Source organism: Drosophila novamexicana, unplaced genomic scaffold, assembly GCF_003285875.2.
Source record: "Drosophila novamexicana strain 15010-1031.04,08,12 unplaced genomic scaffold, DnovRS2.1 tig00000387-arrow-pilon, whole genome shotgun sequence".
Taxonomy (NCBI): Eukaryota; Metazoa; Arthropoda; class Insecta; order Diptera; family Drosophilidae; genus Drosophila; species Drosophila novamexicana.
In genome coordinates this window covers 16,797-160,975 of record NW_020824800.1, presented here as the reverse complement: position 1 = coordinate 160,975, position 144,179 = coordinate 16,797, and the positions used below count along the sequence as shown (strand labels likewise).

General features: G+C 39.7%; 10 protein-coding genes and 1 non-coding gene across 19 annotated transcripts in view; 6 read left to right on the top strand and 5 right to left on the bottom strand.

Moving 5' to 3' along the window:
* Positions 1-39,083: 39,083 nt before the first annotated feature.
* Positions 39,084-73,544, top strand: LOC115759737 (mitogen-activated protein kinase-binding protein 1). 7 transcript variants are annotated; one of them, XM_030700765.1, is made up of 19 exons: positions 39,084-39,210; positions 39,756-39,889; positions 61,803-61,894; positions 62,273-62,516; positions 62,583-62,792; positions 62,850-63,269; positions 63,396-64,118; positions 64,182-65,419; positions 65,493-65,803; positions 65,862-66,004; positions 66,234-66,278; positions 67,224-67,329; positions 70,422-70,517; positions 70,600-70,745; positions 70,813-70,888; positions 71,034-71,108; positions 71,173-71,358; positions 71,815-71,971; positions 72,039-73,544. In XM_030700765.1, the coding sequence occupies exons 2-19, from the start codon at positions 39,812-39,814 to the stop codon at positions 72,241-72,243; spliced, it is 4,551 nt and encodes a 1,516-aa protein (XP_030556625.1). In that variant the 5' UTR covers positions 39,084-39,210; positions 39,756-39,811; the 3' UTR covers positions 72,244-73,544. The 7 variants fall into 7 exon arrangements, with proteins under 7 accessions (XP_030556625.1, XP_030556627.1, XP_030556629.1 ...); XM_030700769.1 differs by lacking the exons at positions 39,084-39,210; positions 39,756-39,889 and adding exons at positions 43,148-43,396; positions 67,570-70,206; XM_030700763.1 differs by lacking the exons at positions 39,084-39,210; positions 39,756-39,889 and adding an exon at positions 43,155-43,396.
* Positions 73,545-74,521: 977 nt separating this feature from the next.
* LOC115760036 (protein lifeguard 3) lies at positions 74,522-75,490 on the top strand. 2 transcript variants are annotated; one of them, XR_004017568.1, is made up of 3 exons: positions 74,522-74,711; positions 74,795-75,012; positions 75,080-75,162. XR_004017568.1 is itself a non-coding variant. In XM_030701204.1 (3 exons), the coding sequence occupies exons 1-3, from the start codon at positions 74,604-74,606 to the stop codon at positions 75,434-75,436; spliced, it is 714 nt and encodes a 237-aa protein (XP_030557064.1). In that variant the 5' UTR covers positions 74,522-74,603; the 3' UTR covers positions 75,437-75,490. The 2 variants fall into 2 exon arrangements, 1 of the variants encoding a protein (XP_030557064.1); XM_030701204.1 differs by having other exon boundaries at positions 74,764-75,012; positions 75,080-75,490.
* An 11,179-nt stretch (positions 75,491-86,669) lies between these two features.
* LOC115759937 (fez family zinc finger protein erm) lies at positions 86,670-90,168 on the bottom strand. Its single transcript, XM_030701076.1, is given in 2 exon segments — positions 86,670-88,721; positions 90,119-90,168. Coding segments are annotated over 2 exon segments (2,064 nt in total). The 5' UTR covers positions 90,131-90,168.
* Positions 90,169-105,638: 15,470 nt separating this feature from the next.
* Positions 105,639-105,711, top strand: Trnar-ucu. The gene has a single exon. It is a non-coding gene; the product is annotated as a tRNA-Arg (tRNA).
* Positions 105,712-117,254: 11,543 nt separating this feature from the next.
* Positions 117,255-118,554, top strand: LOC115759852 (derlin-1). Its single transcript, XM_030700949.1, has 2 exons — positions 117,255-118,121; positions 118,199-118,554. Exons 1-2 carry the CDS (start codon positions 117,511-117,513, stop codon positions 118,326-118,328), a joined length of 741 nt encoding a protein of 246 aa, XP_030556809.1. The 5' UTR covers positions 117,255-117,510; the 3' UTR covers positions 118,329-118,554.
* Positions 118,555-118,640: 86 nt separating this feature from the next.
* LOC115759851 (putative mediator of RNA polymerase II transcription subunit 12) lies at positions 118,641-125,347 on the bottom strand. 2 transcript variants are annotated; one of them, XM_030700947.1, is made up of 5 exons: positions 125,224-125,347; positions 124,924-125,098; positions 124,591-124,855; positions 120,732-122,991; positions 118,641-120,672 (listed from the first exon to the last, which is right to left on the bottom strand). In XM_030700947.1, the coding sequence occupies exons 1-5, from the start codon at positions 125,291-125,293 to the stop codon at positions 120,398-120,400; spliced, it is 3,045 nt and encodes a 1,014-aa protein (XP_030556807.1). In that variant the 5' UTR covers positions 125,294-125,347; the 3' UTR covers positions 118,641-120,397. The 2 variants fall into 2 exon arrangements, with proteins under 2 accessions (XP_030556807.1, XP_030556808.1); XM_030700948.1 differs by lacking the exon at positions 118,641-120,672 and having other exon boundaries at positions 121,556-121,738; positions 121,804-122,991.
* A 329-nt stretch (positions 125,348-125,676) lies between these two features.
* LOC115759999 (histidine triad nucleotide-binding protein 3) lies at positions 125,677-126,471 on the bottom strand. The gene is made up of 3 exons (XM_030701156.1): positions 126,137-126,471; positions 125,842-126,035; positions 125,677-125,773 (listed from the first exon to the last, which is right to left on the bottom strand). Exons 1-3 carry the CDS (start codon positions 126,456-126,458, stop codon positions 125,732-125,734), a joined length of 558 nt encoding a protein of 185 aa, XP_030557016.1. The 5' UTR covers positions 126,459-126,471; the 3' UTR covers positions 125,677-125,731.
* Positions 126,472-127,280: 809 nt separating this feature from the next.
* On the top strand, positions 127,281-130,205 carry LOC115760310 (uncharacterized protein KIAA2013 homolog). The gene is made up of 5 exons (XM_030701598.1): positions 127,281-127,553; positions 127,618-128,095; positions 128,151-129,104; positions 129,169-129,293; positions 129,354-130,205. Exons 1-5 carry the CDS (start codon positions 127,367-127,369, stop codon positions 129,539-129,541), a joined length of 1,932 nt encoding a protein of 643 aa, XP_030557458.1. The 5' UTR covers positions 127,281-127,366; the 3' UTR covers positions 129,542-130,205.
* Positions 130,206-130,285: 80 nt separating this feature from the next.
* Positions 130,286-134,007, bottom strand: LOC115760312 (aspartate aminotransferase, mitochondrial). The gene is made up of 4 exons (XM_030701599.1): positions 133,692-134,007; positions 131,604-131,763; positions 131,193-131,543; positions 130,286-131,136 (listed from the first exon to the last, which is right to left on the bottom strand). The coding sequence occupies exons 1-4, from the start codon at positions 133,766-133,768 to the stop codon at positions 130,441-130,443; spliced, it is 1,284 nt and encodes a 427-aa protein (XP_030557459.1). The 5' UTR covers positions 133,769-134,007; the 3' UTR covers positions 130,286-130,440.
* A 235-nt stretch (positions 134,008-134,242) lies between these two features.
* On the top strand, positions 134,243-134,889 carry LOC115760313 (NPC intracellular cholesterol transporter 2 homolog a). Its single transcript, XM_030701600.1, has one exon. It carries the CDS (start codon positions 134,359-134,361, stop codon positions 134,809-134,811), a length of 453 nt encoding a protein of 150 aa, XP_030557460.1. The 5' UTR covers positions 134,243-134,358; the 3' UTR covers positions 134,812-134,889.
* A 4,341-nt stretch (positions 134,890-139,230) lies between these two features.
* Positions 139,231-144,179, bottom strand: part of LOC115759918 (neural cell adhesion molecule 2) — an 8,623-nt gene continuing 3,674 nt past the window's right edge. Inside the window, exons 4-7 of the mRNA XM_030701053.1 lie at positions 143,809-143,940; positions 143,593-143,745; positions 141,522-142,010; positions 139,231-140,079 (exon numbers count right to left, since the gene is read on the bottom strand). Coding sequence (XP_030556913.1) covers positions 139,883-140,079; positions 141,522-142,010; positions 143,593-143,745; positions 143,809-143,940 — 971 coding nt within the window. The 3' untranslated portion in view covers positions 139,231-139,882. The remainder of the gene's footprint in view (positions 140,080-141,521; positions 142,011-143,592; positions 143,746-143,808; positions 143,941-144,179) is intronic.

Below are 144,179 nucleotides of genomic sequence, written 5' to 3'. Positions count from 1 at the left end.
AAAATGTTGATTCCATTAATAAATATCGTAAATATTCTCAGTTCGCAATGTTTAAAAGTGAAGCTATTTTTCTGAAAATGTAGTTCATGATCGAACTATAAAGTTTCTTGTGTTTGAAAGTCGAGGTCGAACGTAACGTCTTGAAACAAGAATTTTCTTTCTGACCTTGGCCGCATTTTGACAGAGTTTTACTTGAGTTGAGAACAAGAGTAGAGATTTTTTCTCTGAGTGTATATACATATGCATGAGCTTACGTGCGAGCGAAGTAAATGGCAAGCTAGACTCAACGATGCCTGCTTCTGGCTCGTAAATCGCTGACTTCTGCTCTCTTCGGGACGTCTTGCCAGACACATGTTGTGCCCCTCTTAAAATAAATAAATAATAACAAGAACAACTACAGTATCTCCTGGGGGGCTGGGCTTTTGTTACGTCTGTCTTGGCTTGGCTCCTGTCCACGGCTTTCTTTTCAATTGTTTTCCATGCAACTCTTTCGCGAGTTGCTTCTTACGCTCTGGATTTATGTGGGAGCCCAAAAGGTTGTTTCTCACAAATGTTGCAACAGTAACAAGGTCAAACTTAATACGTCCAACAACTACAACTACACGGAAGAGAAACAAGAAAGAACAGCTAACTGCGGGTTGCCTAAAATTAAAACTAGGTACAAACCTGGCAGCCAATTGGTCTAATATTGGCAACTATTGGTCTAATACGTTCATGATATATTAGTCCGTTATTTTCTATTAGACCTACATGATATATTACGCTAATGTCGTTGATGTATTGTTTAAAAATTATTGACTGATTCAGAGAAAAAGGGAGAGATGGGTTAAAACGGGGGGAAAGAGAGAGAGAGAGAGAGAGTGAGAGAGAGAGAGAGTGAGAGAGAGAGAGAGAGAGAGAGAGAGAGAGAAAGGGAGAGAAAGAGAGAGAGAGAGAGAGAAAGAAATTGAGAGATAGAGAGAGAGAGAGAAAGAAATTGAGAGATAGAGAGAGAGAGACAGAGAGAGAGAGACAGAGAGAGTGAGAGAGAGACAGAAAGCGAGAGAGCGAGAGAGAGAGATAGAGAGAAAGAGAGAGAGAGAGAGAAAAAGAGAGTGTAGCCCGATTCTGATAAGAACTTGTATTACAGAGTTTGGTTAAACATAAATTTCTTATTTTTATAATAATATTTTCGTATTTGTATGAGGCGTTGTTTCTCAACCTAATATCGGAATACTATCTAATATAGCTACCGACAGTTGAACTCTATTTTTTAAAAGCATTGTCTGAATTCAACCCGAAACCAATATAAATAGAAATAACTAGCTAAGATAGTTTAATGCAGGAATGATAGAAATGTGTTAAGAGTCAAGTTAAAATATATGTTGCCTGCCTTTTTACGCATATTTAGAATGAATTAATTGATTGGCAGATTTTTTATAATATACCAACTTATTTACTTTAAACAATTTGATTTTCATCAAGCTTGAGATCTGTTTGATAATACATATTACTTGTGACAAGTTTCTATGATGATTTCTATGATTTCCATCTGTCTGGCATTTGGCATTTACGCTCTGCAGACACCTGAGTATTTTCTTTACCTGGTTGCCAAGCCAGTCTTGGGACTGGGCCTGCTGTGAAAATTGTCTGCAGCATTTCCATCAACTGAGTAATTGTTGTTAAAATATTTAACGCTTGGTAATTTGCCAATTGTGTGGTGGACAGCTTTTCAAGTCTTTGCCATCGTATGAAAAATAAATTGTTGCGCAGTGTGTCATAAGCCATAATACGGCAAATCGGGATTCCAATTGGACTGCAATTGGCAATTGGAAATTGGCTGTTGCCAAGATTTCTTTAAGAGGAAGTAATTTGTGTAGCTCCCAGACAATCGGAAATGCACATACATTTCTACATTTTTCCCATAAAATAAGCTTGTGCTTTAATTTCAAAATATGGACTGTGTCTGAGACGAAGCCTTTCGTCTGACCCATGGCAGCAATTATGACAAATTCAACTGCTGGTCTTTTGCAATTTATATTTTATGTATTTTCGCTGAGCTTGTGTGATGTTTATTACCAAGTTTATTCAAATATATGCAAAATGCGACATGAATTTTATAGTATATGCGCGATATTTGCCAACTTTTCGCAAACATTATTTTTTTATTATTATTTTGCAACAGTTGTGGAACTTTTCTATATGCTGGCTAACTGCCAAGCGAAGCGCTAAATAAACCAAACACAACATTTTTTATTTCTTTGATAGTTCACTTGAAGTCATTACCCGGCGTTGTCCGGGTCAGTCGTTTTGTTGTGGACTGCCAAATGACAATGTTCAAGTTGACCCAAGAACTAAATTATAAACTTTAGTTTTAACTGAGAAAACAAGCAAATCAAATATTAAAATACATTCTTCGATTAACTATTTGCCTGTAATTAATAATATTAAGTTTAAAAATCAGAATTTAAATAAACAAATGTTAGGAAAACACATTTTTGTTGAACTCGAACTGCGGCTTGTTGTTGACGTCATGATGTCATGTCTGCAAAAAAAAAAAAAAAACAAAACACTTTTATGGCTGCATTTTTGTTGACGTTTTTCATGCAAACTTTGACCAGCGTTTTCCACACCCTTGGAGGCTTAACTTTTCAAAATTCTATTCCAGTCTATTCGACCCAAAGGAAAGCGAATAAATTTCAGTTTTCTAGCTCTAGCTTACGGTCTTATCTGTCTGTCAGCCAGTTGGTCCGTCAGGACGAACTCTAAATGATCCTTACGAAGTTTGCAGGCTTAACAAATGAAGCTCTCAAATATTCGCTGATTGGATTACCAATTTTCGATTGAACTTAGTTGAGACTAGGAGAAGCAGTTAACTTAGTTGAACTTAGTTGAGACTAGGAGAAACAGTTATCTAGTTCATTATAATTCCATTCATATGATCTATTGTTTGGATAGATTATAAAGATTTTAAATAGCAGAGAATGCCATGACTTTGGGCTAAGACATATCTATAGAAAGACAAAATCTATATGATACGATAGCGCAATAACTAGGCTCGGTCAAACTGATGAATTTGGCAGTTCCGCAAGAATTGACAGCTTTGGCTGAAATTCCTATTTATAAGGCAAAATGATGCAAGCCTTGTAGACTGGCACAGAGGGAAGGACACTGTAAAAACAATATTCTGAACAAATGATGCTACTCTCAAAATGTACTCTTCATATACTTTACCTGTTCGACTCTCATGTAAGGCTGTTTATTGACTCGACAGAGTGAAAAAATTGCACGAGTCGTGATAAATTGCACAATTGTTTACTTCGTCAAAGCCAAATAACCTCAATTACTGCTGATTGTTATGGCCCTCTAAAAATCTTTAACATTTTTAAGTTGCGTACACATATTGATTCCTTTTCATTGTTTATGGCCGATTTTGCTTTTTGTCGTTTTGCCATACGGCAATTTTTTCTCTATATTTTAAACGCTTTTCGCCTAATTAGATGTTTTTTTTGTTTGTTTGCCTCACGTGCGTCATTGATTTTTTTTGCCACGCTCGAGGTCTTAATACCCTGTACCAATTGTGATTGAGCATAATGCTTTTGTGAATGTCACACGGGAGCCTCTACAAACTCTATAAACTCTATAAATGGAAGTCGATCTAGCTATGTGCGTCTGCCTGTCTATCCGTACGTCTGATATCAAAGAACTTATGAGTTAAGTTCTTTAATTTACGAGCAGTTCGATTTATTAAAAATTTGTATATTTTTTCACAATTGTCGATAAATCGAAATGTATCGATTCTAAGATTTGGTTTCTTGAGCAGCTTTTGGAACTTCAAAAGTCAATAATCCTTAATTTGTGTTAAGACTTTCGTTTGTTATAAATATTTCGATGTGAGTATAAGGTTACAGGCTATCTCCTAGTCGTGCAGATTTGACTAGAGCGCTCTACTTATTTTTTGCGTTTTTGTTTCTATTTTGTTCTTTATAAATCAATCTGGACAGTCTGTTTTGCTAGACGAACACACCTTAAAACGAGCTAGGCAAAACGATTTATGTAAGTAAAAGTATATATAGCAGAAAAAAATGCACATATAAAGCTATTCAATTTCCTTTTATTTTATTTAAGAACATTATCTGATTGTTAAGCAAAAGTACAAAAGCATTAAAGGAAAACTTCATCCTAGCAAATGTGCATTTTTTAAAATTTCCGTTGGGAGAAAAGTGCATTAAAAAGTTCTTAAATATAATTGATAATAATTAAAAATAAGTATTCAATTTGTGTTTGTTACGTTTCGTTTTCATTCGCTTTGATAACTTTAAAATGTTTATTATTTTAAATTAAGTAGCTGACTTATAGCTTTTTTTAGCTCATACCCCTTGAAAACGGGTAAAGAGGAGCATATTGCAGTTATGGAAAGGAAATATAGAAATCTAACAAATTGATCTAGAAAGAGTGGGATATGTTGACCTATGTCTATATACGATATTTGGGGGCACAGTTTTTACATTTAGATGCAAAACTCATCTATAGGCCAAACCATTCTCGTAAAAATCGGATGAGACTTGACCGAGAGGGAAATTTCGACATATGTCTATATAGGATATTTGAGGACACCATTTCGACATGAATTTCGACCAAAAATAATATCGCCAGATTTAGATGCCGAACTGATCTAGAGATCAAACCACGAACAAAAAAACAAACTTTATGAAAATTGGTTGTCTTTTGACCGAGTTATGGGTATGGGACATTTTGACCTATGTATGTCCTTATAGGATATTTGAGGGTACATGTTTGCCAAATTTAGAGGGTATTTCATATTCGGCAACCCAAAACAAAGTTATTTATTGTTTTCACAAAATATATAAAGGATTGGCTAACGGGAAATGATAATTAAATAGAGCCAAATGAATGTCATGCTGAATTGAACTGTGAATGCTACTGAATATGGTAAATCGTACAGATTTCGAACATATTGAATGCTTTCCTCTCGTTTTTTTTCCACTTCTGGTTTTGCTGTATTGTCAAATGAATTGGAACCATGTACCGCCTGCTTTTATTCTGTCGCCCTGCCCTTTCCCAAAATGACTTTTGTTCCATTGTTCACGGTGCGGCTGTGTCTCTAGTTGCCTTGTTTATTGTTCGTTCATTTTACTGACCCCCAGCAATAAAAAAGTAATGTATGTAGTTGGTGTTGTTGTTATGCTAACTCCTGCCCGTCTGTGTCTCTTTTGCCGTCTAGTTATGTCAATTTAAGTTTAACACAATGCAAAATCTCACATAATAAAAAAAAGGCTTGAAGAATATGCGAAGAGCAGAAATGAAAATTGTTCAACTTTGACTCGATGCTGGAGTTTATTGAACTCAAACGGACTTAAGAACTCACAATTTAGTTAACTTGTACGTTTTAAGCTTCAACACGTGCGTCGTTTATTAGTAGAGTGTCTAATTAGAGTAGTTTAGTAGCTGGAGAAACTAGTATTGGGTGCGAAATAGAGTTTTGATCACCTTTTTTTCCATGTATACTTTTATATCTAACAATCTTTATAAAACAAAACAAAAAAATGGTGTTAAAAATACTTCTTTATACTCTGAATTTATTCAAAGTGGTCAAACGGGCAGGGTTAAAAGGCAAACGGAGCCCTCTCCGACCATCATCAATAGCCAGGTCGATCTTGCCATGTTCATCTGTCTTTTCCTATAAAAGCGTCGATTTCGGGAGTTATAAGAGCTGAAGTTCGCGCTGTACGAGTTTCTTAACGATATTTGAAACTTTTCCCTTTCCAAGCAATTGATAATGTAGTCCTGTTTTATCCAAGAGCTAGGGACATTTCAAAATTGTAAAAAATTTTGCTTCTAGGTATAATAATATACCTGTAGGTCGGTTACGAGTTCAAGTCCAATTTTCTTGTATTTATATTATTGAAAGCTATTTTAATTGCTGCTAAAGCAAACGAGTTTGTATCACAAGCTGCATTTGTTGTTGTTAGAAGAGGGTTCAGGGTATCTCCTAGTCGGAAACTGCCGACTAGATTCTATAGTTTAATCCTTAACTACTGCAAACATTTTCTTATCAAACGGGTTTCTTCATTCTTACATCATCACACCTCTGAGAACCTCTTATGGCCGATTCGAAAGTAAACCCTGCGATTAGAATTAATTTATTGCTTCGCTGGCATTGCACTTCAACTAATTTACCCAGGCTGAAGAAGTGTGTGCAAAGTCGCATCAAATTAGCTGATTTGTATAATTAATTGCCCTGCCAGGTCAGGGAAGCCGCCCACTCAATTAAAAAGATATTTTCTTTTTCTTGAGCAAGAAAAAAATCAGACAAGAAAGAAATGCAAATGAAATTGAATTGCCTTGCTGCAAATGCTACTTCACATAACACGTGAGTTGTAGAAATTGGCCAGGTGAGTGGCACGCGACGTTTTAGCCAAAATCAAAAGGCAATCTCTTCGCACCGGCCCGTACTTAATTGGCACACCTTTAACCTTAGACTGGCCCGACATGGACCAATTAGCAGCAATTAGAGGAGTGCATCAAATGGTTTTACTCCTTCTGCAACTTTTACTGATTTGCTTCGCAGATCTCGCATGGAATACAGTTAGAAAGTCGTTTAGTTTACGGTATATTTATTTACCTTAGAAACCAGTTAAACCACACTATCTATACTCTCGGATAGGCCTTTTTATACCCTTGCAGAGGGTATTATAATTTTGTCGTGAAATGTGTTACGCATAAAAGGAGACATCTCCGACCCCATAAAGTATATATATTCTTGATCAGCATCAACAGCCGAGTCGATAGAGCCATGTCCGTCTGTCCGTATGCTATCTTAATGAAACTTTGCAAAAGTCTCTTTTTCTGTTGCACGCAGAACATATGTCAAAACCAGCTGGATCGGACCACTATATCATATAGCTGCTATAGGAACGATCGGTCGAAAATTAAGTTTTTGTATGAAAAAACATTTTGTTTATCAAGATATCTTGACCAAACTCGGCATTTATTAGTTTTACTTTACTTCTCATATATATGCAAAATCCTATTAAGATCGTACTACTATATCATATATCTGCCATAGGAACGATCGGTCGAAAACTAGGTTTTTGATTAAAAAACTTGTTTGTTTATCAAGATATCTTGCCCAAACTCGGCATTAACTATTTTCCCTGTGCTACTTAGGTAAGAGCAAAGCACTGTAAGCATTATGAAAAGGTTGGGTCTGCAAGGGTATTAGATCTTCGGCGTGCCGAAGATAGCCTTTCTTGCTCGTTGTTTTTTACTACTGCATTTCGATTTCAAACATATCTGGCTATAATTTGATTTACCTTTCAGCTCATGGCACAAACCGAACGCTCTCGAACTTGTGTCCGTTGCAAATGTTAATCGAAATAAACTTATTATAAAACCCCTCAGAAATATCTCTGGCATACAACTGAAAGAAAATGCTTCTCCGATGGCGACTCGGCTTATAGTTACGCGTTGTAGGCTTTTGCCTGGTCACAGTTTAACATTTGAGGGGCGTTCGCTGCGTCTCATTAGGCGCGACGACAGCAAATTGTTGTAACTTTTACCAGTCCGTGAGTTTTACAGCTCCGCCGCGTTCGGAGCCGCATTATTGTTTTCACATATTTGTGAGGTGCACACGTTTACGTTTAGGTGATTTAGCTGCGCGTTTTGTTGTTATGCTTAAGTTATGATTAGCGGTTTGTCATTGTCATCGCCGCTTGAAGCTTGAAACGGAGACTCCAGAGTGTTATTTATGCGTTGCCATGAAACGAGTGCTAGTAAAAGCGATTGACCTCCAACGTCTCGCTCCAGAATATTATCAGCAAGAGTAAAAAACAAAAATGCACAAACGTGACGGGCGCTCAGTTCAATTGATTTGACTGGCGACAGGTGACCGCTAACTATTGGGAAAAGTGTGGGGGCTTCAGCAGATTGTGCTTCTTGTTATGATATGTGCATTGGACTTTCCAATTCCAATCGCTTCACACAACGAGCGAAAGTTTATTTTTTTCACAGTTTTCACAGCTTGGCAGATTGTGAATAATTGAGAGGGAGTTTGAGAGATGAGTTACACAAATGGGCAGGAACAGGTCTCGTTCAAAATGTTCACTTTCCTATATAAAAATTAACATTTACACAAAACCATCTTTAACCGTAAGTTTAAATGTAAGTTAAGAAACATGCATGAGAATTGTTTTTAAAAGGAAGCAAACACTCGACTGTCAACTGCAATCCATAATTTATTCCCAACGCCTTTTCTGTGCCAATATTTTGGTATTTCGCAATCTGATGTGAAAATCTGACGCAATCGGAAAATCATGTCGCGTTGTGGCCTGACCAACACATAAGAAAAAAAAAGAAAAGAAAAACAGAAACCCATATTCAACCACTCGAACATTCATACACCGTTGCACACACTTAAACAAATTGTTCAATCTTACTAAAAGTTTGTTGCGTGTCCAATTGGCATTAATTCAATATCTGACAATTTATTTACCAAATACAAAATTATTATTTATACGAGTCGCGTATTTCGACCAAATGTTTTCCGCTTCTTTCAATTACTTTGCCTTCGTCAGACATTTGTTTATTATTTTGCATAATTGTTATTCGTTTTCTATACCCTGAACCCATTAAAAATGGGTATAAGGGTATATTGTATTTGTGCGAAAGCCAAATGTATGTAACAGGCAGAAGGAAGCATCTCCGACCCCATAAAGTGTATATATTCTTGATCAGCATCAATAGCCTGTCGATTTAGCCATGCCCGTCTGTCTGTCCGTCCGTCCGTCCGTCCGTATGTATGAACGCAAGGATCTTAGACCCTATAAGAGCTAGAGATTTTAGAGCTTAAATTTTAGATGTAGATGCTTCTAGTTCCCGCGCAGATCGAGTTTGTTTCCGATAATCGATAACTTACTCCGTTTTCAAGCAATCGATAAAAATCTATATCGATATCCTGTTTTTTGGGCAATTTTGGTAAATATTAAAGGCTAGAGTCACCTAACTTGACATATAGCTTCTAACATAGAATATATATGCATTTGATGTTGGAAGAAGAGGGTTCAGGGTATCCCCTAGTCGGGAGCTCCCGACTAGAACCTCTTACTTGTTATTCATGGTTTGACCTCTAAATCAATTTGGTATTAAAAACTGGCCACCGTATTTTTGGTCAAAATTCATGTAAAAATTATACCCTCAAATATCTTATACAGACATAAATCAAAATTTCCCAGCCCCATAACTCGGTCAAATCTCATCCGATTTTCATAAGGTTTGGCTTTTTATTCATGGTTTGACTTCTTAATCAATTTGGCATCAAAAGCTGGCAACCGTATTTTTGGTCAAAATTCATGTTAAAATTATACCCTCAAATATCCTATACAGACATAAATCAAAATTTCCCAGCCCCATAACTCGGTCAAATCTCATCCGATTTTCATAAGGTTTGGCTTTTTATTCATGGTTTGACTTCTTAATCAATTTGGCATCAAAAGCTGGCAACCGTATTTTTGGTCAAAATTCATGTTAAAATTATACCCTCAAATATCCTATACAGACATAAATCAAAATTTCCCAGCCCCATAACTCGGTCAAATCTCATCCGATTTTCATAAGGTTTGGCTTTTTATTCATGGTTTGACTTCTTAATCAATTTGGCATCAAAAACTGGCAACCGTATTTTTGGTCAAAATTCATGTTAAAATTATACCCTAATATATCCTATATAGACATAAATCAAAATTTCCCAGCCCCATAACTCGGTCAAATCTCATCCGATTTTCATAAGGTTTGGCTTTTTGTTCATGGTTTGACCTCTAAATCAATTTGGCATCAAAAGCTGGCAACCGTATTTTAGGTCAAAATTCATGTTAAAATTATACCCTCAAATATCCTATACAGGCATAAATCAAAATTTCCCAGCCCCATAACTCGGTCAAATTTCATCCGATTTTCATAAGGTTTGGCTTTTTATTCATGGTTTGACCTCTAAATCAATTTGGCATCAAAAACTGGTAACCGTATTTTTGGTCGAAATTCATGTTAAAATTGTACCCTCAAATATCCTATATAGACATAAATCAAAATTTCCCAGCCCCATAACTCGGTCAATTCTCATCCGATTTTCATAAGGTTTGGCTTTTTATTCATGGTTTGACCTCTAAATCAATTTGGCATCAAAAACTGGCAACAGATTTTTTTGGTCAAAATTCATGTAAAAATTGTACCCTCAAATATCCTATACAGACATAAATCAAAATTTCCCAGCCCCATAACTCGGTCAAATCTCATCCGATTTTCATAAGGTTTGGCTTTTTGTTCATGGTTTGACCTCTAAATCAATTTGGCATCAAAAGCTGGCAACCGTATTTTAGGTCAAAATTCATGTTAAAATTATACCCTCAAATATCCTATACAGACATAAATCAAAATTTCCCAGCCCCATAACTCGGTCAAATCTCATCCGATTTTCATAAGGTTTGGCTTTTTATTCATGGTTTGACTTCTTAATCAATTTGGCATCAAAAGCTGGCAACCGTATTTTTGGTCAAAATTCATGATAAAATTATACCCTCAAATATCCTATACAGACATAAATCAAAATTTCCCAGCCCCATAACTCGGTCAAATCTCATCCGATTTTCATAAGGTTTGGCTTTTTATTCATGGTTTGACTTCTTAATCAATTTGGCATCAAAAGCTGGCAACCGTATTTTTGGTCTAAATTCATGTTAAAATTATACCCTCAAATATCCTATACAGACATAAATCAAAATTTCCCAGCCCCATAACTCGGTCAAATCTCATCCGATTTTCATAAGGTTTGGCTTTTTATTCATGGTTTGACTTCTTAATCAATTTGGCATCAAAAACTGGCAACCGTATTTTTGGTCAAAATTCATGTTAAAATTATACCCTCAAATATCCTATATAGACATAAATCAAAATTTCCCAGCCCCATAACTAGGTCAAATCTCATCCGATTTTCATAAGGTTTGGCTTTTTGTTCATGGTTTGACCTCTAAATCAATTTGGCATCAAAAACTGGCAACCGTATTTTTGGTCGAAATTCATGTTAAAATTGTACCCTCAAATATCCTATATAGACATAAATCAAAATTTCCCAGCCCCATAACTCGGTCAAATCTCATCCGATTTTCATAAGGTTTGGCTTTTTATTCATGGTTTGACCTCTAAATCAATTTGGCATCAAAAACTGGCAACCGTATTTTTGGTCGAAATTCATGTTAAAATTGTACCCTCAAATATCCTATATAGACAAAAATCAAAATTTTCCAGCCCCATAACTCGGTCAAATCTCATTCGATTTTCATAAGGTTTGGCTTTTTATTCATGGTTTGACTTCTTAATCAATTTGGCATCAAAAGCTGGCAACCGTATTTTTGGTCAAAATTCATGTTAAAATTATACCCTCAAATATCGTATACAGACATAAATCAAAATTTCCCAGCCCCATAACTCGGTCAAATCTCATCCGATTTTCATAAGGTTTGGCTTTTTATTCATGGTTTGACCTCTTAATCAATTTGGCATCAAAAACTGGCAACCGTATTTTTGGTCGAAATTCATGTTAAAATTGTACCCTCAAATATCCTATATAGACATAAATCAAAATTTCCCAGCCCCATAACTCGGTCAAATCTCATCCGATTTTCATAAGGTTTGGCTTTTTATTCATGGTTTGACCTCTAAATCAATTTGGCATCAAAAACTGGCAACAGATTTTTTTGGTCAAAATTCATGTAAGAATTGTACCCTCAAATATCCTATACAGACATAAATCAAAATTTCCCAGCCCCATAACTCGGTCAAATCTCATCCGATTTTGATAAGGTTTGGCTTTTTATTCATGGTTTGACCTCTAAATCAATTTGGCATCAAAAACTGGCAACCTTATTTTTGGTCGAAATTCATGTTAAAATTGTACCCTCAAATATCCTATATAGACATAAATCAAAATTTCCCAGCCCCATAACTCGGTCAAATCTCATTCGATTTTCATAAGGTTTGGCTTTTTATTCATGGTTTGACTTCTTAATCAATTTGGCATCAAAAGCTGGCAACCGTATTTTTGGTCAAAATTCATGTTAAAATTATACCCTCAAATATCCTATACAGACATAAATCAAAATTTCCCAGCCCCATAACTCGGTCAAATCTCATCCGATTTTGATAAGGTTTGGCTTTTTATTCATGGTTTGACCTCTAAATCAATTTGGCATCAAAAACTGGCGACCGTATTTTTGGTCAAAATTCATGTTAAAATTATACCCTCAAATATCCTATATAGACATAAATCAAAATTTCCCAGCCCCATAACTCGGTCAAATCTCATCCGATTTTCATAAGGTTTGGCTTTTTGTTCATGGTTTGACCTCTAAATCAATTTGGCATCAAAAACTGGCAACAGATTTTTTTTGTCAAAATTCATGTAAAAATTGTACTCTCAAATATCCTATACAGACATAAATCAAAATTTCCCAGCCCCATAACTCGGTCAAATCTCATCCGATTTTAATAAGGTTTGGCTTTTTATTCATGGTTTGACCTCTAAATCAATTTGGCATCAAAAACTGGCAACCGTATTTTTGGTCGAAATTCATGTTAAAATTGTACCCTCAAATATCCTATATAGACATAAATCAAAATTTCCCAGCCCCATAACTCGGTCAAATCTCATTCGATTTTCATAAGGTTTGGCTTTTTATTCATGGTTTGACTTCTTAATCAATTTGGCATCAAAAGCTGGCAACCGTATTTTTGGTCAAAATTCATGTTAAAATTGTACCCTCAAATATCCTATATAGACATAAATCAAAATTTCCCAGCCCCATAACTCGGTCAAATCTCATCCGATTTTTATAACGTTTGGCTTTTTATTCATGGTTTGACCTCCTAATCAATTTGGCATCAAAAACTGGCAACCGTATTTTTGGTCGAAATTCATGTTAAAATTATACCCTCAAATATCCTATATAGACATAAATCAAAATTTCCCAGCCCCATAACTCGGTCAAATCTCATCCGATTTTCATAAGGTTTGGCTTTTTGTTCATGGTTTGACCTCTAAATCAATTTGGCATCAAAAACTGGCAACAGATTTTTTTGGTCAAAATTCATGTACAAATTGTACCCTCAAATATTCTATACAGACATAAATCAAAATTTCCCAGCCCCATAACTCGGTCAAATCTCATCCGATTTTGATAAGGTTTGGCTTTTTATTCATGGTTTGACCTCTAAATCAATTTGGCATCAAAAGCTGGCAACCGTATTTTTGGTTAAAATTCATGTTAAAATTATACCCTCAAATATCCTATATAGACATAAATCAAAATTTCCCAGCCCCATAACTCGGTCAAATCTCATCCGATTTTCATAAGGTTTGGCTTTTTGTTCATGGTTTGACCTCTAAATCAATTTGGCATCAAAAGCTGGCAACCGTATTTTTGGTCAAAATTCATGTTAAAATTATACCCTCAAATATCCTATACAGACATAAATCAAAATTTCCCAGCCCCATAACTCGGTCAAATTTCATCCGATTTTCATAAGGTTTGGCTTTTTATTCATGGTTTGACCTCTAAATCAATTTGGCTTAAAAAACTGGCAACAGATTTTTTTGGTCAAAATTCATGTAAAAATTGTACCATCAAATATCCTATATAGACATAAATCAAAATTTCCCAGCCCCATAACTCGGTCAAGTCTCATCCGATTTTCATAAGGTTTGGCTTTTTATTCATGGTTTGACCTCTAAATCAATTTGGCTTAAAAAACTGGCAACAGATTTTTTTGGTCAAAATTCATGTAAAAATTATACCCTCAAATATCCTATACAGACATAAATCAAAATTTCCCAGCCCCATAACTCGGTCAAATTTCATCCGATTTTCATAAGGTTTGGCTTTTTATTCATGGTTTGACCTCTAAATCAATTTGGCTTAAAAAACTGGCAACAGATTTTTTTGGTCAAAATTCATGTAAAAATTGTACCATCAAATATCCTATATAGACATAAATCAAAATTTCCCAGCCCCATAACTCGGTCAAATCTCATCCGATTTTGATAAGGTTTGGCTTTTTATTCATGGTTTGACCTCTAAATCAATTTGGCATCAAAAACTGGCAACCTTATTTTTGGTCGAAATTCATGTTAAAATTGTACCCTCAAATATCCTATATAGACATAAATCAAAATTTCCCAGCCCCATAACTCGGTCAAATCTCATTCGATTTTCATAAGGTTTGGCTTTTTATTCATGGTTTGACTTCTTAATCAATTTGGCATCAAAAGCTGGCAACCGTATTTTTGGTCAAAATTCATGTTAAAATTATACCCTCAAATATCCTATACAGACATAAATCAAAATTTCCCAGCCCCATAACTCGGTCAAATCTCATCCGATTTTGATAAGGTTTGGCTTTTTATTCATGGTTTGACCTCTAAATCAATTTGGCATCAAAAACTGGCGACCGTATTTTTGGTCAAAATTCATGTTAAAATTATACCCTCAAATATCCTATATAGACATAAATCAAAATTTCCCAGCCCCATAACTCGGTCAAATCTCATCCGATTTTCATAAGGTTTGGCTTTTTGTTCATGGTTTGACCTCTAAATCAATTTGGCATCAAAAACTGGCAACAGATTTTTTTTGTCAAAATTCATGTAAAAATTGTACTCTCAAATATCCTATACAGACATAAATCAAAATTTCCCAGCCCCATAACTCGGTCAAATCTCATCCGATTTTGATAAGGTTTGGCTTTTTATTCATGGTTTGACCTCTAAATCAATTTGGCATCAAAAACTGGCAACCGTATTTTTGGTCGAAATTCATGTTAAAATTGTACCCTCAAATATCCTATATAGACATAAATCAAAATTTCCCAGCCCCATAACTCGGTCAAATCTCATTCGATTTTCATAAGGTTTGGCTTTTTATTCATGGTTTGACTTCTTAATCAATTTGGCATCAAAAGCTGGCAACCGTATTTTTGGTCAAAATTCATGTTAAAATTGTACCCTCAAATATCCTATATAGACATAAATCAAAATTTCCCAGCCCCATAACTCGGTCAAATCTCATCCGATTTTTATAACGTTTGGCTTTTTATTCATGGTTTGACCTCCTAATCAATTTGGCATCAAAAACTGGCAACCGTATTTTTGGTCGAAATTCATGTTAAAATTATACCCTCAAATATCCTATATAGACATAAATCAAAATTTCCCAGCCCCATAACTCGGTCAAATCTCATCCGATTTTCATAAGGTTTGGCTTTTTGTTCATGGTTTGACCTCTAAATCAATTTGGCATCAAAAACTGGCAACAGATTTTTTTGGTCAAAATTCATGTACAAATTGTACCCTCAAATATTCTATACAGACATAAATCAAAATTTCCCAGCCCCATAACTCGGTCAAATCTCATCCGATTTTGATAAGGTTTGGCTTTTTATTCATGGTTTGACCTCTAAATCAATTTGGCATCAAAAGCTGGCAACCGTATTTTTGGTTAAAATTCATGTTAAAATTATACCCTCAAATATCCTATATAGACATAAATCAAAATTTCCCAGCCCCATAACTCGGTCAAATCTCATCCGATTTTCATAAGGTTTGGCTTTTTGTTCATGGTTTGACCTCTAAATCAATTTGGCATCAAAAGCTGGCAACCGTATTTTTGGTCAAAATTCATGTTAAAATTATACCCTCAAATATCCTATACAGACATAAATCAAAATTTCCCAGCCCCATAACTCGGTCAAATTTCATCCGATTTTCATAAGGTTTGGCTTTTTATTCATGGTTTGACCTCTAAATCAATTTGGCTTAAAAAACTGGCAACAGATTTTTTTGGTCAAAATTCATGTAAAAATTGTACCATCAAATATCCTATATAGACATAAATCAAAATTTCCCAGCCCCATAACTCGGTCAAGTCTCATCCGATTTTCATAAGGTTTGGCTTTTTATTCATGGTTTGACCTCTAAATCAATTTGGCTTAAAAAACTGGCAACAGATTTTTTTGGTCAAAATTCATGTAAAAATTATACCCTCAAATATCCTATACAGACATAAATCAAAATTTCCCAGCCCCATAACTCGGTCAAATTTCATCCGATTTTCATAAGGTTTGGCTTTTTATTCATGGTTTGACCTCTAAATCAATTTGGCTTAAAAAACTGGCAACAGATTTTTTTGGTCAAAATTCATGTAAAAATTGTACCATCAAATATCCTATATAGACATAAATCAAAATTTCCCAGCCCCATAACTCGGTCAAATCTCATCCGATTTTCATAAGGTTTGGCTTTTTATTCATGGTTTGACTTCTTAATCAATTTGGCATCAAAAACTGGCAACCGTATTTTTGGTCGAAATTCATGTTAAAATTGTACCCTCAAATATCCTATAAAGACATAAATCAATATTTCCCAGCCACATAACTCCGTCAAATCTCATCCGATTTTTATAAGGTTTGGCTTTTTATTCATGGTTTGACCTCTAAATCAATTTGGCATCAAAAACTGGCAACCGTATTTTTGGTCGAAATTCATGTTAAAATTGTACCCTCAAATATCCTATAAAGACATAAATCAATATTTCCCAGCCACATAACTCGGTCAAATCTCATCCGATTTTCATAAGGTTTGGCTTTTTATTCATGGTTTGACCTCTTAATCAATTTGGCATCAAAAGCTGGCAACCGTATTTTTGGTCAAAATTCATGTTAAAATTATACCCTCAAATATCCTATATAGACATAAATCAAAATTTCCCAGCCCCATAACTCGGTCAAATCTCATCCGATTTTCAAGAGGTTTGGCTTTTTATTCATGGTTTGACCTCTAAATCAATTTGGCATCAAAAACTGGCAACCGTATTTTTGGTCGAAATTCATGTTAAAATTGTACCCTCAAATATCCTATACAGACATAAATCAAAATTTCCCAGCCCCATAACTCGGTCAAATCTCATCCGATTTTGATAGGGTTTGGCTTTTTATTCATGGTTTGACCTCTAAATCAATTTGGCATCAAAAACTGGCAACCTTATTTTTGGTCGAAATTCATGTTAAAATTGTACCCTCAAATATCCTATATAGACATAAATCAAAATTTCCCAGCCCCATAACTCGGTCAAATTTCATCCGATTTTCATAAGGTTTGGCTTTTTATTCATGGTTTGACCTCTAAATCAATTTGGCTTAAAAAACTGGCAACAGATTTTTTTGGTCAAAATTCATGTAAAAATTGTACCCTCAAATATCCTATATAGACATAAGTCAAAAGTTCTCAGTCCCATAACTCGGTCAAATCTCATCCGATTTTCATAAGGTTTGGCTTTTTATTCATGGTTTGACTTCTTAATCAATTTGGCATCAAAAACTGGCAACTGTATTTTTGGTCGAAATTCATGTTAAAATTGTACCCTCAAATATCCTATATAGACATAAATCAAAATTTCCCAGCCCCATAACTCGGTCAAATCTCATCCGATTTTTATAACGTTTGGCTTTTTATTCATGGTTTGACCTCCTAATCAATTTGGCATCAAAAACTGGCAACCGTATTTTTGGTCGAAATTCATGTTAAAATTATACCCTCAAATATCCTATATAGACATAAATCAAAATTTCCCAGCCCCATAACTCGGTCAAATCTCATCCGATTTTCATAAGGTTTGGCTTTTTGTTCATGGTTTGACCTCTAAATCAATTTGGCATCAAAAACTGGCAACAGATTTTTTTGGTCAAAATTCATGTAAAAATTGTACCCTCAAATATCCTATACAGACATAAATCAAAATTTCCCAGCCCCATAACTCGGTCAAATCTCATCCGATTTTGATAAGGTTTGGCTTTTTATTCATGGTTTGACTTCTTAATCAATTTGGCATCAAAAGCTGGCAACCGTATTTTTGGTCAAAATTCATGTTAAAATTATACCCTCAAATATCCTATACAGACATAAATCAAAATTTCCCAGCCCCATAACTCGGTCAAATTTCATCCGATTTTCATAAGGTTTGGCTTTTTATTCATGGTTTGACCTCTAAATCAATTTGGCATCAAAAACTGGCAACAGATTTTCTTGGTCAAAATTCATGTAAAAATTGTACCCTCAAATATTCTATATAGAATTAAATCAAAATTTCCCAGTCCCATAACTCGGTCAAATCTCATCCGATTTTCATAAGGTTTGGCTTTTTATTCATGGTTTGACTTCTTAATCAATTTGGCATCAAAAGCTGGCAACCGTATTTTTGGTCAAAATTCATGTTAAAATTATACCCTCAAATATCCTATATAGACATAAATCAAAATTTCCCAGCCCCATAACTCGGTCAAATCTCATCCGATTTTCATAAGGTTTGGCTTTTTGTTCATGGTTTGACCTCTAAATCAATTTGGCATCAAAAGCTGGCAACCGTATTTTAGGTCAAAATTCATGTTAAAATTATACCCTCAAATATCCTATACAGACATAAATCAAAATTTCCCAGCCCCATAACTCGGTCAAATTTCATCCGATTTTCATAAGGCTTGGCTTTTTATTCATGGTTAGACCTCAAAATCAATTTGGCATCAAAAACTGGCAACAGATTTTTTTGGTCAAAATTCATGTAAAAATTGTACCCTCAAACTACTTATATAGACATAAGTCAAAATTTCCCAGCCCCATAACTCGGTCAAATTTCATCCGATTTTCATAAGGTTTGGCTTTTTATTCATGGTTTGACCTCTAAATCAATTTGGCTTAAAAAACTGGCAACAGATTTTTTTGGTCAAAATTCATGTAAAAATTGTACCCTCAAATATCCTATATAGACATAAGTCAAAAGTTCTCAGTCCCATAACTCGGTCAAATCTCATCCGATTTTCATAAGGTTTGGCTTTTTATTCATGGTTTGACTTCTTAATCAATTTGGCATCAAAAACTGGCAACTGTATTTTTGGTCGAAATTCATGTTAAAATTGTACCCTCAAATATCCTATATAGACATAAATCAAAATTTCCCAGCCCCATAACTCGGTCAAATCTCATCCGATTTTTATAACGTTTGGCTTTTTATTCATGGTTTGACCTCCTAATCAATTTGGCATCAAAAACTGGCAACCGTATTTTTGGTCGAAATTCATGTTAAAATTATACCCTCAAATATCCTATATAGACATAAATCAAAATTTCCCAGCCCCATAACTCGGTCAAATCTCATCCGATTTTCATAAGGTTTGGCTTTTTGTTCATGGTTTGACCTCTAAATCAATTTGGCATCAAAAACTGGCAACAGATTTTTTTGGTCAAAATTCATGTAAAAATTGTACCCTCAAATATCCTATACAGACATAAATCAAAATTTCCCAGCCCCATAACTCGGTCAAATCTCATCCGATTTTGATAAGGTTTGGCTTTTTATTCATGGTTTGACTTCTTAACCAATTTGGCATCAAAAGCTGGCAACCGTATTTTTGGTCAAAATTCATGTTAAAATTATACCCTCAAATATCCTATACAGACATAAATCAAAATTTCCCAGCCCCATAACTCGGTCAAATTTCATCCGATTTTCATAAGGTTTGGCTTTTTATTCATGGTTTGACCTCTAAATCAATTTGGCATCAAAAACTGGCAACAGATTTTCTTGGTCAAAATTCATGTAAAAATTGTACCCTCAAATATTCTATATAGAATTAAATCAAAATTTCCCAGTCCCATAACTCGGTCAAATCTCATCCGATTTTCATAAGGTTTGGCTTTTTATTCATGGTTTGACTTCTTAATCAATTTGGCATCAAAAGCTGGCAACCGTATTTTTGGTCAAAATTCATGTTAAAATTATACCCTCAAATATCCTATATAGACATAAATCAAAATTTCCCAGCCCCATAACTCGGTCAAATCTCATCCGATTTTCATAAGGTTTGGCTTTTTGTTCATGGTTTGACCTCTAAATCAATTTGGCATCAAAAGCTGGCAACCGTATTTTAGGTCAAAATTCATGTTAAAATTATACCCTCAAATATCCTATACAGACATAAATCAAAATTTCCCAGCCCCATAACTCGGTCAAATTTCATCCGATTTTCATAAGGCTTGGCTTTTTATTCATGGTTAGACCTCAAAATCAATTTGGCATCAAAAACTGGCAACAGATTTTTTTGGTCAAAATTCATGTAAAAATTGTACCCTCAAACTACTTATATAGACATAAGTCAAAATTTCCCAGCCCCATAACTCGGTCAAATTTCATCCGATTTTCATAAGGTTTGGCTTTTTATTCATGGTTTGACCTCTAAATCAATTTGGCTTAAAAAACTGGCAACAGATTTTATTGGTCAAAATTCATGTAAAAATTGTACCCTCAAATATCCTATATAGACATAAGTCAAAAGTTCTCAGTCCCATAACTCGGTCAAATCTCATCCGATTTTCATAAGGTTTGGCTTTTTATTCATGGTTTGACCTCCTAATCAATTTGGCATCAAAAACTGGCAACCGTATTTTTGGTCGAAATTCATGTTAAAATTGTACCCTCAAATATCCTACATGGACATAAATAAAAATTTCCTAGTCCCATAACTTGGTCAAATCTCATCCGATTTTGATAAGGTTTGGCTTTTTATTCATGGTTTGACCTCTAAATCAATTTGGCATCAAAAACTGGCAACAGATTTTTTTGGTCAAAATTCATGTAAAAATTGTACCCTCAAACTACTTATATAGACATAAGTCAAAATTTCTCAGTCCCATAACTCGGTCAAATCTCATCCGATTTTCATAAGGTTTGACTTTTTGTACCCTGAACCCATTAAAAATGGGTATAAGAGTATATTGTATTTGTGCGAAAGCCAAATGTATGTAACAGGCAGAAGGAAGCATCTCCGACCCCATAAAGTATATATATTCTTGATCAGCATCAATAGCCGAGTCGATTTAGCCATGCCCGTCTGTCTGTCCGTCCGTCCGTCCGTCCGTATGTATGAACGCAAGGATCTCAGAACCTATAAGAGCTAGAGATTTTAGAGCTGAAATTTTAGATGTAGACGCTTATAGTTCCCGCGCAGATCGAGTTTGTTTCCGATAATCGATAACTTGCTCCGTTTCCAGGCAATCGATAAAAATCGATATCGATATCCTGTTTTTTGGGTAATTTTGGTAAATATTAAAGGCTAGAGTCACCTAACTTGACATATAGCTTCTAACATGGAATATATATGCATTTGATGTTGGAAGAAGAGAGTCTAGGGTATCCCCTAGTCGGGAGCTCCCGACTAGTGTAGGCCTATTAAATGAGCTACGAAGCAAATATGCTCGCCTTATACAAATATTTTTCGACATTTAAAAAATCTACCCCACCTGGATGGAAAATGAATTCTTAAAGCTCTTCAACTTCATTTCTTGTGGTCTGCAATCTTAGAGTCACTAAAGTCGTTGGATAATTGATGTTCAAGAAAAACTTTATATTATTACGTCTAGGAAATACATTTGTTCCGGGCAATGCCGGGTAATAACCGCTAGATATTGAACGAACAAGTTCTCACTGATAATGTCGCATAATGCAAAACTCATCTGACAATGAAAATTCGCTTAGTGTGACTTTGGGTTCATAAACAATTCAGCTAATATGATCATGAGCGCCACTTGCAATTGGCTAATGCATTAATAATGAATTTTATGTGTACTGTTGTTGCCTTGCACAGATACATAACGAAATCTACACACATGCACAGGAGTCTGCCAATCACAAACATTGCCCGGCAGGTCACAAATATTGTTTGACTACTGACCGGCAACAAAACGATGTATTTTTTAATAGCATTACGAGCTGCGTTACTTTCTAGCCATAAACTGTAAAATCACCATAGAAAGTCAGTCTGGCGGCGCAATGAAATTGTTATACACAGACTGCCCAAACTTGGCGTGGAGGAAGGTCAATTTCGCATATGGTTGCGGCTTCGATGCCGCGATTGGTGTCAAAACATATCGGAGAGGCAAACTGGTTTTTATGTGGAAAACGATTGTGGAAGAAAGAAAATAATTTAAGAATGTTACTTTTAAATGAAAAACGATTCCCCAGTAGCGTGTGCACACATTTCTTGAATAACTTATACAATGCTCGCGCATAATACCCTTGTGTAAAGCATCGCAATTGTTTCACAAAATGTGTAGGGCATAGAAGGAAACGACTCCCACCATGTTTAGCTTTTATTATATATCTATATATCATATTCTTTATCAGCATTCACAACCGAGCCGAGTCATGTGCGCTCAAACTAGTGCCTCGTCTTTAATGCATTCATCATGGCATACCCTTGAAGGCATCGCTTGAATCGAACTTGGGTAACTTTAGCTAAAGCTAAAGCTTTTCAACTTATATACTCTACGTTTGAGTCAAATCTTGTCAACATAACATTACTATATCATATAGTAATAGATTCAAGTTTCTATATTATATATATTGAATATATCTGGACCAAACTGTAATTTCAAGATACTTTATACCTATCTTATCATATCTGCATGTCCGTATCCAATTGGACCACTATATTAAACTACTCTCATTATGCACCATCGGCTCAAAATCAAGCTTCTGCATTAAAAAACTATATAATTCCAGGGTATTTAGTCTTCGGCGTGCCGCTCTTTCTTCTCTTTACATACATGCCGCGCAAAATAAATCGTGTACATGCTTTTATTTTCTTAGTCGAAAACTCTTGACTACAGCGAGCTTAATTGTTATTTTTGCATGTACTTATATATATGTTATATGTGTGTGTTTGCATCGTTCGACTCATTAAGCTCATGATTCATTAACGGAATCCAAAAAAAAACCGAACTACATTTTCACATAATTTAATTATACTCTGTTCGAAGACCGAAAAAGGGATATATTCATAATGTGACAGATTCATTGTGGCTAGCGTTTTGATATAAAAATAAATACTTTGATATTTGCGAAGTCTTCTAGTGAGCCGGTGGACTCCTGATCGACTAAAAAACTGGAGTCACATTCATTAACCCAATAATCAGGAATGCCCTTTCTATACCCTGTACTTAGTTGAATGACTAGAAGAGTCATATACACGATATCATAAAGTATGTGTATTCATTTCTGGCTGTCTGTATATCCGTCTCTATGTACGAATCGATTGCAGAGACTAGGATCTAGGACTAGAGTCTTGATATTTTAAAATGGGTGCAGATGGCACGGGCAGATCATTCACTCAGTAATACTGCCCTGATCTCACAAAATACGAATCTTCTTATCAAAATCTCTCAACTGAAAACACACTTTTATTTAGGGCACAGCAAAGCAATGATCTATTTACCTGTTGAAACAGATAAGCTGATGAAATGTAAGCCAATAGCATAAGTTTTCGATTTCATTATCACATGTACTTGTTGTTGCGACTGCTAATGGTGCGGAATGGTAGCAAAAGTGGGTTAATTTATATTGGCACAGACAGATAAATAGGCGAACGGAGGGAGTATTGCGAAAACATATACAAATTGACCAGCATTAGAGAGAGAGGGAGAGCAAAGGCAGATCAGGGGAGTACGAGTGAGACTCAGAGAATAATGAAAGTGTAAGAAACCACTAATAAATTGGTTGCTGATGTCTTTTTTTATGGCCATGCAATAAACATATTGTCATCATATATTAACAATTTCATGACTCTGCGACTGTCATTAACTTATCTATAAATATTTGCAATATAGACTATTTATATTTATGTTGTTTTCTTTTATTATCTTTGCAGGTAAACAAAATTTGATAATTACACGGCGAAAGGTAGAAGATTAAAATGGTAACTATATGACAATAAGCCAGAACTCTCAATTTGAACTCTAATTTTAATTGGTTACATTACTGAACTGAAAGTAAAGTATTACTATTAATATCGTAATTATTAGCATTATTATTATTATTATTATTATTATTATTATTATTATTATTATTATTATTGTTATTATTATTATTATTATTATTATTATTATTATTATTATTATTATTATTGTTATTATTATTATTGTTCCTATTATTATTATTAGTATTAGTATTAGTATTATTATTATTATTATTATTATTATTATTATTATTATTATTATTATTATTATTATTATTATTATTACTATTATTACTATTATTATTAGTATTAGTATTATTATTACTATTATTATTATTATTATTATTAGTAGTAGTAGTAGTAAATAACAGTATTGGCCATGGTTGTAGTAGACAAAAGCTTCTTTTTAAGGCGAAAGTTAGCTTCAAAACGTGGTCTTAGCATTTCGAGCTTTACCAAGTATTTAATAACAATAAAGCTTGTCTGTATAAATATTAGAGACAAGAGCTAGAGATATTACACGTAGAACCGTTCAAGTTGTTGATAACTTCCTACAAAATCGTCATATGTAGACTCGGAGTTAAGTTAAATCGCAGATTCTAAAGGTTATAGCTATCCAATATAGAGTAGCTCCCAGCGAGCTCCGCTCGACTAAAGCAATTTTATTTATTAGATACCTTCCGCACAGAAGCAGCTTACAAGGGGTGGCATGGTGATAGACAGTCTCAGTCTTGGCAACCAGACATGCAACTTCATAAATGCGCACAACACCCATCAAATGGGGTTGCTATTTGGAGCAGATCCCAGAACAGACATTTTGGAAAAGCCACTCCCTAATACCTCCAGAGTTGTAAGTGCCGCGCCCGTTTGTTGTTAGACCCTATTCCCATTTTCTGGCATGGTCGATAGTTTAATGTCCGACTCCGGACGCAAATGCGTTTCGACTATGAACGCGACACTAAAACTATTTAATTTATTCATGCTTCTTTTTGTCGTTGTTTCTATACGCTATACTCCTTAAAATGTGTAAACAAACGGGCATCAACCATTTATCTGTCTGTTTGCATTTGCGAGTAGATCTCAGAGACTAAAATGAAATATAACCAAATTTGACTTCTTGTTAATTTATTTTTATTTGACTAAAAGGTCGTTAGTTTTGATAATGGAAAAAGCCTATAGTTTTGTTTAACTCGGTTTTAGGCTATGTGGATCCATTATAGAACAGGTGTGATATCCTCTGGGTGGTAAATCAAAAAAGTTAAACTAATCCGCCTATTTTCCACACTTGCGGAAGGAATTTCCTAAATATAGATATTCCCAATATCCCAATATCTAGATAGAAGCTAGATAATCCTTTATTTGATTTGATTCGCAGATCGAAAATTATATATTTTTTATCCTACAACTTTTAGATACAGTTTGAATGTCCGTAGCACATTAATAAAGCAGCAGGTTTAACTATAGAGTATATTGTAAATAGAGTATTGTGTAGTCGGTGCGACTGTCACTCTCCTATATGTTAACAGGTTTTGCGGTATTTCTTGGTTGTCGCCAACACACCTACCCCCCGCCTTGCCTATCTTTGTTGCCGATATCTTTTGTGGCCAATTTGACAAAAGCTCTGCCCTTTTTACGCATTGTTGTAGCACACAAACTCTATATTGGTTAAACTGAGTATAATGTCTCAACAACCCTTAAGGTACGAGTGCTCTAGCCGTAAGTGTCCGACTTGGAAATACCCTGTAAACAGCTGTAAGCTGGGCCAACATGCGTTCGAGCTGTTGCATTCTTGAATAATTTTCATTATTGTAGCCAAATTATTGTAAAATGTTGAGAGCTTAAATATGGCATTCATGTGTGCGTAAACAAGGCGGAAGACTTAATTCTTATGGGATTTGTGCTCAGAATCATGGCAATGACTTTTAAAAGTGACTAATATGCAGATTTTGTAGCTGCACGCGTGATTTCAAACAGATTTATCTCACATTTGTTAGCTTAGTTGAAGATGGACTTTCGTTTGTCGCTGATGAAATTGCACAGATAGCTTTAATGTCTGATATGCACTCAGAGTTCGTTTGATTAATTATTGCAAGGGTATATTTAAAGTTTGTCTGTGCTTCTTGCCAGTTCTTGTTTCGTGTTTCCTTTGTTGCTTCCAGACAAGTTAATGACTCAATTTTTGCCTGAATTCTGTTGGCCGTCATTATTTATTCCCGCTTCCTGGACTCAACTTTCTTCTTTTACCGTTTTGCCCATCGAATCATCAAAACATTTTTTTCTTTTTTTGCATAAAAATGGCAAATACAAGCAAAAACCAGCCAAGTGGCAACGACTTTAGGTTTTGTTGTGTTATTTTCTTTTTTTTACTGTTTGCTATTTTTGACATTTTTTTTTTGTGAGCTTCTGCGTGCAAATTGAAAGAACGCGATTTATGTATATTTGCTTGTAGTTTTTCCCTTAATGCCAAAACTCGTGTGTCGAGCGCTTAACTTGTGCACATGCCTAGAAACGAGGTTAAATAGCAAAGAAGTTTTTGTTTTTTTTTTTTTCGAGTGCCAATTGCACAACTGACTGTGACATTTAATTATGCGGCTTTTCGAAATTTGGGGCTTTCACTTTACGCACATTAATGATAAAAAATTCATCCTATGCTTTGTATTAAATGTGTGACAAGACAATTGCTTAGTTAATTTTATGCTATTGTTTATTAATTTGTATAACTTTTGTTGAAACGAATCAACAGTTTTATTCGCAGTACCGTTTTAGCCACTTTTCTATCTCGCCTATCACTGGCTTCCATGTCTAAGCCAACCTTTATCTAAATGTGGTTTTAGTGAATACCCATTTATACTTGCACTCAATCACAATTTGCTTTTGTAGTTGCGAAGGCTGCTCGCAATTACCATCTACTTAGAATTATGTAGCTATTTTCTGGCGCAAGTACAGCTGCTGCCCTGACCCGAAAACCATGAAATGCAAACGCCAATGACCTTAACTTGGCCACGCTTCAAATCTCTCGCAATAGCCACTTAAACTTAATGCTTTTTCGAGTCAACAATGATCATTGGTGTTGAAGCGCTGGCAATTGAACGGGCCGAAACTTTAATTAATATTTGTGCACGCATACAATGGACATTTGTTTGGCAGCCCACACACACACATTTCTGCGTCGGCTGGCCATTAAAGCCGCAGACAAGCACCCAATCCGTCAACATCAACTGTCTATAGATATTGCAAATAGATACCGCAAATAGTTCGTTAAATGTCGACCTCAGGTCATTAAGTCAGTTCTTAATCTGGATATTTCCCTGACTTGCCATTTGCTTCTCAAGTATGTCTCATGTCATCTTAAATTAAGCGGCTTTTGCAGAGGAGACCAGAATTTTAAGGCACTTAATTGCTTAAACAGCCCGATTTTTCCTATCGAAGTACAATATATAGTAGGCCGATGTTGATAAGAAATGGTCTTATAGGCAAGGAGCACAGTGAAACTTTTAAATGCCGAGTTTAGTCAAGTTATGACAGCTATTTGACAAAATGGTTCGAGCTGTTTGTTTCTTACATTCCAGGAATGTAGCTTTAAGGCTCAGAGTATATCTTCCAATAGACAGACAGACGGACATGACTATATCGACTCAGTTCGGCGTCTCCTGCTAAAGAACCTTTACACTTCTGGTTAAAAATGCCTTCTTCAATGCGTAACAAATTCCTGAAAACTCATAATGTTAACCTTTAAACGGGATTTCAACGATATTTGTTGATTTTTTTTTAAATATCGAATAAATGTATGTCAACCTAATCGGCCAATCTGCCAAATCAGAATACAAATATGTCCAATAACATCAACGCCACGATGGGCGTATTTTATTTCCCGCCCCTTTTCATAACTGTCAGTGACAGTGACAGTATGGTACAGCTAACGAGAAAGTACGAATATCTTCGTCACGCCGAAGTTTCAATACCCTTCTAGACATCTGCCTTACGGATTGGCAGATGTGTGCGAATAGTGAAGCTCGTAAATGCTGAGTGTAATGAAAATATCTTGGCATATGGAATATTTTGCGATGCAAGACTCAAAACCGATTTTTCATATAATATATGAAAGGGAAATATATATATATAGTGTATAATATAGATAAACTAATAAATCTCTGGCTTTGTTCAGATATCTTAAAAAACAAAAAGTTTTTCACACAAGAACCTGATTTTCCCCTAAAAACAAAGAAAACTCGCCTGTTAATGCTGATCTAGAATATATAAACTTTATTTCGAAATGCATGGCCGTACTTATTTAAATGAGAAAAAGGTTATTAAAAAGAGTAAAAGTGTTTGTATATATAGTGAATAGACACAATCCATTGATAAGGCTATAGTATCTGAATCGTAGCTCTATCGCATGAGATGCTTGTGGAACACCCTGTTTATTAATGCAGTTGATTTAAAATGCTAAATAGACGTCTTTGTCTTATTTAGCAGTTAAAAAGTAGGTGTCGGTAACAAGATCGCAATTGTGTGGATTTGGTATGTTAAACAGAACAAGTAAAAGTGCTTGAGGAGGGAGTGATCGACTAGGTAATGCCCTGTACCCAGTTACAGCCTGACATAACAGACGTTTTTCTACAAAATTCAATCAAGATCTAACTATTAACACAAAAGTAATGTTGTTTCTTTTTATATATATATAATATTATGAAATACTTTTTATTTACACAACAGATTTGTTAATATTTTAATTTTTCAAATTAAATGTCTGCAGGTACAGGGTATCAAAATGATCGGGAACATATTTCAGAGCGGCCCGCACGCAAGTATGGCCAACAGTTTCCGCTTTGTGGAGCTGGCTTTATAGGAAATGTTAAGCTCAGGAGGAGGCAAGTCATGTGGGTTCTATGCGCTCCAGTCCCCCTTAGATATTTTGTGTCGCATTCTTATACCCTGTACACATTTAGAATGGGTTATTATGCTTTTTGCAGTTTCATTATTCATGTTCATGCTCAAAGCGAGTTGCTTGAGTTGCTTGAAATTGAAATGTTGCTTCTTTCTTTTCACGCATTTTCAGGAAGTCGATACAGAATAGTTTGTAGCTGACTATGCTCTTCTAGAGTATTTTGTAATGAAATGTGTAGCACATAGAAGAAGACATCTTCGACCCCATAAAGTATATATAAATTCTAGAACAGCATCAATAGCCATGTCTTGCTCTCTGTCTCTATGAGAGAACTAATCTCTCAGTTTGAAATCTTTTCTCTCGAAACTTTGCATAGTCCGCATTTCTGTTGCAGGCAATACACATATTTTCCTATTGTTAGTCTGAGAGAAAAGAAAGCACAGCTTGCAGCTGCTTTGCTGGTACAGGGTATCTACTAATCGAACACGCTTGATTTTGCCGTACAGGCCGCGCATACATTACTCAATTGAAATATGTTAATGCATGTACAAATATGTATGTACAAATGTATGTTGTGTACTCTTGCCATAAGGTGTATATGTAATGAGTATTTATGTAAGTGCGCATCTAACCGGTTGGCTACCAGTTTGTTTGCACACTTGAAGGTTATTTGATATGACCAGCCGTATGACGGCCTTTGGCTCCGCTCGGCTCTGTTCCGTACAGTTCAGTTCGGCTGTGCTCTAATGTGGGCAAGCCCAATCAGTGTCTGCTATTGACGTACGACTGACTGTCCATAAACCAGAAGCGTTTGAAGCTTGATTTTTTTCCAGTGTGCAGCTTGCAACCTAATATGCATTTAGAACTATGCAGGCAATGTTCACAGTCCGTTGGGCTTTGTGAGTTTAATTGTGACTAAGAGTTGTATTTTACGACTATTTAAGTCAGTCTTACAGACACAATTTAGCTGTGATTTAGCCCTTGCAAAGTGTATTCAAATGCTAACACACAAATTTGCAGGGTATATGAGACATCGGCAATCCCATCAATTATATATATACATATATTTTATATAGTTTATGGAGACAGCTTTGTTGGTGGCAAAGTAAAATATAAAGGAAAATGCACAATACAAATAAAGGAATTATTATTGTTTTCTGTGTCATACTCATAATAACTTGCGGAAAATCAAACAAACTGCGTCAAACATTTTAACTTTAAACTTAATTTTAAATAACAAAATCAAATATTCATTTTGTTAATAGAAAGAAAACACAAATTCTGAGTCTATTATCTCTAGACTGTCTTTTACCTCTAGACTGTCAAAGTACTCATCTATCGTCTAAAATGTCTAAATGTAGATCAAATTGTAGATTATCTCATATTGTAATCAACTGAAAATGCACTCATTTCGTATATGTTTCTCCTTATATTGCAAATATAACTCAAATCTCGAACACTAGAATCGATTTATAAGTATACTCGTGTTTGTTTGATTTTAAATGAAGACTTGAAATGTTGATCATGGTTCCTCCTTAATGCCCCCATTGGGCTTTGGTATAAAAAAATATATGAATTCCGCATTAGAGCAATTAATATTTCATAAGGATTGGCTAATAAACTTCAAAGTTAATCGTGTGGGTTAACGGGAAGAAGAAGCATATTCGTTTCGTAAGAGATTTATGTGTTTTTTGCGTATGTATTCATGCGAGTCCTGATGATACGCCAAGTACAAAAGCGAAACCTGACTGAGACTAACTACTTGCTAGATAATTTTGAGTACAAGATTACCTACAAGAAAGAGAAGACTGCACAAAATACTCTGGTAGTGTATTTGCCAGTCAGGAAATTCCGACTTGAGCACTTTTACTTATATTTTCTACAACAAAATGTGTTGTGCAGTAATTAATTTATCGGTTTCGGGATTGGGCTTTGGTTTGAGCTGCTTTCAAATGTAACATACAAATGTAACATATATGTAGACTGTTGGCAAATAATTCATGTATGTACCTTAAATAGAAATTGTGATCATGAAAAAAACTTAATTTAGATAAGTGTAATGTTATTTGCAACTTTTTATTTTGGTATATTCATACACAATGTAAGATAAAATTAAGGCCTACTAAGACGACCCAGAAGACAAATAATCTGTTCTTATTTTTTGTAACTAAATGCTTATCATTTGTTGTGCATGAAAAGTGCACATCTTATTGCATATACAACGAGCAGTTGGTGTCGCCAGGCTCTAAGGCTCAAAGTTCTTGTTAGGGTTTGAGATTTGAACCGAAAGAAGCCTAGGTTTAGACCTAGTCAGTCCCGCCCTATAGAAAACGCTGGCTTTAATCATCGTCATATTATAAGTTGTTTTTTCATTAACAGAAAAAACGAGGAACAATATTCAAATTGTGGAAATTTACTTGCGCCTAGTTTACTAGCTTCTTGGCTAATATATTTAGATATATTATATTATTATTGATATAGATTAGATTATTAGTGATATATTAGTTATATGGCTAATGTGTGGGTCGCTATTGAGAAATTTAATTTTGAAGATTGTGATAAAAAGTGTGAATTAGCTAGTCCATGACTTTATACTTGCACTTGGTAGCTTAGAATTAATGGTACAGGCATTTTCCAATATTATTATGCTCAGTTTTATTGATAAAGGGCTAAAATTGATATCGAAAATATTTCCAGTCTAATGAAAAGTTAAAAAGAAATGCCTGTCTAATGTTAATTTATGTCAAAATCAAATTAAACAATTGCCAAACCTTTGTGTTTGGCCTTTTCACTGTGGCCCGATCAGCTTATCGGTTATCACAAAGGGGCTACAATAAATATAGATGATTATGCACGGGCGCCAGAAACACTAAAACGATTATCGGACCGATGTTACGGAACGACGAAGTCAGCGATCATTGTGGGCTATGACACATAATTTTACCGTTTGCTTCCCCCGTGGGCTTCCAGGTCTCTCGCGTAATATATATGTATTTGTTTTCTTGGCTGTTTGACAAATGTTTTTTTTTTTCTCCGGCTGCTATCGCCGACGCGTCGCCTTGATAAGTAAAGGCCAATAATAAATGGCGAATGAGTTAATGCCGTATAAAAAGTACAATTTGCAACTAAGATAACTACAACTGGGCCGTTGGGATGACGTCATGCCATATTCTATCCAGCGCTTTTTGTTGTCTTTCTTTTAAAACTCTGTTCACGTTGCGAATACGAGCATATTCGAGCTTAAAAATGTAAATAAATGTAAATAAATTACAAATATGTAAGCCAAGACTTGGAACACTCTGACAAATATATTATACTCTGACCATATGTTATATATATATTAATATCTTGGGGTTCCATTCTTCGAATCGCGCTTAAAGTTACCTCTGACTATTTTGTTATTAGAACGTGAACAGAGCATTGTACAGCGGGTTATACCCGTTTGCAACTGTCTTGGCTTTTATTCTATTATGAAACTTGCGTAGTTTTTGTTTCTCATTCTTTGTATTCTTTCCAGTTTCTCTACTTTGGCTTTTGTCTTGCGGCTACGTGCGCAAAATTGTGCGTCAAAATTTTGCTCAAGCAGGAGATTTCTGGAGCCGGCTTTTGTCTGCGGTCTGGTTTCGAGAGGGGAGGGCCGTTGAACCCCACAGTTTGGTAATGCTAATGAAACAGTTTAACCGCAACAATAATAGCTGCTAATACTGTTTATCATTCAGCTCTAAATGGGCCCTATATCACTTGGCTCCCTGAAGTAACGCTCGGTTATTTCTGCAAACTGCACTTTCGCAATATTCGCAAAATTTCGATGCAATCATTGAGACGCTTCGTATAAAACTTCCGTGAAATTTGTATATGCACCTCCATGTATGTGTGTGTGTGTGTGAATGTATGTGCTTTGGTACGCTTTTCCGACGTTTCATTGTCTACGTCTATGTTTTTCTCTGCTGTCATGCTACTGTTTTCGGCCTATTTTTATCTATGTACATTTCCATACACAATTATATTTTACTGCCCTTTTTTGCTTTTGCAGCAGTAGCTCGTTTTAGCGTCTGTTCAACACCTCGCTTAACACTGAGCGAAAAGTATCTAGACCTGGCTCAAATATAAATTCAACTTTGTCTCTTAACCATCTTTGGCCAGCTGACGCTTTGCCTTTCAAACGTAGCTGGAGAACTGAACAGGCCCACATAGGACTTCGGCTAGACTATTTATAGTCTCCTCTTAAGATCGACCTCCCTAGGCCTCACAAATTGCGAAGATCTGTATCATCTTAAGTCACAGTTTAAAAGTCAACTCTTTGGGCTTAAGTTTTCAGTCTCACCAGTCCATATTTTGTTCCGGATAACAGGGACAGGAACCGGGAGAAGAAGTCACTGCGTTTCATACTCTTGACTCGTAACTAACCATTTTCATCTGACGCTGGAAATTTAAAAATATCTTGTGAGCATAACAATTTTCTTTTTGTGTATCGAAATCATAAACAATTTTATATAGAATTTGAAAGATTTAATATAGGCATGGGATATAAGTATACAGTTTCTGTTGGGCGATATACTAAGTAATAGCTGACTTATTATTTTCTTTCACTCATTTAGTAATGAGAATAACGTGCTTGCCAAATTGGGTACTCTTAACAACACTGGCTTTTGCATTGTCCACGGGCAGGAGTCTGGGCTTAGCAGGAGTCACGATATCACTGGGAATATGTTTTGCCGAGAAGAGGAAGACAATTATTAATAATTGCATCATAAAACATAGAATATATGAATATATTACTAATGAATAATAATATTACTAATGCACTTCAAGATATTTGATGCCCGAATGAAAGTCTTCCGTTTTTGATTAATCATAGCATCTCGTCGCTTTTTTTACAATTGACTAGCATTTGTTTCTCCAAGTGTATTGCAAGTATTTGCATATGGCAAACATATTATGCATTCCATTGCTAAGTTTCTTAGTTATTGTTGTAGTTGTTGTTGTTGCTGCTGCTGTTGTTGTTGTTGTTGTTGTTGTTGTTGCATGTGCCTCCAGCCGTCTCATGTTTCCCAGTTTTCGGGCTGTCTCGCTGTCTGACTGCGAGTATGTGCATATTAACATATCTGTGTGTGTGTGTGTGTCTGCCAGTTTGGCTGCATGAATTTAAGGCTGGATGCTGCCCGGAGCCCATTGCCAATAATTGGAAAGAAATGCAATCACCTTGCTCAACATTTGGTTGCAATTCAATTCGCATTGAATTTGCAACTGTTGCCGCAAGTGTGTGCAGCCGGTGTGTGTGCAACAAGCCACGCCCCGCCCCCCATTCCCCTCTCCCGTGTCCGATGGTGTTACTTTGCAACTTAACTGTATCATTTTATTAACACTTGAGGCGCCAAGTTCGTGCAACGAGCCTGCCCGTGCTCCGCCTCCTCTGCACTTGCCGCAACTGTCTTTTATTTCGTTCCGCGTTTTTCGACTCGCTTTTTCATTTCATTTGAATTCATTTGCCCTCTTGGCTGCTGCTGCTATTTTATGGGGGCCTTTTATTAATGCATTTCTTAAATAGCACTATGCCATAAACAAATGTGCAAATAAGTAAAAGTGCTCCAGCCGGAAATACACGACAGGGAGATATCCTGAATCAATCTAGCCTCGTTCTACATCATTCTTGATTAACTTCGGTGCTTATGATCCGATCGTTTTGCGATTTGCAGGGCTTGAATATGGCATGCTAACTGTGATTGTAGCTAAGGCTTCTGAAAAAATTTGTTTTTTTTTTCTTATATTAGGGAGAAGTGGGAGGAGATATTCCTTTATGGGTTGTGCTTAACAATCCCTCTTAAAATTAAAATAAATTATGCACTCATTCTGCGTATGGTACAGTTTAAGTTTCAAGTCTCCAGCTCTTTTAGTTTCTGAGATCAATCATACGCAACTAGAATTAATCCACTGGGAACTTAAATGAATCCTTTCACAAACAACCAAGCGATCGATCTGCCTTATCGAGTGTATAAAGGTCGCTAAACTGAAAAAATAATTATAAATGTGTTTAAACAACTTCGTATAATAACCCCGCACCTAGCTTGGAGTTTTCTGTTTTTAGTTAACGGAAATGAACTTGATCTGCGTATGGTATCGGCAATTTTTAAGACTGACTCATTTTTAATGAGTACCCGCTAAACAAATACTTTACAGTTAAGCAATTTATTATTCTAGCATTTATTGCTATTAATAATAATATTATTATGGAATATTATGGAATTGGTTTCGTAGAATCTGCATCCTGTCTTTGCCTAGAGTCTGACAAAGATGAGCTGAGGCCGGCGATAAAAACTTTCCAGTTCATTAAATTGGGGATGTTTGGGTTCATTGATTGCGTTAATTAACTCAAAAATGGAAAACTGTTGACACAGAAATTCATTGAACTCGTTTCGCATGCAGTTTCAGTTGCCGAAAAGTCAAAGGCCTGCCATCAGAAGTTTGCAATTATCGTTGCCCCCCGTCTCGAAACTGGGTCTGGCTGGCATTTTATGGCAATTGCTCTCTGTCTATATAATAATTCATTCGTGATTTTAGCTGTTCCCGTTCGTATTGCCTCTCTTGGCAAACAATAATTGCCATCTTTGCAAATAATTGCCACCAATTTCTTTAGTCAAAAGAATGATGGGTCTGTGCGCAATTTGGACAGCAGCTTCTGCAGCTTACTTGCTTTATGTGTACATTTGCAATAAAACATTGACTTAATATATCCTGCAACCACTAGAGATGGGTATATTGGTTTTGTGTGTAGGTGAGCTGCCGGAATTTGAGAACAGACATCAATTGTCGGCTTGCTCTACGTCATGCCCGTCTCAGAATAGAAGAGCTGGAGACCTCGACAGATCAAGTTTATTGAAAACTGGAAGAAATTACCCGGCGTTGCCCAAGTCAAAGTTAGTCAAGTGCTATCAAAATTGTTTGGGATTTGAATACATTTGAAATGAAAGAAACAACAAACTTTGATAATTTTCGCTGAGTTTGAACCGGCGATCTCTCGCTCCTATGTCTGACACTCACAGACGCACGTTCTCTCCGTTCTGCTACCAAGGCTGTTGTTGTTGATATATTTCAGACAAACTTCCTCCCACTTAGAGGTCAAATCTGCCTTCACCCCTTTTTAATGTTCGCTTTAGAGATCCAAAAGTAAGTTGGCCAAGCACTTTGCTTTATCTTTGCCACGAATGAAAAGGTAAAGTAGTGTATACTCTTTCTAATAGAGTAATAAATTATTATAGGGTATTAAAGTCTCGCGATAGTAAACTGAAGATGTTGCAGATGGAACCAAAGAGGCATATTTGTATAAAAAATGTTCTTGCAATATAAATAAAATGTGTAGTGCATTTATCGCCTTATTGTTTCTTAGATTAGAGTTCAGTTTGATTATTTTTTCTTGTGCCAGGAAAAGCTGGCACATATGGCACAGTTATTTCGGACTCCCCGCCGAGAACGGGTTTTCGTGTGGGAACTGATATCGCGAATTCCAATAAAAAATGTCGCACATATTCTGGCATACTGTTGCTGCAAGTTGTCCAAGTAATTGATTATTCTGTAGCTAATCGATTATTGATTATATTAACGAGAATTTTGAAACGGCAACTTTTGCGAGAGTCTGACACTGAAAACAATTAGGCCTGGCTTGTGCAATATTTATTGGCAAACAGCTCATTATATATATATATATATATATCTGCAGCTATAGTATGTGTTATCCGTGCATAATTATGTTTTTGGCCCGGGCCCATCTCTGCGGCTCTTGTGTCTTGCGGTTATTATTGTCAGCGCGCTTTGAGAACAAGTTTCTCATTGTGTGAGTCAATTGACCTGAATTGCCGGGCCCGGGCTTTGTTGTCTGGTCGGGCCATATCTGCGGTCTTTTGTAGTAGACGTGTCGTTTTTGCTGTTCTTTTTTTTTTAGTAGGTCGCAGTTAAGATGTAAAAAAAAACCGCTTGAACTCTGCCCAATACAAGACGAGCTCTGCAGCAGAACAAGCTCAAGCTACGCCCGGACATGTGTTCCGTGTGAAAAGCTAGCTTTTATATGTAAATCAGCTGGTGTAATTTCTTTCGGATAGCTCAACATTTATTTAAATGTGCAAATGTCCAATTGTTATTATTTGTCGCTGATTTTGATTAATCGGTTCTCTTTGATAACATTAACGTGAATTGATAACAAATTAAAAGTGTTTTCGAACTTTTATATATATATATATATATATCGATATGGGTATGCTTAATCATTGAATACCCTGTTCTGCAGTCTCTGCTTGACCCCAACTGAGAGACTTTTCGAGCTGTTCTTCAGATCGAACTTTGATTCCTCCTTTAACAAAACTTCAACTCTTGGGTGTTATCTTTGGGTGTTGCCAAAACACTTTCCCAACTTGAGAGCTGAAATATCAGCTCATCAGCAATTCAGTTTTGCAACGTTTTGACGTCTGCATCTTTCGAGTTATGCAAAGAAAATTCAGCATTCGCCCAACAAAAGCCAAAAGAAAATGTTTGTTGTTGTTTGTTGTTCGTTGCGCGTCAGCTCACAGTTCAGAGTTTCCAGCAGCTTTTCCTCAGTTTCAAGCCTCACCTTTTATACACTCTTAACTTTGTCTCAATAACTATTCAGTCCAGAAATATAAAATTGTCCAGCAAATCGAGTGGAGCTCAGACGACAACTTGAATTAAAGGTTCCTCTCTTTCACTAGATGAGACGAGAATTCAATTTGTGCAATATTTAAAGGTCCAACAAGATGAGAAATTTAAAAACTTTGTTGAATTTCAATTTAACAATTTGATATGCATAATATATACTATTTATTATAATTATTTATAAATATAATAAGGATGAGAACTTTAATATAATTAATACATATTATTTATTAGGCAGAATTAAATAATATATTAATATATAATATATTAGACAAAACTCATATACTCGTTTTGCTTTATTAATACTTGTTTTTTTTTTTTTTATATAATTTTTTATTTAAATTATATATATAGTTTTTATACTATCTATCTATTATATATGGTTAAACAGGGTATCGATTAGTCCATCACTTTGTTGAGCCAATTCCCTTTATTCATTCTTCGTTTGCTCGCTTTGTGCCCGTAATTAATCACACATCGTATTGTTGTTGCCAATGACAACTGATGTTGTTTTTTTTCCGTTGCTTCCCTTTATTCTTTACCATCGGATAAAGAAAGGGTGTGTTGGTATTGTGCAAATGTATGTAACAGCATACATATATATATATATATATGCAGATCAATAGATCGATGGCCAAGTTGATCTTCCTGTAATCGAAATCGAAGCAATCCTTAGAGATATACAGATATTACATACTATTTTGGTTTGTGTTTAGTCTTTTATCTTTGAGGCAGCTCGAATTGGGGTGCAGGGTATCGTCAAGTCGGATAATCGCGATTATCTGGCCATTTACAGCTCCCAGCTGCAGCTTACATTAGTTACGAGCTTTCATAGTTGGGGCTTTTATCAGAGAAACGTGCTTGCATATGGAAGCTATTATGAGCGTATTTCATGAATCCTTTACTTTGCGTCAATTTTGCTATACGTACAAACCCGTAGACGTCAACAGATTGTCGCCAAAATTGGATCTGCTGCGTGATGTCATCGCATTGTTCCTGATCCGACTTTGAATAAAGTCAACAGTCTGCATGCTAATCAATTCAATAAGCTTTTCAATCAATGTGACAGGAAAGAACGCATTATTTTGGTCAAATTAGTCGTGAGCAGAACTTAAACTTCTTGATAAAACTTAACGGGAAACATATATGCAGTGTGTAACAGGCGAAAGGCGATATACCCGAGTTTATATAGTGAATATCTCTTTGATCAGCTTTGTCTGTCCTTCTGAATTGATGAAATTATAAGAGATGAATCTCATATATCTAATAAGAATATTAGAGTAGAGCCACCGAAGTTAGAGTATATTATACTTGCTAGATACCTTGTCCCGTTCCACACAATATAAAATGGTGTGCTGCAAATTTCATAGAGATCGGACAATAAGCACCGAATTTGTTCAAGAAAGCATTTCTCAGAGTTAAGGGCGATGAGAAAAGAGCACAGCAAGCGTAGAGTATCTCCTAGTCGGATACTCCCGACTAGTGCATTCGTACTTAATTTTATTTGAAATGTTTTCCTTACGATAAATTAAAAACAAATTTTGTAATTTTATTCGACAAGTCTTAAACATTAATCTATTTTATATAAACTCAGGAATTTTCATTAACTAAATCGTAAATTGTTTTATATTTTGCAGTTATATTTAACATTTCCTGCAATAATTGCTTCCAATCAACTGTAAATTGCCAAAAGAATTGAAAAAAACAACTCGAACTGAGTTTTAACTGTCAAATTTGCGAATTTACCGAAATGTGGAGCCTTAAGATTTTCAATAAAAGTGAGTAAAGCTTATATTCTTATAATCAGAGCCTTTAGATTTCAAGTAACAGTTTATACGAAGAAGAAGAAACTTGTGTAAAACAAACTTGTTTCAAAAAACAACTTAACTATTAACCAAAGGTTTTTAGGGCTTATCTAGACGCTTAGAAAAGAGTAATACTCTTCGTACCATAGAGTATTTACATTAAAAAGTCTGCTACGTTGCGTGTGGATCGTATTTTAGCCAAGTTTGCAACCAAAATGCAAAACGAACAAAATGTTTAGCGGCGGCAGCCACCACACAGCTTATACACAACTAGTGAGCGCGTATAAGAGTTTCAGCTGGGATGCGTGTCTCAGCTAACCTTTGCTAATAAGTCTATATACGTACATGTGTGTGTGCGTGTTTCTGTATTGTATAAACAATGTTTGTTTACATATGCATTTTATTTGCTTGAAGACTTAGCCAGACTTTACAATACTTAAACCGTATAAGAACAATATTTAATTTCTTAGAGAGTTTGTTTTTTATTACATGTGTGTTATATTTTTGTTATATTCCAGCATTCTTTGCCTCTCATTAAATCGGAAGACCGCGTTGTAAACAGCACAGGATCGCCATGGACGCCCCAGATGCCGGCCGCATTATCCGTGCGCCTGCTCGCCGCAAGCGGAATGACGAACAGCTGATGGACAGGGTGAGTACCTGGAGTAAATGGGTTGGTGGATAATCTTTGTCCATAAAGTCGGTCAGCTTCCACTTTGGCAGCGTGTTGAGTTTTTCGCCGTTCGCTTTGACAGTTTTTCCACATTGTCACTAGATTTGATTTTTCCTCACTTCGTCGCGTTTCATTGAACTCGATCACGATCTATTTATGGCCGCCTGCAGCGCGCGATCCAGTTTCCACAGTCTCTCACTGAACGAGTTCCCGAATGCAGCCCACATGCATAATTTAAACAACAACAAAAATGAAAGTTATACGCTCGCATATTGGAGACACCCGCTCCCAAATGCATTTTTTATAGTTTCTTGGGTATTATTAATTTTCGATTTGATTAATTGGATGTGGATGCAAAGAATGCGACCCAGTTTCATAAGCTAATTGGAGTCGCAGACGTCCTCCCACATTCACCATGCCCCAATCAGAAAAGTTCATTAACATGCAAGCGCTGGTCACGTAAATCTTACCTCCACCACACGCCCAACGAAACCGCCTCGCTGCGACTCTCAAGCAGCGCGCCACACACAAAGTAACCCACAATTAACGGGCTTTAAATTTCACGCAATTAACAGCAGAAACAAATAACAACAACAGCTCGTAACAACAATAGCAACAATTAGTTGGGTTTTATGTCAAGTTCAATGCACGCAGGCAGACGCAGACACCCCCGCCCACTCGCTGAAGCTCTTCAATTACAAATCTGCGAAATATTATTTAATAATAATGCTCAAAATCAGAAGCAAGAGCGCCTCGAGACTTTCTCTCCGAGTCGAATGCGAGAAACAAAAACAAAAGCTTCTCCAAGTGACCTTTTCACCAAAGGCACAACTTCACCACAGCCGAACATCAGCTGTGCGCTGGAGCCTCCAGCAGCAGTTGGAAGTTTAACGTTTGTTTGAAGTTTGAGAGTCACGATCTTGGCTCGCTCTTGTTGCCTCTCTCTCTCTCTCAGCCTGCTAACTGTTGTTGTTTTTGTTGTTGTGTCTGTTTTACTTTATCGCCTGTTGTTAGTTAATGCCTTTTACTCGCACCTCTCTCTCGCTCTCGCTCTGCGCTCCGACCACTGCTGCTGCGCCATTTGCTTTGCGCCGTTTGGCAGCCGCTGCGCTGTTTCAGTTACAATTTGTATTCCACTTGGTGCGCGGTTTTCTCGGTTTCTGGTCGCGTCGCCGCCGCCGCCGCCAACGCCACCTTCCCCTCAACCGTTGCATTGTGTATGGTGCGTTTGCTTTCCGTTAGTTGTTGCAATTTAGCATGTTGCAACAAAAAGTGCATGCGGCGCAGTGCTAAGGAAAATTATGAAAAAGCGCTGCAGAATTCCCAAAATGTGCTGTTGCGGTTCGCCTTTGCCGTTGTCTATTTAATTATTTATCTACGCAACAACAACAGCAACAATAGCAACTGTGCGTTTTTTAAGCGGCCTTCGGACATATTCGGCGCGTGTAATTCGGTCGCCGTCGCTGCCAACGCTGACGCAAACGGCGTCCGCAAATAACTGTCCGAGAGTCTCTCGCCCAGTTTAGCAGCGAGCAACCCCGAATCCGAATCCAAGTCCGAATCCGAATCGGAGTCCGCAACAACATAGCCCCACCACCACCCCCACGCCCGTCGCATGTGCTCGAGTCAATTATTTTGCAGCAGATTTTGTTGTTGTTCTTGTTTTGAAATTAATGAAATGATTAGATCATAAGGGGCCACAGCTTAAACTAAATATTCGTGTTTAAAAACGCAATTAGAATTCTTCGGAGAATTGAACTGCAAAGCAGAAATAGAGACTGGAGAAATCTCTCGATATTGTTGCCTAGTCTCGATACTTGCGTGTCTCTCTGCCAACTTTATTTATCGAACGACACTTGAATATTTGCTTGTACTATTGGACTGTTTATCACAAAAAGATACAGGCTACTAAAAATAAGAGTGCCCAGATAGTGAAGCCGAGAGACGAGTAGAATCCAAGGGCGAAACCGCCCCCCAAAAATGTCACTGCAAAATTAATTGAATCTCATTTCCCTTGCAAAATCAGACAGAATTACGGCTGAAAAACAAAACAACAAAACAAAAAGCACAAAATAAAAATAGAAAACTCAAGTCGAGCAATTGTCGCGGTTCTACGCTGATAACGGCATTCGGAAAAGGTGTCGACTCTCGCCCTGAAGGTGTGCGAGCGAGACAGCAGAGCCAAACGCGTTAAGAATACAACAACAACAACAACAACAACAACAAATGCAGTTAAATGGTAAATGCTGAAAAAGATAACAATGAAAGCGAACAATTAGGGAAAGAAATTTGGTAATAAAGTAATTGAAAGAGAATATGCTAATTCCTCCAAATAAGAAAACTCAAATCGAATCAAGAGTGTGAGCGAGTGCTCGCCTATGGCATACCCTGTAACTAAATAAGTTCTAATACTTATTGAAAATATGAAAAATTATTGAACTGTTTAAATTCTCATATATTATAACAAGATGGTATAAACCCATTAAAAATATAAGGTTGTCTGTATTCCTTCTAAAGCGGGTTCCCTTTTCGAAACTTAAACTTGTTGAGAATTGCAAGCCTTAAGCTTGTTGAAAATTGCAAGTAAACAAGAAAAGCAAGCGAACTTAAGTCATTTTTCTGTGTTTTTTATAAACTTAAAGAAACATACACATCTGAGATTTGTTAAAAAAATGTAATATTTATAATTTGGGGTAGATATCGGAAAATATATAATCCCAGAGTTGCTTTTAACAATAATTGTCAGTTCTTCAAAAGAAACACTTGTTCATAATGTGTGTTGCTTCTGTATCTATGCGTTCTTTATGCACACTTCGACCTGGTTACAGGGTATCGCCCAGTCTGGCACTCTCGCATCGATCACACTTATTCCTATTATTTGAAGTAATTGGAACGTAACCCATTTGGCCGCGTGCCGGGCGAAAATATTGTATAGCTCAGCAGCAGCTGTTTATATATATATATATGAGTGTATATATATATATGGATATATGCATGAATGTGCACATAATTTAATAGAGGTGCCTCACAAAATGTTTAGACCCACAAAGACAATTGACATTTACATCAAATGAAAGGCAGAGAGCAAACAAACGGCAAAAAGAAAAACAAAAAAAAAAGAAATGCAAACAATGTAAATCGCCAAGTGCAAAATCAAACAACAACAAAGAAGAGTGAAAAAATTGTTTATTGTTCAAATCAACACATCAACAACAACAACAACAACAACAACAACAATAGAAGCAGCAGCAGCAACAACAACAACAGGTACACATGCGGCATTTAATCATGACCCCAACGTCGCTGTCGATGTCGACGCCAACGCTCTCTTCGCTGCATCATCAGCGCATGTCGCAGTCGCAGTCGCAGCTGACGCTTCAGTCGCAGTCACCGTCACCGTTGACGCCGCATTCGGCGTCCCCATCATTTTTCGGCATCTCCGGCACCTCCCCGCACTTCCCGGCCAACTATGAGCGCAGCGAAAAAGTGAGTTTATTCCCCATTCTCACCTCTAACAGTTACGGTACATGTGGGTGAATATGCGACTACAAGTTATACCATAGTGGTGATTTATGTGTTTTAGATGATTGAGGTGAAAAACACGCAGAAAACAGTTGTATTCAACTTTTTGGCTTACCATTAGAAAACTCTGTGAAAATTCTTTTCTGAGGTGGTGAAACCGAGCAAATCACAAATACTCTATAAATACGGGTTTCGATTTGTTAGCTTTTCCCAGTTGTTACTTATGTCATTGCATGACAAATGCTCAAATTTTAAAGTTTTTCTTTTTAAACAAAAACCAGCAAAAGTCAATGACATTTGCGCATTTCTCTGCGTATTTTGTGGTCCTAAATTGGGCACCCAAATATCTAAGGCGAGCTGAATACTGAATACTTTGCAAATGCGATTGTGTTAATTACGGCTTTAATTTGCATTTTCTAATTACAAATGCGGATATATACGAAAATTGACCCAATTTCTAAGTTAATTTCATACTGAATATGGTTAGAAGAAGGGGCATATTGAATAAACTATTACCGAATTCCTATATTATACATATTCCAGTTCGATCTCTAAAACAATTAATGCTAGAAAATGCAAAGTTATGGCAAGTGAAAATAACAAGGCAACAATAAAATGTAATATGGGAATAATAATTAGTATAATATTAATCTCAATATATAACGATTTTGTTTCTGATTGACTGATTGATTGATTGATTGTCCCAAGTTTCACTGTGGTTACATTAAGTGCAAATTTGCATGCTACAGGGTATCTGTTCGACTCTTACTCGCTTAACATACTTTTCCTATAGGACAAAGCATCCCTTTACTGCAAATCTGCATTCAATATATTGGCTTTTCAGGCCTTTTCATCTGCCACCTGTAAGTTCTCTGTTCCCACAGAGTTTGACCTTTGAACGGGCCGCCAACTGACATTGAATGCGAATTCAGTTATAATCCCAGCTTACTTTTTTCGCTAATGCAGCTTTCACTGACTTTTTCAAATGCCAGCGCCGCAATTAAAGCAGAGCAATTTTCCAATTTGTACAAAGCGTAATCGTTGCACTTTGCGCAACAATTAATCAAGAACAACAAGAACAATATAGGGAAGGTGGGCCCCAAATCGGGAGGCACAAAGTTCAAGGTGAGCCCAGTTGATGACGACATCAGCGCATGGTTGGAATTTCTTCGCATGCAATTGTTAGTTCATTAGTTGGCAGATTTGTGGCTGCAGGTGGCAGGCGTTTGTTTTCCCTTTCATTTTCATTACGAGCAACTTTGTTGCCACCTTGCGGTTTGGTGTTGTTGCTGTTTTTTTTTTTTTTTGCGTTTTGCTGCTGCAGTTGGAAAAAAGCCATTTTCCAGACGCTTTGCGCTTTTTGGAGCAGAAAACATTAAGAAGAAAAGTTGCGTTTATGTGGCGATTGGGGTTTTCCTGCGCATAGCTGCAGCATTTTCTATATGCAGATAGTCCCCCCCCTCCCCCCTCTTCCCACTCATATTTTCTACACGAACGCTGGACATAATTGCCTGGCTCAGCTGTCACGCCCACCGCCCACGCTGCGCTGGCGAGGCAAAGCAAGAAAAGCGTAATTGTTTTGGCCCATATGAGGCGGCGAGTGAGAAAGGCGGCTCATCTAAATGCAGATTGGACATACTCGATGTTATCTTCGTGTTGCAAATGCATCGAAAGTAAATTGCAATGTATATGCTGCCGCCGTTCCACCTTGCCACGCCTCTCCCGTTTGCTGGGCAAACGTGAGCAAAACTATGTGTCTAAGATTTCCTTTACTTGTTTTGTTCTACTTTTTGCCAAGCTGTCGCTTTGGGAAAGTGCTATTCGTCCGTTCATCTTTCTAGTTGCTAGCGACTGTCGTTTATGTCGTTTATGATATTTGCCATTAGTTGCGCGACTTTCTAACCGCCTGCAAGACAAATCTGCTGCTGAGCAAAAGAAAACTCTCGTTGCGCTCAAAACAAGCACCGAGCAGCCTCCCCCCCGCCTGCCTGCCTGCTCACAGCTGGCCACTGCGATTCGAATAGTCAACATTCATCCTGTATGGATGATGTTCCAGTGAAAGCTTGTGTCGACATCCACAACGGGGCAGGCGAATCGGTGCCAAAAGCGATAATAGTCCACTGTTCTGCTATTAATATAATCAGAAATTGACAAAAGTAGCAGGCAAAACAATTAACACTGCTACAGTGGGCCTGCTCGACTAGGAGATACCCTGCACATGTGGAAGAATCAATATTTATACGATAGGCTACATGCAAAGCTTAGATCTACCCAGATATTACATACTTCTCAAGTTCGATGGCGATCAGTATATACGAAAATACATACGAATATTAAAAAATACCTGTTGTATTTTAGAAAATCGACCCGTTCACACAAACGGATAGACAGAGGAACATTGACTCATCACGTCAGCCTGATCAAGAGTATTTATACTAAATGTGGTCGGAGATACGTTCTTCTGCCTGTTAGATACCTTTTCACAAAATCATTTATTCGCTAAGTTTTTACTTGTAAGGCAATTTTTAATGGAAGCCTGTAAGAAACTAAGAAGAATGCTCAAAAATGAGTTCATCAACTAATATGGCATATATATAATGTGAGTTTTTAGGCATCGGAAAAAGAACATATGATGAGCGAGAATGGTAGATACGAAAACTTATCTACCAAGTTTGCTGTTTGTACTTAGTTCTGATAACCTCACAAAAAACAATCTGAAGCTCCATAACTATTGTTTTCGGAAAAAAAGATGCTAGTTTTCGACATATATTTCAAACTTAAAGTCTCTGATACAATATATTAACTCCATGGCTCAACATCAAAGTACAGGGTATATATAAATTTTAATATTATTCACATTGATCTTCTCTGTCCGTCTGATTGTCCGTCTCTTTCTGACATCTTTTATACACACTGTGTATAAGAGTATTCGGTGATGTGTTTATTTTCTTAAGCTTAGATGAATGCCGCACTGGCATTAATTAAAGAGAAGTTGTTTGATTAAAGGCTAAGCATCATGGTATTATTTTAGTAAATGCACATTTAGGAGGAGCTAATCACGCAGCTTGTGTCATGTTCAGTCAGCTAATAATAACACAGGGGAGCTGCAGTCGAATTGGTTTCCACCAATCATTTGTTGCCATAAAGAGCGAGAAATCGAGTGTAGGCTCTAAGCAACGTTAATCTCCAGATCTGACTAGCACAGTGGTTCAGCACATGGAACTGGTTTCCCGCTCTGCTCGCCAATGTTTCACTTTTCAGCGACTAGGCCAAAAGTGTCTATTGCCTTGTCTTGGAAAGGAAATGCGCTCTCCACTCTCACACTCGCTTGTCACACTTTCCCATTTAATGCCCGCTCATTATAACTTTTTGAATATCTATATAGAATCTACAGAGAGAGAGAGAGAGAGAGAGAGAGAAACTTGGCCAATTGAACTACTCGGGAACTCCTACAACAGGGTATTGGCAAGTCGGTTGCGTCCGACTGCAACGTTCTTGCAGTTCGATTTTTAATTTTTTTAACGCCAATCCAATTTCTGGCTTATAGCCAAAATGTATGTTTGAATAGTTGCACAATTTGATGGCCTTTTCTCAGCTTTGGCGTGAAAAACCCGACTGCAGACCTGGGCTGAAACAGAGTCTTGAGCAAAAATCGTGCGGCTGCTTATTCGAACAGCTTTTGGGCATGCAACGAGGGCAACTTTGTTTTGGCTCACTCTCGTAGCAGTACGCCGCAAAGAGGCTGTTATTTCATTCATTTAATTTATGTAAAGCCGCAAAGGGTACTCTACTGCATACGACTTTATATAATTATGTGCCGCTAACGTATGATTAACCAAAAAAAACAAATGGCAGCCAAAGTGGCATTGGTTCAGACTAGCTACAGCCATTTGGCTAATGTCTTGCCACTGCACTGGCTCTTGTATCTCTTTTTGTCTCTCCCCCTCTGAGTTCTCTTGGCTTGTGGGGCACCCACGCAAAAAACGACCCGGATCTGCCCGGTCCAAATGCAGCTAAAAGCTGCAGTTGCCGAGCGCATTTGTCCAGCACCATTTGAGAAAGTTGTCTGCCACTTTCAACTTTTGCATGTCGTGCTATTATTATACCATGTACCCACTGCAACTGGGTATATTGCAATATTTCGCAAGTGTATGCCTGAAAGATTCTCCGACGCCGCACACGCACGCCCACACGTCTATTCTAACTAGAGATATATATATGTTTGCGTTTATCATTTGCAGAATGCGATGATATTTTTGCGATAACTTTTCCCATTTTTATAATATCAATAAATATAGTTATTGTATCAAAGGTTTAATAGGCATAAACGAGATAAAAGAGCTCGAATCTATAAATTTTTTTTTTAGATGAATAGTCTTGGTCTTTAGTATATGCATTCAACTGGTTGTCATATAAAATGCCTGAGTATTTCATTAAGATTGAACAATAAACACCTGAGTTACGTAAGGTTGAATTTCGCATAGGATGAGGCTGATGGAGAAATAGGCGCAGATTGAGTATAAGTATCTCCGTATGTATTCGTAGAAATAAATACAAATGTATTGTAGTTCGAAGCTAAGTACAGACTATCTCCTAGTCGGGCATGCTCGACCCAAGGCGCTACTCTACAAGTTTTGTCTGCCTCGTTGGCAAAGGTTTCTCGCTGCGAGATTTGAATTTTGGCTGGTTGCTTTTTTTTTATTAGAGCTTCGTATGCAAGTTTGTCGGTGTGTTTGTAATTTTATTAGGTTGATCTCGTTGCTAATTTTTGTGCATCGATGTGGAAAACGCTGTCCGCTTGCCGCCAGAAAATTGTTTTCCCTTTTTTACTTTGCCGCCTCGAGCGCAGTCACCCATGTTGCGTTGGCTTTAGCTACTTGTAGTACTCATTTTCTGGATTGTTGCTCAAAAGTGAGAGAAGAAGTGTTGTGCCATTAGCACGATTCGTGTTTTGGCTAATGCGTAATGTTTTTGCAGTCACATTCACGGGATTAAAATAGTTAGTAGGTGCTTAATTAGTGTAACATTTATTGGAAAGGATTACAGACATTATTTTGAGTAATAAAGTTTCTTATCGGGCTGAAAATTGTTTTGCGCTGTGCAAATATTATTTGCTTATAAGATGCATTGCAAATAAGATTTCAATGGACTTAATCTATATGAATATTGATTTAAATAGTACGTTTAATCAAATGATAATATATGAATCGCAAAGAGCTGTTTCTATGCTTTGTAAACATTGATCGTCAATGGGTTACATTCGATTAGGCCAAGTGAAACGGCTTGAATACCAATTCTTGGGAATTCTGGCAAGGCACACTTTTTCGTAATCGCAGCTCCAAACAAATTACAAACATGTTATGTGGAGCAGGTAAACTTGCAAGCACTCGTACTTGCCACGTTTTTTATTACACACACACACACAAACACACATGTGTGTGTGTGAGCAGTAGCCGATCAACAAAATGCGAGTGACATTAAATAGGCAACGGTAAAAGCAACACCGTGCTACCTTTAACACACAACCGCTGTGGGTGACCCCCGGAGCCCGCCAACCTTAACGCCCCAGACCCCATTAAAGGTAAACTGTTGCACCACGTTGCCAGTTTTTTGTTGTGGCTGTGGATACTTTTGTTGTTGTTGTTGTTGTTGGCTTTGACGGCGTTGATTCCCATGTACTCACAGGCACGACACACAGCTGAGCTGGTCATAAAACAATGCAAAACAGTTAGAACAACAAACGACGGTGTGACAACAGACACACAACACACAGAATACACACATGCATCAAGTTATAGCCAGCTGGTCGCAAAGCAAAAATCAAGCATTAGTCACAATGTCAACGAACTTTTGGGGCAAAAAACAAAACAAATTAAAGTGCCCTAGTCGGGAGTGCCCGATTAGGAAACTATATCGTAAGGCTCTATTGAAAGAATCCGTTTTGGTATAAATATTAATAAGATTGTGCTCACATGTTAGCTTTCGTCTGATTGTTCCTATGGCAGCTCTATATATACTGAGTGCCGCCTATGCAGAAGGTTATCAAGGCCGCATCAAAACTGAGACACAGAAAATGCGAAAGGCAGAAAATGTGTGCATACTTAGTGGGAGTAGGAGATAACTCCCTTTGTGATTCCCCTTTTCCGCAAAGAGTGATGAACGGTTTCAGGGTAGACCTAGACTATATTTTAGATATTTTGATATTCCCAATATACATTTTCCTAAATAGTCGAAATACGTACTAAATACATTATAAATTCTTCGTTGATTTGCCGCAAAGTGAATTGTCGTTTATCGCAAATCTTTCGCCTGTGCGGGAGGAATTATCTAAGACCAAAACGTTGTGTTATTTAACGGCTCGATTTGCCTTAACTTTCTATTTATCAATTGTCTCAAAAGGAAAATTGGTTAAAAAGCAACTGAAGCTTAAAATATTGGTGTCTGCGCACTTCGGCTTAAAGTAATAGTTGACATTTCAGGTGAACATGTTATATCTTCCGAGATCGACGAGCAGGTTGATAGACAATTTTGTCTTATGTTGTTTATGGAGCCTCCATTTTGAAATGTTAATTTTGAAATTTGTGTCTATTTAACACATGCAAACACATAAATATTATGCTTATGACATACTTAAAGTTGATTTACGCTTTTCACATGAAGGAATAACAAAATCTGATCGCTTGACAATTTTTACATTCAACATACAAAATATCGCGACTAAATATTATACAAGTTCACGTTATCGACACATATTTGTGGACTATCAACAAAGTTATTCATCAATGCTTTTGACACCTTTACAACTCCGTGCATGCATACCCTGTACAACTAAGAATAGATTAAATGGAGGCATAACCCAACCCGCTATCAATAACCGGGTCGATCTACATATCAGACCCGAGCGTCTCTCTGTCTGCCTGTTTGTCTGCTAAAAAGATTTAAAGCTTAAACTGTTGGCTCTCATATACAATACCATGCGATGCAGAACAAGTTTATTTTGTCATACCCTGTAGCCATTAAAAATGAGTACTTAATATCATTGAAGTCAGCACGAATGTACGCTTGTCGCTGGCAAATCGTTACAGGGTATCCGAAAGCGTGCACCCTCAACCGCTGAAACTCGTTTTTGTTGCGTTGTTTCTATACTTTTTGTGTGCTCGCGAACATTTTGTTTTGGAAACCAACCCACATGATTAGCACTTGATTGATGTACGGGCACTCCTAAATGCCTCGTCTCGTGTCTCGTGTCTTATGTGTGCGCAGACCTGAGTATGGATGTGGCTACCGTATACGCTGCGGCCCGAACGACACTCTGAAATCCCAAAGAAACATGCAAAAAGGTTATTAATTCTGAAAACAATAATCAATTTGATATATGTATGTATGCATATATTTGCTAGTCGCATTGACAGGTTGCCTCAATGAATTGTCCCATTGGAGCTCGGTTACATCTGCTCAAAATTGGAGCCGGACCACTTCAACTGTGGCATTCGATTTATTTGCATTTTGATAAACCAATTTGTATTTATTTGAGTGCAGCTATTTTTCAAAAGCCCTCAAGGCTTCTCATATCTCCTATATCGTTTACCCATAGAACCGAATACATCGATGCTTATTAATGTTTTGTGGCTGATATGCATATTTACTTATTTATTAATGCTGGTGTCAACTCAAGTATTTAAAAATATAAAAATTAAGAGCTAAATCCTAACCAGAGTAAAAAAATACCCAATAACATCACCGAACCGATTTGTGTATTACTTCTCTGTTCGTCCGGCTAGTTAAGCCCCCTTTCATTGCTAATTTTGTCAATGATGTTATTAGAGCTGATATAAATATATTAATATATTTAAGCAAAATATAAAAAAAAAATAGTCTTAATGAACTAGACTTATTTCGAATAAATAATAAATGGAATAAATGTGAGAAAAAAGTTATTCAAAACTGTCAAGAATTTTGCTAAAGAATAGAGGCAGAGGGAGGGATACAATAATAATTGTAAGCTATAATAAATAGATAGGGTGGACAGATAGCAATGGCAAATCATTGACCGGATGAATGAAATATTATGTCTGTCCGGCTATCTATATACCCTGTACCGTGTTAAATTTTAAGAAAAAAAAAATTGGTTTGTTTAGATTTATATAATAGATCAAGTTGCATCGAATTGGGTAAATCTCCTCCGATGTCCCCAAATCGATAATTATCGATTATTTTTTTTACCGGACTGTTAAAACATGTATCGAAAATTTTGATAGTCGGAAACAAAAAGTTTGGTACGTAAGTTCTTGTCAATATTTCCTATGTTTATGTCCTAAAAGTAAGTTAAGTACATGTGGCTTTTTTCTGCATAGATGTAGAACAAGAAGTTCAAAATATTGTTACATCATCTCCGAGTTGAGTAAAGATAGGGTATTCCCTATTGCCTCACTCCCAAGCAGATCATTCATACTTGTTTTCTGAATGTTTCGTGTTGTATTTTTGTTGCTGATCACTTATTGATTTATTAATTAGTTGTACGACAAAAATCACAAAATTAGAAAATGTTTCAGGTTTCTAACAGGCTTGGAATTTTGAAAATGCATTTCTAATGAGCTTCGAGGTGGCTGAGCTCTTAACCGTCGACACTTATAAGAGCTAGTGATGTCAGGGAATGATGTCAGATTTATTATTGTAGCCAATTTTGATTCCTGTTTACTCTTTGATATAGTTTGACTTTGCAATTGCGCGTCGCCGAATGCAAAAAGAAACGAGTTAATGTAATCACTATCCGTGAGTGACCGACTACTCTGTACCCTAACTGAGGACTCTTTTTCCTGAATATCACATACGAATGATACCATTTTTGGATTGGGGAAATATTTAGAATATATTATGTTCCTTATCAGTGCAAGACAATTATGTCTAGATAAGCTAGGCTGTTGATGCTGATCAAAATTGGAGACAGGAATGTTTTCTTCTATTTGCCATGTTTCATAATTAATAACCCAATCGATCTAGCCATATATATACTTTGGTCTAAACTAGCCTACGGCAGAGAGCAAACGCCAATTTGGAATGTAGGCCTTCGTTTGCCATACGCAGGTTAGACTAATTTAAAATTTTGTTTCATAATGGTATGCAGAAATTTTCATAACGATCGATGTATTATAAACAAGGAAGTAAGTCAAGAATCTGCATACATATACATATATTATATATATACATAAATAAATATATATCAGAAGCGAAGAGCAAGGGGAGAATTGTTAACCTAAGCTCTTCGTAAATAAGTGAAAGCTCGTATGTACGCATTTTTGTATTGTAATTGATTGGAGTCTCAATTGTAACTAAGTAATTTAATATCGTATACCACCATATGGCTAAGCTGAACATTTAGATTAAAGTTTTGAGTAGATTATATGCGGACATTAGCCAGAACAATGCATAGGGAATGAATGGCAGGGTATAAAGAAATGCGCTTCACTTAATATATTAAAAGAGATTAAAAAAAAAAAACAAAATGAATTTATATCATAAACAGAGTATATACGAATGATTGAATTGCAAAGGTGTTTTAAATATATATGAGCCTGTAATTAGAATTAAAGAGCTTTATCCAATTCAATCTCATTTTGAACGTGTTTATGCCCTGTACCCATTGGATGGGTATAATCGCTATGTGCAAATGTATGTAACAAGCAGAAAAAAGCATTTTCGATATCATAAAATATACGAACATATACTTGATCTCGTCGTCGAGCTGAGTCGATCTAACCATATCCATTTCATTGGTCTTTTTTATCCTTTATCATTGTCTATATACATTATCGATAATGTCTCCGTCTGCCACACTAATGCAAGTCTATTATACCCGCTTTCACGCACTGTTTTTCTAACAGGGCATTGTGAAGTGATCAGTGGGCAGCTTTTGGATTGGACTCTGACACCTGTTATTAGGCACAAAAACAGTTTGAGTTTTCCGTTCAACTTTTTCAGCTTCAGCTACTTTGATTTCGATTTGGTTTTAACTAAATTTATGCGACTTTTTCACTCAAATTGTACGCGTCTGTCATGTTTGTGTTTCATCTGTGGGCGTCCCTCGTTCGCTGCATTTGTTACAGCGTCTGGACATAAGCCCAACTCCTCTGCAGCATTTAGCAGCACATAAAATTGTTTACAAAATACACGCCGAAACGCAGCTTAGCTAACCCCCTCTATATAATTAAATCTTAGTGTGTAGCTTTAACCGATTCCGACCAATCGGCGCAAAGCTCTTATAATAACAAAGCCCACTCATTGAAAATATGCAAATGTGCTTGTTTAATCGGTAAAATGTGTTTAATTAAAATCAATAAATAGCAGCTTTCCCAGGCTAGCCGAAAATAGGTTAATAGCAATATTTATGTGTGACGAAATCAGCTGGAAGTTTATTGGAGTTCTTGGAAGAAAACGGGACATGACTTGAGTAGGAAATTCAATTATTTGGTTTGAAAAAACATTTCGGGAATACCTCTGATAAGCAACGAGTGCCGACTAGCAGATACTCTCTACACAGCGCCTAATAGCCGTAGCCTACTTTCATTCAAGCTCACTTTTAATCATACGCATAGACTAACACACTTTAACCAGCGTCTGGGTGAAAATATGCTTAACCTCTTGAATATCTGTGTATGTTCTCTTTAGAATACCTGCCCGATTCGTTGTCTCTCGCACTTGTCATTTGAAATGTATTAGATTGCTTGCCCCGAAGATATGTTACAGATGCCTCTGTCTGCTTGTTGTATGCATATGCACAATTTTATCATAACCATTTCGACAATTGTAAATGAGTACAAGTAATAATCAAACAACTTCTCAGCTAGACTGTATTTGTGGCACCCAAACATGGTCTTAGCCATAAATCATTATTGCTAGAAATACCTACGTAGAAGCCAGCCATATTGAGAAATCAGAAACCTTTGGTAATAATTTCAATAACACTATTAATATGACAAAAACGTCATAAGACATTGTACAATGTCGTCGAGTGACAACAAAGCAAATGTAATCTAATTGCACAAGCCACAGGGAAACAATCCGCAATCCACGTAAATGGCTATACATAGCGCACAGTCCCGGCAACTTTTCACGGCGTATATCAAAGGAAAAGCGGCCAAGTGGCAACGCCACCAATCCAACAACAAGCTGCATTCATTTGAATATGCGCCGCATGCAGCTCAAGTCTGAACTATCTGCATATCTATCTATCTGCCTAGCATCTGTCAGAGCCGTCGCTCGTAACTTTCCCCCATAAACTACGAGAAAAGGCGCCGTCGCCAGAAATACACACGCAACACACACACACTTAAGCACAACAAAAGCAAGTAAGTGTGCTCTAGTCGAGCGTGCCCAACTGAAAGATACCGAGCTGTCATTACAAATACTCGAACCTTTTACTTAACGATGCAAATACTAATACTATAAAAAATAGCAAAGTCTGATCCTTTTGAAAATTTTAGGTCCTTCATTATATAGGCGAAAAGTATTCTGAATGCAGCATACTATTTGAGAACATACATGTCATGTTTTGGGGTATATACTATTAGTTTCTAATCCTAAGAATTTGCTTATGAACCATTTAGTTACATGTAACTAAATCGATATTTATAGTTTTTTGGGAGATATTTATCGTTGTTATCGAATACATATGAAAAGCTTGTTCTACGTATACTTATAAGAATATATATTTAAAATTTCTAATGCCTAGCTTCTCTGATTTTGAAGATCGACGCCCTCACATGGATTTACTCAGCTCGTAGTTCCTTTCAAGCATATTTATATATACTTGTGCATTCGGCCTGTTACATGCATTTGCACAGAAACGCTATACCCTTTGTACAAGCTTTCAATGGGTAAATATTGTCTGCACCATGGAATCTCAGTTTGTAGCCAGGTCTCGGCCTCGGGCTTGATCTGGTCTCGCAGGGCAGTCAAGTGCGTTGCGCTGTCGCTTGAATCTTTGTGCGGCTGTTTAAGTTGTTGCCCTCCTCTTTATTGGTAGCGGGAATGTTAACAATGCATTTTGTTTGTCCAAACGTCGCTGCAGTGTGTGACTTTTGCTCTTGATTTGTGTATTTGTGTATTATGCAAATTGATTTTCTTTTGTAAAGCATAGTTCACATTTAAAAAGTTAAACAACGTTTTGATTGGGTATTGTATAATACATAGATATATCTAATTGCATAACGTGTTGATATTTGCTATTTTACTATCATAAAAGTATATTACACTTAAAGGCAAATTAAACAATGGTTTGGGCATCTTAAATTGGTGGGTATCAATTGATATGACAATTCTTTTTAAGCTCATATATTTCCTAGTTAATATATTATTCATTTATTGGAATACCTTTCAAGCTTTGTTTAATAACCTCGACACTCTCCTAACTTCAAAAGAGTGCAAAGTCATATTTACGCTTTTGTATTATATATTTGTGTTCTATTGCTTTGTTACGCAATTGCCAGCGTGATTATCTGGGCAGTTTGTTTTTATATACCTAACATATATATCTGCGGGTGCTATTTGCTCGTTCGGGTTGCCTGGGTTCGTTCCACCTGTTTGGCTGGCTGCCGATGCTCTGCCTGGCTTCCTCTGTTGACTGATGATTTGTTGTTGTTGTTGGTTTGCCTAATTTTGCGATTGTTTACAACTTTGGAGCAAGCGTGTACGCCTACAATTCAATATGAATTGATTTACTAATAATTTATTGTGTTTAGTGGGCAGTGCAGTCGGACCGAAACAGAATCCAAGTCAACTACATATATGTCGCGACAAAAACACTTGCCCTACTCTAATGAGGCCTTAAGCACTTAAGCTTAAATATTTAGCCATGCAAGACTGAACTGCTGGGCCAGAAGGTACCCTGTTTCTGTCTGTTATGTGGACTCCCAGCGGAATACCCTGTAATGCGTGGGTGCTTCTATAATTGATTAATTGCTTCTTGGCCAAAGCACGCCTCCTTTTCGTTGCATTGATTAATGCAATTCTCGGCTCTGGCACTGTGGAATCTGCTTTCGCAACTGTCAATCGAAAATGTAAATGTAATATTAGAATGCTAAGCATGAGGCAATAGATACATCGATAGGTAAACAACAAGCTCGCCTCTCGGTCAAGCGATCGAGCCTCAGGCCTCGTGTGTGTTTTGTTTTCGTGCTTGACTGCAGTCCACGCCCGCCGAAAACTTGTTTTCAAAACATGCAAATTAAAGAGCGGGACTTTGAGTTAAGGCTGTGACTGAAAGTCAGTAAGCTAAGCATTCATGAGATACACGTACGCAAAGAGCTTTCAAATGCCCCGTCTCTCAAAAACCCAATCGGCGAGCAGACCGAGACCGAGACTGAGAAGGTGGCTGGCCAGCTTTGAAGTCTCTCTTACGATGACGATGACGAAGTCGATTGTTCACGACTAGAAAGAAATCTCAACAGTTTCATTTGAGTCGCGCTAATAACGAAACGTATCCAACAGATTCGCAACGACAACCGACAGCCGAAAACGATTACAATTACAATAGGCAATGGGAAGGGACGGGACGGGACGGGACGGGTCAGCGAGCAATTAGGAGTCCATCAATTCGCAGTTGTATTAAAAATTAATTAGCAAGGAAACCAAAAACGTGTTACGAATATACGAAGCATAAATATTAAATGAAACAGCGTAGTAAACTGTGTTTACCAAATAAATGGGCAATGATACTTTGCTAACGAAATTCTCAAATCCGCAATCTTATATGGCCTTTAGGCCCATCGAACACTGAAGTGAACCGAATACTCAAAAATCTCCAAGTATACCAAACTACGACCTTGAAAACAAATCAAAACAAAACAAAAACAAATATATTGAGACTAGTCATCGTTCATACAACAACAACAACAACAACAACAACAACAACGAATCCCAGTTAAAACAGTGCAAAAAAACCGAAAAGTATTATTTATTGAAAACAACGCCCCTACAAAAAATACCGAATTTATAATCTAGACATTCAGCGCACATATCTGTACATATGTAATTGAGAAATTGTGGGCGTTTTTCTCTCTCAGTGCCACTTAAAAAAAACGACAATAATAATAATAATAATTAAGTAGAAATTAAAATACACCAAGAAATTGTCGGTGGCATGTATTATCAGACAAGGCCAAAATGTTCGCGCCACGGAATTCATCGCCAGTTGCCATATACGGCAAGGAGGACTTAGCTGCTTATGAGGTACATCCGTTTTTACGACCATATACACACTTATACGACTTGGCATATTTATTTTGGACACATGCATATACCCATTATCAAACATGTTAATACCCTCAACCCCTTGCGAGTGGGTAAAGACGGCTTCTGTGCAAAAGTGTGTGTAACAGGCAGACGGGGGCATCTCTGAATAAACCATATATATAATAGGATAGCATCAATAGTTGATCTACGCATCTCCTTCTGTTCTTCTAACCTTATGTATTATCTCGGGACCCAAATGGGATAGACTTTAAATTTGAGCAAAGGTCCCCTATCGATGTCCCCTTTTCAGGAAATCGATAAACATCGATATCAAAATTCTATTTTATTAAAATATCTCTCGAGAATATTAAACTTTTGATTTCTTTCCGGTTCTTACCAACATTATATTTTAGATTTATTACTTGGCTTAAGTATTTTGACTTGTTTGTGTGGCCCGAATTTAATCAAGAATGCATTATCCATGGTGTGGGCACCACCGCCTGCTGCGCGCGTGCGTGTCTGTATGTGTGTATGTTTTGTACGCATGTATTTATGTCAAGAAGCAGTTGCCAATATTTGTAACAACAGCTGAACGCTGGGTACAGGGTATCTGCTAGTCGTCCTCGACGGACGAGAGTACTTTCATGTTTCGCCGTCAGCTCCGCTTCGACCGACTCGAATCTGGCTAGAGCACAATTTGTTCTGTTGCATGATTTATATGGCCAAAAGTTTTGTCTCCCCATTTGTAATGGGTTTTTGTGGTTTTCTCTCTCAGCTCCATTGTCCGTGAAGTCGGTCCATGTGTGTGCGTGCCTGTGGTCGGGCTAAGCTTTTCATATAGATATTGCTTACCATTTGGTTGAATTGTTGGGCCGTAATTATAGGCAATTAGCCGTTGCCGCTGTTGATACTATTTGTGCTGCATCGGCAACTTCTAAGCCGGATAGGAATGCTTAGACAATGTCAAGGAATCGACTATGCAACAGGTATCAGGTATAGAGCTCAAATATTTCATGGCAACTCTGCATACCATTTTTGCAATTTTTTCAGCTTTTTACCGAGCGAAAGGCTGCCAAAAACTTACTTCAAGCATAAGCATTTTGCTCACGTCCGTCAGCGCTTTGCAGTAGATACAAAGATACAAATGTAGTTATGTGTGCCTATATATACTCTATACGAGCGAACACGTATATAAAGCTGCTCGATGTTTGACTTGACGATGATTTATAAGTATGTCTGTGTATGCTAGCCAAAGGCATATGCGCAAATGCGAGAAAACAAGCCGCTCAGCGCAAATTAGAAATGTAAAAAACGTGTCCACCGAGAGCGAAAATAAAACAAAATAAAACTCTACAAAATAAGTTTGTTTGCTCTAGTCGAGCTGTGTCCGACTAAAGTATACCCTACGCTCAGCAGACTTTATAGATTCGTGTCCCATAGTTGTTTTCCCCTCTTGCCCGACTACTTGACATAGTTTTAAACTCAATAGGTGACAGGAAGCTTGTATTCTAAGATGGATCGACTTTTGTAAATATTAGAAGTTAGAACTGTTTTGACAACTTTATAATACCCTTCTTTCTAATTGGGTATAATTATGAAAAGTTAATAACACTTATTATATATGTTTGCTTCTCTTTCAACTTGTTGTCTTGTTAATTCAGTTGCCTTTCGGTTTTAAACACAGTTTATGGATTACTTAAGTATATCTGATTTAATTGACTGATATTCTTCTTTCTCTCTCAATCAATAGCACTTGGTATAGAGTTTTTTGTAAGTGGTTATTTTTAGCAGCCAATTTCACATGATCCACCTGAAAACGAAGACCTTAAGCCCAGAGCACACATGCATACATATATCCATTGCTTGTCATTGCTGACACCTGTCAGACAAATATTTGCGATCGTACGTCGTAGAATTATAACCGCAGCTTTGATGCTTTGTATCTCCGGCGTAGGCAGCTCTCAAAAATGTGTCACCAGCCCACACGGCGGCACATTCAGTCTGAACCATCAGAATTTGGCACATTTCAACGTGCCAGCGAGTACAGCTGACCAAATTTGCCAAAAGCCTCGGCCAAAGCTCGGACTGTTGGCTTCCTCGTGCACTGAACTTGGTCACAGTTCGATTATGCAACAACTTCTCATATTATTTATTTGAAGTCAACAAACTAAATGGCTTGTAAGCTGCTTCGATTTGTTTTGCCCATGGTCGAAATCTGGCTGATTTATTGGTGCATTTGGCATTTGAAAGATGTACAACAAAAGTGTGCAGATATCTTCCGGGTGGCAAAAATGATTTAAATTTGGCAGACATATGAAAAACTCAAAATTAATCAAAATTTGCGGCAATGATTGAGACGTGTTTTCAACCGATGATTTGCTGAGCAATTTATATTAGAAAACACACAAAGATAGATGAGCATGTCAACATTGAATCAATTCGGCTTTTTACTGGCCCAGCTTTCTTTGTGCATGCTGATTGTCGGTAAACAAATAAGAGAGTAAAAAGAGGCATCTGCTTGACTAGCAGATACCCCGAACTTAGAACCTAGCTGCAGTTAATATTGTAGAATGTAAAAATAGAAATATTCTCAAGCTGTGCCTATAAGGATTGTCGAGTCTAGCTTTAATAATCTTTGAGTTCTTCTTGAAGCAACATGACAAAAAATTGATTAATCAAAATATTATGAATATGCGAATACCCATCAAATATTATGAACTCGTGCGTCGTCAGCTTGCAGTTGATGCTCTTGTAATTGATTTGACCCGGTTAGTGGGTATCTCTTATTCGATCATCAGCGCGAATTCGGTATTGTTGACAGTTTTCTAGCCACGCTAAAAGTGTTTACAATTTCACGGCATATTATACTCATTACGAATGCAAATATCTCAAGTTAACTATAGAATAAACCGGTTCACAACGACCTTTTGCATTGAGAAATATTTCGAAGCTGCGTTGGTGGTGGCAGCTTCAAAGCGAAAAAAGGCGAATAAAATATTGCTCTGAGAAGCGTCGACTTCATCAAAGTCTAGTGTAGTGAACAATATAAACATCGAGCCAAAGGCTCGCACATTCTTCTACTCTAGACTATTGGCCAGATGATCTCAGCCCGTTGTACGATCTGAGTTTGCGACGCAAAATCATGCTACGGGTGTCTAATGAGCATTTTTTTTTTCGATTCTCTTTGCATGCCAGCGAATATTGAACTATTTAATTGGTTGCGTTTTCAGTGCTTCAAGCTGCTCGCCCACACGTCGCACCTATCATTATATGGCCAGTCCGCCAGACTTGTGCAACTGCGTCACGGCTGCCATAAAACACTTGACTCGCACTTCCTGTCCTTATACTTTGTACCTACGCTCCCTGCTTGTATGTACATCACATTAGTTTGAAGTGCAATATTCAAAAAAAAAAAAAAAAAAATAGAGGCTTATAAATGAAGTCATACTTGCGCGTTGCGAGTTGCTAAATTGCCGAGCATATTAAATATAATCGATTTGTGAGCGATCTCCCATTTATCTAACCAAAGGCCATTTTATTATGGGCTAGTATTTCTATGTTCATGCGAAAATAACTTTAAGTTTTATCGAGTTAGCTGCCTTTATTTGTTTTTGTTATTCTCAACGCAAACAACCACTTGCTGGAAAATCGGGGCAACGCCTCCATTGCGTATACGTAATATTACATGTATAAGTGTTTAATAATAATATTCACACAAGCCCGATGCATAGAAACGTGCGAATTGTGCGCGTAATCAAATTACACAGCACATTCCATTGAATAAAATTATGCATGCTATTTATTATACTCTTGAAAAGGGTAGTATAGTTTTCTCGCGAAATTTGTAACTCATCCGAAATATGTAAACTATTCGAACGCATTACGAACTCAGCTGAGTCGATATAGTAATATATCAGACTACTATAAAAGCAATCAGTAGGAAATTAGGTTTTTTATGTAAAGGATTCTGTTTTTATAGATATCCTCATCAAACTCGTTAATAACGAACTGTAAGCGTATTTCATCTTCGGCGCACCTTAAGCAGCCTTTCTTTCTCGCTTTAATAAGTGTTTTAAGCAATCCAAACATTCTTAAGCAATGTAATGCCTGTTTTATAAAACTCTTTTAATTTTTATTGCAGATTAAACTCAAAAGAGTCTTGGGACTGACTGTTTGCAGCAATGCGGCACTCGATGTGTCGCCTGTCAGCGGCCTGCTGGCCTATCCAGCGGGGTAAGTTCTCATCCAAACGAACCTGAACTAAACAAAAACCATAGCATGGCTGGACGTATACTTAATATTACAAGACATTTCATGTCAGCTCTGAAAACTTTCCTTTTACTTTCTGATTAATTCTTGACAATGACTAATCGCATGTGACTAATTTAATCAATGAACTGGCACGAATTCGGAAACTGTCTGTAGTTTGAAAACATCTGCAGCAATTCAAAGCTAAACGAGATTCGAGCTCAGTTCTCAAGTTTGTTGTCAAGACCCGCTGTGTGCTGGCCTTGTGCGACATTCGACATTGTTTTGAACGACCTCTGCTTTTGCTCAAAAGAAAAAGAAGATTTTCATATACATTTTCCGCATATATGTCGCCCCCTGCAGATGCACTGTGGTCCTGTTCAATGCCAAGCGTCACACACAGGCCTATCTGGTCAATACCTCCCGCAAAGCATTCACATCCGTGGCCTTCTCGCGCTGCGGCCGTTACGTGGCCACAGGCGAGTGCGGCATCAATCCCGCCATTAAAGTTTGGGAACTGGAGACGCCCAATGGCAATCTGGAAAACTGCAGTGGCGGCAGCGTCGTTGCCGAGTTCGTGGATCACAAATACGCCGTTACCTGTGTGGTAAGTACACTTATAGAGCTACATATTAATCTGGTCTTTAATTGTACTATTCTGCATAATCGACAGGCATTTTCGCCCACGGGCAAGTACCTGGTGTCGGTGGGCTCCCAGCACGACATGATTGTCAACGTGTTTGACTGGCGCGCCAATCTTAAAATGGCCTCCAACAAGATAAGCTCCAAGGTGGCGGCCGTTTGCTTCTCTGAAGATGGAAGTTACTTTGTCACAGTGGGCAATCGTCATGTCAAATATTGGTACTTAGAGGGTGGACGCAAGGTAACCCAGCCTCGAGTAAAATACATTCAGAGACATTAATAGTTCTTCCACTTGCAGTACAAAGATCCGATCCCGCTTATGGGCCGCAGCGCCATTCTGGGCGATCTTCGCGACAATGACTTTTGCGCCGTCGCCTGCGGCAAGGGCATCTGCTCAGAAAGCACCTACGCCATCACACGGCAGGGACACCTGGTGGAGTTCAGCTCGCGGCGATTGCTCGACAAGTGGGTGCAATGCCGCACCAGCAACGCCAATTGCATTTGCGTCAACGAACGGTTTATACTTGTCGGCTGTGCCGAGTCCATCATACGCATCTTTAATGCAGCCACCTTGGAGTACGTGACGACCCTGCCGAGAACACATTATCTAGGCGTAGATGTGTCCCAGGGTATTCAGATCAACCACATTATGTCTGTGCCCCAGCAGGCCAAGTTTCCCGATTGTATTGCCATGGTTTTTGACGAGCAGCGTTCCAAGGTACGAATTGTCTATCTTACGAAAATCTATATCTTAGTGTTCGAGAGTATCTAAACTTCGTCCGTAGATATCTAAAAGTTGGTCCGTGCTTTTGCTAAAGACTTCTAATTTCGCATCCACTTTCAGGTCAGCTGCGTCTACAACGATCACTCGCTGTACATCTGGGATCTGCGCGACATAACGCGCGTCGGTAAATCACACTCATTCCTGTATCACTCCACGTGCATTTGGGGCGTGGAGACTGTGCCATATAACGTGGAGCGCGAAGCCTCGCAGACGTTGCCGGAGGACTGTTTTGTTACCTGCTCGTCGGACGACACGATACGCGTGTGGGGCCTAGAAAGTTGTGCCAACAATGAGATATATCGCAAGAATATATATTCCAAAGAGCTACTCAAGATCATCTACAGCGACGAGGATTTGCAGTACATCAAGGACCAGGGCTCATCGCTCTTCGACAAGGCCGGCAACTCAAGCTACGACGGCCGCAACGGCGTGCGCTGCATCAAAATCAGTCCAGAGCTACAGCATCTGGCTAGCGGCGATCGCTGTGGCAACATACGCGTCTACAGTCTGGTCAACCTCAAGCTGCTGACCACCATAGAGGCGCACGAGTCCGAAGTGCTCTGCCTGGAGTACTCCAATGAGAAGATTGAACGCAAACTGCTCGCAAGCGCCAGTCGCGACCGGCTTATTCACGTGTTTGACGTCTCGCAGAACTACCTGCTGCTGCAGACCTTAGATGATCACAGCTCCTCCATCACTTCCATTAAATTTGTGGGAGCTGGACTCAACTTTCAGATGATAAGCTGCGGTGCAGACAAGTCTATTATGTTTAGAAGCTTTCAGGTAAGTGTCTGCTGCTGTTTTTAATGCTTAACAAGTAGTTGATTGAACTATTGTTTCCCGTAGGGTAACATCTTTATGCGCGGCACAAACACCTCTGGCAAGACAACGCTCTACGACATGGAGGTAGACTCAAACGCCAAGCACATTCTGACCGCGTGCCAGGACCGTAATGTTCGTGTCTACGGCACTCAGAACGCAAAGCAAACCAAAACCTTTAAAGGCTCCCACTCGGACGAGGGTAGCCTGATTAAACTAAGCCTGGATCCGAGCGGTATTTACGTGGCCACCTCCTGCACGGACAAGACGCTCGCCGTCTACGATTACTACTCCAGCGAGTGCATGGCGCGCATGTACGGGCACAGCGAGCTGGTCACGGGCCTCAAGTTCACCAACGACTGCCGGCACCTCATCTCGGCCAGCGGCGACGGCTGCATATTCATCTGGCAGGTGCCGCACGACATGATTGTCACCATGCAGGCGCGCATGTCCCAGCAGCGTCTGCGCTCCGGCATTGCTCCGCTGCAGCGACCACTGGCGCCTATTTCGCCGCCAGATGCTATCGTGGTCGAGTCTCCGAACAGCGAGCTGGAGCACGCGCAGCTAGCTCCCAAGTTCGCAGTAGCTGAAGAGACGCAGCCCAATCGCCATGCCTACAGGCTGTCCGACGTGGGCCAGCTGCCGCAGTGGGCCATGCGCAAGGCGGCAGAATCGGAGAGCGGCGCGCTGTCCATACCAACGCCTGTTGTTGGCGGCTTGTCGGCTGCGACAATTCATGCGGCGTCATCCATGGGCAACCTTAGCTCATCGCCCAGTCAACAGTTGGGCGTGGCAGCGCCACGCGCTCGTGGACGCTGGGCACAGCGCAGCAGTCAACTGGAGTCGGAGGATCTGCGCTCGAATTCCGAGAGTCCGTTGGGCACAGTCTCTTCCGTGGTCGGCCATAATTTACAAACCTCCGACTACAATAGCGCTTCCTCCAAGGACATCATGTACAATCAGACGTACCTGAGCGAGGACTCGTCCATTGACTCGGGCATGGAGACGCGACGGGATCTTAAGTTTGTTGGCAGCAACAACACTGGCACCATCTCCAACATCTCAGCCACTACCTCCTGCACAAATGCTCCTGCGGCTCCTGGCGTTGGTCAACAGCGATTGCTCCTCGACAAACGCAAGCCCGGAATGCGCTTCGACACGCACACTCACGATCACGACGGCGATGTTGAGGATATCTCGGATGGCGAACGAACCAGCTCTGATCACGGCATGTTCTACAACAATCTGGCACCCAGCACGCCAACGTTAGTTGAACAGAGATGACTTTCATTTAATAGATGTACATTACAATTGAATATATATTTTTTTTATGCACAGCGACTTCAAGGTGACCGCCATGAACGAGGAGGAGCTGCGAAAATCGGTGCGCCGCCAGAAATTTGAAAAGTCCGGCCTTCAATTGGCCACAGCCAGTGGCAACGGCAGCTCCCACACGGCCAGCACCGGAACTGGAACCGGAACATCGGACACCGAGGACGAGGGCTCGACGCCCAGTGCTGAAAATGCCGAGCGCTCGTTGGCCTCAACTCTGGGCGGCAGCTCCGAGAACTTGCCACAGAGCAGCAATAGCTTTCTGCATGCGGCACTGCCAGAAGGCCCTGGAATGTTGTTGGAGCGCGGCACAAGCAGTAAGCGAATGTTCTTTACCCATCGTTTATTTACTCATGTCTCGTTGTAATGCCGCAGGCCGTCGCAGCATCAGCGCCAAGCACAACACGGAGAACGGCAAGGGCGTGTCAGCGGCGCCGACCATCACGAAGTCATATACAAGCACCAAGAAAGAGGAGTTACTCCAGGTCATCAACAAGGTCAAGCAGCAGCTGGAGAATGTGAGTATATACCATCTGGTATATTCAATCGTAAACAGATTTGCTGCTGTTTTTTTTGTTTTAAATACTCATTGTTTTGACGCTGACATCTTGTGTTCCTCTCGTTTTTTTACTTATGTATTTTATTGTGTTGCGTATTGCTTTGGTGTCTGTCTTGGGCACCACTCAACACTTTTGAACGTCAAATCAACTCCCATACGTACTTAAATCCCCGACCTTATATATGTAGGGCACGCACAAAAATGGTATTAAAAAATTAAATACCATAGCCGAGGTGAGAAACCGAGTTATCTTAACTGCTTCTGTTGCTGCTTTACGACTGACACTTGCCTTGTTTCTATTGCATTCTCATTAAACTAAGTATGCAGAGCTGAAGAATTTCGGCATCTCATTTAACGACAACTAATTATTCAAGAGATACTTAACCCAACAGCAAATACATGACTTAACAAGAAGTGCTTTGAATTACTCCCCAAAAATCAACTAAAACTTAGACAGGATCAGCTTATTAAAGAGCTTGGTTAAGAGTCCGACTGACGGAAAATTGCCAAGTATCATCGAGCCTTAAAACCAGTCATGGCAACATTACCTTAATAGCCTCCGCAGGGGATAATACAAATAAGAGAACTCCAGTTAAGAGTGCTCGACCACTTAATACCCTGTACTCTAAACTGCTGTCACATGCATTCGAACTTTCTGTTCTATGCAACACACATATTTTCATTCTTGCTCCGCATCCTGCTGTCTGTGCGTCGGTCCGTATCTATAAGAGGTGGCTTTTAAAACTCACAATTAGACATAAAGAATAGGGTTTGCGATATCTATCGGAAATGGAGAGAGATATTCAAAATACAGATAACATTTGTTTCTGAATGTATAATATTTATTCTTAATGTGTTTTAATTTTCAAGCTCTGATCAATAATATTTAAACATTTCGAGGTCGAAAAAGCTTTCTTTTGCCTGTTAAATATATTTTTAGCTTTTACATATCTCATCCAGTTCCAAGGGGAACAGGGGTAATTCATTGGAGGGCGACTTTAAAGGAGATACGATTTTTGTTGCTTACTTTTAACAGCTATTTAATCCCCATGCAACATTGTAATACCATAAAAAGCTTGTTAACAGTTAAGTTCCTCAGTTCTTAACATAATATCAACACTATGAAAATCTGAAAAAACGTATTTAACTATAACTATTTATTGAAATAATATTCACAGGTCGGCCATAGACCCCTGCGAGGCAGCCATAGCATTTCGGATCTAAGTCTTGCGGGAAACTTTGATGGATCGCGCAATTCCGGCCCGATGCGCTACACGAAGCCAGGTGAGGATCGGCTGCTTGGGCCATAAGCTTGTGTGGATATATATATACCGTTAAGAACGTAGGCTAATTCGTCAACTTTTGCGATATTCTGCTTGCCTCGTCCACTTTCTCTCTCTCTCTCTTTCAATTTCTTTGTCTCTCTTTCCCTATTGCGCGCACTATGGCCTCAATAATGTTGGTAAAAAAAAAAAATCATTGATACTTGCATTTGCTGTTAACCTTGTTGAATAACCCCACTAGCTGATTCCCACGATACTTCACAGTACATTAGGTCCACAAGCTCATCCACTGCAAACGCATCGCCTCAGCAGCTTCCGCTTCCGCCTCCACAACAACAACAACAACAACACGCTCAGCATTATGGCTGCTCTGTGCAGCACTTCTTTAACAGCGCCGCTTCCAAGTCGAAACTACAACAGAACTTTCAAACCATGCGTCAAGTGCAGCAACATTATCCGCCCTATCCGCATCACGTGGGCGTGCATCAGATACACCCGCCACCGGGCGTTCCATTTGGCCACAACAATGCCGCCTACGTGTCCGCCAGCTCGGCAGCAGCGAGACAGGGCACAGCGAAAACAACGCCACGGCGCAATCCGGCGGGAAACAATCGGCGTACCCCGAGCATTCTTAAGCATTACAAATCGTGTCCAGTCTCGCCTGTTCACGAAGAGGTGGAGTGGTCGGCAGAAGCGGAGCGAGTCGCACCCGCCGAACCCAAGCGACATTCGGTGTACGCGGACGACGCACGCACAATTCTGGACATGATTCACGCGGACACCGAAAAGATGATTGACGAAATAACGCGCAAGTACGGTGATCTTGATGAACCGTCCAGATATGCTGTTCTGCCCGCTTCCTGCTCCGTGCCGGCCAATCTGCGCGCCTTGGACTCCACCAGCGAGTCCACGCCAGCGGCGACTCCACCACGCGCCCAATACTATGTCTACCGCGAAATCTATCAGTGCGAGCGGAAAGTGTCGCTGTCGGATATTCTAAAGCCAGAGCAGTTTACTGAGACGCAACAGCGCCTGGAGGAGGCGCGCTTCCTGGAGACACAGCGCCACTCCAGTGCCAGCTTCTTTCTGAGCAGCTCCGGCCAGCTGCCGCACGAGCACAGCCAGGAGTCGCTGCTCTCCGATGGCGGCAGCTACTGCAACAGTCTCGAGAGCGTGCTCTCCGACGAAAGCGACTGCAAGAGTGCACCCCTTGAGCCCGCTCTAGACCAGCAGCGGCCCTTGCAGGCGATGCAGTGCCACGCTGGCATACGCAACTTTATTCTGCACGGTCCCGTCTCCAAGTCGTATGGCAACAGTCCCAATGCCTACGGCAGCTTTGACTACTACATGCACCAGCAAACGGCCGCTACAGCGGCGGCTACTTACGACAGCTTCGATGTCACCGGCTACAACCTGAAGCCGCTGAAGCCGCTGCCCAGCTCCAAGACATTCCCTCGCCTTGCCTCGGTCGCAACAGGAACTGGCGCCGTGGAGCACATTCCCACAATGCGATCTAAGAACAAGCAATACAATTCCGGAGTCAATAAGAGTCTCAGCACTGACTTTGCCCAACAGCGGCAGCAGCGCAACTCAAATCCCCTGTCTCAGTCCCACTCGCAGCCCAGTCGCTATGCCCCAGCCCCAGCCCCATCGCAATCCCAATCCCGATCCCAACCACCTGCACGTCCCAATAGCCAGCTGCTGTTTGTGCGCAAGCAACTCAAGCCGAAGCCTCCCATACCAGCGAAACCACACAATCTGGTGTCCACGCTCACATGCAACGTTGAGAAGAGCCAGCCTTGCGTGGGCACCTCCAGGACGGCCACGGTGGTGCGCCAGTTCGAGCACAATCTGCTCAAGTTTGAGCGCGAGAAACAGCGCACACAGCATCGTCCGCTGCCCGCGATGAGGTACTCGGTGAGCAGCGGCGCATTGGCCACGCCCAGCTGCCTGAAGAAGGTGTCGCGCTTCGACACCAGCGAGAGCAGCCGACGCGCCACCAGCGTGCGCCAGAAATCACGGCCCAAGATCAGCGTCCGTTTCAATACCGTATCGCAAATAAAGTACACGCCCAGCGCAAAGCGGGAGCGCGCCGGCCTCAACGGTGTCAACAGCAATGAAATTGAATCGGAGGCGCTGGAGGCGCCGCTCGTGGGCAGTCTGCCCAGCGACTATGGTGGCGAACGCAGCTTCGAGATGTACTTCGCAGAGAACGGCAATGCGCCGGAGAATTTGGAGAATATGGAGAATATGCAAAGCTTGAAGCTGTACAAGAAGCCCCAACTACAGGCGGTCGTCGATGATATTCAACAGGAGCGCGCCAAGCACAAAAAGAACATGGACAATGTGGTGCGCTCCGGTGGCAATTCCACCAGTCACCAGTGCCAGAACATTGCCAAGAAGATAGACATCATTGAGAAGCTAATCGCCATGGAGGAGCGCAAAATAGAGCAGATACGAAAGGCCACGGAGACCCGACTGCGTCCCTTTGCCTGCAATTCGAAGCAAAAGGGCTACGTGAAGAGTCTGACCATGAACTTTGACATGCTGGCGCGTGCCCAGGACCAGCATCATCTGCAGCTCGGCGAGCATATGCCCGCCACCGATGCGGATCTGTGTGCCTATGCGCGTCACATACGCAGGAACTGCAGCCTGCCGGACGTGCTGGAGAGCTCCGACTTTGGCTATCATCGCGCCCACGGCAACGGAAACGACGTGGAGCTGGCCAAGGAAGTGATTGCCGATGATGACGCGACGGCAAGCACTCAACGATGTGGCCATCTTGACTCCGACAGTGAGCAAATGGACACCGCGAAATCGAATGCTGACGATCCTCAGGGGCGGCTGCTGCACGGGCTGCCCGTCGAGCATCCACAAGGTTTGAGCGTTTCAGCCTCGTTGTTGTACTACCACAGAACAATTGCACACAAATATTCTTTTGCTCCACTGAATCATTTTGTACTCCTTCATGATCGCGCACACATTTTGTTTTGCTTATCAGTTGCCGCGTCCTTTATTACACAAAAACCATATAAGAAGCACCTGCCCGGCATGTGAGACCCCCCATTAATAACCGTGTACGCCTACTTACAGGTAATCCCAAGTTGATCAATCCCATCCCCATTGAGGAGTCGTCGATTCGTCGCGCCTGCTCGCTGAGTGATCTGCATATGGGAAACTTTGGCAAGCGTAAGGGCCACGAAAAAACTCTCGCTGTTTCCGCAGCTAACGTTAACGTTTCATATCCGTTTTCCACTCTTCTACCCTGCAGCCAGCAAGTCCAATGGCACGCCTCAAAAGCCCACGGCCCAGCATCGAAACGGCAACATCGCTCGATCGGCCAGCAAACGCAACAGTCTGCAGGGAAAATCCGGCCTGGGCGCCTCCAGCAACTCCATGAACGTGCTCAATCAGGTCGTAAGTAACAAATTCAGCCCCTAACACTTCATTAGAAAACATTAAAACTCTAACACGATCCTTTTAGAGTGACTCGGAGACGGAAGACATCAATCGATTGCGCAGTGCCAACAACGGACAAGGTCGCAACAATGGAGCTGTTGGTAGGTTTTTATCACATGTATGCATAGCAGGAATTTCGGATGCTAGTCGTGTCCCATCGACTGGAGCACTCTTTATTGAAAAGGGGTTATTGACCCAAAGTTGACCATTTCCAACTTTAACCCATTTCTTTTTGACTTCTTGCAGCCGCCTCTCGACAATACGGCAACAAAATCACGAACGCCAACAGCAATCGACGCAAAGCGCCCAACTTCAACAGTGGTAATATTGTTAATTGCACATTTGACTACAATACCCTATAACGCAGTTCGATTTTGATTTATAGGCACAGCCCTGCAAGATGACTCCAGTTCGGAGGAAACACCCAACATCGCCGCCGGCAATAAGCCTGTCGTGCCGCCCAGGCCTCGAAATTTGGGATTCGATCACAAGAGCAAACTGAACAGCAATACTCCAGCCACTGCAGCCAAGCAGAGGGCCGGCGGACTTGATGACTACGAGTCCGCTGATTGTAAGTAGTAAAAAAAAAGACAACCACAAGGGTTGCCCAACTGGGCAATACTCTGTTCACAGTGAAAAAGAAACCTTCTTTTTAATAATGAGGGATAACAAATATAAATGTCTGAAATTCATCAGGGCAGGCTCTTAATAGTTTTGTCGCGCTCTAAAAAGTAGTTCCTTAGTAGTCTACCTGTCAAATAAGTAGACCTTAACTCTACTAAGTTATATAGATCTAGCCGAGAATACCCGAACCATATTCTATACACATAAACACATATTCTTCGCCAGCCACACCGAGAAATTTTCAGTCCGTGAATAATGTACTCAACTTTGAGTATGATTAGAAAGCAAGTAGAAATATATTAAGAAAATATAATAATCTTTTTTTTATAAAGCGAAGATAATATAAATATAAAAATAAAGTCTAATCAATGCAATCTGTTTAATTGCATATGTCACGACCCAGCCGAGGCGCAGGTGCACAATGTGATCAACAAGCTTTACACGACTACGCAGACTGCAATGCAGCTGCACGCGAATCTGAAGAACTCGTTGTTACTAAAGGAACTGGAAAATGCTGTGATTATGTCTCGCAATATGCTTGGCAGTATAACTCACAATCGGTAATGCTTAACTTAGCCAATAAATAAGGAAAAATTGATTTGCGATAACTATTTGTAATTATTTCAGGCAAACTGATAAAGCGCCCTCGAGCCAAAGCTACAATCATAGCGGGGGAGGAGCTGAGATCGGAGACGGGCTCAGTCGTGAGCAGATATCAGCCACTGGCAATCTGGAGAATGGCCAATACCTTATGATGGTCAATAACTGTGCCGATCTGCTAAGCAATTTACGCACCAAGCACAAACCCGACGACTGTGAGAATAACTCCTAGTGTGTAGCGCTTATACTACTTGTTAGGTTAACAATAAATGGCAACTAAATGGGCTAAAACAAACTAATATTTATTAAATCTAATTATCTAAATCACTAAACCGGCAAATGGCAGAGATCAGCAACAAAACTAAAATCAGATCTAACTTATTTCTAATTGATATCCATAATAGTTATTGTAAAGATTTAATTTGTTTTTAGTCAAGCTTTGTAGCTCTTAAGTATTTGCGTATTTGTGAGCGTGCATTTCTTTAACTTTTTCTTTTTTTTTCTTTTGCCTTGGCCTTTATTTATAGAAAATTCACTTTTGTAAAGTTTGAATTGAATTCTTAGCGCTTTAAGGTTAATAAGCAATTTATATTTGTTAAGTGTTATCTTAGTTACGTTCGTCTAAAACGGATGCCAGGCGTGTCAGAATTGTAAAGAACGCCGAACATTCTGTATGTTTACTTTTTGTTTTTTTTTTCTCTTCCATGTTTACAATTTAGTCATGGGACTAACCCATGCCGAAAGGCAAAAACCATCGGATTATTGAAAAGTGTTAGCAAGAAAATGCAAATGTTGTATGCCAATATTTTGCAACTCTTTATTTTATAAACAAGCATACAAACATACATATATATATATATACAATGATCAAGTGCTTCTAATCGGCGGATAATGGCAAAATTATGGTCAAATTTACATAATTCAATTCTAAAGCACTATTTTCTGTAAATTAGAAGTTCATTATTTGATTGTATTTCAAGCACCTATACCTAAGCATTGACACTAAATTTATAAAAATATAATTACACTCTACATTACAATAATTTACAACTAAACAAAATGTATTAAAATTAACTTAACCTAGAACAAAACCTAAAATGATTATTTATCTCCACATATGCTACTCACTCTAAAACTATAGATTTGTAATTTGATCGAAAGTAATACAAAAGTATAATTTTTAAAAATATTAACTTTCTATTTTTATCGTTCTTCTTTTAACTACTAAAATTCCACACTCCAGGCACTGTGTAAATTCAATTTTACATTTATCTTTCAAGTTTGCTTAGGGGCTTAACAGATCTAAAGAATGGCCTCGATCCATGCCGAAAATATCACATTTGGTATATATGTGTGCACATATACTACATATAAAGTGTATTTTGTATGATGGGTTGCGGCAAAACCTAACAATATTTTAATTCGTTAAATCGTAAGCAAACTAATATGAACTAAGAATAAAAGCGAAACTTTTAATTGTGAGACTATAAAATATAATAAACTAGCGGGTATTTCCCGGCCTTGCCCGTGGCAAGTTTTGTGCTTCAAATTTTATATATAATACATTTTTCAACCATTTTCCAGCCGCATAAGTTTCAAATCTACTATACTAACTTTATGTTGAACTTTACGTCTAAAGTTATATATTGCATACATATTTCATAATAAGCTAAAAGTCCTTGAAATGAAGAACATAAAGTCGGAATAAACGCTTTCCGGCCATATTAGTCTTGTGGTGAGAATGTTTAAGGCGACAAATAATCAAACAAAGTTTAAATTTTTAAGCTTGTTAGTATATTATACAAGTACCTAAAAAACAAATTATATACCTTAAGCAATGTGATTTATTTAAAAAATAAGGTTCAAATTAAATATTGTTTGATATTTAATACTTTGGAATATCTAGAAAAAAATATCATAAAACAGAGTTCATGTTCTAGCTCGCTTCTAGATTTTGTACGATAAGTTTTTTCATATAAGCTAAGTTTGCTCTTTCAAGTCCTCCCATGAATAACTCCACCCCGACTCCTATCGCTACACTTATTCCATAAATGTCGAATTAAAAGAGTTCCGATAACTGTTAAGCATTGTATGCTGAGGGCCCAGCTATGTTTCATGGATCATAAACTTTAGTTGCGGATCGATAGAGAAATTGCAACCTGTTAAGTCTGATTGCTCTTCTAGCTGGAATTGCAATTGAAAAAATGCCTGCTTGCGACATATCTAAAAGTGTTTATAGTCTCATCTATGTTTTCCTCAGAAGAGGCAAGATACTGTATAGTAAGCTCGGACTGTCTTCTCGACTATATTTCTGTCGACTCATAAGCAACGTGAATTCGTCTTGGCCTTAACTGTCGAATATCTTGTATCTGCTCCTAGCGGTCAAATAGTCGGTGATCCCAGTTCTTGCTGCCGAGTGTCTCCGCTTCCCACTCGCCCACTCAACCTTACTTATCGTAACCGTCATAAGTAGGAGCGAATTCAACAAAGACACACTTAATTGTTTTCAAAATCTAGTAGGCGTAACATGTGCACACACAAAAACTCAAATATCCAGTAACCAAAAGCAGCTATTACTGGTATAAGTGAACAATGCCGTTTTTGAGGCGTAGTCGCAGTGAGGATCTTACATTTGGGACTGATTGGGATGACGATCATACACGGCGGCACTTTATCAGTAAGGTCTGCAGTATTGTTGCCGTAAGTGTGAAAACGTATAAAATATTTACGCTATTCAACTAAGTTCATGCAGATGCAAATGGCTGTAACAACAATAATTACAGCCATATTCCTGTTCGTCGAGCCAGCCAATGATTTGTTAATGGAAAATCCATATATAAAATGGATAGCATTAGCTGGGACTTTACTCACCAGTTTAATATTAATTTGTTGTAATTCAGTCGCGCGAAAAGTTCCAATTAATTATATATTGTTATTTGTGTTCACCGGGTTTATGGCTCTCGGAGTCAGCTGTATGTCCATTTATTATACAACTCGGTTGGTGAGTAGCACATGAATTTAACCTAATATCTAATAGCTAATGTACTAACTAATTTAATCTCTCCAAGATCCTATACGCTATTGGAATCACGCTCGCCATTTGTATAGCACTTAGTTTATTCGCGATTTTTGCACCATGCGACTTTACTGGCTGGGGCCCATACTTGTGCGTGCTGTCGTTAGTGCTTGTGTTAATGGGATTACTTGCGTTCTTTATAAGAAGTAGAATCCTGTCGTTGGTCTACTGTAGCCTAGGCCTAATAGTATTTTCGCTTTACCTTGTGTATGATATACAATTAATGGTCGGCGGTCGCAGGAACGAGTTTAGCGAAGATGATTATATTATTGCCGCTTTGGGTATTTACATTGACATTATTTATATATTCATTATGATTTTGGGTATCTTAGGTCTAGTTGATGCCTAAGTTGTGAAATTCGATGTCTGTGCAAATAAAAATCCACATTTACGATTACTCACAAAAAAACTGTTTGAACATGTCTCGAGTGTGCGAGAGTTCCGTAACATAAATCCTAGCTTTTCTTATGATTTATTTCAGTTTCAAATACTTTGTGTAAATTGATGTGATATGCATTTAACACTTCTTGCGAAATCCGCCTGGATCCCCTTGATCAAGTGTCAAATTTGTAAGACAACGTTTTTAGATTCGCCCGATAGACCTTGAACTAACTAACAGGGGTAAATTGATAAAACTACATTTTTTGGCATCAAGATTCTCACCATAAGAAGAACTCAAGGGTTATTTTCAAATATCTCTTAATGCAATTACTTCCCGTTTCCACGATATTCTCAAAAATAAACTAGGTTTTGAGCAAATCTTTTGCGCTGGCCTGTTGTCAAAGAAGAACAAAAATATGTCAAATTTTACAATGAAACTAAAATTGTAATTGTTTACCAAACTTTTAATTTATTTAAAATTTTGTGTATACATGTTGTTTTAGGTAATTTATTTAATACATTAAAGCTTATAATTAATAATAATTAAAGTTTATAAGTTCGCAGCTCCAAACTCGAAATCTACAGAACCAGCCCAGGTAGCACATTGAAAAAAATGTCCCTATCGAAATGGGCAGCCTACAGGAGAACTAGCTCATTGGGAGAAGGAATGAAGCAGCCAGACGTTCAGACCCGCAAACAGCACATATTAAATAAACCTGCATTGGATCTCATTAGAGGTCAAAAGCCTAGAACCTTTCGACAATGATCCATGGTCAATAGAGTGTATCGCTCGTATGTCGATTTTGGAATGGACGAAGCGCATGGCAACATTCCCGACCTGAAACATGATTTTCAAATTAAGATTCGACCGATACATGACAGTGGAATCGTTATCCGATAATTGAACCTCTAAAGAACAGCTAGTACATGCAATAATGGCCATGATATAAACGTATCCTTTTTACATTACATTATGAGATGGCCAGTCACACACAGTAGGTGTGCCGCAATAGAGCTACTATTAAAGCTATCCAAGAGCTGACCAGCACAGCAGGTGACACCCTGCTTGGTGCCCAAATTTCGACTGGAGTCGGACGTGTTCGTTTTAAACTTTTTGCCTAGACCCTGCCACCATGCCATATGTTGAAGGCAATTCAATGAACTGGGCTGCACGTGCTAAAGGCCGTACCAGCGACTGTGGCTGTGCTGGAGTTCATACTCCGTATTGGACGTCTGCTGTCCATGGTTGTTCAGTTCATTGTTGACCCAAAGCGAAAGTACTCACACTCGTCCGCCATTGCCATTGATACATTTACAGCCATTGGCGCTCAATTAAATTGTGTCAATATTGAGCTAAGCGAAAACCTGACCGATAAGTTCCTGCCGGCAGAGTTGTCAAAAGGACGTCAGACCTTAGTCGATCTCAGGGACTAAAACAGTTGGAATCGCCATATTTGGTATACAAGCAAGATTTCCTCGTCCGACTGGGTAATATACCCAGCTTCGTTTCTTAAACTTGCAAAAACAAACAAAATAATATAAATATTATACAAAATAATATAAGAATATAATAAAGGTATAATTATAAACTTACATATATCCAATTCATATACACAGACAAATATTCGAGATGAATTGGCTAGTTTGAATATCTCGACGTACTGAGCAAAAATACCATATATTTACTTTCTGGAGTCGGGTTGCTCATATACGTTTTCACAACAACATTATACCATAGACAATCTAAAGACTCTAAAGTGTTTATATTGCCTTTGATTATACCCTATACCTATACGCTTCCCATAATGACCGAATAATGTCCGACAATTTTCGACTCGTACGAATCAGTACTATCGATTGGCATTAAAAAATGCATTTTCTTAGTTTCAGGCATCTAAGGCCCTGATTAGATGGACGAGGGCCGGTCTCAAAAACTCCATATACATATATATTCTCCAATACCATACGCGGAGCGGGGTTGAGGATATCTCCTAGTCGGCACACACAAAGAAGGAAGTCTAACTTGTTTTTCTTTTGATATTCGAGATAGTTAGTTAGTTACTCTACACATATAGATATTCGGACAGCTAACAAGTAAGTTATTAATGAAACTTTTATGTACGTTATTAAAAACACATTTTTCAGACTAGGTTATACGGCGCCTCCAAGTTGAGCATTCTCGACTGAAGGGTTATCTTAAGTCGCATACTTTAATGTGTGCATTCAAATGTTCTTTAGACGCATTCAAAGATTTGTATAAGAAAACTATGGTAGTACTCTAGACCTGGTTGAACAAGACCATCGACTAAAGTATTCTACTTGTTACTTGCGCATCTGGTAAGCATTTTTTATGTTGCGTGCAAGTGTGGCCGAGGGTCTGAAACACAGGCAGTTGTTCCATTTCCCAGACCAGAATCAAGTGACAAGATAGAAGCTATGGCAATGTGTGGCGATGATCTGATGATGCTCGGCAACACATTGAAACGCGTTCAACTTGATGTAACGCGACTCAATTAGTTCGGTTCAGCAGCTTCCAATGCAGATTTGCAGCGATCCGGGATACCATCGCTGTCGGCATTGTCGCCGGTCGCAGTCGTCAGCTTTATGTCAACTCCTTACACGCTTTTTCACACCAGGACACAAAAACGCCTTGCTGCCCATTTGTGCTGCCTGACGGGCCATGAATATGTTTTAAATATAATATGGCCCGTGCAATATGGTCTGGCTTTTATGTGTTTGGCTTTGCGATTTGGCATGACGAGCTCATGGCACTGTATCCATTGTGAGCATCTCTCTCTCCCTCGCACGGATAAATGCCGTTTCACGACTTTATTATGTTTATTAATTAGTAGATAACTGAAAAGATTCCTAGCATACGTGCTTTTGAGCTTCTATGCTTGACTCCTGCGTCTGCCAACAAGTAGGAACGTTTCAGTCGGGTGTAACAGGCCTCGCTATGCAATATTATTATTATGCATGACCAAAATATCGCATGATATTCAATTGTGCATATATATCCCTAAATATGCGTTCATACAGACTGACAGAAAGGCGGATGGAGATAGAAAGGGGCTTGACGGGATCGTGATGCAAACAAAAATTGTATACCCTGAACCCATTAAAAATGGGTATAAGGGTATATTGTATTTGTGCAAAATCCAAATGTATGTAACAGGCAGAAGGAAGCTTCTCCGACCCCATAAAGTATATATATTCTTGATCAGCATCAACAGCCGAGTCGATCTAGCCATGTCCGTCCGTCTGTCTCTCCGTCTGTATGTATGAACGCAAGGATCTCAGAACCTATAAGAGCTAGAGACTTGAAATTTTAGATGTAGATGCTCCTAGTTCCCGCGCAGATCGAGTTTGTTTCCGATAATCGATAACTTACTCCGTTTCCAAGCAATCGATAAAAATCGATATCGATATCCTGTTTTTTGGGCAATTTTGGTAAATAATAAGAGCTAGAGTCACCAAACTTGACATATAGCTTCTTAAATAGTATATATTTGATGTTGGAAGAAGAGAAGGGAGTTCCCGACTAGAACATATCTCCGCGCGAAGTTATGTCGTTTTGGAACGTCATATCTCCGCGCGAAGTTATGTCGTTTTGGAACGTCATATCTCCGCGCAGAGTTATTCGTACGGATCCCTACTATCATATGGCATTCAAAGAAATTAAAAATTGATGGGTTGGAAAAAGTTGACCAAAAAACGTTTCGTTGGTATAATAAACCTCTTTTGTTGATTTTTTTTAGACTATCTCGGCCAAGTAATCTCCGAGTCGAAGCATTCGCCAACCCATACAAGAGACCTCGCTGAGAGGTGTGTAGTCAGAAGGCTCAAGAAAAGATCCTTTAGAGACCTCCTCCAACCACGACACAGGAGAAGCCCCAGAGCCCACCGACTACCTACGTGACGGTGCAGCCTTACTCAAAGAAGACGGCTTTGACGTTTGTCCACGATAAAGCCTGAGGAGCCAACCAGGATTGGCGAGATACCACCTAAGTGAATGGTTTTGTAATAAAAATGTATGCTATTTTTTGATTTAATACAATAAACATATATAAGTTAAAAAAACAAACTTTTTTGACGATTTTTTGTTGGACTCTCGGGTAAATATATCCTGTTTTTAAAATGTTATGCCTTTTTGAATTCGTACGGATCCCTACTATCATATGGCAGTCAAAGAAATTAAAAATTTATGGGTTGAAATGAGTTGTTGACCAAAAAACGTTTCGTTTGTAAAATCAACCTTTTTTGATAATTTTTTTTAGACTATCTCGGCCAAATAATCTCAGATTTTGGAATTTTATACTATTTTTGACTCGTAAGGATCAGTACTATCGATTGGCATCAGAAAACTAAAAATCTAAATTTTGACCCAAATCGAACAAAAAGCAAGGGGTTACATCACGTTTTTTCCCAAAATCGGGGTAAGTTCGAATATCTCGGCGCGGAGTTATGTCGTTTTGGAGCGTCATATCTCCCGCTTGGAGTTATGTCGTTTTGGAACGTCATATCTCCCGCCTGGAGTTATGTCGTTTTGGAACGTCATATCTCCCGCCTGGAGTTATGTCGTTTTGGAACGTCATATCTCCCGCCTGGAGTTATGTCGTTTTGGAACGTCATATCTTTTTTTCAAAATAGAGGTCGGTGCGAAAATCGAAACTTTTACGATTAATATACCCTGAACCCATCAAAAATGGGTACAAGGGTATATTGTATTTGTGCAAAATCCAAATGTATGTAACAGGCAGGAGGAAGCTTCTCCGACCCCATAAAGTATATATATTCTTGATCAGCATCAATAACCGAGTCGATCTAGCCGTGTCCGTCTGTCTGTCCGTCCGTCCGTCCGTATGTATGAACGTAAGGATCTCAGAACCTATGAGAGCTATAGACTTGAAATTTTAGATGTAGGTCCTCCTAGTGCCTGCGCAGATCGAGTTTGCTTCCGATAATCGATAACTTACTCGGTTTCCAAGCAATCGATAAAAATCGATATCGATATCATGTTTTTTGGGCAATTCTGGTAAATAATAAGAGCAAGAGTGCCCAAACTTGACATACAGCTTCTTAAATAGAATATATATATGCATTTGATGTTGGAAGAAGAGGGTTCAGGGTATCCCCTAGTCGGGAGCTCTCGACGAGAGCCTCTTACTTGTTTATCTTAAGGAACCATAAAAAATCTTGTATGGGAAGGTCAGATAAAATGTTCCTATTCTGAGCAACGCCCACAGGTTAGGGTTATATAATTCGACGAATATGTTTCTCTTTAGCTTTGAGTCCGAACCGCCTTAAGCGAAATTGGCTGGAGTTTTCGAGGCAGAGTTACCAAATAGATTACTTACTTCAAGTTAATAACTTACAGCGACTGCTTTGGATATCCACTTAATATTATAGTCAAATTTATTTAAATTGTCTTTTAGAACTTTTATTCTCTAATAGAAGTAGGTGCCCATGTAGCTTCATATTGAGACACTATTCAAAGTCTCTGCATGCTAACATTCTCGCATTAAATAGTTGCCAAGAATTGAGATACACTCACACCCTCACATTGGGTGTCGGGATGGAGGGAGGGAGGGTCGTGTCATGGTAGCGGAGGGGTCGTCACCTCGACAATTAACGGCACAATTATAAACAATGCCAAGATGTTGTTGACAACGAGCCACGCCCGTGCAGCGCTAAGTGTTTTTGCCAGCATATTGTTGGCGCAGCGAGAGATACACTTACATGCCATACATGCCCATAAGCATAGCTCGAGACACAGGTCCTAAGTCATGCCCGACTGGGGCCCAAGACAGAACACAAAACAGCCCTTGCGATTCAAAGAAAAATGCAGCTTTAGCTTTTTAAAAAATTGTAATCACAACATATTGCACTCGCGCAGATAAAGATACAAAGCTGATAGGTCACAGCATTTAGCCAAGATGAGAGCTGACAGCAAGGCAACAATGTCCCTGTCGGATCACTTAAGAACGTAATCATATCCGGAAGAGATTATGCTGCAATTTACGCCCGAATGCGCCGCACACTTGAGGGTATCGCTCGTTCCATTGTGCTCTGCCCTCTGCTAGCCTCTCCTGGCTCCCGGGGTTGTAGGTGATAAGCGCAGTCGACACAACAGCTCTGTGAATTTTTCATCTTTTTGTTTTGCCATTGCTGCACGTTAAACAATAGAATTGGATTATAATTTTTTGATGGCAAAGTGCTTAACCGCGCCCGAATGAGACACATTGTTTCGTGTTCGAGTTGTTTTGACACAATTTATAAGGAAATTCCTGCCATTGCAGTCCCGGCTCTGATTGGGCCCCGATAAGAGTTATTAATATGCAATAATGCAAGACATTTGGCGCCAAAATACATAACACAGCAATGGCGCCTTTCAAATTGTTTATGTGCTGTAAACAATTTGGGAGACATAAACAAGCCTTTGGATGACGATAGGTATGAAGTGCGATGAAGTATGGAAAATAATCATATTTTCAATGGACAACAGAACGATATTTATCTAATCATTAAAACAGGCCAAAATGTTTAATATTCTGTGTATGTCTATCCTAGAACAAGGCCTAGCTGTCTAGCTCGTATAATGTTCGAGCTCTTCTTCCTATACCATGCCTCAAAATCGATATTATGAAAGTGTAAAAAAGTAATAATCTCTAACAGCTTATGGTAAACGAGAATACAGATGTACTTCAAATATCAAGTCTGAAGCATCTGCAGATCGACTCAGTCGCATTTTCGACTTCGTTTCAGAGCCTATTTATTTAGTTTCACAAAATGTATTTATTTGTCGGGAAGTGTTTTTGATACATTCCATAACTTTGAGTATTTACTATTGTAATTAATATTTGATTTATACTTTAACTTCAACTTTATACTTTCGTTCAATAAGTTCTTGAGAAAGCGGTTTTTGCTCTACATTTTAGCCCATGTCTTCATCTGAAGTCTTTACCTTATATAGTCTCGGGGATAGACGTGATATGGATATGGATATGGACGGGTAGACAGGTAAACAGACGGACAGACTCTATATGTTTTCACATGTATACATGTTTTAGTTTTTAAGAGGGAGAGTTACAGCAATTGGACAACTAACCTAACACATATCAATTAATTAGCTTAATTAAAGACCTGGCGAGCTGTGGCCAAGAAGTGTCGAGGATTCATGCTTAAGCGAATCGAAGAGTAGAGAATTATCTACGTAAGATCTGCAAAGTTGGGGTGGGTGACCATAGCCAAGGACTTCAATTAGCCAAATAAGGCGGTTTTGTGTCAATGCGATTGTGGACGTATGATGGCTAGCGGATGGCTCGAATGGATGGATCGGACCTGTGGCGAAATGCCACTCAAATGGTCGTTTGGGCGTGCATAAAGCAAACATCAAAAGGAATCAAATCAGCGCGCGGACAACATGACAAAATGTGAAGGACCATCGACGTCAAAATTGGGGGTTGGTCTTTGACTCGTCGAGGCTGATACAAATCATCCTCGCAGCCAACTGGGTTCAAAAGAATGCCGCGAGGCGGTGTCAAAAGTCAACTGAATTTTGGCACAAGCTTTGCGCCATTTATACTGTATATCCCAGTACACATGTGTGTCTCTGTGTGTGTGTGTGTGTGTGTGTGAGTGTGTTTGTGTTGTTGTGGGTTGGTTCCTTGCACAAACTGTCAACCAAGAAGAAAACTAAGCGGAGGCGGAGGCGAAGGCTGGGCAATGGGATGGGCCTGTCAGTGGGCGGTGTGCTTAGGCATATGCACGCAGATAGAGAGCATTCGCAGTCGTATTTGCATTTGCATAAAGTAATGCTTTTTAATACCGCTTTTTGCTCCCATTTGATTTGATTTCGCTTAAATTATTCATATCCGCCAGCAGATGCAGACGCAGGGGAGACCCAGCAATTGTGAGCGATATGTCAACTGAAGTGGCAACACATGCACCAACTTCTGTATTTATACCCTGTAAAGAAGGGCTGTGCTAAACGAGACATCTCCTACTCAATCAAATTGTGAATAAATTAACGTAAAAATATTAAAATTTCGAATGCTGTTCTTTGCAATAATATTCTGGCAAATATCTTTTCTAGCCTTCAACCAATTAATGGGACAAAGCAGTAGTAATTGATCTCGATTAATCACACAAGCTGCACATTTTCCTAAGCCCCAAACTATTGTGGGATTGATTGGTGATCAACCAGGTAGCTGACATTTTTACTGTAGTTACCTGATAGGATGCACCTACTGCTTAAGATGGGGTTCATGGAAACTCTACCAGAAACTGTGAAAAGCTAGCGAAATATTTTCATTTTGCTTCACGGAAAGTGATTTCCTAAAAAATATGCACACCTTCTGAGTAGAAATTGGGGGTCAAATGTTGTGTGAACGATCGAATCGACTTCACATCATGTAGAATATTTATGTAAAATCTAGATACAAATTAAATGTTTTAGGTAATACTATGCGGGATATTGGTAGAAATTACTTTTTTAGCACTTAAATAAAAAATTTGGAATTACGAAGTGTGTAACGCTTAGAAGGAAAGCTCTCAAAGTTCACAAAGAAAGGGGGTAAATCAGTATCAAGGGCCAAGTCGTTTTAGCCATGCCGGACTGTCTATTGCTATGCAAACTAATCTCTAAGATTAAAAGCTGTCTTTCTTTTAAGAGAACTCATATGAATTTAATCGAAGTCGGCGAATAGATATAAGATGTAACATTAAGAATTACATATCTGTAAAGCCTCTCGACATCGAACCACTATATCGTATATATATCGAACAGCCTAACAACTGCAAAAGTGTCAAATGCTATATCCGGTTTATCATTATGTCTCGCATACTCCAAACTATCTTCTCGCCTCTGGAGGCCCAATATGATGTTGTTGGCGCTTTCTACACTTTAAGTGAGAAGTAGAACAACTGTTGATAGAGAACTCCGTAGACACTTGTGTTGCATTTTTATGAGCAACCTCGAGAGCTTGAATCGTAGTAAAACGCGGAGTCGCAGACACGCCATCTTCGTGATAATTTTGCCTCCGTGATATTTTTTTTAGAGATCAAAGTGAAATGCAAATGGGCACGGCGTGTGCTGCGACGGAGCACCGTAAGAGTGGCCAACCAGCTCACCACTAATTAAATTGCGAAAATTCCACGTGGGTTGTTTTAGCCCCGATTCGACTGAGCCCATTAAGACGCCTCTTACGCAAATGCGGCAATAATTGTTTTCATTAAAAAGCGCCACATTCCATTTGCATATTTAAATTGCAGATGCGTTGAGCATATCATCTTTTGGTTCCTTGACGAGGAGAACAAGTCTAATGGATAAGAACAGGCTCTGTTAGCGGTTTCTTAGGTTTCCCATAAACGATTTCCAATCGAAATCGTCTATATAGTTATCGCCAAGTTGTTGACCATAAAAGTGGCTTCGATTTTGAATTGATTCTTTAACTTTTAAAAGCATGCAAAGTTTGAAATGTTTATTAAATAAAAAAAAAATTTACCTTAAGTTGTTTAATATATTTAAACAATATGTTTAGAAATTTGATGGCATCCGTCTTCAGGGAATCTTACAACCATATAACCTGGGCTCGAACTCGGATGTCTTAAAGTTTTAAATGGTTTAGGAAAAACGATTGGATATCTGATTTTTTTTCATAAGATGTACTTATAAAGATGTATGTAGTATGATTTAGGACGTAAAATAGCTTTGCCTGGACGAAAATGGGAAGGATATATAAAGAAAACACAATTGTCCAAGACAATCTGTATATAAATCCGATGTTCATATGACGTTCCAAAACGAAATAACTCCGCGCGAAGATATGACGTTCCAAAACGACATAGCTCCGCGCGGAGTTGTCCAAATGTATGTAACAGGCAGAAGGAAGCATCTCCGACCCCATAAAGTATATATATTCTTGATCAGCATCAATAGCCGAGTCGATCTAGCCATGTCCGTCTGTCCGTCCGTCCGTCCGTATGTATGAACGCAAGGATCTCAGAACCTATAAGAGCTAGAGAATTGTAACTTTAGATGTAGGTGCTCCTAGTTCCCGCGCAGATCGAGTTTGTTTCCGATAATCGATAACTTACTCCGTTACCGAGCAATCAATGAAAATCGATATCGATATCCTGTTTTTTGGGCAATTTTGGTGAATAATTAGAACTAGAGTCACCAAACTTGACATATTGCTTCTAAAATAGAATATATATATGCATTTGATGTTGGAAGAAGAGGGTTCAGGGTATCCCCTAGTCGGGAGCTCTCGACTAGAGCCTCTTACTTGCTTTAAGTTGACATAGGCAGACGGATGGAAAGACGACTCTTCAATTGACTGTGGGAAGATGATGAGGAACATATATGGCTTATGCGATTGGATATTCATTTTCCAATTAAGTAAAGTATAAGTTCCAAGATTGGGGTAAATTAAATGCTGTCCAATGTAAAAATAATTTTCCATACAAAACTGGTTAGTTATATTGAAGAATTGATTTATTGCTTAAACATTACCAATAATTTCACTTAAGTTCTAAACAATTTCAATGATCTCGATAAAATTTGATTCCATTTCAACCAATCCATAAATACATAAATATACATATACTTAGTATGATGCTGATATTTGTATGTTTAGTTGTTGTTTATATTTTTATTTTTTAATCCTTGAACTTAATGATACATTTACAATTCGACATGCAGATTCAATTTCCTATATGCACGAGGCCCGGGGAATCGGGAATCGGTCCGGGCTGCATTTCGTACTAACTAACTTTAATACACACTTACTAATTAGATTGAGGCAAGATACGCTATGAGTGTATGACTTGAGAGTGTATCTTGTCAACAAACAATTAAGTTACTTATTTTCAATTGTATAAATAAAATCGACATTAATTTGCTCTGAAGATCACACATACTATGTTCCTAGCCTATGTGCTGCATAGATAGCTCGACATTCTTTTCTATTTTGAGTGAGGGATTGTATATAGAATATTGCACAGGTTGTGTTGAAACCATTTGGTGGGGCAGACAAATTCCGGGGACGCATTCAGAAGAGACCATTTAGCGCACGCACAGCATTGCCCAGAGTCGTGCAGCTGAGCTCCGGCGATGCGGCATCACGTGGTTGCCCCTGGCCAGACGTGGCACCTTCCTGTGGGGCTGTGGCACCTGCCGCTGCCGACACGAGCTGCAGTCAATCGATCAGCAGATCGCTGCTCAAGCTTGTGCTGGACTTGGTTGCCGTTGGCAATGTTTTGGACAAAGAACTTGTGACCACAGCCGCCGGCGCTGATACTGATGCTGATGACGATGCCGTGGCCGTTGCCGTACAACTGGCGAGGTTTTCCGCATAGTATCTCTGTCAAAATACCTTGGCTATGAAGGGCACATTCTCAAGGGCGGCAGCTGTGAGGCGTTGCTGTTGGTGCTGCTGTTGCGCGGGATGAGCCAGCTGCAGAAACGGGGAGCTGCCTGGGTAATCGCCGTGCAAGCCCCCTGGCGGCGCCTGCAGATGATGGGGAAAGTGGCTGCTGGCCGCGTTGGCCGCCGATGACTCCTGGTAGGCTGTTCGCGTCCAGGCCGAGTTGCTGGCCTCGCCGCTGGACAATGGCGGGGTGGTAACGTTGATGGGCGGCGACAGGCTGCCGGAGGAGGAGTCCGGTGTCAACTGGCTGGCCTGGCTGTAGTTGGAGAGCGGCTCGCGTCTGGTGTACTCACGGCGCCGCTCGTAGGCCGGCGGCAGATCATCGTCGAGGCCATCTCCGCCGAGCTCATGCAGCTTGCGCATGTGCTTCTTCAGGTCGAAGTTGCGGCAAAAGCCTTTGGCGCAGACCCGGCACGTGTACGGCTTTTTGTCGTTGTGTGTGTGCATGTGGAAGGTGAGATTGTAGATCTGGTGGAACGCCTTGTTGCAAATGTTGCACTTGTACGCCTTCTCGCCGCTGTGGGTCAGCTTGTGGTTCTTGTAGTTGCCCTTCTGGTGGAATCCCTTGCCGCAGTACTCGCACACAAATGGCTTATAGCCGGCATGGATGCGAGCGTGCGTGTTCAGCGTGGAGCTGCGATTAAAGGCCTTGCCGCACGTCTGGCACTTGTGCGGCTTCTCCGAGGTGTGTATGATCTTGTGGCGACACAGGGTCGACGCCTGCCGAAAACCCTTGCCGCACACCTTGCACACAAATGGCCGGGCGCCCGTATGCACCGGCATATGCCGTGTTAGGTTGTAGTGCGCATTGAAAACCTTGCCGCACTCCAAGCACGAGAAGGTCTTCGGCTTGCCCCCATTGGCCGAGCCCGGGCTGCTGTCCTCCATCGAGCCGTGCGGCGACGGCGACCGCGACCGTGCCACAGACAAATGCGACGATGTTCCAACTGGCGGCGGCAACGGCAACGGCAATGTCAATGGCGGCGTTGTTACGTCGCCTTGGGGCGAGCGCTTGCGCTTCAGGCTGGCATGCTGGGGCACATGTGGAGCCCGGATAGGAGACTTCTCCAGGCTCTGCTGCGGTGCCAATGGCTGCTGTTGAGACTGGGACTGAGCCACTGCAGCAGCAGCGGCAGCTGCCGCCAGTGGATGACCCAAGTTGCGACGCAGCGTCTGCGAATGATGCAGCGTGGCGTTGAGGGAGGCTGTGAAGCTACTGATGTGCGCCGCGCTGGCCAGCGTCTGCTGCTGGGCAGTCAGAGCCGCGTACTGGGCGGCGGCAGCGGCGCACATCAGCTGGTTGGGCGCATAGTAGAGCAGGGGATACTGCGACAGCAGTTCCTGATGCCGCGTGCTGACAAACTGCTGCACAGCGCTGGCCGAGGCTGAGCCAGAAGCTGTGGCGGAGCTCAAGCTTGATCCGGGCACATATTTCTTGAAGGCCGAGTCGTAGTTGATAGCCGTCATAGCTGCCGGCTCCTCATCGCCCGTTACCTCAATGGGGCTGCATGAGCGCTCCGAATCCGCGTACGTATCCGGGTTACGTGGTTCCTCCTCCAGCAGAGCATGTTCCTCAGACTGTTGCTGATTTAGCTGTTCTTGTTGTTGTTGTTGTTGCAGCGAGGAAAGAGAGGGCGGCGCTGCCTGCTTGTTGTCCGGCTCCATGATCTTGGCAATGGAGAACTTAAGTGGACACGAGCGCTTGGCATCGCTGCTAGCTTGATTGCCATCACTGGCGGCGGTTTCCATGATGGGACTTTTCGATGGCGGCATCATAGCGACAACACCCGATGGACTACACGGTTGCATGCCACGCGGACTCTGCAGAGAAGAAACAAAGGCATTCAGTTAGTCGTGTATGCAAATAAGCAACGGGTCATCAATTAATATCGAGCATACGCCCCATTGTTGGCAGCCGCCTTACAAGCTGCTCAGTCAAGTGAAAAGGCAAATCTAAAGCAATACAAACAAACGCAGCATCGTCGCAGGGGCGTTGCATGCCTCTAACCCCATTCTCACTCCCAATCCCAATTTTATTCCCAACCGTTCCCGTTCCCGTGCCCGTGCCCGTTCCTCCAAAGCTCAACGGGAGGACACACTCTTTGTGGCTGCCCAGTCAGCGGGTCGCAATTAAAACAAAACCGCAGCCATGTAAAAATTATGCAAAATACCCTATAGAATTTTAATAGGTCCGCTTATTGATTGTGGGCTTGCTTGATTCTTAACCCGTGCTTTAACCACGCTCGACTAGCCCAGAACAATGGCCACCAAGTCACCAAGTCGCCAGGGACCAGATCACCTCTCTGACAGCATATTGCCATAAATCGCTTCGGCTAAATCAATCATAACACAAACTTGCACACACATGCTCGGAGAGTCGCGTTCTCAGCATATTTTTGGCGCGGGTCTTGCGCTGCTTTTATTTGCTCCTCATTAAATTGTTTACACTTGGATGCAAGTGTAAGGTCTACCATCTCCAAGCTACACACGGTCGCCATCTCCACGCCTGCTCTCTCGAGTGTGCATAATGCGCGACATCCGTTTTGGGTTTCGGCTCAACCCGGGCCTCAGCCTTGCGGGTTCCCGTGCCCGTTCCTTGCCAGGCGTCGATGCATGCGACTGCCGTTTTTAATTAACTTTATTTGACGCTTCAGTAAGTAGCTTGCATATGGAGCTGGAGCTGGGAATAATAGTGTTGTGGATTGCCCGACTTCAAGTGCCATTAATTCCATTAAGACTTGCCCTATGGGGGCGGCCTAGTTTTAACCCTCGCCCTTGCTCAATTGGATCTTGACACTTGCTTTACTAAACTTTTGCGGACTAATATAAGTTTTCCAGTGGCCCCTTGAAACTCAAGCACAGACCCTTCCCACATACGGGTTCCCACCGAATAGGTTGACCAACATTCACCATAATTGATTACTTCAAATCCAACTAATCTACACGTAATACATGTAATACTTGGTGCTTCGCAAACATATTGTTTTGAATAATTATAAATAACTAAAATTGTTTCATAAACGATTATGCGAATAATATTTTCCGATTTCTACAGATATTACAATATTCCACACAGCTAAAAATCCAAATATTTCCCAAGAACAAATGTTGTTAAATAATGCATTCCATGCATAAACAATTTAAAGTTATCTTATTAAATGCGACACATCGCAACTTTTAGCTACTATATTATCAAGAAATAAGACTGAGGTACGTACAAAGTAAACCATATTTAGGCGCTGCCCAATCGTATCCAATTTGTGTGCCCTGCTCTGAATATAATATGATATATTTATTCACGTTTCACCAGCACAAATGTATATATTCTCGTTTTGTTTATTTATTTTTCAGCCCTGTGCACTTGTCGACTGGTTAAAACTTCGTTCGTTCCGAGAGTTTATAAGTTTATTCCTTATTTAATTGTGTTGTTTTTTTTAGTTTATTTTTGGCACTAACGCGATGGTTAACGTTCCGCACAGACTCAGCGACCGAAGCGGAATGAAAGCAAACACGAGGCAGTGTGGCCTTAAGAATTATGAAAAGGACTCTGCCGACTCGACGAGGGGACTCTGCTGTGACTGTGACTGGGCCTGTTAACTGAGCAAACTCCTGAGCGCGAGGGGTGCGGAAAACCACCCTTAAACGCGTTCCGGGCACTGTCTTTGGTTCGTGCGATTGCGAAAGAGATGGCATGCGAGGGCTGCGGCTGGCCAGGACATAGCAGGCAAAAGGACTACGGCAACATCATGATGACGTTCAGATTGGATGGGACAACAGCATTCACGTTACTGTTGCTGTTAGCGTCGACGCCTGCAGCGGCAGCGACGTCAACCGCTTTATGAATTTCACACAAAATGTCGAATCGGAATAATTTACAGAGAGCGAGCGCAGAGCCCGCCCCTAAAATATTTCTCTGCACGAGTGAGTGAGTGAGAGAGAGAGTGAACGAGAGAGATGGTAGTAGAGGCTGTCTTCTTATGGGTGAGTGTTGCCTTGGGTAACGTGCCCGTCACCCGCCGCGCCCCTACGAGCCGACGCACCTCTCTCAAGCGGCCACGCAAAGTGGCAGCCAAAACTTGGCCGTATTCTGTTCACACTTGATTTGAGCTCCCTTCGCCCCCGGCGGATTCGGCAAGCATCTGCAAGAAGCGCAGCCAGACACCGAAATGGCAGCGCCTCTGGTCGCCCACTCGAAAGAGTTGACGTCGCCTCTTTCACTTGTCCAACGAGCCCATTCCCAGGTTCTGGGCTCAGTCTCTGTCTCTGTCTCCGTCTCCGTCTCCAGCTCACCATCTTCCCATCTCCAATCCTGCAGTGTGCATGGCTTTGTTATGCATTTCAATTGCCGTTTGGCATTTCGTTTTATCAGTGTCTTTGTTTGCACATCTTTCACCTCGACTCTGCCGCCGGATAATGGCAATGGCGTCCTCCGCCATCAGCCGGGTGCAAGTTCCGCCTGCGCCCACTTTTAAAACGTGGAGTCTCCAGATGTCTACTGCTCCGTCGCCCCGACTTGGCAAATATAATCTTATATTCATTTTGATGATATCGCACAGCACGACGCGACATTCTTGATTTTGTTTGCTCTTGGAGTTTGCCTCGACTTCGTCCACGGCGTTGAATCCTCGCTGCCTTTACTGTCAAAGCGCAGCTCCGCTGCAGTTGAGCAACTTGTACATCCAAAAGCACAACTCTTCGGGGAGACGGAAAGGCCAAGAAATAAACAGACCAGACCAACTGTCAAGCAGAATGACGACAATGACGACAAACTCGCAGCCGCCATTCTGTTGCTTTATAATTTAAACGTCGCTGAACTACATGCGCAAATAAACGGGGCCAGTCAAATTGTCCCTAATACTCGGCACATTACAATAATTGAACTAAACTGAACCTGGGCCATTCAACAACATGTCTCTGCAAATGCTTAAATTCAGGACACATACGAAAGCTACATATATGCAAGTACAGGAGCAAAACTTGGAATGCTACTGGACTATGCATTGGGCTATATTTTATAAATTAAGGCATTGAAAGCGTATTAAATATGACATAAGGTACAGTGGATGTTGTAGTCGAGCTCACTCGATTCAAGTGTTTTTACTTGATTAAGTATATTCCAAAGTTCATGAATTTTAGAGTCATGTATGTTCTTTAACTTCAAGATTGGATATCTTTTCCCGTTACTCCATAAAAATAAACCTCATTGCTCAAGGAATAATTAAAAGTCGCTAAAAATGTTATGTTATTCGAACAATGCACAAGGAGTTATTTACAAATTAATTTATCATAATTGGCGGATGAAGGAATATATATATAATAATGTTTGTATGCTAATTAATTTTAATGCATATTTGGGCAGCAGGGTATCCTCCAAGTCGGCCACTCTGGAGTTGAATCTTAACCTATTCAAAATGTTTAAAGGGGCTACAATCGCGACTCCATACGGATTGCCAGGCGTTTGAAGAGTGAAAAGCCATCCGAAAAGCCACACTTCAAATTTCGGGTTAACATTTGAATGAATACACGGTAAAATATTGAATGGATAGAGGAAGAGATATTCGGCCTTATAAAGTGCAGTTATTGATCAGCATCAACATGTTCGTCCATTCGTAGCCCCAAAACTGTAAAGCACGCATTTATTTTAAAGAGTCTTGGGATCTGGTTCACACGCATTTGAATACTTATTCTGTTCTCTGATCCAAATAACATCAAGCAGTACAGCCACAGGACAAAGTGCGTGGCAAGCAGTCTTATTTCTAACACCAGCTCGAAACTGGCTACAAGGTATCTCTAGTCTTGTACTCTCGAGTGAGCAACTGTTGTTTTTTTTTTCAGGTTTTGCACTTGTGTTTGCAATTTACTCAGTGCTTTCCCCTTTACCCTGCTCACATAGCCGCCACTCAACCTTCATGTCCTGCCGCAGTCTATCCTGCAACAGCTTTGCATTGAAAGTTAGCATAATCAGAGTTTGCCCGCCCATTTGGTGTTTGTGTGGTATGTGTATGTGTGTGCCATGTTTACACGGCCTTTGTGACCAGGCGCAGGCCATTCCGGAGAGAAACGTGGTGCACGACCGGACTGAGCCCTGGAGGAGTCAGCAGGCAATAGGCATCAGCAAGCTTTTCATTTGTCATTTTGTTGGTTCTGCACATGTGAATGTCCAGTTTGTTTGCTGATGTTGAAAGTCGACTCGTCATTTTTTAGTGCAGCGTTAAATGTGCAATTTTTTGTTTTTTTACCCTGTGCCCGTACAAAAAAGGGTATAATGGATTCATGCGAGTGCGAGTAACAGGCAGAACTTACGATGCCTATCCTGCCATTGGGTATATACTTATATTATTGGTCAGTATCTAAGCAAATCCGTATGCCACAAAATGCATATTACCCTTGAGCTCCCGCTTTCTAACTCATCAAATTCGAAATAATTCAAACTCTTTCACATAGATGCATAAATGATGTAACTATTATCTTACAATGTAGAGCTCTGAGTCTTTAAGTTGGGAAGAGGAACTTTCACAAAAATCTTTTAAAAAAATAGTTACAGATTTAACAGGATCATTTTCTAAAATTAGCATAAATAAAACTGAAACAGCTTAGTCTTTCAAGGATGCGGGAAAGAAGAAACTCAGCTGGGTGTGTTGTGGAGCAACAGAGTATCTCGATGCCGGCCCCCACTCCAACTTACTTCTCCTTACGTTGTTGCCAATCTTGAGTTGACCCAATGGAGAGAGTGCTCACGGTGTTGTGCAAACACAGAGCTTATGACGTGGGACAAGTGCGCGTGTTCAAGCAAGGTTGTCAGAGTTCATGGTATGTTTGAAGGCAACTAGGAACCCACTGCGAAAATGTGCGCAGGATTTTGATTAGAAGATGTGGAAAAAGAGCGGCAAAGCTTAAAAATATTATTATTAATAGAAGATATTATTTTCATTTAGCGCGTCCTTTTAAATTATTCATTTAATCTTGTTAAGCAGATCCTGCAATACAGGATCCAAAGCAAGTAAGTTCCTAAAGATTTTCAATGTAGTCCTACTTATTAGATCAAATACATACAAATTTAGTTAATATTAATGACAAGTTAATGACTAATTTAGAGCATGAATTCGAAATGGATGAATAGCATCTTGAGTGAGCTAAATGTTGATCACGACTTAAGGATAAATGTAGTTAGAGATATTCCAAGTACATAGTAGACTTATATACAGATTTTACTGTGGCTTAAGCGCTAATGTATCAATATAGTAGGGCTAAGCCCACAAACGATTCCATTCTATAATGGTCATCAGTAGTACATATACAAGTATTGACAGGGCTATTGGCCAATAGCAGAAGAGTGAGAACCACTGCAGTTCCTATTCATTTCGGGAACAATTTGTGGGTGTTGTGAAGAATTAACCTCTTAATGAACTAATTTACTAAAGATTAAGACAGCAAACAAAGACGACCACAGCTAATTGTATCCCAGGCAAATCTAAGACAGACAAGCGGAGTAGCCAGGGAAGGAACTGAGTGTAGTTGCAGCAGGCAGATGAGAATGCACGCAAACCTGAGTCAACGCTCGGATACAAAGTTGTAGGTAGCTGTTGCTACAATCTGAGATACGATTCAAGCAAATTGCAAGGCGGTTAATCTATTTAAACGCGCCAAATACACGCGACACAATGGGCAAATCGGGGAGAATCGGGACTAGAAGACTATGAAGCTACGGACGCATGTTCGAGTGCACAGATTTAGGGATAGAGAGGATCAGAGGCATAAATGCCCGAAATATGTCTACGGGCTGAAAAAAAAAAAAAACAAAAGCGAAAACTCGTCTAATTGCCATCGTATGAATTGGCAATGAGAGGACCGGACAACAGGACAAATAGACGAAAGGACGAAAGGACGACGAAACGAAAGGAACCTGCCGCGCATGCGCAAAAGCCGATTGTGGGACAGCCAAGCCTCAGAGCAGACTGATGCTGGCGAACATCCCTTAATCTGTGTCGGTAATCGCCAAATGCCTACAAAGAGCGGGCGAAATCTTTTTGAACTTTTACAAGCGAAAAGAAGGTTAGCAAAATATTATTATAAACCTTCGGGTCTAACACAAATTATGTGTTCGTTTACTCTTCAATGAACTCAAAACATTTCAATTTCACAATCGTAACAATGCCAGCGCCCGTTCTCGTTCCCGTTCCCGTTCCCGTTCTCGCTCCTCATCCTTGTCGTCGTCGTCGTCGTCGCTAATATAGCGATTTACAGGATTACATCAATTGTGAAATTGGTCAAACACCGCAATTGTTTCATTTGCAAAACGGATATTTGTTGCCCGGACACAGACGCCCACGCCACTCAGCCACCCATCTGTACGGGCTGTCCACGAGAGCAGCTGTTGAGTTTCCCTCGAGTATGGAACGCCATTGTGGTCACCGTTGGGCACTCGGCATTATGTGTACTTTGCTGGGTCAGTAGCTCACATGGCTTCGCTTCGCTTTGCATGTCCGTGCCCATGTATCTCATGAATACACTGCCCGTTCTTATACAATGCCTTGTAATCGCCATGGGCTTACAGCAGATTATGCAAGTAACTGGGCGAAAAGTTCTCATTGTTGGACATCTCTTTGATTTTACGTTTTTCACCGGAAACTGCAGTTTCTATGATTACACATAGGTTTATGCCGAACTGGGCTTCGAGGTGTAAATCTTCAATTTTAAGGTTAATTTTTGTGGACTTCGAGCAGGTGATATGTCCAAGGTGCGAACCGTAAATTGTTTTAGTGGCTTAGTAGAGCAGAACCCAATACAGAGCTAAGGATTTGCTTCAATTAAAATCTTTAAAGATCTCCCAAAATCACATATCATATTTGTATTTGACTACGGTAGTCTAATTTCTCATTAATCATTAGATAATATAAGATACTAAAAGCGATGACACATATGTGATAACAAATTTAATTGGACCAAACTCTGAGTTCATAGATGTAGCAAACAGGATTCGAGCCGTGAACCGAAACAGATCCACATTGTTGTGTGGGAACTTTCAGTGAGTCGATCCAGAGCATCGGCTAACCTGTTGACCGACTAATCGCATCACGGGCGAAAACTTATTGCATTTGACATTTGGTAGCTGGGAATGAGAGCCCCATTGGTAAGCCCTTCACACCCAGACACAAAAAACATTGGAATGAAATGCAGTGAAATACTATTTAATTGACACTAATAGGCTTAAGGCGCATTAACATAATTTTGCGAGTAGATGAAATTGGGACAAAGCAGTCGCGTGACCAGAAACTTATGGAAATATACATTTTAAAGGCCGCACTGAAAAGTCGCCCACTTTGGGCAAATTTATTGATCTCAGGCTTAAAGGGTTGCTCGATGTCTAAACTTTGTCAACCCTCGGTCATGTCTTAGCTCAAACTTTTTGCAGGCAGTGGGCGGCTTTTTTTGCCGTAGTGTTTTGTTTGAAAAGTACTTGTTTAATCGGTTTGTTTGTGACATTTCTATTGCTAGCCCTGCCAGGCAGGGCTGGGTCTTTGTTTACTTAGTGGTAGGCTTGACACGCGTTCACCGCGAACAGAGCCACCCAACCACCCAACCACCCAAAGGGCCAGGCCATCCACTGAAAGAGTTCTCTGCTTACTGTCGGTTAGTAGGTGTGTCTGTTTGTGGGTTTTCCTGCTCATCGCCATCATCAACTGGCACACAAAAAGTTTGTTCTGTTCTCTTCTGTCCCTTTTTGGATGAGAGTGTGTTGGGCTTTGGGTTGTGGGTGGGTTGGTGGGGGCGTTGCTTAAGTGCTACCAAACAAAAAGAACACATTTACGGGGATATTCCCCGACTTTCCCGGTCTCGAATATGCTGCGAGTGTGAATTGTAATTACAGTGAAATCAGCTTTTGGCACTTGTTCAGATTCTTCAGCAAGCTGTGAACTGGATGCGGGGTGGTTGGCTTTCGATATGGAGTGGGGCAGCTGCATGTGGATCTGCTTCTGGCTCTAGTTGCTTTGTTTGCTACACACACACACACACACACATACCCACACACACTGTGAATAGCTGGGATCTATGGGCGAGGCGGTCCTGCCAAGAAATCGCACACATGACGCGTGATTTATTTTTTCCTAATTGGCTTTCCATGCGTACTTTGGCATTTATTCACCCAGACCCTTCCCTGTCATATTGTAATGCATGCGTTTTGACAGCAACTCTTGATGTGATGTACTGTCGACTGTCGACTGTCGTCCTGCGGTCATGGAGGGGGCGTTGTGGTGGTTTTTGGTAGGCGTTACCGGAAATTGTGGCTTAGCGAGAAAAATTAAACGTTTGACATCGTTCAACGGTAGACTTTGCTGCATGGCCAAAATTATTTATTTGCCAAATTGAGTGAGAAGATTTGTGCAGGACGGGGAGTCCTTCAGCTTGGGGACTGTTAAGTGGATTTATGGCAGGAGGCTCGCTACGACCATGATCGAAAACATCAATTATCTCTGCTAAGAACAATAATTCTTTTCAAGCAAATCGATAATGTTTGAGGCAGCTCCAGCTAAGCCCTTAGATTGCTGAATCCCATGTTTATTTCTTGAAATCTTAGGCTTAAACTGGCTTTTGATAAACAAATATATATCAATATTGTACGGCTAATATTTGAAAATGTAATATATACTTTCCATCAATTGTTTTCGCCAGATTTTGAATGCTGTCAAGCTTGAGGTTAAATCAAATTTAATTGAGCATAATGAAAACATTAAATTTATTCGTTTTACTGATCTACTGCTAAATGTAAGCATTAAAAAAATAAAATAACGAATTAAAAAAGAATATTTTCGACACGCTAAAGATTTGATACCCTTGCAGACATTTCCCTTTTGCAGATATTTGAGAATAGTGTGGATCGTAAATGCTGAGTTCAATAAATATATCTTGGAAAATCTTGCTCATGTAATAAAATGATGAGCAGAATATCGAACCTATGCAAAGTTTCAAGCCGATAGCTTGATAACTGAGAGACTAGTTCGTATAGAGGCAGACAGTCGGACAGTCGGACAGTCGAACATATAAGAACTCGGCAGTTGATTTTGATCAAGAATATATGTATATACTTTATGGGATCGGACATAACTCCTTGCTCGCGTTACACATTTCATGACGAAATTAAATGCCCTCTGCAAGGGTATAACAAAAGTTAAACCTAATGTTGGCATAAAGCAACTAAGATACATAGATTTTCTGCAAACCATAAGCCGAACTCCCAAAATTGTATTCTTTTTAGACCTGCAGCTCGGATTGCGATTAACATGAAATGATACCCAAATATTGAGCTGATTTTATTCTTTTTCCCATGCCTTGCGGCAGGGCTCATCAAACACGCTTTCTGTCAAGTCTGCCACCAGCTCGTATCCTTTATTCTTCTAGCGGCTAAACAAGTGTGTACCCTTTCATAATTTAACCAAAATATTTAAGGCAAATATTTTATAAGCTGTGCATGCATTTTGGCTCAATTAAGCAACTAATCATGTCAAACTACACATTTAATCCTTTTGTGAAGCTATGCCCAATCCCATCATTACCCTGCCGACAAACACAATGGGTATCTTAGGAACTAAGAGCATCATCCTGATCCTGCTGCTTCTACATTTAGGTAGCAAACCGAATGTCGGGTTGGATCAAAGCCGAAAAAACATCTTTCACTCTGCCCGCCAAACAATTGGCCACAAGTGCAGCTAGGAAAATGAGCTGACAGTATTTTGACGTGTTTCGTTTATAAACAGAAAATAAATAGTTTTCCGGGCCAAAACCGAAATTAGTAAAATGTGGATGATAAATTATTATAAACAAGAGTGCTCCTGTGGACCGCCAGAGATGCCCTGCAATTTGCCAAATCTTTTCCCATTGTGCAACCCAATCGATGATAAGTTGCTAATTGCCTTCGGTTGCAGCGGTTGACCAACAGCTGCGGTTTGCGCCTGAACAAATCCAAGAAAATCCACAATAGTTGTCTAATATAATTACCATGAGTCTAAGACTACCGCCCGATGAAACTGCTGTGTTGAGAGTGTCCGACTAGAAGATACCATGTACCTTACTTTAAATGGAAATAGAGTAATATCTCTAATACAATCAAAGAGCATTAAAATTTTTATTAATTTCTGATAGTTTTTGAAACTTACCGATCGGATTATGGCATACCAAACATTATATACCATATGCAGACTCTAGGACTCGTCTAATGGATTTATTTGTAGAATAATATTTTGGCAATATACGATAAGTAAACACATCAAATTATTTCTTTTTATACATCAGTTATCTTAGAAGATTAGGTACAAATATCGATTTTTCCGATTTTCCACGCCTCCATTCAAACAATATTCGGATCCGTTTGTCATCTTGACTTTATGCTTAAGACTTTATGCTTAGTTTGAACAAGTTATGTTTCTAAAGACAGCCAGACAGACGAAAGGAAGAATATTCTAAATAACCCACTACATTTTAATCTCAATGTAAGGAGAGAATACACATAAAAACTCTCTCATGACCAACTCAGGGGAATATTCATAGACTTTGCCATCGATTTCACAATAGCACTTGCTCATCTGTTAATATACTACATTTAAATACAGTTTAAGTATACTTTCTAGTCATTTAGATAAGGACATCAGTTCCTGTTTACGGTTAAGTTCAAGTCGATGTCGAAAAGCCACCAAAATGTGTCACCAACAGGCTTATAATAACTACTTAAACATCATTGTGGCGATCCGCCCGACCACCCAATGTACGCAACCAACAATACGCCAATAGACGTGACCGGAAATAAGTAAAAGCCAATAAATCAGCCGCAGAAAAAATACGGCAACACTTAAACATACAAAAGTACATAACACACGCAGACCACTCGCAGGGTAGACTGTATGATGCCCTGTCTCGAGCTGTGCATAAAAATTTGAGCGTCGAACTAATGGCTTAAGGTCGCTGGCTCAAATTTTATACTATTCACATGGTAAAAGCAAAGTAAATGGATGTTGGCAAAATTAAATGAAGTTTTTCTTTGAATTTGGTTAATTTTACTGCTGTTATTTGTATTCATGGCAAGTTTCAAAATAGATTTTTTGGGCAGCTTTCGATGTGTAAAGTTTGAACCAGGCAACGCCGCTTAACTTATTCTAGCTTTAATATATATATTTACTGAATGGCTAATAATTTTGAAATTTTCTATATAATAACATAAGCATATTGATATTGTATCATACCCGTCCGTCCACTTTGGCAACAGGGTATGTAAAACACGCAGACTAGAGGAAAAGCAATTTTCAAGAACAGACAAAGCAAACAACAGACAGCAGCAAGCCGGACATAGACCCAACCCACTTCGATGGGCGTTTCTAGCCGACATTCCCTTTGTCTCCGAGTGAGGATGACTACCGGAAGATGAGCTAATAGGACGCGTGCCGGGAGCGTCGTTCAATTTGTTGCAATTATAATTGTATTGCCCGTTTGGCGTCTCGGTCGCGTGTCACATATTTGTTGTAGGTGAATGTCATAATGTTGCGTAATACGCTTAACCGCAGTTCCTTTGCCGGGGTGGTCTGAAATTGGGCTGGGAACTGAGCACTAATCATGATCATAATAATGTCCTCGGGCCCCGACAGAAACGTCGACACGCGTTTTGGGCTTGGACCGTTTGACTTGTCCTGTTTGCAGGTTGTTAAGGACTCTCAACCCTTGCAAGAGGCGCGAGGCATTTGTCACCCGGAAGTGTTAATGTTGCCTGTTGTTGCTTTTTATAACAGGAAGTAGCGCGACAAGCGGCACAATTTTCCTCACACTTTTCGAGCTGTTCATATCCCTATGCTAATCAGCTTGGAAGAGTTATATTTTGTTGTTCATTGAATGTGTGTACTTTTGAAATGCGGGTGAGAAATTCATTGGCCTCGATAAGTAGGCAATGAAGGGGGCTTAAGCTCGGGAGCGTGATTCTAGCCAATTCACTTCAATTACATATATATATTATATAAGTAGGGCAACCCGCCTATTGTTACAAATAACAAATCTGTGGGAAAGCATTTTTTGGACAAATGTAGTTAAGTTTATACAACCTACTTTTTGCAAATAAAATTCAATTGACATACATATGTGGTGTTGCCTACTAGAAAAAGCTATGCCTACTTGGCCAAGACATAAGCAAATGTCAATCAAATTGTAACTCACTTTTGGGAATGTTGCAATTTAAAAACTGTCACACATTTTATAAACATAGATATGTCTTCAACTTTTGCATACATTTTACAGATGCATCTAAAAAGCCTTTTACATTTTATTTATGTGGAAAATTTAGACACCGGCGGAGAAACTCGAACCAGGTTAATAAAGCCGTCTCAGCAACTTCTACACTAACATTGGCATTATTTTCAACCATTCTAACTGACGCTAAAATGAATTTTATTACATGAAATAAATTGTTCTTTAACAAATAAGTTAAAGCATATTACACGAGCATATCCCAAAAGCGCAAAAGCGGACAACACGTTATTTCCCTGTTGATCACAAAGAAGAAGAAATATCTACTACTCTGATAACAATTTTCAAATAAAACAAAATCTCAATAGCTGAACTAAATATGAACTAAATATTATATTATATAGATTTAACTCTAACATTTACAAATAAGTCTAAAGTCGATCGGAATAAAAACAAGTACGAAATCGATAAAACACGTATTTAATGTCTTAATATCTTACCAATGTAGAACTCTAAAAATAAGCTTTCAACTAGAAGCTTGACCCATTTTTAATCCACAATTTCCCTTCTTTAAAAGTAAACTTGAACTTGAACTTCCCACCGAGTGTTTCTATTGAAGCTATATGACAGAGTAGTCTGTCAGTAACGGTTCTTGCTTAAAGTCAATTCAGGTTAAGCATTAGCTCGAATCTCTTTCGTTTTGAGGTAGGATTCGTTTCTGGGAATTACAATGTGATGCCAAAGCTGGCACGAGTCAAAGTGTAATGCGAAGTCGGTGATTAGGGCGATAACGGCAAGAGTAAAGCATCCAGGGCCGACACACAATTAATGAGCAGTTGTTCAGGTTTCATAGAGCTCAAATGAAAGACACACAAAGCGAGGGACAACCGACAAAAAAAGGAAGTGACAGCATACGCTGGAGCACAAAGCCAATGCCAGGACATCGAGATGCGAGCACCGGTAGGCAGTACACAATGCAGTCAGCCAAAGCATATGCATTTAATTTAATATGGAACGAAGCGAACAAATGAAAGCATAAAATTTCGCTTTCAATTACATGGGACTAGCGCAAAGCGGCGAGGGCATGTTTTGTTGCTCGCTTTTGCACATTTTGGAAATGTACATACGTGAATATAATTAACCGGAAGCAGCCACACGCGCCAGACGTACCACATACAACCGCTGAATCCGTCAAAGACGAAGCCTCAGCCGCGGCCTCGGCGAGTATCTTTGGCAAGGATCGCGTGTCAACAACCGTACAAATATGCGAGCCTTGGCCTTTGGGAAGAAAAAGCGTTTCCGCTGCCGAAAGCGAAATTAAAAAGCAAAGCAGCAAAATCAAATGTCAGTCGAGGACAAGGACTAGGTAACGCCCAAAAGACCGAACCGGTTTTCAACAATCGTCGAGTCTGAGCTGACGATCGAGCAGTAAACAAGTACACCGAGCCACCATTTGATTATTCCTGCCCACTTAAGGAGAGCTGATAGAGCTGCCCCAGCAGCTGCGCCTACCAAAATCTCAGCCAACAATTGTTCCACAGCGCACATTGCTTCCTGTCTTGATGCTCAGCCGGCGCATTGTGTCTCCCGCCAGCCAACAGCCACCGGAAGGATCAACAACAACAACAACAGCAACAACAGCAACAAGAGCAGTTGAAGAAAAGCGGCAGCAGCACGAGGGTACCTCGAATCTCGTGCCCAAGCGCTCCGTTTGGAGGCGTAGGCCTGGTGAGTGTCGCATATGTAGCAATTAGATTGCCTGATGACGGAACATGTGCAAATTGCGGCACCAAACTTCCCTGTTGAGCGCGTGCCGAGATTGGGACTGAGGCGGAGGCCGAGACAGTTTCTCAAGGAGGCGTTTTGGACAGGGCGTTGTCTAAACGGGGCGTAGCGACTGCTGCATAACATTTGCAGAAGGCATTGCAGTCACCCGATCTTATTGGATTGAAGAAGAGGAAAATAGCAGCTGCAGCTTAGTTTGCCATTTACCTTCCTTAAGAGTATTCAGCGGTATTCCAAATAACCCTCAACAAGAGTTAAGACGATATAGAAGTGCGAGCACTGTGCGAACTGTCTTAAGGCAGCTTCGCTCCAGTCGAAAGCGCTCGATTAGAAGACAACCTGAATAAAAACAAAACATAAGTGAACTATGAACTTCATAAAGCGTATGTTGTTCTTATTTACCGTGCTTCACAATATGTTTAGGACATGCTTTAAGAAATTCTCTAGTTAATGACCGATCGCTCTTTAAAGTGTACTTCAAAGATTTTAGATATTTTAGGGATATTTTCATTTTCAAGGGGTTTGGAGGATATAAAAATAAGCTGTAGCTCGCTATTGACTTCATCGAAACATGTTTAAAACCGGGGCTAGATATATTTGAGATCGATGTATTTCAACCACAAGCGAGTATATCCTGGTCTAGTCATTACCAAATTTTGTTCCTTAAGTGTTATATATAACCGGAGAATTCTTTCGCCTGGACAATTTATAATCTTTGACCTCTAAGAGTGTGAAACACCCCTCAAATGTATTTGAACAAAGTTCGTTGAAAGTAATCTTGAGACCGATCGGCAATTAACCTAAAAAGCTACATTCAAAGGTTTTTCGCGATTTTACCATACTTATGAGAGGACAGCCTGCCTTAGCGTGCGATTTTATAATTCTATATAACAAGCTCTTACGGATGGGATGTACGTTGATCACCAGTCAATCAGTCAATCAGTCAATCAGCTAATCAGTCAGGACAAACGGAAGGAGATGTCTTCTTCTGCATATTGCGTTTACACAACCTTCGTATTCACGTATTTTATCAATTTTCAATAAGTTCAGGGCATAAATAGTTGATATTTACATTTTAAATTTATCAACGCACATTTGCATATCTGCGCGCGTTGAAAATGAGTGAGAGGATTTTGTATGCTAATGTGTGTGCAACAGGCAAAAGGAAGCATATCCGACCACATAAAGTCTGTCCCTCGATCTGGGAAACTGCAACAGAGGTACATTCTTCTATACTATACGTATAGAGAGTATGGAATTTGCCGCTGTTTCTATATTTCAGTTCATTGAAGGAAGCTAGATGAAGCTATCTCATACTATATGAAAAATCCTGTATATAAAGGTAAATTTGTATCTATTGCATTCATATTAATTTTGATTAACATCATGCTAGTCTTTACTATTTGACACGACTAAATTGTCTTAAATTTAAAGTACTCACTAAGCAAACGAAAATTGCTTAAAATACAGAGCGTAGTCTTTTGAATATGCTCAGAAGTATTTGTTACACCAAGCCAAACACTTTCTATGCAAGTCCAACTTTCCCCCCTCCACGTGAAGCACCTGCCACCAGCAGACTCCAAATGCACATACTTATCATTCCTATTAGTCTAGGCTAATTGACCAGGCAACTACTTGAATGCTCAATGAACATAACAATGGAACAGCCGGAGCCCGACACTCCAACCCAAGTCAAAGTCATGGCAACAGGAGCAATAAAATTTAATATCCGTTTCGAGTGTGCGATTTGCGTAAAAAAAAATGTTTGCATAATCTGCCCGGACACTGGCTGGTGGCGGGTCTACATAGATACAGCAAGCCGTCCAAAAAAAGAAAAACGGGAAAAACGTCGGAAGGAGTAGATAAATCACGCAGCGAAAAGTGAGAAAACTCCCTGTAAGGGGACACTACCAAAAGCAAGCCGTAAGATAGAGTGCGATAAAAACTTTGACGTTGGCTTTGGGGCATTTTCACATTTCGACGATTACTCTATTAGACATGGACTTGGCCCGAGTGCCGAGTCTGGTGTTCGATTTGATTAATTTGTTAACAAACTGAAAGTAGCAACAGCCACAACACAACAACAAGCGTTGAGTAATTGCGACCAGTCACGAAATATTTTCGTGAACAACCCTGAGCTCTCTCTCCATGGGTCCGGGCTCTCCATTGAATGGCCGGGTATCAGCCAAAAGCGCATGAAGATCGCAGCGGCGATAAAAGCAACTCGCCACCGAGCACGGAAAATGCAAATAAAAATGAAAATGAAAATTAGAATGAGAATGAGAATCTGGCAAATTGAGCACTTGAATGCCCCGTCGGATTCACCCAGACTGTCCAGGCTGTGGATAAGTTGAAACCCTTTAGCGAAATCAATGCCAGCAGATCTTGAGAGTTTCATCGATTTGTTGCTGCAACAGTGCAGCGTCGCACATTTATGCTTTGCGTATATATAGTTTCATCTATATCTATACTAGAGCACACCGTGGAGGTAAACCACCGAATTTAGTTCTATAAATAAATAACAACATATATACGCATATTTAAATAGCTGTTTCTCTGCCAAGCTGAAAGTGAGTGTTCGTTTAAATGGTTTGTTTACAAATGAATTGATATTAGAATAGTTATTGGCCTGCTCTAATATGTCTATTCAGCTTGTTTCTGGTTCGTAACGATACCGAAATTATGTTCTTGCCGTAGCATATTGAGGGGTGTTAAGACAACAACAGGCAATTGGACCCTTTGGCGCAGCGGATAGCGCGTTGGACTTCTAATCCAAAGGTCGCGGGTTCGATCCCCGCAAGGGTTGTTATTCAATTTACTTTTTTTATTTTTCAAAAATTGTTCTATACCCAACATTTCAATGACGATACGAAAACTGTCGTACTTTGTAGCCGAGTGAAAAGTTAATGCTATGCAACTTCTCTAGGATAGGACTTTCTTAGACTCTCTATGAGAAGTGAAAGCCTTAAAATTATGCATAATCAGCGCATTTTGGCATGTACTTGACTCTCGCAATAAATAATAACAAAAATAACTCTTTACGGCATTGCAAGCAATTTGTAAAGCACACAAAAAGTGTAAGGCTCATTAAATTAAACAAACACAAAACAAGCTGCATTTATATGTACACAAGTATTTCACGATGTAATTTTCAATTGAAGTCCCTGAAGTACAGTGGGCCCTGCTGCTTGGCAAACGCAAAACAAACTATTTGCTGTGCACAAATAACATGAATTAGGCATCTACAAGATACAAAATCTCAGCGCACAACCCCCCGAAGGCTCAAACCCAAATACAAGGGCATATTTCTGATTTAGATCAAGCGTAAATTGCAACAGCTGTCAAGTGGTCGCTGAACGGCGGTTTTTCCATATCTGTAAAATACACAGCAACTAACAGCCTATTAAATTGTTTACATGCCCAGTACAAATATTTACAAAAGATGCGCTCCATAACGCATAACACGCACTGAGGGTTGTTTCTTCACACACACACACACACACACGCAGCTCACCTTCCGTACATACATACACATATCTGTGCATCTCGTACATAGTCATATAATGGATGCAGATACTCGGCGATAAACTAAAGGTAGCAATTTGTTGTCGCTCGCCAAATGATCAGCGCCGCACGCGAATTGCGCGAATCTAACACGCCACACAAATCAAATGAGCCGACGCCATTTTGTTCGCCTTCAAATGTGCAACTCTGCATGCAGAAGAAGAGGAAGAAGAAGACGACGGTAACCCAGCAATTTACAATTTGCAACTTGTTATACCCTAACCCATTGAAAATGCTTCAAAAGGGTTACATGATTTTGCGAAAAAGTATGTAACAGGCAGAAGAAAGCTTCGCCGACTCCATAATATATATATATATATATATATATATATTTATATATATATTTGGCTGTCTGGCTGAATAATCTTGTCGAGCGTGTAAACTAGAATAGCTAGAGACTTGTAATTTAAGCGATATATGGACTTTTTTGGTTTTAACATTCGCTCCAATATTAATAATTCCTTAATATAAAATTTCCTTTTAAGAGTTGGGCATAACTCTATACAGAGAATTTTTCTTTCTTTCGATCCTTACTTTTTAGATCCTTAAAAGACACATTCAAGAATTAAAAATTCGTATGCTGTGTAGCAAGGGAAGCAAGATCCACAGGGTATCTGCTAGTCGGGCACTCTCGATAGAAAGCACTTTATTGTTTTGTTATTCCCGTTGTTGCTATTGCTGCGCTCTAAATAAATTCACATTTACTTTGCCGTAATTTGCCGACAGGCAGCCACAGTCCCCACTCGCCCTGAAGACTCGGACTTACACTTGTACGCGTTGCTTGTGCCCCAGACCTTGCATGTTCGTAATCTTCATTAAATGAATCAGGGAGGAGCTCGTATATATATATTTATATGTGTATCCATTTTAAAGATTCGCCGAGTACATATGGTTCGGAGGCATAGCACCTTCGACACACCGAAGATTAAATACTCTTGCAGGCAGAATGTGGAAAAGGGTCTAAGGAGGGCTATTTTGAAGTTGTCGATATATATTTAATGAATATATATAATGAAATATTTAACGTTTAAAAGATTGTGCTCACATACTAAAAGCCTAGTTAAGTTTATATCCCTCAAAATTTGTTGAAAAAATCCTTTTCCTTGACCTTGTAGAGCTTTTTGATATCGATGCTCACAATATTTTATTTAAATGTTTGATTGATGAAAATATCTTAAAGTATAAAACAATGTTCATTCTAATCGCTTCGAAATGTTAATATATACCAAAGCGCAAAGCAAACAATATCTTTAAAAACGTGGAAAGATATTTAGTTTCTACGCGAATTCAAATGCATGAATTACTAAAACTAATACAAGCTAGGACATATACTATCTACTTGCTCAATAGCTTAAAATGTAATATAAGATTTAGTAGCGAAAATAGAAGCTTCAAGGCACCCGAAACCAGATCGTCAACCTAGTGGAGTATGCTTCATACTTATAAATAAGTATTACAGTATAGTTATACGATTACTTAAAGCGGGGAGATTTATCACACCAGGATTTCAGTTTATTCCACAAGGGTCAAAAATCAAGGGTTCTTTCTATATATATTCAATTCTATATTGATAAATCGAATATTGTGGAGACTAGCCACATGACCTCAAAAATATGTCTGACAAGAGTTACAATGAGAGTCAGATATTACAATCTCCGCGATGAGCATTAACAACTGTTTTCATATTATATTTGCGAATATATTATATTGCAAATTTATAATTAAACAATTTATTAGGTTCATATTATTGTTTCAGGCAAAATATAGGAGTATCTTATTGCTCCATAGGAACGATCGGTCTGAAGTGGAAATCCTTAAGTAAGGGTATTCAATATTCAGCGTACCAAAAATACCCTTCATTCCTTATTTTAATTACTAATGGCCCAGTATATACCCTTTAACCTTATGGGCCTAAAAGGAATTTTGTTCTTCCACCTCGAAACGTAACCAGAATCTATTGAATGGCAGGAGGCACGGGTGTAACAACTATATTAAGCATTCGCCTCGTGGAATATCAATGGAAAAGAGCAGAGCATGTGGAAATGAAGGCAGCTGCAAAAGGAGCGCACAAAAGGCACACAGAGATGGCTGGAGTAAGAGTAACTGCAATTACTCGTAATAAACAAAAGTTACACGGATCGACAACAACGTGCAGCCGGAACAGGGGCGGTGAATGAATACAACAAAAAAAAACGCATACTTAATTGCGGGTTTTTCAAACGAGCGAACCCCGCTGCAAGTTCCCACTATATGGTACATAGTCACAGACCTTTTGGGCACTTGAATCGCCTCTGCCTCTGCCACTGCCTGTGCCTCTGCCTCTGCCTGTGCCTGAGCTTAGGGGTAGTCGGTTCAACGAGATCACCAGCCGAGCGCAGTTGCTTCCAAAAATGGCTACACACGGCGATACAGTATAGAATTGCAACAAATCGTCTAGGGCCCTCAGCAGGAACGAAGGCATCGTCCGTGCGTACGTATCAACCCCTTTGTCGCACCCAAAGAGTAAAGAGAAAGAAAACAAGAGCAACTATCCTAAAATGGTTGACATCGCGCTTTTTTTGCGTAAATACATGAGCATCGACAGCCGGGTCCGGGCGAGAGATGATAACCGTGCGCAGTTGGGCGGCGTTTAACTGCCTCAAAGCCGTAAGGCAAATCCAAAGAATTTGTATCTAATAAAGTTCCATATGTGCAGCCGTCTCTTATTAGGCATAAATATTTGATTGGGTACTTCTCGCAAACGAGGGTGTCCCGAGCACTGCCCAAATGGTTGGTATTGTTGCCGCTGCTGCTGGTGGTGGAAATTGTGATTCTAAATTGTTACAACTTCATTTAGTTAATTTTTTTTTTTGTTTTTTACCGAAGTGGCTAAAGTGGTGCTCAATAGATTTTATTCTTTGAAACGATTATTAAAAATTCTAGCTGTTCATATATAACGCAATTATATGCCTTGTGATTTATACAACAATATTTTTTATGGTATGCTACATACCCTGAAAACTTTCTGAATTGGAGGTGTTTATCAATAAGTGTCTCGGAGATCGATATGTCATACAGACAGAAAGGCGGTCGGAAGGAGGATAGGGCTACATATAATCGGAGATCCCTGAGATACTCAAATTATGACATTGGCGAGAGAGATACAGACGCTAGATGCAGGCAAGGTAAAACATAAAACAAATCTTCCTCGATTATATATTTTAAAGAAGAGCTTTTCTTTTGTTTCAAATCTGTAATTTCCTTCATTTGTTGGATACTTTCTACCAATACGCCCAAAACTGAAACAAAAACTTCTTTTTTTAAAGACAGAAACACAAAGTTATGTTTTGATCGGACTATTTACACCGATGAGTGCATTAAAGGAAGTTTAACATTTTCTTATATTTTTATACCCTGAACCCATTAAAAATGGGTATAAGGGTATATTGTATTTGTGCAAAATCCAAATGTTCGTAACAGGCAGAAGGAAGCATCTCCGACCCCATAAAGTATATATATTCTTGATCAGCATCAATAGCCGAGTCGATTTAGCCATGTCCGACTGTCTGTCCGTCCGTCCGTATGTATGAACGCAAGGATCTCAGAACCTATAAAAGCTAGAGAATTGTAACTTTAGATGTAGGTGCTCCTAGTTCCCGCGCAGATCGAGTTTGTTTCCGATAATCGATAACTTACTCCGTTACCGAGCAATCAATGAAAATCGATATCGACATCCTGTTTTTGGGCAATTTTGGTGAATAATTAGAACTAGAGTCACCAAACTTGACATTTAGCTTCTATAATAGAATATCTATATGCATTTGATGTTGTAGCCTTTTACCAAGACAATTTCTATTTAACTTGTAGTTTACTTCTAATATAACGTTATGTGGTAAAATGTAGTGTATACAATTTGTTTAATGAGTTTGATTTTGTATTTGATTCTTCATTAAGATTGTGACATTCAAGTGCACTACCTTTTACTTCTTGCAAATGCTTAGAGTGGCATATGTGAATAATGTTAAAAATGAGCTGCACTGAGACGCACTTCAAATGACAATAAAAACAAATATTTACATTAACCAAAGTACACAAATATATTGCCAGAGAGAGAAGCCAGAGAGCCCTTTTGAAATCCGAATGGGACCATGCCATAAACCAAACTCCTCACCCGCAAATCTTTTGTCAAAATATGAAACTTCAAAACAATTACCTCAGCCATTCCAGCCAACTGGCAAGCACTTAAATAAACAAAACTGGAGCCGGAGACGTAGCCGGAGTCGGAGAAGTTGCAGGATTCTGCCCCGGAGTCGGAGCTGCCGCATGCGCAAATAAACAATTAAAATGTCACAATGATTGCCGTCGTACCCGTGTCAGGAAAGCAAAAAACCACGAAAAATCAGTAAATATGTCGAACCCCAAAGGAGCACAGCCAGCGCAGTCGCGGCGCGCTCGAATAAAAAACCACATTTTCCACTTCCATTGCACACTGTGTATTGTAGTATGTATGTATGTGTATTCAAAAGCGCATTTTACAACCACGTGGCGATGACGCCGACCTGACGGCGACTAACCATAAGACGTTGCTGCCAAAACGCACCGGAGCGAACCGAGTAAGTCAACAGACCACGGCGTCTGCGGGGGTGAAAGCTGTCAAGGATGCCGTATAAAGGCGTTCCACAAACAACTCAGCAGCAGCAGCAGCAGAAATCCCAATTAAAAATTGAAAAGCGCGCGAAAAACGACAGTTAAACAGCAAAAATGACTCCAAGTTGCGGCTACCATGCTGAGTAGCGCTTGGAGGCCGACCAAGTCTTGCTCATCCTTCTCCGTCCTTGCCGCCTTGCCGCCTTGCCGCCTTGCCGCACGCTGTGTGTCTGTGACATTAACAATTGATGGGCGACAGCTGACACACGGCTGAACTTTGGCAGATTGTCGAGCTCAGCTGCCAGCTAAGACACTTTCCATTTCATTTCACACACACGCAAACAGAAACACGCCCGAGTTTCGCCCAGGGCTCTCCTCAAGTAGTGCTGCAGGTTTTCAGATGTAGTTTTAGCAGTAAGCCTTTGAGGCAAATGTGAAGAATACTTTTCCGACTCAAGCACTGCCTAAAAAACAAATACAAATACATTTTGAAAACTAAATCCATATTCTGGATTACCATGTCTGTCCTTTTTATTACCTTTACAGAAGGTTTTTATCTACTATATCATTTAGCTGGCATTGCAACTATCGGTAGATAACTGCATTTTTTTTTATACCCTGTACTTATTGAAAGGAGGTTAAGTGGGTATAATGGTTTTCTGCAAGTGGCAGAAGAAGGTGTGTATACCCCATTAATTATGTATAGACTTCAAGTAATTGCGTCGGTCTCGGAAATTACAAAAAAAAAAAAATATATATATATATATATATATATATACATGTACCACATGCAAGATGCGCTTATCATATTTTTCTCGATTGTTCGTGGCATCTCCAAAATAATGATAATAGAGTATGCAGAAATTAGAAGTATTTCACGTTTTATTATACTCGCAAAACCTTAAAACTCGACAAGTCTTATGAGCTGTAAGCAAAAATATTACATTGACTGAGTGGTGCAGGGTAGTTTCAAGTCGGGCAGACTCGCGTTCTTGTGTTAGCGAATGATAGATATCTTCTTAACGAATGTCTGCAATTTCTAGCTTAATTTTGATGTTTTCAATTTTTTTAGACTTTAGGTTTATTGAGATAGAGTTATTGATTTTGGCCTAAAACGGACTCCAAAAAATCTTTAAATCGCAATTTCCGCCTGGGAAGCTTAGAACTTAGATCTTCAATAACTTTTTATAAAGATCGTTCAAAGTTAATTTGAACTAAAACTTTACCCACCAAATCCTTGACCCCCATTAGCTGCTTAAATGAATTCGAACAAAGATCTTTGAAAATGAGTTTTGAGGTCAATCGGACGTCAAATAATAAAGTTGCAAGCCTTTTTCGCCATTTTTCCACATGTGCGGGTGGAACTATCCAAAACCCCGCTTTAGCGTGTTTTTAGTTTTTAATTCACTTCTGAATAATATTGTAATATAATCTAGATTATCAAATTGTTTATGTGTTACTTTGTCCAACCAATTTTAGTTGAAATTTTACACTTTGACCTTTTCATTGTATACAAACTTTTCTTAAATTAACACATTATTCGTACATAAGTTGTATTAAGAAATATTATTTTGAGCCTGATTGTAAGTTCTTATATCTCGATACCTTTTCTTTATTGAACCTCATGTAGATATTGCCGAGGGCTGCATTTCCCAGATTATATATTTTTAGGTTATGGATATAAGTTTTGTATAATTTGTGGAGATTGACTTATAAAACTCCATTTAAACTTGGTTAAACAACAATTATGCAAGGTAAACAAAATTTGAGACTCACAGCAAGATCTTCAAATATTCTTATGGTGTTTGTTTGTTTCGTTAATTAACATCCGTTTTTGATGTTTTTCCAACTGCTTAAGTAAGCAATTAAATTTAATATCTGCATAAAGTACTTCAAAGCGGCTTGTGGGTCGTCCCCCAAATTGAATCCTGGACTAATCAATCCAGTGAATGATGCAGGTCATGTCGCGGACTGTTTGTTGGTTTTGTAGCTTTTCCTGGGCGAATCTCTACAAAATGCACACTGAGAGACGACACACACACACACACACAGTAAGAGGTGACGCACACACGCGCGCGCCTACAGCGAGGTGAAAGCTGTCCGTAATATGTAATATGATGCACTGGAGGAACCCAAAAAGGAACCATGAAAATGCGACCGAGCGACGAAGACGTCAATTTCGTAATGTAAATATTTTATTTATGAGCCAAAGTAAGTTAAGGTAAACAAAAAATGTGTTCGGGGAGGGCAACTGCTTGTCGACGATACTGTGGGATATAAGAAGCATGGTGGGTGACGGGGTCTTAATGGCAATGTCCGTTATTCGCGTACCGTTGCGTTCTTGGCTTCGGCCTCACCTACGCATTCGCAACCTTATTATGTTCAATTTGCCGACGGCTTCAATCGTCAACTTCAAGTCAAATGAATAGCATGCGCGGTCATGCTTTCTCGCTCTTACTTGACGACCAACTACCGTTATGGATGGCAGAGGCAAATCGAAAAATGAAACAAATACGAGAAGCGGGCGCAAAACATCATTATCATTAATCAACGTCATTACGCGCCGCTCTCTTTCTCTCTCGTTAGCACCAATTGGGCAGCGGCAGCCGCGACCCCTTCACAGAATTTGAGGGCTGTTCCAGAGCGAAGCGCAATATGTCTGTTGTATATTGGGTGCTGTTGTGTGTGTGCGTGCTTGCATGTGTGTGTGTGTGTAATGTTGACGCCATCGTACACCTCAGCTATGGATGTAGTCGTATGTATATATGTATGTGTGTACATTTGACAGCTGCAGTATCTGCGGACTGTCCTTTTTCTAAGCTGTGCCCCTACGTCGGCCCACACCCTTGACGAGTACATATTTGTACTGCAATTTGGCGGCGCACTCTCCTCTTATGATTTGCCTCTTTTTGCGTTCTCATTTTTACAAGTGAGTCTTGGGTGCCCCCTGTTAAGTTAACCTCCCAAGCCGACCCCTTCATGCTGCGCTATTATCGAGAGAAATGCTTTGTTTATATGCTGGAGTACTGTAAAAAACATATCGATGTTAAAGGCATATACGCATGTTTGTATGTATATGTGTGCATGTGTCACATGCATATAAATATGTGCTCCCTACATATGTATGCGAAAAATGATTCCGGGCTCCGAATGCTGTAGTTAGCCATTCTATACTAACACACATGCATACATATATCAACACATATATGCACATATGTACATACATATATATGTTTCTGTCGAAAGCGCAAAATGATGTGAATTGCTGTGCACCCTGGGAGATTTTGTAATCAAATAATTACTGTAATTAGGATGGATGGCTGATGTCTGATACGTACACATACACACATACATGTGCATATATGTACCTATTTAAAATTCCCATGAAAGTGCAAAGTGAGGCCTTTTTTTTAGCAACATATGTACATGTTTGTACATACATATATGCATAAAAACAAAATCAATCTTAATTCCATACATCATTAGAAATGCGATGAATTAACACAAGATAAAAAGAACCCACATTGCACAGGTAAATGGATTTACCTATTGTACATATACTGATGCTTGAGTTTACATATATATGTAGGTATATAGTATGTAGATGGTTAGGTAAGTTCTTCTGTAGTATGTGTAAAATGTATGCATATCGAACCTATACATATTTATATATAAGATGTCCCAGATAAGAATAGAAAAGGTTTACATGATTAGAGTTGTGTACATGCACACATGCATACACACATACATGCTGAAAACGTGTATGTATGTGTGCACGGTTATTTGTACATATTACAACGAAATGAGCGAGCAAAACGGCATCGCCGACAACAAAATGACACCGCGCCAGGTGAGTGGAAGGCGCTGCAAAAGCTCAACGCGTAAATAAATAAACCCCCTCCCCACTAGGCGTCTGTCCGTTTGTGCGTCTGTGCCCCGCTCATTGTCAACAGCTACTAAAACAGCTAGGAACTTCATAATGAGCAATGGCCATGTGGGCGTGTTGTTGCTGTAAGGGTGGAGGCAGCGCATGCGTCTGTAGTTGTAGCATCCATTTTGCATTTAAATGGTGGGTGTGGTCTTTGCTCACTCACACAAATGCACACACACACACACACACACACACACGAGCGAGCGAGCGAGCGTGCACACACATGCAAACACATCCACAGAGAAAGCAGCACACATTGAACCGGTCCAAAACCACTTGATTAGCTCGTTCTTTTCGTTTCTATGTTCGCACTCGCATCCTACATCGATGTCGCTGTCTCTCTCTCTCTCTCTCTCTCTCGCAGTATCTCTCTCCCGCAAGTACAAGCATACCCACATTATGCACAAAGTATTCAAATTCAACAGGCAAAAAACTCGCCTACACACAACACACACACACACACACACACACATACTTGGCTTGTGCTTCACGCTGTTGTGTGTCGATAAATTTTGTGTTTCGCATCGGAATGTATCTTTTTAATTGCTTTCACACAGATTCCATGGAAAACTTTTACTTTTTTTACTTTTACTTTCAAATTAAAAACTGTCGCAGAAAAAACTTTAAATTATTGCGAAATCTTACACCCATATTCAAAATGTTATATCACATCTATGTAAGCATTACATCTATACGAAATTCCCAGAAATTTCCTTGATACCATCGGCCATTGTTTTTGGCTTAACTCTGTCCTATTTTAAATGCAACAATATCTGTTATTACTTGAATATTTTTAACCATATAATAGAGTCTTATATATGAGTAAAATCTTCTTCTCCAGCTCCAGCCCAGATTTAAAATTAAGACAGGTCTAATAAAAGCCATATGCAGCAAAACTTTGACCCTTTCTCGAACCCTGTAGACCTCTTTGGAGAAGACGGGTCAGACGAACGAGCTAAACTCTGAGAGTAAAAGAACAGTTTCCAAAAGCGGTACATATCCACGGGGTACCTTTTTTTATTACAGAGGTGCGCCTTTTTATACCCTTGTAGAAGTACTATAATTTTGACATGAATAAGATTTTCTACGCGTCTCCGATTTAATATGATTTGAAAATAAAATAATTTAACCTTTTTCCTTATTTAGGGATCAATTTTTTCTTAATCTTAACAAATTATTTTTGTTAAGTTTAATTTTCATGAAATATGTACATGGCATAAATTTAGGTGCAAATTTACTTATCATAGCTACTTAAAATGTGTTAATATTTGGTGGATTTTCAATTGGACGTGTTTTGCAAAGAATTTCACAAGTTTACAATTTTGTTCCTTAGTTCATAAACATTACATATAATTTTATTTGAACGCATTAATCTTAATCTTAATAATCTTAAAACGTGAGTTTTTATTTCCCAAGCTCCAAGCACATTTAATTTTTTTCTATAACGTATTATTAGTCTTAGTTTTTATAATGCCTATATAATTGGATGAAAATAAGATCATGTATAAAAAAACATTGATTTTCGAAATATTTAAAAAAATATCACATTTACGAGTTCCAGCATCCGCCTCGCATATGAGGAAAATGCTAATAAAGAACAAATACCATACTCAGCTATTACTAGCTTTACAAATTTTTCTCACATATATGCAAAACCGTAAGTCTCAGGTCGGCAAGGGTATTAAACCTTCGGCGTGCCCAAGCTAGCCGTTCTTTCCTTTGCTTTTTATGCGCTTAGGTGAAATTTTGCAGTACAAAAAAATGTACAACGAAATTATAGAATTGACAGTTATTTAATTTAATCATCTTTGGGCCAATTCGTAATTCGTAAATTCGTCCCACTTAAAAGTGCAGCATTTTGGAAAAGCGCACAGTTTCAAGGGTATCCTCGAGTGTGCATTAGTTTCGCACCGTTGCGTTGCGTCTGCCTTCCTTTGTTCATTTCTGACATAGAATGCTCGTAAGTAGATTGAGCAAAAGCGATTGGATTTGACATATTCCAAACGAGATACAACAAATATTCAAAATAAATCCAAATGCAAGCTTAAAATCGCATAGAGAACTCTGTACTCATTTTCCTGTAGCTACTCCAAATCGCATCATAAACTTGTTAATTTGAACACGCGCGTCTTCAAAATTATCAATAAGTTTCGAGTCAGATTACACTGAACTGAAATCCGTTATCGGTATTTTATTGTCATTTTGGAATGTTATTTTATATCATGTGGTACACACAATGAACACTTTTCCGAAGTATATGTGTAGTGGACTTAAATGCTGAGCGAAAAATAGTCTAGTTCGCGAAATATGCACATTTGGTTAAACGGGCTTTTATGGTATTTTCTAGAAAAGATTACAGTATTTTTTGGCATTTTTGTTGTAGACTAATTTGGGCCACACATTCGACTAAAGACACGTAAATCAACAATTGGAAAAGAAAGACTGTTTTGCAAAATCAAGACATTATATGTAAATTGGAGGAACATGGACGCTGGGACATGGTATAAATCGCTACCCCGCTTCACCCGTTACTGGCTAACGGCAACTGTGGGACTGAGCCTACTCTGCAGATTCGGCCTGCTGCCAATGGAATACACGTACCTCTCGCGCGAGCTGGTGCTGACCCGGTTACAGCTGTGGCGCTGCATCACGTCCCTATTCGTATTCCCACTGAGCGGAGCCACGGGCTTCCATTTCCTGATCAACTGCTACTTCATTACGCAATACAGTGCGCGCCTGGAAAAGGATCAGTACGCGCGCAGCCCCTCGGACTACATGTATCTGCTGATTATCACAGCTGTGCTGGCCAATCTCGGAGGCATGCTATTCAATGTGTACTTCTTGATGGACATGCTGGTCGTTGCCATAACCTATATCTGGTGTCAGCTGAACAAGGAAGTAATTGTTAGCTTTTGGTTCGGCAGCCGGTTTAAGGCCATGTATCTGCCTTGGGTGCTGGCGGGCATCGAGCTGGTTTTCCATGGCTCCTTGGCCTCCCTGGTTGGCATTTTCAATGGACACGTCTACTACTTCTTAAAATTCCAATACCCCCAGGAGCTTGGCGGCAATGCATTTCTGGAGACACCCGAATTTCTGTGAGTATCCATTCCCATGTCCGCATCCACATCAAAAGCAGCAAAATCTAATGTATGTCGCTTTTCCTACTCGACAGGAAACGCTTTGCACCCGATGTCTCCGGCGGCATTAGCGGCTTCGGTGTACCGCCGGAGAGCAGAGCGCCGCCTCCACGCCAATCAGCCAACTCAGCCTGGGGTCGCGGCATGGCCTTAGGACGCAATTAGAAACCTTAATTAAGTTTAGTTTACGTGCTATCTTTTTCTACACTAACAACTGTACTGGATCGCAACCTATCTCGATCAACCTTGAGAACTCATTATCTTTACTTTGAGTTTAGTATCTTTTTTTGAATGTAGAACGTCATTAAGTAAAAAATGTTAAGCGGCGGATTGGTAAACAAATAAGAATGCATATTTCTACAAATATACACCCAGGATACAAAATTCTGAATAGGTTTCGACTTTCTTCCTAATACTTAAGTCACCTAATGAGCTACAGGGTACAAATAGCGATAAATTCGCTATAATCAATCTAGTCCACTTTACATACATACATATCAATTTTAACTTGATAGTTTCCATGTCGGAAATTTTAATCGAATTCCTAAACTAAACTTGGCCCGAGTACAATAAGGAAGATATGGAGTTGCATGGGTAAATTTCATTGTTATTTCATTTTACTATTGCAACAGATTGGGTTCCAGCAAAGCTTTGCAACAATAAGCTACAAATTCATTTAATTCTCTGACTAGCAAGAAAAAGCTTTGAAGGGAACGAAAATATTGTCTTAATACCAGGCCTGCAAGTCCTAAGCGAATTGTCCTTGCTTCGGTTCACGTTAAGAACAGGTGTGGCTTGTTTTAGGCTCGTTAAGCTGACTATTAATCCATCTAAGAACCCCTCGTCATATTTTTTCGAATGAAAACAATTCATTTTTTTGGCATATAGATTTGTTTTATAGTAAAAGCCAGCAGAAGCAATGTGCTCAGCTCCGAGCTACCGTAAAAGATGCCTCACAAGTTGTGTTTACAATTTGCGGGGAACTCGGTAGTATACACAAGCTAAATAATCACAACCTATGTTTACTCCTGGGGAATTTACAAACTCTTTCTTTGAGAAAAATAAAAATGTAGATCGCTCTAAATGAAATGGGAGGAGCTTAACTTGGTCTTGTGATAACTGACTTCACACAGATGGACAAAGAGTGGACTCGGCTGTCGGCGCTGATTAAGAATATATATATAATATATAACATCGGAGAGAAGCCTCCTGATTTTAATTTTTGAATTGTTTTCAGTGTCTGACTGATTGTCCTTATAGTATCGAATATTGGCGCAGAAACATTTGAAATCAAAGATTTATTATGCTTACATTTACATTTATTTCATTTAAAATTTCTATGTTAAAAATTTTATAGCTGCACGCATTGCTCAACAATAGTATTTTTGTATAATTACATTTTGTTTACCTCTGGGTGGTTCGCTTCGATTGCGCTGTTTTTTGTTTTGTCTAAAAATTACATTGTTTATGTTTTAGATTTACAAAATCGATGCATAAAATACTTAACAGCTACACTGCTAGTACGTTATAATAATAAATGTATGAATATATATTTATGCGTGTGCGGATGTGTAGGATTTACTTCTTCTTTTAAACATTGTCCTTGTAGCTTATCTCTACTGCTCTTTACATGATACATATACATGAATTGTATGGCTTTTAGCATTATTAAAAATTCTTCAATTGTTTTGCTCAAGTATTTACAATTTTGTAATCAGATCGGCCATATTTAGATTTAGGGAATAACTAATAACTAAAAACTATAATCTCATTGAAAACACTTTTACTTATTGATTGATTTGATGTTCTGTTCGCCTTTTTGCAATACGTTATCAACTTATAAAACTAAACTAAATGAAAGATATGCTATTTACAATGTATACAAATATTATGATATTTCGATGGTGGCAGCTTGGAGAAGATAAATTAATTTTGTTACCACTGCGTAAAACAAGATTCGAAAATTTCGATTTTGTTTAAAATTATATAATCGATATTCAAGCTATTTTCATATACATTTACAAATTATCATAATGTTGCACTTTGCTTAAAGAACTTGGTACTAAACTAATAACTCAATCTAAATTAAACCGGGCTGTATGCGTGTGTGTGTGTGTGTTTGTTTGTTTGTATGTGTGTGTGTGTGTACATGTCTGCTTTTTGTTTGTGCGTTCCACTTCGGATCAGCAAAAGAAAATCCACATGGTATATTCTATCTAACTCATCACATGTGCCTACGGCAGCGTCGACGTTTTCGCTGGCATCGTTGTAGTTAGTGCTGCGACCGATTCCCCTGTTGTTGTTGTTGTTGTTGGTTGATCCAGCTTTTTCTTCTCTTCCGCTTCTGACAAGGGTGGCAAAATGGTGGCTTTAAGCGACGTGGCGGTTGTGCTGTTGCCGGTCGGTGTCTCCGGCGATATGTTACTGGTACACTCGATCTCAATGGGCTGCTCCAATTCCATGTCCACGTACTCAATAGCACTGTCGACATCGTCGTGCATTTCAATTACTATAATACATAGACCATCAATCAATATTTGACCAGTTATTAGCAATTTAGATACTTACTGCGATTTTTAAGCTGCGTATTGGACCCTTGCATCTCCTCCCCAATATCCTCTACAATGACATCATCAAACGGTTGCTTGCTTTTTGCATCATTAGTAAATGTTGTTGTGGGTGCGTTTGTGCCGGCCGCCGCCTTGGAAGCCTGGTCAAGCTCCATTTCCCAGTCGGTTGTATTCAGCACCACCATCGGCGCTGACTTAACGTTTGCCGTTTTCGGTTCCGTCGTCCCATTATCTGCCACAATGATGGGCATGTTGATGATATCAATGGGCGTGTCCTCCGTTATAAGCTGATGCGCCTTAATCTTGGCCAATGCAGACGTCGCTGCAACCGTTGTCTGAGCATTGCTAGTCGCATTGGCGGACGCCGATGGACCTATGACGAGCACATTGGGCTTGGCTGCCAGCAGCTCGGCGCTGGACTTGGGTTTACTGGAGGCCAGCGTAACTGCTCGCATTCCGCTCGTTGGCAAGAACACCAAATTATTCTTGCCAACACCAGCCGGACCCAGGGTTAGAGTGGTGGGCTTGACCTTGGCGCCGCTACCAGCGATGCTGGAGCTGGAGACTACGCTTACGCTGCTTGTGCCGCCCGCGGCGCTCGAGATCACTTGGCTGGGCGTCAGCAGATGCATGCCTTGTATCTTAATTCGCTGCTGTGTCGATTGTGGGGAAGACGGCGTGCCACCGCCAGTGGGCGAAAGTGCGGCACTGCTCACCGTGACGCCAGCTGCGCCGGAAGCGGCCACTGCGGTGACATTTGCTGTGTTGAGTTTGTGTATAATGCTGCCGCTGTGCAGCTTGGCGGGCTGTAGGAACACCTTGCCATTGGGCGAGCAGATTTTGATGTTGCGCAGTGCACTGCTGGGCACATGCTTGATTGCGCTGGCGCTGGTCAGTTTAATATTGCCCAGTATCTGTGACGTGGAGGGTGAACCACTGCCGGCCGTCGTGCTTGTTGTCGTCGCCGACGCCTTGCGAAACAGAGGTGTGCCGGGCGTCACCGAGCTGCTCAAAGGCGTGATCAGTGTGTTGTTCAAGCTGCTAGCCGGTATATTTTTTATAATATTTACAGCTGAGGCGCTGCTCAGAGGCGTGGCTATACTCTGATTCTGATTCTGACTCTGATTGGGCACTCGATCCTCGACAATGTACTTCTGCACAGCTGCCGTAGCTGGCGACTTGCTGGTGGTGCCTTGATTGGCTGGGATTGAGCCAGGCTGCTGGTCGTAGGGCAACAGACGCACGGCTGTGTTGGGCACGGAAGGCAGCTGCTGCTTGTCTATCAAATTGATCTTCTTGGGCGTCAGCTTCGTCCCAGCTGGCAAAATGGTGCTGCTTGTTGTCCGTACTTTCGGGGGCGCTGCAATCTGCTGAACGCTGATTATTTGCGGGGCAAGTGGCAGGTTGGCCGTTGAGATATTAGCAGACGTCGGCTGTGTCCCTATAACAACCGGCTGGCGTTCCTCTACAATGTATTTTTTAACGGGCGTGCTCAACTGTTGCTGCTGCTGTTGCTGTTGCTGCTGCTGCAGCTGCTGATGCGACTGCGCCGTGGGGGACAATTTCTCCTTGAAAACAACAGGCGAGTTAACAAACGCACGAGGCGTCGTTGGCGAAAGCATTTCCGGCGGACCATAGACAACACGTGCCGCAGGTATCGTCTTCAACTTGGTGGCCGCCACCGATTTAAGCGCTTCGTCGAGTATGTATTCCACGTGTGGCTGCACCAGGTGATTGGCATTCGGGTGCGCTGCCGGCTCGGCTGCTGGCGTCGGCGCTGACAATAATACTTTCTGTTGTTGTTGCTGCTGCTGCTGCTGTTGCTCTTGTTCTTGCTGCTGTTGTTGCTGCTGTTGCAGCTGCTGCTTTTGCTGCATCTGCTGTTGGAGCTGTTTTTGTGCTCGCCGCCTTCCGCTCTTCGCAGGCTTCGTGCTGACGCCGACGCCAGGAACGCCGCTGTTGTTGGCCAGCGCATTGCCAGCGCCCTTTTTGCTCGCCACCCGCTGCTTATGTTTCTGCTGCTGCTGGTAAAAGTAACGCTGCTGCAGGGTACGGGCGCTGGGGCGCTGTTCCAACGGCGCCAGTTGACCATCTTCGTCCTTGCCGCCGCTTTGCTGAGACGCCGACTGCTGCGGCTGTCCCAGCTGCCTGTCGTGTTGTGTATTACGCTTTTTGTTAGGTTTCGTGTCGCCCGTTTCGTTCTCCTTCCGCTTCAATGTTGCCTTTTTTATTTCATTCGGCAAGTCGGGCACCTTAAACTATAATCATAAACGATAAGTAATAAGATTATATACATAGATGTATGATAAGAACTTGTGCTAAAATCTAAACTGAATGTTGCATAATACCAATAAAGGCAATGGAAGAAGAAACCACATGGGAATACAAGGCTTACAACTAAAAACTGGCTATGCGGATGGGCAAAGCCAAGTTCACGAACCCAACCTTAATCTGAAAACTTGGCTCGAATCCCAAGTCGATCATTGATCATTTTATATTTCTATTATATTTTAGAAACACTTTCTTTGGAAACAGAAGTGTACACAGAATATGGTCGAATATAACTTACACTCCACTGCAAGTGTCAAATAAACAGATTTACTGACATTGAAAAGATCTCACGTGGATCAACTAACTTAACTGGTTGTCCCGATTAGGGATAGACGGCATCTTACTTACGTCAGAGTTGAATCAGAATATCTTTCCTGCAAATTCATTAAGAATAACATAGCTATATGCATTGCATTACTTTTTAGACCATTTGATTGGGAAGACAGTGCACACGGGGAAGTTTCTTCTTTGTTACGCTGTCTATATGTGCACAGATGTATATGGTAGTTGCCTCTACCGTTGAGGAATGCCTCGCAGTTGCCGTTCCTAGCTAACTAGGCCGCTATCCAGATAAAAATTCAAAAGCCCACATATGGCTTGATAATAACATCCCAAGTATAGCTTGCGGGCCAGGATGTTTTATATTGGGATGGGAGTCATGTTGCTTAGCCTTAGAAGCTCGCTCTATATTGAGGGCATTGTGGAACATTGATCTTGGGTTAGCATTACCAGCCACGTGTCGCTTTTTTATTCCCAAAATGTAATTTTTGATATATATATGAAATATAACCCGTATTTTAAACATTTATATGTTATGGGCAAAAAAATTTAATAACTGACAAAAACAAATGACCCGAAGCAAATTAAAGTGTCTTAATTAAGATGTTCAAAAAAGCGCCAATTTTAAACTGGATTATTGTCTTTTTAAAAATGACCGTTATTATGTGGCCCTTTTTTGATAAATCGGCATTTGATCGATATTAATTGCTTATCGATTGCAGAATTTAGGACTGTAGCAATCAGCTGCCTGTTAATGTAAGTTAACATTACTTCTGCTGTTAACTGACACTGGCTGTTAGAGCTGGAGATGCAGAATTCAATCAAATTTAATTAAGTGCACAACATCCAATAAGCGGCATTTGGCACTAATACAAATTAATAATGTACAAATTGATAGGCGTTCCAACAATGCGCCCAACACTAATTATGCAAACGACTATCTTTTAATAAACCTGCTAAACGCCTGCATTTGAATTGGATCAGTTGGCTACCAAAAGTAAATACCTGTTTCCTCTCCTCTCCCTCTCTCCAAAAAACGCGCGGAGATCTTTAAAAAAACACTAATCAAACCCCCTAAAGATAACCTTGCTTTAGTCGCACTGCCTTTCGGCGCAGCCCACCTTGAGAGCAAATGACCCAGGCGCAGACTGTACTTTCTATGTCCATACATATTCGCACATATGTATGTACGTATATGTTAATGGTCAGGTCAAAAGAATTGCGTTATATAATGCTGGGGCACTTACCGGCTCATCCATGATGACCAGGGGCTCCTGATGTTTTGTAATGCCATGCTTAAGAGTCTGATAGGTTGCCTGTTCGAGAAGTGCTTCGCTTAGGTTTGCCCCAGTTTCATTTGGCGGAGCCAGTTTACTATTTTCCGCATAAGCTTTCGCGGCCAGATCGTTGGCCACAATGCTCAGAGCTGTTTGCGGACAAATGCGTGGCAGCAGCGGATATGGGCGACGACCTTCACGTGACCATTCCTGCCATGTGTTTGGGCCGCAGACGCTGAAAATGCGAGACACGGTCACATATGCACTCGAATATTTAACACTCAACTCCATATAGGCTCTTACTTCTCGGCAATGGTGCACAATTGCTCGTCGTTGGCAGCGCGTCGCACCTCCGCACGGTGGCGTTCCTGTGTTATGTGAAACAGTTGACGCAACTCCTCGAGCAGCTTGGCTTTTGGTTCGCTGAGCGAGCCTTGGGCGCGAAAAACGCTTATTATATGCGAATACGATTCTAACTCTGCTTGAACGATACAAATAAATGGACACCAATTAGCCGAAAATCGAGATCCACTGAAGCTGGGCAGCTGCTGTATAACATAAAGTGCTTCCTCCTGGCGGTGGCGGCAGCAGCATATCACCTACCAAGTCGACGCAGCATGCCCCGACATTCGTCGCGGGACATTTCCAGCGTTTGCGGCCACATGCTGCGCATAGTTTAGAACGCACGACGTTTGAAGCGCTCCAATCCGTTAATTTGCAGCTTAATTTAGCAATTTTCCCAAATGGTTTTCGCGAATCTTGTAACTAAAACAAACTAAAACTCAGCGTTTGCTGGTGCTGATTTTAGTGTTGCAAAGCAATCGATTGTACTATCGATATTATGCGTGACATTCACATCACTATCGTAAGAGCGGTGCATTGCTATCGATACTTTATTGGCTTAGCACACCTTTGTTGAATTTCGTGGCAGGTGCCACGACGTAAAGTTAGAAAATTACAATTTTTAAATTCTTGTTCAAAAAATGAACAATTCTTCACGCGATAGGCGCGGGATTGGTTATGTTTCCCTATATCATACAAAACAAGAGCACAACATTATCTCATAAGACCTGATCAGTTTTATTAGGAACACGCAGTTTTTTCATCATAATTAGGGATCAGTGCGTTGTAAAGATTCAATTGCGCTATTGGCCTACGTAGAGAAACAAATTATTGTACATAAATATTATTTAAAAGACAATATATATATTTTTTGCTTACCGATTTAAACCAAAATGAAGGGATCATGAAACTAATCCGATCGGAAAAGCTCATTTCCGAAACAGGTGAAATCCCATGTAGATGCAAATGGTTTTGCGAAATGAACGGAGGAACATGAAAACCGATCACTGCTTTTGATATATCTACATCCTTTGATGCAAGAAACTGAATCATGCCATTCTGCATGCGCTCAACTAAAAAACAAAACAGCATAAAAATAAACAAAAGCATAAATACAATAAAACAAATAACATAAATACAATCAAACTGTGTAAATAAGCTTACCCAAACTCACCTAAGCCTACGTGGGATTTATTAAGCACCTTTAGGCTGTCAAAATGTTGTTTGGGAATAGCCAAATAATGATACGTAGCAGCAGGTTTTATATCCTTAAATATCACAAATTCATCGTTTTCAAATTCGAGCTTTGGAGGTGTTATTTTACCGCTGGCAATTCCGCAAAATAGACATTCAGATATAGACGAATCATTGTGATCGTTTTCAGTTTGTAACGAGTATTTTATAAAAAGACACAAGGTTAAAAAAGCCAATGGAAAAGAAATAAATCTTTTTTTAAAATATTTTCTAAACCACGAACTGGATTTTTTGTTACACATTTCCAACCAATAAACAAATATAAAAAAACTATCTAGAGGTGGTCATTGAAGTATCGATGTTTTTATTAAAAAATACATGATCGATTATTCTGAAAAACAAAAAAGCGGGAAGATCGAAAGCTAGAAAAGGATGACACTATCGTTTGACTTATGTAACGTACATGAATTTCTATTATAAAGGTTAAAAAAATTGAAATATTTAACCAGAACATTTGAAACATAATTTACAAAACATTTTGCATATTATATTAATCTGTACATTTTTTCTATGTTGTATGATGTAAGCTCGCCGCATACAGCAAGTTTGTTTGTATATTTTGAATATCTCCAACGTTTGATCGCATGTCATTCGAGTAAAAGACGGGCATTATCTTCGAAACGAGTAGTTGCAAACACACTTTATGTAAGTATTTGATAGCTAATTGGTCTAATAGCAATAACTGGATTAAATTGTTGCACAATGCGTGTAAATAATGAATTAAGAAAAGTCATCCTAGTTATCTTTGAAACAAAATAAATCTTTGCAATACCCAAAACAAAGCATAATTCTGCGTTTGGGATATTTAAAGCCTGTAAATATTAAAGTCCCATTTTCCGGCCGTAGTTATCGCTTTTACAAATGCTTCGAGCGCTGCTTCAAAAGCACTAATAAATAGTAATAGTAATATTAATTTTTTTTTTTTTTTGTATAAACTGAAAAATGTAACGCATATTTGATACGGAAATAAATTTGGTCCTAAAGCGGAATACCACTAATACTCAAAAACACAACATTCTTTGGTTATCGATGTATCGATTTAATATGAGAGTAAAGATATATTTGTGAGTTTGGCCACAACTTGTGGCCAAGCACTAGAATTTTCAAAAGTCTATTCCAATGCGAATTAAATGATTAAAACGCAGTTAATATGTTTATTCGATCAGCCAAAAACAAGTTCGAGACCGTGGATGTTGTGCGCAGGCTAAAGCGTCTAGTCGAAGGCACCCTCTCGTCTTACCGGCGTTTGTTTTTGCTTTTGTTGTGTGTGTGCATAGTTTTTTATATGTTACCACCAATCTTTCGTTATTTATTTCTAAGCCCAACAGAACAGAAAGGTAACGTATCTCTGTCGCTCGCATTTTGCTCATCAATAATTACCGTAAACGTAACCGCAATTAGATCCGCACAGCATGTGCATGGACGACCGACTCACGCCCTATATATTGCAGAACTACGAGTATGACGCCAACATACGTCACGTGGCGCCACTGATGCCCGGTGAGCGCGACTATGTGCCCTATGTGGGCAACGGATACATTGGCATTGAGGTCGCGCATGATGCATCATTGAATATAAAGCATGGGCGTGCGATGCAGCTGCCCATACGTTTCCATCCGGTTATGTCTGTCTCGCAGAACGGGGGCGTTGCCGGTGAGAAGGAGGCCACTGTTGTTGAATATCTGACGGGAATGGTGCATCGATTCCAATGCTTTGCCGGCTACTTTGCGTCGTACACGCTCTATGCACATCGCACACAGCCCAATGTGCTGATGCAAGAACTGCAAATAACCAATACACGCAATACGGTTGAAAGCATTGATCTTATAATGCCACGAAATCGTCTACCGAAGTCGACTGTGCGCAGCATTCCGCTCAGGTAAGTCCGGGTCGAAAACTCATCTGGCATATTTAACTAAACCGGCCAATTACAGCGATCCAGCGCAAATAGGCATGCTCACATATAGTGCAGTGGAAGTAATTACAGCATCTGTACAGCCCACTGCGGATGATCCGAGCAAATTGATTGTGATTAGTATTGCAAAACCACAACTGGAGCCAAAAATACAGCTGCGCAAGCGCGGCACCGTGCACATAATTTACCCAATGATCATCGAGTACTCCAAACCGGTTGCCGAGACTCAAGTGATAGCAACCAGTGGGACCATCGAGCAGCATTCCATTCAGGCCATGACAAAGCTGCTGCAGAAGCTGAGTGCCAAGGCATCCGGCTCCGGATCGCTAAACAGCATCAATACATTCCGCCAGGATCACATCAATGTTTGGACAGATCTTTGGGCAACGGGCTTTACGATAAGTACCTCTAAGGCTGAGAACAGCTTAAATGGGGATCGGATTAATGCCACCATGTATGCTGTGCTCTCTCAAGTGCGCAGTTTTGAATTTGAAGATGCGGCTTCCGGTTCGTTCGGGAGCTCTGCAGGCATACGAGAGGACATTGCCAAAGCGTTGACATATGCGGAGGGCTGCTACGATTCCTATCATACGCTTCAGGCGGAGAATCTTTGGCGTGACATGTCAACGCTAACCCAACTCAATTCGCTTGTATCCTCCTGGATGCTTACATTAGAGAAGCAAGGCTGCCACAATCTGATACGCGCCGGCGCCTCGGGCGTCATTCAGGCAATGACACTCAGCTTTGGTAGCTTTCGTTTTAGCAATCAGCATCTGGAATGCAACATGCATCCTAAATTTTTGCATCGCGACTTTCACTTTAGGCGCCTCAACTATGGAAACAAGACGCATGTCAATGTCACAATCACTGTGAAGGACGACAACAAAGCGGTTATCAATGTGGCCCTGGATCGTTCCGATCGCAGTTACTATGCTTGCGATGGCGGCTGTCTGGATGAGCCAATCTTGTTGACGTAAATAGCGATCATAAATACGATTTCATTGTTACCATCCAATGTATCTCATCCCGTTTTACAGACAAAACCGTCGAGAATTTCCTGTCAAATTGACTGAACCACTAACTGCAATATTATATATAACCGAGGACAAACAACACATGGAGGAAATCCATCATGCAATACACGTAAAGGAAGTCGTTGAGGGTAAGCTGCTCTTTGTGTCTCTACATATTTTATCAATTAATAATTCATTTGAATCTTTAGCTCCGGCGCACGAGCAGCACGTTATCGCGCTGCATAAGCATGGACATCAACTGGGCGGCTTGCCCGCACTCTTCTGGGTCTCAGTCTGTGCAATAATCGTAGTATTTCATATATTCCTATGTAAGCTTATTATCAAGGAGTACTGTGAGCCAAGCGATAAGTTAAGATATCGTTATAACAAACCGTGATTCTAGTTTTATATACATACAAAAAACAAAAACAATCAAATTGGACAGACAGAAGAAGCTACTAGTAAAAAAAAAACTTTAAACCAAATGCTGAGTTTTAAATAACAAATGTCAGACATGTTTATCGAACTTTATAAAAATGAATTAAATGAATTATAAAAGTGACAGTTGACTTTAAAGAAAATGTGCTATACAGTAGTTAGATCAAAATTTAAATATATATATATATAGATTAATAAGCGATACTTGGAAAACGGGCTGAATCAGATAAATAAGATGTTTTGCAAGCTAATGTAAGTTTTGTACGTACAATTTAATTAACATTTTTTGTTAATGGCAATTAAACAACTTGCAATTATTTTCTGAGTAATAACCCCTCGAATGACAACTGTATTCTATAAATGAAAATAGACATTCATTTAAATTTACTTAAAATCATTTAAATAGCCATCAACTAAATCCCAAGCCTAAAAATATAGTAAATCAATGTAATCAGATATAGGTTTTGACTTAGACCCCGTCGAGAGTTCCTTAATTTCTTAAGCTTTTTGTGTGCTTTAAAATTGTGACTTCCTTGACGGACTTTTGCTATGGACGTGTATCATCATAGGTAAAAAATAGATTGTGCCTGAAAATGAAAATGTATCTCAATAGTGAAAATATAACTGCCCTATGGCAGCTATTTTATTATAATTGTCTGCCATATAAAGAAAAATGGCTGATTAAATTATGGAGGCAGCTATATAATCTATAAAATGCTTTATTTCAAAGCCAGATATTTGTCGTATGTACAGGATAGGTGTAAGGCAATTGTTGTAACTAATTAACTGCAAGAAGTAGCTATAAATGCGTATAGAAGCGGATAAGGGGCTTCATAACGATCTCTCCACTAGCATTATTTATTTGGTCACCTTATGTATGCTCTCGGCCAGGTACTCGACGTTCTTGCTTGTGACGCCGGCCATGGAAATGCGGCCATCCTTCGTAAGGTAGACGCTGTGATTTTTGATCAGGCTGTCAACCTGTTCAGGCGTGAGGCCTGTAAAGCAGAACATGCCAATCTGGTTGACAATGTGCTCCCAGTTGTGCGTGGAGCCCAGTTTCTCGAGATTGCTCTTCAGTTTTGAGCGCACGTCGATGATGCGATCTGCCATGCCTTTAACATCCTTTAGCCATTGGCTGCGCAAGTCAGCGCTATTGAGAATTTCGGCGGCAATGCGTGCACCATGAATTGGGGGATTCGAGTACAGAGCGCGAATAAGGATCTTGATCTGTGATAAACAGCGTGCTGCCTCCTGCTCATCGGCACAGATGACGGAGTATGTGCCGGCACGCTCGCCGTACAGACCCATGTTCTTGGCGAAGCTTTGCGCCAGGCAGAAGTCGTGACCATCTGCCTCAAAGATGCGCACCGCCTGAGCATCGCCATCGACGTTGCCGGTAGCAAAGCCCTGATAGGCCATGTCAAAGAATGGATAGAGGTTGCGTTGTTTAAACAGCTGGGAGAGTTCGCGCCATTGCTCCGTGCTGGGATCCACGCCCGTTGGATTGTGGGCGCATGCATGCAGCAGCACAATCGACGTTTCAGGGATTTTCTATTAAAGAGTAAACAATTTGAATAAAAGCGGAATCGGCTGCTTTGTTACCTCACCTTCAGGTCCTCAACCATGCCGCCAAAGTCCAGATTGCAGTTCTTTGGGTTGTAGTAGCGATAGCGCTTGACCGGCAGACCAGAGTGCTCGAAAATGGGCACATGGTTACCCCACGACGGCGTCGGCAAATAGATCTCCCGGTTTCCCTGCCAGAATTTGCTCAGAAAGGCACCGCCCACACGTAACGCGCCAGTCCCGCTGATCGCCTGTGTTGTGGCATTGTGCTTGGCCTTCAGGCGCTGCGATTGCTCGCCCAACGCCAGCTCGATCGCCTTGTTGTAGAAATCGGGCAGACCAATGATTGTGGCATACTCCTTGTCCAGGGCGCGACCCACCAGACGTTTCTCGGCCTGACAGCAGAAAGATGACAATTAACTGTCTAATTGAGAAGGCAACCAACTCGCAATTACCTCACGCACGCTGGGCAGCACAAATGGTTTTGTGTTGTCGTCCCGATAGGCACCGGCTCCCAGATTGATCTTCTTCGGATTTGTATCCTTCTTGAAGGCCTCCGTGACACCCAAAATGGCATCGGGTGGACCCATTTTCACGTCGGAGAACCATGTCGATCTAGCATTTAAGAAAAGTACAAATTTTGAGTTAATATAATTGAAAATATAGATTCATTTTAATAAATAGGAATGAAAGATCAAAATTCTAGAATAGATAGAAACTTTGAATACAATTTTTTGTTGCCAGTTCTTTAAGATTTGTGTCTAATCTAAGTTCTAACTTTCATCTTAATATTAGATTTCGAAGCTGAAGCTAAATATAGCACAATTTTATCGCAGTTCCCGCTATAAGGGTATTTAATCTTCGGCATGCGTGAAGATTATATTATGGTTGTTCATTGCCCCCAGGGTAATTTTATTTGCACTCTCGATTTTCACAGACGGCCGTTTCCTGAACTTATCGACGAATTAATAAATTATCTTACCTATTCCACTTCACCAAAAAAAAAAAGTTTGATTAGTAAAATAATAAAAACAAAAAAAAAGCAAAGCAAAAAAAACGGTTGAGTTTGAAAGTCAAGTGTGGGTAAATATTTGTGACCTTTCAAACCCCTCTAGGTTGACGTCTTAACACAGTGTTGCACATTTCGCTTATCGCACTTTGGTGTAAACAAGCCTTATTACTGTTCATCTCAGATTAACGGGATTGACACTAGCCTACACATTTCAGCCCAGAGATAACGAATTGATTTCCTTCTTCGTATAAAACTTGTTTTTTTCTCCAAAAAATATGAAGATATATATCATATTAATTATTTACGAAACGTGCAGCCCATTAGAAAAGTTTCCGGGTATGAAATTCAATCAAATTCAATGAAAACAAAGTTGTGTCTAATAATGGAGGCATATAAACAGGGCTTGATAATAATTGAAGGTACATTATGCTGCCTGAAGAACATATGCATATAAAAACAGAATATAGGTAACTGAAATCGTAGGAAAACATGCCATTGTACTACCTGACGATACCTGATAGTTAAAAAATAGATAATAAAATCGTTCACTTGAAATACCTCGTTAAAGCCTTTAATAGGGGTGTACGAATTAGCGTGTTCGCCCAAACGTGAATGTACACACATTTGCGAGTACCTAGAAACACGGTTGCCACTTGGAAATGCAATGAAAATGTACATACATATGTATTTTTACCAGAAAATAATAGGAAAATTTAATAAGGGTATAAAAAAAATATTCCTTTTTTAAAATACTCACATGGTACTAATACTAGGGATATTTATAAAGTACCTTTTTTAAAATACGCATAGGAATAACGCTTTAAATGAATGTATTTGTACTTCTAGTATTAAAATATTTCTTACTTTACTTTTTATTCATGAGCATTTGGAAAAAAAACCTGAAAACCAATTATTTTGAAACATAGTACCTTTACATTAAGTACCTACTTTGGTACATTTGTACATGTGGCAATCGTGCCTACAAATGCAGGGAAAGCATGGATTTTGATAATATAAACAATAAAACATATGTGTATCTTTATATATAATGTATATACACACATACATATATATGTAGCCACATTTTTATAACGCAGAGATAAAACACTGGAGAATATTTTAGTTTTCACATCCAATACATACACAAGTAGACTTTTTAACATATATCTATATGTATTAAAATACATATGTAAACTTGTAATATTTAAATACATACATACACATACATATATAGAGGGTTGCGTGTCGTATTGACGTTTGCATCACACTTATACATGGATATGTACAGACATATCTATACACATATGTGACATAATATAAATCGAGGCAAACAAACACTAAATAATCCAGCGGGGCACGCACACAGGCAACACTCTCTCACACACACACTCACACATAGGCAAGTAGAACGCATAGACCGGCATTTGAGATGACCTTGGCAAATGACACTGCATCGCATTCTGACGTGTAATAGAGCGCAACAACAACAACAAAAACAACAAGAGCGAAAACAACGAAGATTGAGACTTACTTGCAACGTAAAACGGCTGGTGAATTAATGACGACTCGGTTTGCTGTCAACAAGCTTCGTTTACAAATCTGCGACATGTTTAAAAATGTGCTTAAAAGTAGAATTTATTGGAAACAACTTAAATGCCGCCAAAATGCTGCGTCGACTGCGGCCAAAGTGAATCTAACCAAGCGGTGCCAACTGGAATCATTAGCAGAAGCTTTTTGCTAGTGATGTGCAAGAAAGAAACGAAAACATCGAAAAGAGATCAACACAAATGTTAAACAGCGGTGAATGACAGCGAATTAGTTGTGCGAGCGTTACATCGATAAAATTTAAAAAATAATGTATATAATTTTGGTAGTAAACTAATTTTTCTTATTAGGCTCTAATAAGCAGAATTGATATTGCCTATTAGAATGTTACAGTTCAAACGGAGTTCTGTTAATTAACAGAGGTGAACCAGAAAGCTTTCTTGCCAATATATTGTTTTGCAATCGGCTCCGATAAGTATCGATAGAAAAGCTGCCATCTGCGTGAGGCGCGCAGCTGATTCTGGCTTTTGCCTCTGTTTCTTTCTGGTCATATTTCAGTTGTAGCCAAGGCATTGTTGAGAAAAATATATAAGTCTACTACGTTCAGTGTCGTATCGCCTGATCTTTTAATTGAATTAAACAAAATAAGCGACATGTTCAAGTTGTGCGTGCTTATCTCGTCGCTGCTCTTGGCAATGCAGCTTGGAAAAGCTCTCGAGTTCCAAGATTGCGGCTCTAAGACTGGCAAATTCACCCAAGTCACACTCGAGGGCTGTGATACCACAAAGGCGGAGTGTGTGCTACGAAGAAATACGAATGTGTCAATATCAATAGATTTTGCATTGGCCGAAACGGCATCAGCCGTAAAAACGGTCGTACATGGAAAGATCTTGGGCATTGAAATGCCCTTTCCGCTAAACAATCCAAATGCATGCCTCAACAGTGGCCTTAAATGCCCATTAGAAAAGAACGAGGCTTACAGATATACAGCTACGCTGCCCGTGCTGAAGAGCTACCCAAAGGTCTCCGTGCTCGTCAAATGGGAGCTACAGGACCAGAACAGTGTGGATATCGTGTGCGTGGAAATACCCGCCAAGATACAATGATCAGGTTGATCACATCGAAAACTGTTAAATTCGCAACAACTGAGTTCTTATTGTCATCTAATTTAAAATAAAGAAAATAAAATTAACCTTAAACGATTTTGTGTGTGGAGAGAGCGCGAGCGCTTACATATTTCGGACGCTTGACATTGCTCTCATTTGCTCTCATTCGCTCTCATTTGCTTTTATTGCCTTTTCCGCTATGTGCGATACGTTGATAAATGGAGGTGAACAAACCGAAAGTACTTTGGGCTTTCAATTGACTGCTTATTTTTGGCTCTGCAGATTCGAATCATATTCTAAAAGCGCATTTTCCTTATCCACATTTTTGTCAATTGACACACGTACATGTGTATGTGTCTGTGTGAGTGTGTGCTGAATGACTGACTGATGATCAACGTACATACATATGTGTGTGTGTAATGTATGTGTGTATGTAAGTGCACGCTAAGACGAGCTTTTTTGTCCGATCGGACTCTGAGCTACGATGATCTATCAGATCAGTAAAGCATTTTATTGTCGATCTGCTAAATATTTTATGCAAATATCTATTGTAGAGAATTCATTTAAGATGCATACATATATAATATAAGTATAGTGGGGAGTGCTGCTTACCAGGTTCATGAGCTGGTCATAAAAAAGTAAGAATCAACAACTATACTTACAAGTTAGTAAGGTAAAAATGCAGCTGATTAAGAGGAAATTGAATTCTTCAAGGCGCAAGTTGCATAAGTTTCTTCTAATCAGCAAAATCAAAAATGTAGCCAAGATCAGCTAAAAGAAGCTTCATCGGACTATTATATCATATAGCTATAGTAGGTCAAGTGCATTTAATTATCGGCATGCTGAAGAAAGCTGTTCTTACTTTGTTTAAATAAAGTTTACCAATATGAATATGCCGTGCAGGTGGGCAGCAGGTGGGCAACGACTCACTCAACTCAACTCAACTGACTGAGATAAACGTTTCCAATTCCGAGCGTTCCGGACTAACATAGCTTTCCAATCACCCTTAGATCGCTTTTTGGCTCAAGTCCAGAGTTTGCTATTGCTTTAGCAGCCCGGACTAGGGTTCACTCAAACAAGCATTTCTTTGTGCGTTCATTTGATTTATTTGTACAGGCGACGCAGCTGATTATGACTAAGAAATCAAATGAAAATAACACTGACTCAAGTTTAGCTGAGTATTCGTTCGTGTTCATGTTGAGCAAGTAATTGCATATACATATAGAGCTTAGGCTAGGTTAAGGCAGTTCTTCAGTCGATTCACTTGGACAGAAGGCACAATATATGAAATACTGAGCTCCAGCCCGAGGCACGAATAAAGTTTATAATGAGCTTAGTTATTTACAAAGATCTGTTAGATCCACAAGGAGATAGTTGAATAGGTCAACTTCTATACGACAACCTCGGCAGGTTCGAGGGAGCTACATAGGTGTCCGGCAGGGGCCTATCTAGCCGAGACAGCTTTGTGGAGTGTGTTCTACAGCGAGTCGGGATCCAAATGTCCACAATTGTCTTCGGATTAAAAGCTTGCAACTCGTGTTTTGTATATTCATGTTAACTTATCGCAGAGATTTTGTGAGTTGAGCTTAGTCTGAATCAATATTGTGAATCCAGCCCGTCGCTCCCGGCAAATTCCTGACCACATTTGCCAATGTAGTGGCAATCTTCTACCACGTCCACTGGCGCCCAGGAATACGTGCAACTGCTCGACAGCTGGGCACGCATGTGGAATATTGAGCAAAATGCCTCAAAGTTTCCTGGCGGTCAATTTCACACTGAGACGTGGCAAGGCTCTTGATGGCAGGCACCTCCTCTACATCCTGGCAGATGCCGCTTTCCTGGGACTTGTGATTGACATAAGACTTTGACTTTTATAATACCTTTTAATATATACAGGCCATGATTAGTTCTTGAACAACGTACACTTTTAGACAGCATTCGTACCAGAGGATATATTGTAAAAAGGATATATTGTGCAAATGTATGTTACAGGCTGAAGCAAGCATCGGCTACCCTATAAAGTATCTATATATATTCTTGATCAGCATTAAAAGCCGGATCGATCTATGTCCCTCTGTCTGTCCGGCAGTTCATATGCAAGAAGGAGTCGATCTCGGTCGATCTAGAGATTTTAAGTTCTATACGTAGAGTCGCCTGGTGCCCGCGCAGAACGAGTTAGATAATCGATAACTTAGCCCGTTTTCGAGAAATCGATAAGGATCGATATGAAAATCCAATTTTTTTCAGAACATAGCTCTCGTTTTAAGAGCTAGAGTCATTACATTTGGCACATAACTTCTAGAATAGTGTGCACAAATCATTTAAATTGCATTTTCTGAGCCGGGTTTAATTTAATCGAGTTAAACAGAAAACAGTCTGCAGACTGAAGGAAAATGCCCATAGTTTGACCTTACTATAATCTGCATTTTATTGAAATTAATCATATGGTAAGGCTCAATATGTACGACATTCGTGGGCTCCGGTCCCAACAGCTGGTGTAATTGTCATGATTATTGCCGGAACATTTTAAATGCGGTTTAATTTGTTTGTATGTAAAATGTTGGCAAAATGTTATTGAAAGCATCGTGTGTGAAATAACTGTGATTAAAAAGAAATTAAATTAAAATTAATTACATTTTGCTTACCTTTTATCAATGCACCTGTGCCTGGGCCAACATGCCTTTATGTTTCATCGACAACACCTGGACTTATGACAAGGCTGGCATATACAAGTAATCCATTAAAAACTATCTGTTGAAAAGAATTTATATGTTTAATGACAAAAGAGATATAAGTCGAAGGGTACAGTTTACTTCACAACTGAGAATTTCAGCGATTACAGAGCACTTGTTATCTTTTATCATTCGGAAACTCGATGAACACCTGAAAGAAGTGCAGATCTCAAAAAAATAAAGAGTTCTTTTAAATAACTACCTTTAATACTTTTAAAATATTTCTTCAAGCTCACAGATGCAGTCTGACAAAAGGCAAAGAGAAATTCAAAGAAGTATATAAATGTAGTTTAAAATGATTTTAAGCTTTTTTCTAAAAGAACATTAAACTAGTTCGGTTAACAGTAACAACTATTAATTAATACAATAGTTGCTTAGCCTCCTTTTTCTAGTTATAAGTAAGCCCGAGCACTCCACGAGATCAGATAATCCTTTAGCTGCCTTTTACAGGTAGGTATTCAGGTGTGCTGAGTTTGATCTTAAGCTATTTTCAGTTTTCTAATGCAGGCGAAAACCAACAATAAATGCTATTTAATGCTATTCTGAATCAGATGGGGCGACAAACTGTATTTAATCTGCGGCATGACTGAAATTGCTTTTTAGAATATCATCATTAAATACAAAAGCACATCTTCTGGGCACGGGTAGCTGCTCGTGCAGTGGCTTTATTGAAATTCAATTTGATGGACATCAACCTGAACGTATTGGTTGGCGGTTGCAGCTCCTGGCGCTGCTCTTCGACTCATTAAATATTAATTGTAAATTTTAATTAAAATAAACCGTTGCGACTACGGCAGGAAGTCGATGCTGGCCATGCACACTATTTGCCACTGATGGCCAGAGTAATATTGTTTACTGATTTTCCCATTTTCCCCCCAGACTGTTCGGCAAACGTGGTCGCAAGTACCAACAATTATGGGTTCTTGTGCAACTGCAAGGATTATCAATAAAAACCATTAATTGCCAGGCAAACTCTGCTCTGCTGAGCTGGCATGGTAATCGTGTATAATGCAAAATAATCAAATGACAAAGTGCTGCGATGTCCTTCACGACAACTACGATATGTCTTGCATAATTTGCATAATTTCTTTGACATTACGCTTTAGGTAACGTTCTGTTGAATAAGCTCGGGCTTTATAGTTCCAAAACAACATAACTCCGCGCGGTGATATGACGCTCCAAAACGACAAACCTTCGCGCGGGAGATATGACGTTCCAAAACGACATAACTCCGCGCGGAGTTATCCAAATGTATGTAACAGGCAGAAGGAAGCTTCTCCGACCCCATAAAGTATATATATTCTTGATCAGCATCAATAGCCGAGTCGATCTAGCCATATCCGTCTGTCTGTCCGGCCGTCCGTCCGTCCGTCCGTATGTATGAACGCAAGGAACCTATAAGAGCTAGAGACTTGAAATTTTAGATGCAGATGCTCCTAGTTCCCGCGCAGATCGAGTTTGTTTCCGATAATTGATAACTTACTCCGTTTCCAAGCAATCGATTCCAAAACGAAATAACTCCGCGCGGGAGATATGACGTTCCAAAACGACATAACTCCGCGCGGAGATATGACGGAATATGAATATGACTCGGAATACCCTTACCCTTAATACCATGTTGAGCTTCATTTAATTTGAGTAAATAATACAAAATCGCTTTACACATTTAACTGTTTTTATTTCCGTATTCCATATTATCCATATCCTCTTAACATCTATGTGGTTTATTTGCATTTTAGTTTAGTTTATTTTATTTTATTTTTTACTTGTATTTTCCATTTAATTAGGCCTATAAGAATTCACATTTATTATCGATTTGCTATGCCATTTATTTCGTTTTTCTTTTCTTTCAACAACATACATTTATTTTTTTAAATTTTTATTTCGTATCATTTTTGCTTTTTGTTTTTTTTTGGACTTTTGTAAAATTCATCAAAGTGAGTTGGTTTTCTTTTGTTGGGAAGATCTTAGCTTATCCTATATAAATGGTTTGTTTCGCATAAACAACATTGATGTAGAGTGAGGCTTTGACATTGAACGAGTATATTGAAGAGTTGACAATGCATATGTACTATGTATTTATATATGTATACCGTTGGATTGCCCTTAAACGATGTCTCCCAAAACAAATGCAACTAAACTACATTGATAAAAGAGCAGAATGTTGGCAGCGAAATTGGCAATGATTGAACATAGTAATTATAAAGCATTCTCCATGCGGATAAGTGGATTGCACAAAAAGTCTATCACAGAAGATACACATAAACACAAGGTACCAAAATTTAGCAACAATAACAACATTAACTTAGACTACAGTAGACTTGATTCAGATACGACATCTAACGCCAAAATAAAGCCAGCCCCAAGACCGAGACCAGCACGTGGCAGCCCCATCCTTGCGGATTCCAGTTGGGAGCCGCTGCTGTGGCAAAAATCTTCACGTTGCTCCAATCGCTGAGTCCGGCCAAGTTGCGCGAGGCGGCGCGCACCAAATAGGTCGTATTCCCCTCCAGATGGGGAATAATGAAACGATGACCTGCAGGAGTAGTTCTTGTAAATAGTTCGAAAGCAAGGCTAGCGACAGATAGAGTTCTACTTGGTTCTACGAGTTAATAAATAAAATATTAAATAAACAATTGTAAATAATCGGTTTCCATGTTATTTATTACTAACGGCTATTGCCCGGCCTTGCCCGGACCATGTTTTTTTCCCGCTTGCAACGTTTGACTGTCAATTTCTCCACTTTCTCGGTTTTTGTGAAAAGTGTGAAACACATGTCAAAGGAATTTTCATGATGATCTTGAAAAACTAGTTTTAGCTCGATTGGATGGTAAATAAACAACAAAGTTTCACAGAACAGTGTTCCGCGTTTTTTCCACACTTGCGGGTGGAATTTCTTCTCTTACTAAAGTAAAAACTTAATTTTTCCAGATTTCAGAGTCTGATCAGCTAAAATATATCTGTGATTTTGAGAGTTCCATTGTGTTCTAATTGAAGAAGTTTAATAAGGACAATATTTGTTTGTTTTTCTGAGCTTAGAACTAGGGAGCTAGGAGAGTATGTTGAGAGATGTTGTCATTGGTGTGGCATAAGTTGAGAAAGAAAAGGTGTTGGGGCATCGATATTTTTTATGGTATTTATCCAAAACGGAGTCTTAGCAGCTCGTCCAGGTCTGTGTTTGGTTTGATTTAATAGTTAAATAGAGAAGGGAATTAAAGTGTTTCTGATAATGTTTTGTTAATGTCCATGTTTCCTAACCTCAAATGTAAATATTCAGAGTAGCCGTGAGTTGCCTGTTCGTACAGTATAAAAGTCCGATTCAATACTGTTTTTACCAAACTACGACTGTATATCATATTAAAACTCAGTTATTATACTCTGTACAAAATACGAAAAAGAGTTGACAGGCTTTAAAATGTACGCCAAGCTGCTTGCCTGCCCTTAAAAGCCATTATGCCCATTGCCGCTGGAGACCTAAGCCTTCGGAGATGTATTCGCCTCAGACAATGTGTTAAAATTGCTTGGCCACGCCCACTTGAGGGCGTGCGAGTGGGAAATGCAATGTCTGCCCGAGTCTTAATGCTAGAGTAGCCAACTTTGACAGTAGGTTATTTATGAGCTGCTCTAACGATGAAGCTTACAATGCGAATAGCAAAATATCAATATTTTCTAGTCACACAGTTTAAAGGTCGTTTCTGGGCCCTTACAGTTTTAGAGTAGACAACCAAAATTTCAAGAAGTTACTTTTCGACTAACTAGTTAGATAATTAGACTGATAAAAGAGTATTGCGTCGTCGGTACCAGCCAAATGAAATATTCTCTTTATGCTCTTATACGTGACGTGCTGCCTAACTTTTCAAGAAAGGATTTATAATGTCGGTCCTCTGTTAAATCAAAATAAAATAAAATGAAATACAATAATTATGTAAATAAAAACAAATGTTCGATTGGAAAAAGTGAAAGGAATGTATAACCTACCTCGATGGAAGGAGAAATCCCGCTGCTTGGCATGACTCCAATTGCCGGCGCTGAATTTGAAATCGCTTTCGCTCATGTAGGCAACGCGATAGCCATAGATTTGCATCTCGTCCGAGACGTTGGTCATGCGGGGCGTACGCAGGTCCAGCTCGAAGCCGTCGGGAAAGAGGCGCTTAAGCTGGAATCGCGTCGGTCCGATTGGCTTGGCGCCGGGCCGCAGCTTGATGATCCGCTCCAGCATGCCCAGCGGATTGGCCACCTTGCATTTGTAGTCCCCGAACTGGCTGGCATTGCGTATATACAGCTGCAACGTGGCGCCGTAGTCGGCCATGAAGATGCGATGATTGAAGCCCACAATACCTTTGCCATTGTGCAGCCACGTAAACGATGGCGGCGGCTCGCCCATTGCATCGCAGCTCAGGTTGACAGAGCCGCCAACGTAAGCGTACTGCACCGGCAGCGTTTCATTGTAGAACCATTGAGGCTTGTCTGCAATAATGGTCAAAGGATGTTAGAGTAGGTGTGTGTGTGTGTGTGTGGGGGGGGGGGGGGGGGGGGGAAGGTGTGGTCCCCTACCCCCCCTTAGACCCGCATAACTGTTCACAGCTGCACACAAAATAGATAGATAGATAGAGGCGGAGGAGGTTGAAAGCGGCTGCCTGGCTAAACCTATGCTCTTTGTCGTTGTCTTAAAAAAATGCCCCATCAGTTACGCTTTTTTGCCTGCAACGTGGCGACTTGCATCTATTTAACCAAAGCTGAATCGCAGTCAGCAACCCGCTCCGGCTCCATTCAGGCGCAAACTGATGACACATTTCACCATTTGTGTGTCGTGTTGTCCTTGTCGACGTCATTGCAGGGGCTCATTGAAGTTTATTGCCCAGGAAATGCAAACATATATATTGCAGATTTGCAACATTTCAACTCGCCTCCAACTGGCTGCTGTTTGCTTTTGGGGTAGCCCTTTCTGCAGTGGGTCAATAAGGCGGACTGGGTCCGGGCAGGGCCGGGGCAGCTCTCTCTCACCAGGACTCCGGCAATGGTCGGCAGTCATTAGTGAAATTTTGATGGTAATGGCAACTCAATTGCAGGGGGTCGAGGTGGTGAGGGGACGGGGATGGGGAGACGGACAGGAAGAAGCAAATGAATGTTGGCAATTGCTCGGCTCGTGTTAGTTTGCCCAGAGAGCAGACATTGGCCCATTGGCCATGTTAGGCGAGCCATGTTAATTCGAAACTGTTTAAGCTGCCAGCTCCTTGGAGCCGTGAGTCCTTTGAAGAGTCTAACATTCGTAGTTACATACAAAACGACATAACGACGGGCCTTTGAGTCAATTGTATATTGGGACATTCGCATTGTTTCTTTATCAATATTGACAGCATTTGAAATTAATGGAATCTAATAGAGAACCCTGAGAGAGAGAGAGAGAGAGAGAGAGAGAGAGAGAGCGAGAGAGAGAGAGAGAGAGAGAGAGAGAGAGGAAATTCTCAACCAACATAGATAACAGTTACTAAATAAATTAACTAAGCATTATCTTTTTTTTCCCCTCTTCATTGATAACTATTTTTAAAATATTAAATTTGAATGTTTTGATTTTTGGTAGAAAGAAAGGAAACTAGATTTTTTGACAGTGAAATTCTATTTAAAGTGCAGCTGATATCAAAATGTCAATAAATGCTCCCGCAGAAGAAACATAATTTAAGCTTGTGAGCTTTTAAAACAGGATTAATATAAACTTATTTCAAGCTCAAGCTGGGATTGTGTTAAGGACTATACTAGTCTTATTTCAAGGTGAAATGGGGCTGGTTTAAGTATTGGCTCTCTTAAGTTTTGATCTTATTTTAAGAGTTATTAAGACTTGATTCAATACTATTCCGTTCTTAATAAAGCTAAAAGACGTAACAAACAAAGCTTGTTTGTACCTAAAACGCTTTACTTGAAATAAGAATTTCATACTTGAATCAAGTATTATCGGGCTTACTTGATTCATGTATGAAATTCTTGATTGGAAGTGTGCAACGTTTCTCAATGGAGCCTGTGTCTGAAATTGTTTTGTTCTCTCGGCACTTACGTTGAATCCTCAAGAGTATCGTTATTTGATCAGAGTCCGAAAATGTGGGCGTGATTCGCATGGCGCGACACGTGTACTCGCCGGCATCGGATTGGCTCACGTTCCTGATGAACAGTCCGTCGGAGAGGCGTTTGTGCTTCGTTGAGTTCACGGCTAAACGGCGGATTAAGATATGGATTTAGCAGAATTCGCACCTTTGCTGTGTCAATAACTAACTGTTAATATATTCGCCGTTGTGCAGCCAGGAGACCTCCGGCACGGGCTGGCCGTTCACAAAACAGTTGACCATGGCATCGCGTCCCTCGCGCACCGATTGCACCTGCTCCGTCTTGTCAAATGAAATCTTTTCTGTTTGCCAATTGAGTAAATTTATATTATATACTAATAATATAATATATGGCTCATAATTACTTTATGATATATACAACATGACATGACAATTTCTGCTATACTTTCCCCAAATATTAATATAGCAAAAACTTTTCCTATAAGGCGAACACCCTACTTGGGCAGGCATTTGCCTCTCCCCATATATTAGGCGAACGCTCCTCTTGAGCGGACAGTCCCCCTAGAGAGTTTTCTTTTTA

Bases quoted from the DNA above. Each gene is read 5' to 3' on its own strand.
- LOC115759737 (XM_030700769.1), top strand. From the start codon at position 43,184: ATGCGGCATTTAATCATGACCCCAACGTCGCTGTCGATGTCGACGCCA. The intron at 62,517-62,582 runs GTAAGTACACTT...CATAATCGACAG, and splicing joins AATACGCCGTTACCTGTGTG to GCATTTTCGCCCACGGGCAA. The intron at 70,889-71,033 runs GTAGGTTTTTAT...GACTTCTTGCAG, and splicing joins TCGCAACAATGGAGCTGTTG to CCGCCTCTCGACAATACGGC.
- LOC115760036 (XM_030701204.1), top strand. From the start codon at position 74,604: ATGCCGTTTTTGAGGCGTAGTCGCAGTGAGGATCTTACATTTGGGACT. The intron at 74,712-74,763 runs GTAAGTGTGAAA...AAGTTCATGCAG, and splicing joins AGGTCTGCAGTATTGTTGCC to ATGCAAATGGCTGTAACAAC. The intron at 75,013-75,079 runs GTGAGTAGCACA...AATCTCTCCAAG, and splicing joins TTTATTATACAACTCGGTTG to ATCCTATACGCTATTGGAAT.
- LOC115759852 (XM_030700949.1), top strand. From the start codon at position 117,511: ATGGACGCTGGGACATGGTATAAATCGCTACCCCGCTTCACCCGTTAC. The intron at 118,122-118,198 runs GTGAGTATCCAT...CCTACTCGACAG, and splicing joins CTGGAGACACCCGAATTTCT to GAAACGCTTTGCACCCGATG.
- LOC115759851 (XM_030700947.1), bottom strand. From the start codon at position 125,293: ATGCGCAGCATGTGGCCGCAAACGCTGGAAATGTCCCGCGACGAATGT. The intron at 122,992-124,590 runs GTAAGTGCCCCA...TTATGATTATAG, and splicing joins TGGTCATCATGGATGAGCCG to TTTAAGGTGCCCGACTTGCC. The intron at 120,673-120,731 runs GTAAGTATCTAA...TATGTATTATAG, and splicing joins TACGCAGCTTAAAAATCGCA to TAATTGAAATGCACGACGAT.
- LOC115759999 (XM_030701156.1), bottom strand. From the start codon at position 126,458: ATGTGTAACAAAAAATCCAGTTCGTGGTTTAGAAAATATTTTAAAAAA. The intron at 126,036-126,136 runs GTGAGTTTGGGT...TTTGTTTTTTAG, and splicing joins TAAATCCCACGTAGGCTTAG to TTGAGCGCATGCAGAATGGC. The intron at 125,774-125,841 runs GTAAGCAAAAAA...TTCTCTACGTAG, and splicing joins CTTCATTTTGGTTTAAATCG to GCCAATAGCGCAATTGAATC.
- LOC115760310 (XM_030701598.1), top strand. From the start codon at position 127,367: ATGTTTATTCGATCAGCCAAAAACAAGTTCGAGACCGTGGATGTTGTG. The intron at 127,554-127,617 runs GTAACGTATCTC...AACCGCAATTAG, and splicing joins AAGCCCAACAGAACAGAAAG to ATCCGCACAGCATGTGCATG. The intron at 129,294-129,353 runs GTAAGCTGCTCT...TTGAATCTTTAG, and splicing joins CGTAAAGGAAGTCGTTGAGG to CTCCGGCGCACGAGCAGCAC.
- LOC115760312 (XM_030701599.1), bottom strand. From the start codon at position 133,768: ATGTCGCAGATTTGTAAACGAAGCTTGTTGACAGCAAACCGAGTCGTC. The intron at 131,764-133,691 runs GTAAGTCTCAAT...CTTAAATGCTAG, and splicing joins CCAGCCGTTTTACGTTGCAA to ATCGACATGGTTCTCCGACG. The intron at 131,137-131,192 runs GTGAGGTAACAA...ACTCTTTAATAG, and splicing joins GCATGGTTGAGGACCTGAAG to AAAATCCCTGAAACGTCGAT.
- LOC115760313 (XM_030701600.1), top strand. From the start codon at position 134,359: ATGTTCAAGTTGTGCGTGCTTATCTCGTCGCTGCTCTTGGCAATGCAG.